This window comes from Oncorhynchus clarkii, chromosome 4 (genome assembly GCF_045791955.1).
Source record: "Oncorhynchus clarkii lewisi isolate Uvic-CL-2024 chromosome 4, UVic_Ocla_1.0, whole genome shotgun sequence".
Classification (NCBI taxonomy): Eukaryota; Metazoa; Chordata; class Actinopteri; order Salmoniformes; family Salmonidae; genus Oncorhynchus; species Oncorhynchus clarkii.
The window spans coordinates 10,073,138-10,195,186 of NC_092150.1; the positions used below are offsets into that span (position 1 = coordinate 10,073,138).

At 41.3% G+C, this 122,049-nt stretch overlaps 3 protein-coding genes and 42 non-coding genes across 46 annotated transcripts; all 45 read right to left on the bottom strand.

The window, feature by feature from the left end:
* Window positions 1-425: 425 nt before the first annotated feature.
* Window positions 426-641, bottom strand: LOC139408212 (small nucleolar RNA U3). Its single transcript, XR_011634262.1, has one exon. It is a non-coding gene; the product is annotated as a small nucleolar RNA U3 (small nucleolar RNA).
* A 788-nt stretch (window positions 642-1,429) lies between these two features.
* Window positions 1,430-1,645, bottom strand: LOC139408214 (small nucleolar RNA U3). The gene has a single exon (XR_011634264.1). It is a non-coding gene; the product is annotated as a small nucleolar RNA U3 (small nucleolar RNA).
* A 788-nt stretch (window positions 1,646-2,433) lies between these two features.
* On the bottom strand, window positions 2,434-2,649 carry LOC139408216 (small nucleolar RNA U3). Its single transcript, XR_011634265.1, has one exon. It is a non-coding gene; the product is annotated as a small nucleolar RNA U3 (small nucleolar RNA).
* Window positions 2,650-3,437: 788 nt separating this feature from the next.
* LOC139408217 (small nucleolar RNA U3) lies at window positions 3,438-3,653 on the bottom strand. Its single transcript, XR_011634266.1, has one exon. It is a non-coding gene; the product is annotated as a small nucleolar RNA U3 (small nucleolar RNA).
* A 788-nt stretch (window positions 3,654-4,441) lies between these two features.
* Window positions 4,442-4,657, bottom strand: LOC139408218 (small nucleolar RNA U3). The gene has a single exon (XR_011634267.1). It is a non-coding gene; the product is annotated as a small nucleolar RNA U3 (small nucleolar RNA).
* Window positions 4,658-5,445: 788 nt separating this feature from the next.
* On the bottom strand, window positions 5,446-5,661 carry LOC139408219 (small nucleolar RNA U3). The gene has a single exon (XR_011634268.1). It is a non-coding gene; the product is annotated as a small nucleolar RNA U3 (small nucleolar RNA).
* A 787-nt stretch (window positions 5,662-6,448) lies between these two features.
* LOC139408084 (small nucleolar RNA U3) lies at window positions 6,449-6,664 on the bottom strand. Its single transcript, XR_011634145.1, has one exon. It is a non-coding gene; the product is annotated as a small nucleolar RNA U3 (small nucleolar RNA).
* A 787-nt stretch (window positions 6,665-7,451) lies between these two features.
* LOC139408085 (small nucleolar RNA U3) lies at window positions 7,452-7,667 on the bottom strand. Its single transcript, XR_011634146.1, has one exon. It is a non-coding gene; the product is annotated as a small nucleolar RNA U3 (small nucleolar RNA).
* A 787-nt stretch (window positions 7,668-8,454) lies between these two features.
* Window positions 8,455-8,670, bottom strand: LOC139408086 (small nucleolar RNA U3). Its single transcript, XR_011634147.1, has one exon. It is a non-coding gene; the product is annotated as a small nucleolar RNA U3 (small nucleolar RNA).
* Window positions 8,671-9,457: 787 nt separating this feature from the next.
* On the bottom strand, window positions 9,458-9,673 carry LOC139408087 (small nucleolar RNA U3). The gene has a single exon (XR_011634148.1). It is a non-coding gene; the product is annotated as a small nucleolar RNA U3 (small nucleolar RNA).
* A 787-nt stretch (window positions 9,674-10,460) lies between these two features.
* On the bottom strand, window positions 10,461-10,676 carry LOC139408112 (small nucleolar RNA U3). Its single transcript, XR_011634171.1, has one exon. It is a non-coding gene; the product is annotated as a small nucleolar RNA U3 (small nucleolar RNA).
* Window positions 10,677-11,463: 787 nt separating this feature from the next.
* Window positions 11,464-11,679, bottom strand: LOC139408089 (small nucleolar RNA U3). Its single transcript, XR_011634149.1, has one exon. It is a non-coding gene; the product is annotated as a small nucleolar RNA U3 (small nucleolar RNA).
* Window positions 11,680-12,466: 787 nt separating this feature from the next.
* On the bottom strand, window positions 12,467-12,682 carry LOC139408108 (small nucleolar RNA U3). The gene has a single exon (XR_011634167.1). It is a non-coding gene; the product is annotated as a small nucleolar RNA U3 (small nucleolar RNA).
* Window positions 12,683-13,469: 787 nt separating this feature from the next.
* On the bottom strand, window positions 13,470-13,685 carry LOC139408118 (small nucleolar RNA U3). The gene has a single exon (XR_011634177.1). It is a non-coding gene; the product is annotated as a small nucleolar RNA U3 (small nucleolar RNA).
* A 787-nt stretch (window positions 13,686-14,472) lies between these two features.
* Window positions 14,473-14,688, bottom strand: LOC139408114 (small nucleolar RNA U3). Its single transcript, XR_011634173.1, has one exon. It is a non-coding gene; the product is annotated as a small nucleolar RNA U3 (small nucleolar RNA).
* A 787-nt stretch (window positions 14,689-15,475) lies between these two features.
* Window positions 15,476-15,691, bottom strand: LOC139408091 (small nucleolar RNA U3). Its single transcript, XR_011634151.1, has one exon. It is a non-coding gene; the product is annotated as a small nucleolar RNA U3 (small nucleolar RNA).
* Window positions 15,692-16,478: 787 nt separating this feature from the next.
* LOC139408109 (small nucleolar RNA U3) lies at window positions 16,479-16,694 on the bottom strand. The gene has a single exon (XR_011634168.1). It is a non-coding gene; the product is annotated as a small nucleolar RNA U3 (small nucleolar RNA).
* Window positions 16,695-17,481: 787 nt separating this feature from the next.
* On the bottom strand, window positions 17,482-17,697 carry LOC139408110 (small nucleolar RNA U3). The gene has a single exon (XR_011634169.1). It is a non-coding gene; the product is annotated as a small nucleolar RNA U3 (small nucleolar RNA).
* A 787-nt stretch (window positions 17,698-18,484) lies between these two features.
* Window positions 18,485-18,700, bottom strand: LOC139408111 (small nucleolar RNA U3). The gene has a single exon (XR_011634170.1). It is a non-coding gene; the product is annotated as a small nucleolar RNA U3 (small nucleolar RNA).
* A 787-nt stretch (window positions 18,701-19,487) lies between these two features.
* LOC139408092 (small nucleolar RNA U3) lies at window positions 19,488-19,703 on the bottom strand. The gene has a single exon (XR_011634152.1). It is a non-coding gene; the product is annotated as a small nucleolar RNA U3 (small nucleolar RNA).
* Window positions 19,704-20,490: 787 nt separating this feature from the next.
* Window positions 20,491-20,706, bottom strand: LOC139408093 (small nucleolar RNA U3). Its single transcript, XR_011634153.1, has one exon. It is a non-coding gene; the product is annotated as a small nucleolar RNA U3 (small nucleolar RNA).
* A 787-nt stretch (window positions 20,707-21,493) lies between these two features.
* LOC139408094 (small nucleolar RNA U3) lies at window positions 21,494-21,709 on the bottom strand. The gene has a single exon (XR_011634154.1). It is a non-coding gene; the product is annotated as a small nucleolar RNA U3 (small nucleolar RNA).
* Window positions 21,710-22,496: 787 nt separating this feature from the next.
* On the bottom strand, window positions 22,497-22,712 carry LOC139408095 (small nucleolar RNA U3). Its single transcript, XR_011634155.1, has one exon. It is a non-coding gene; the product is annotated as a small nucleolar RNA U3 (small nucleolar RNA).
* A 788-nt stretch (window positions 22,713-23,500) lies between these two features.
* On the bottom strand, window positions 23,501-23,716 carry LOC139408096 (small nucleolar RNA U3). Its single transcript, XR_011634156.1, has one exon. It is a non-coding gene; the product is annotated as a small nucleolar RNA U3 (small nucleolar RNA).
* A 787-nt stretch (window positions 23,717-24,503) lies between these two features.
* LOC139408097 (small nucleolar RNA U3) lies at window positions 24,504-24,719 on the bottom strand. The gene has a single exon (XR_011634157.1). It is a non-coding gene; the product is annotated as a small nucleolar RNA U3 (small nucleolar RNA).
* A 788-nt stretch (window positions 24,720-25,507) lies between these two features.
* LOC139408098 (small nucleolar RNA U3) lies at window positions 25,508-25,723 on the bottom strand. The gene has a single exon (XR_011634158.1). It is a non-coding gene; the product is annotated as a small nucleolar RNA U3 (small nucleolar RNA).
* A 787-nt stretch (window positions 25,724-26,510) lies between these two features.
* Window positions 26,511-26,726, bottom strand: LOC139408099 (small nucleolar RNA U3). The gene has a single exon (XR_011634159.1). It is a non-coding gene; the product is annotated as a small nucleolar RNA U3 (small nucleolar RNA).
* A 787-nt stretch (window positions 26,727-27,513) lies between these two features.
* LOC139408100 (small nucleolar RNA U3) lies at window positions 27,514-27,729 on the bottom strand. The gene has a single exon (XR_011634160.1). It is a non-coding gene; the product is annotated as a small nucleolar RNA U3 (small nucleolar RNA).
* A 787-nt stretch (window positions 27,730-28,516) lies between these two features.
* Window positions 28,517-28,732, bottom strand: LOC139408103 (small nucleolar RNA U3). The gene has a single exon (XR_011634163.1). It is a non-coding gene; the product is annotated as a small nucleolar RNA U3 (small nucleolar RNA).
* Window positions 28,733-29,519: 787 nt separating this feature from the next.
* Window positions 29,520-29,735, bottom strand: LOC139408115 (small nucleolar RNA U3). Its single transcript, XR_011634174.1, has one exon. It is a non-coding gene; the product is annotated as a small nucleolar RNA U3 (small nucleolar RNA).
* A 787-nt stretch (window positions 29,736-30,522) lies between these two features.
* On the bottom strand, window positions 30,523-30,738 carry LOC139408116 (small nucleolar RNA U3). The gene has a single exon (XR_011634175.1). It is a non-coding gene; the product is annotated as a small nucleolar RNA U3 (small nucleolar RNA).
* A 787-nt stretch (window positions 30,739-31,525) lies between these two features.
* Window positions 31,526-31,741, bottom strand: LOC139408106 (small nucleolar RNA U3). The gene has a single exon (XR_011634165.1). It is a non-coding gene; the product is annotated as a small nucleolar RNA U3 (small nucleolar RNA).
* A 787-nt stretch (window positions 31,742-32,528) lies between these two features.
* On the bottom strand, window positions 32,529-32,744 carry LOC139408117 (small nucleolar RNA U3). The gene has a single exon (XR_011634176.1). It is a non-coding gene; the product is annotated as a small nucleolar RNA U3 (small nucleolar RNA).
* Window positions 32,745-33,532: 788 nt separating this feature from the next.
* Window positions 33,533-33,748, bottom strand: LOC139408107 (small nucleolar RNA U3). Its single transcript, XR_011634166.1, has one exon. It is a non-coding gene; the product is annotated as a small nucleolar RNA U3 (small nucleolar RNA).
* Window positions 33,749-34,535: 787 nt separating this feature from the next.
* Window positions 34,536-34,751, bottom strand: LOC139408187 (small nucleolar RNA U3). The gene has a single exon (XR_011634238.1). It is a non-coding gene; the product is annotated as a small nucleolar RNA U3 (small nucleolar RNA).
* A 787-nt stretch (window positions 34,752-35,538) lies between these two features.
* Window positions 35,539-35,754, bottom strand: LOC139408188 (small nucleolar RNA U3). The gene has a single exon (XR_011634239.1). It is a non-coding gene; the product is annotated as a small nucleolar RNA U3 (small nucleolar RNA).
* A 787-nt stretch (window positions 35,755-36,541) lies between these two features.
* LOC139408181 (small nucleolar RNA U3) lies at window positions 36,542-36,757 on the bottom strand. The gene has a single exon (XR_011634234.1). It is a non-coding gene; the product is annotated as a small nucleolar RNA U3 (small nucleolar RNA).
* Window positions 36,758-37,544: 787 nt separating this feature from the next.
* On the bottom strand, window positions 37,545-37,760 carry LOC139408102 (small nucleolar RNA U3). Its single transcript, XR_011634162.1, has one exon. It is a non-coding gene; the product is annotated as a small nucleolar RNA U3 (small nucleolar RNA).
* A 788-nt stretch (window positions 37,761-38,548) lies between these two features.
* On the bottom strand, window positions 38,549-38,764 carry LOC139408105 (small nucleolar RNA U3). The gene has a single exon (XR_011634164.1). It is a non-coding gene; the product is annotated as a small nucleolar RNA U3 (small nucleolar RNA).
* A 788-nt stretch (window positions 38,765-39,552) lies between these two features.
* Window positions 39,553-39,768, bottom strand: LOC139408184 (small nucleolar RNA U3). Its single transcript, XR_011634236.1, has one exon. It is a non-coding gene; the product is annotated as a small nucleolar RNA U3 (small nucleolar RNA).
* A 787-nt stretch (window positions 39,769-40,555) lies between these two features.
* LOC139408186 (small nucleolar RNA U3) lies at window positions 40,556-40,771 on the bottom strand. The gene has a single exon (XR_011634237.1). It is a non-coding gene; the product is annotated as a small nucleolar RNA U3 (small nucleolar RNA).
* A 786-nt stretch (window positions 40,772-41,557) lies between these two features.
* LOC139408190 (small nucleolar RNA U3) lies at window positions 41,558-41,773 on the bottom strand. The gene has a single exon (XR_011634240.1). It is a non-coding gene; the product is annotated as a small nucleolar RNA U3 (small nucleolar RNA).
* A 25,125-nt stretch (window positions 41,774-66,898) lies between these two features.
* Window positions 66,899-96,435, bottom strand: LOC139406427 (switch-associated protein 70-like). The gene is made up of 12 exons (XM_071148986.1): window positions 96,280-96,435; window positions 94,982-95,122; window positions 85,929-86,102; window positions 84,478-84,705; window positions 83,940-84,086; window positions 83,209-83,317; window positions 82,710-82,891; window positions 74,339-74,446; window positions 69,597-69,763; window positions 68,578-68,776; window positions 68,154-68,250; window positions 66,899-67,932 (listed from the first exon to the last, which is right to left on the bottom strand). Exons 1-12 carry the CDS (start codon window positions 96,373-96,375, stop codon window positions 67,814-67,816), a joined length of 1,767 nt encoding a protein of 588 aa, XP_071005087.1. The 5' UTR covers window positions 96,376-96,435; the 3' UTR covers window positions 66,899-67,813.
* A 218-nt stretch (window positions 96,436-96,653) lies between these two features.
* LOC139406403 (WEE1 G2 checkpoint kinase) lies at window positions 96,654-102,559 on the bottom strand. Its single transcript, XM_071148951.1, has 9 exons — window positions 101,367-102,559; window positions 100,606-100,817; window positions 100,180-100,243; window positions 99,827-99,999; window positions 99,307-99,575; window positions 98,861-99,048; window positions 98,571-98,741; window positions 98,024-98,169; window positions 96,654-97,730 (listed from the first exon to the last, which is right to left on the bottom strand). Exons 1-9 carry the CDS (start codon window positions 101,859-101,861, stop codon window positions 97,574-97,576), a joined length of 1,875 nt encoding a protein of 624 aa, XP_071005052.1. The 5' UTR covers window positions 101,862-102,559; the 3' UTR covers window positions 96,654-97,573.
* Window positions 102,560-103,840: 1,281 nt separating this feature from the next.
* On the bottom strand, window positions 103,841-115,673 carry LOC139406404 (zinc finger protein 143-like). 2 transcript variants are annotated; one of them, XM_071148952.1, is made up of 16 exons: window positions 115,608-115,673; window positions 112,307-112,420; window positions 111,825-111,908; window positions 111,497-111,592; window positions 111,176-111,256; window positions 110,738-110,931; window positions 110,224-110,286; window positions 109,840-109,956; window positions 109,594-109,669; window positions 109,346-109,471; window positions 108,415-108,594; window positions 108,000-108,227; window positions 107,544-107,689; window positions 107,115-107,264; window positions 106,457-106,603; window positions 103,841-104,005 (listed from the first exon to the last, which is right to left on the bottom strand). In XM_071148952.1, the coding sequence occupies exons 2-16, from the start codon at window positions 112,410-112,412 to the stop codon at window positions 103,922-103,924; spliced, it is 1,878 nt and encodes a 625-aa protein (XP_071005053.1). In that variant the 5' UTR covers window positions 112,413-112,420; window positions 115,608-115,673; the 3' UTR covers window positions 103,841-103,921. The 2 variants fall into 2 exon arrangements, with proteins under 2 accessions (XP_071005053.1, XP_071005054.1); XM_071148953.1 differs by lacking the exon at window positions 115,608-115,673 and adding an exon at window positions 112,860-115,595.
* Window positions 115,674-122,049: the final 6,376 nt, after the last annotated feature.

The window sequence follows — 122,049 nt, forward strand, 5'->3', positions numbered from 1 at the left end:
AGCTGTGTTTGTGAGACAAAGACGGATTCCGAAGGTGCCCAGGCCCGGGTCTATTTTTTTCCCGAAACATCTGTAGAGTCAGAATGGTTTGAATTACAAACTACTAAAAGCTATCTATGAAAAGCTGAGACTCTATCGAACATGCACATGTAACATGTTTTGCTCTATGACGCTCACAAGCTACCAAAAAGTTGTTAGAAGGTACAAGGTTCTTCTACGTATGAAGGTCAAAGGTTGTCCTGAAAGGAAAATTTTAAAACTCCTCATTTTGAAGCAAAATATAAGGGCTGGACATGGAGATCAACGAAAGCCAGAAAACTGAAAAGATTATTGCTGGGGTCTCAGGACTGATTCAAGAGGTTTTATTTTACTAACGATAAGGATTTGGGAGACATTTCAGTAGTTTTTATTGTACATGGTTAACATCCACTCAGAACATAGTCCCTTCATCCACGTTCATTGAAGAACAAGGAACAGTCATCAAAGGTGGAAGAAAAATGAGCAAAGTCATTTCTAGCCACCAGATTCATGCTCTGAATGGGAATATCTTGAATCGTCATCATGGATAGCGAGATCTACCACTTTAGACACACATTTCTCAAGTAACGCACTATAGAAATGATCCCTGAAAGTATAGTCTTGGTGCATAAGCTGTTGTGATCAAGGTGGAGCATCTTGAAAAGAGCATTTGCACCACCGGTTTGTGTTGCATTCTCAGCATCAACAGTTGTTGCAATCAAATTATGTTAATTATGGAGAATTGCTAGGTTCCTCAATTGAGAAAAATGGTCAACGATGCTGGTTGCCAACAGGTAAAATATGACGTAATGTTGGTGGACAGCCATCCATATTTCAAAGCCGGTTATTTGTGTTGAATTCTACCCCCTTTTAAACATTGTGTGTTTTAGCTATAGACGTATGGGTTGTACCATCAGATTCGTCTCTGTCTTCTGCATCCAGTGGTACCAAGAGCTAGTCTGTGTGATTAACGGGGGCTGAGATAGAGCTGTGTTTGTGAGACAAAGACGGATTCCGAAGGTGCCCAGGCCCGGGTCTATTTTTTTCCCGAAACATCTGTAGAGTCAGAATGGTTTGAATTACAAACTACTAAAAGCTATCTATGAAAAGCTGAGACTCTATCGAACATGCACATGTAACATGTTTTGCTCTATGACGCTCACAAGCTACCAAAAAGTTGTTAGAAGGTACAAGGTTCTTCTACGTATGAAGGTCAAAGGTTGTCCTGAAAGGAAAATTTTAAAACTCCTCATTTTGAAGCAAAATATAAGGGCTGGACATGGAGATCAACGAAAGCCAGAAAACTGAAAAGATTATTGCTGGGGTCTCAGGACTGATTCAAGAGGTTTTATTTTACTAACGATAAGGATTTGGGAGACATTTCAGTAGTTTTTATTGTACATGGTTAACATCCACTCAGAACATAGTCCCTTCATCCACGTTCATTGAAGAACAAGGAACAGTCATCAAAGGTGGAAGAAAAATGAGCAAAGTCATTTCTAGCCACCAGATTCATGCTCTGAATGGGAATATCTTGAATCGTCATCATGGATAGCGAGATCTACCACTTTAGACACACATTTCTCAAGTAACGCACTATAGAAATGATCCCTGAAAGTATAGTCTTGGTGCATAAGCTGTTGTGATCAAGGTGGAGCATCTTGAAAAGAGCATTTGCACCACCGGTTTGTGTTGCATTCTCAGCATCAACAGTTGTTGCAATCAAATTATGTTAATTATGGAGAATTGCTAGGTTCCTCAATTGAGAAAAATGGTCAACGATGCTGGTTGCCAACAGGTAAAATATGACGTAATGTTGGTGGACAGCCATCCATATTTCAAAGCCGGTTATTTGTGTTGAATTCTACCCCCTTTTAAACATTGTGTGTTTTAGCTATAGACGTATGGGTTGTACCATCAGATTCGTCTCTGTCTTCTGCATCCAGTGGTACCAAGAGCTAGTCTGTGTGATTAACGGGGGCTGAGATAGAGCTGTGTTTGTGAGACAAAGACGGATTCCGAAGGTGCCCAGGCCCGGGTCTATTTTTTTCCCGAAACATCTGTAGAGTCAGAATGGTTTGAATTACAAACTACTAAAAGCTATCTATGAAAAGCTGAGACTCTATCGAACATGCACATGTAACATGTTTTGCTCTATGACGCTCACAAGCTACCAAAAAGTTGTTAGAAGGTACAAGGTTCTTCTACGTATGAAGGTCAAAGGTTGTCCTGAAAGGAACATTTTAAAACTCCTCATTTTGAAGCAAAATATAAGGGCTGGACATGGAGATCAACGAAAGCCAGAAAACTGAAAAGATTATTGCTGGGGTCTCAGGACTGATTCAAGAGGTTTTATTTTACTAACGATAAGGATTTGGGAGACATTTCAGTAGTTTTTATTGTACATGGTTAACATCCACTCAGAACATAGTCCCTTCATCCACGTTCATTGAAGAACAAGGAACAGTCATCAAAGGTGGAAGAAAAATGAGCAAAGTCATTTCTAGCCACCAGATTCATGCTCTGAATGGGAATATCTTGAATCGTCATCATGGATAGCGAGATCTACCACTTTAGACACACATTTCTCAAGTAACGCACTATAGAAATGATCCCTGAAAGTATAGTCTTGGTGCATAAGCTGTTGTGATCAAGGTGGAGCATCTTGAAAAGAGCATTTGCACCACCGGTTTGTGTTGCATTCTCAGCATCAACAGTTGTTGCAATCAAATTATGTTAATTATGGAGAATTGCTAGGTTCCTCAATTGAGAAAAATGGTCAACGATGCTGGTTGCCAACAGGTAAAATATGACGTAATGTTGGTGGACAGCCATCCATATTTCAAAGCCGGTTATTTGTGTTGAATTCTACCCCCTTTTAAACATTGTGTGTTTTAGCTATAGACGTATGGGTTGTACCATCAGATTCGTCTCTGTCTTCTGCATCCAGTGGTACCAAGAGCTAGTCTGTGTGATTAACGGGGGCTGAGATAGAGCTGTGTTTGTGAGACAAAGACGGATTCCGAAGGTGCCCAGGCCCGGGTCTATTTTTTTCCCGAAACATCTGTAGAGTCAGAATGGTTTGAATTACAAACTACTAAAAGCTATCTATGAAAAGCTGAGACTCTATCGAACATGCACATGTAACATGTTTTGCTCTATGACGCTCACAAGCTACCAAAAAGTTGTTAGAAAGTACAAGGTTCTTCTACGTATGAAGGTCAAAGGTTGTCCTGAAAGGAAAATTTTAAAACTCCTCATTTTGAAGCAAAATATAAGGGCTGGACATGGAGATCAACGAAAGCCAGAAAACTGAAAAGATTATTGCTGGGGTCTCAGGACTGATTCAAGAGGTCTTATTTTACTAACGATAAGGATTTGGGAGACATTTCAGTAGTTTTTATTGTACATGGTTAACATCCACTCAGAACATAGTCCCTTCATCCACGTTCATTGAAGAACAAGGAACAGTCATCAAAGGTGGAAGAAAAATGAGCAAAGTCATTTCTAGCCACCAGATTCATGCTCTGAATGGGAATATCTTGAATCGTCATCATGGATAGCGAGATCTACCACTTTAGACACACATTTCTCAAGTAACGCACTATAGAAATGATCCCTGAAAGTATAGTCTTGGTGCATAAGCTGTTGTGATCAAGGTGGAGCATCTTGAAAAGAGCATTTGCACCACCGGTTTGTGTTGCATTCTCAGCATCAACAGTTGTTGCAATCAAATTATGTTAATTATGGAGAATTGCTAGGTTCCTCAATTGAGAAAAATGGTCAACGATGCTGGTTGCCAACAGGTAAAATATGACGTAATGTTGGTGGACAGCCATCCATATTTCAAAGCCGGTTATTTGTGTTGAATTCTACCCCCTTTTAAACATTGTGTGTTTTAGCTATAGACGTATGGGTTGTACCATCAGATTCGTCTCTGTCTTCTGCATCCAGTGGTACCAAGAGCTAGTCTGTGTGATTAACGGGGGCTGAGATAGAGCTGTGTTTGTGAGACAAAGACGGATTCCGAAGGTGCCCAGGCCCGGGTCTATTTTTTTCCCGAAACATCTGTAGAGTCAGAATGGTTTGAATTACAAACTACTAAAAGCTATCTATGAAAAGCTGAGACTCTATCGAACATGCACATGTAACATGTTTTGCTCTATGACGCTCACAAGCTACCAAAAAGTTGTTAGAAAGTACAAGGTTCTTCTACGTATGAAGGTCAAAGGTTGTCCTGAAAGGAAAATTTTAAAACTCCTCATTTTGAAGCAAAATATAAGGGCTGGACATGGAGATCAACGAAAGCCAGAAAACTGAAAAGATTATTGCTGGGGTCTCAGGACTGATTCAAGAGGTTTTATTTTACTAACGATAAGGATTTGGGAGACATTTCAGTAGTTTTTATTGTACATGGTTAACATCCACTCAGAACATAGTCCCTTCATCCACGTTCATTGAAGAACAAGGAACAGTCATCAAAGGTGGAAGAAAAATGAGCAAAGTCATTTCTAGCCACCAGATTCATGCTCTGAATGGGAATATCTTGAATCGTCATCATGGATAGCGAGATCTACCACTTTAGACACACATTTCTCAAGTAACGCACTATAGAAATGATCCCTGAAAGTATAGTCTTGGTGCATAAGCTGTTGTGATCAAGGTGGAGCATCTTGAAAAGAGCATTTGCACCACCGGTTTGTGTTGCATTCTCAGCATCAACAGTTGTTGCAATCAAATTATGTTAATTATGGAGAATTGCTAGGTTCCTCAATTGAGAAAAATGGTCAACGATGCTGGTTGCCAACAGGTAAAATATGACGTAATGTTGGTGGACAGCCATCCATATTTCAAAGCCGGTTATTTGTGTTGAATTCTACCCCCTTTTAAACATTGTGTGTTTTAGCTATAGACGTATGGGTTGTACCATCAGATTCGTCTCTGTCTTCTGCATCCAGTGGTACCAAGAGCTAGTCTGTGTGATTAACGGGGGCTGAGATAGAGCTGTGTTTGTGAGACAAAGACGGATTCCGAAGGTGCCCAGGCCCGGGTCTATTTTTTTCCCGAAACATCTGTAGAGTCAGAATGGTTTGAATTACAAACTACTAAAAGCTATCTATGAAAAGCTGAGACTCTATCGAACATGCACATGTAACATGTTTTGCTCTATGACGCTCACAAGCTACCAAAAAGTTGTTAGAAGGTACAAGGTTCTTCTACGTATGAAGGTCAAAGGTTGTCCTGAAAGGAAAATTTTAAAACTCCTCATTTTGAAGCAAAATATAAGGGCTGGACATGGAGATCAACGAAAGCCAGAAAACTGAAAAGATTATTGCTGGGGTCTCAGGACTGATTCAAGAGGTTTTATTTTACTAACGATAAGGATTTGGGAGACATTTCAGTAGTTTTTATTGTACATGGTTAACATCCACTCAGAACATAGTCCCTTCATCCACGTTCATTGAAGAACAAGGAACAGTCATCAAAGGTGGAAGAAAAATGAGCAAAGTCATTTCTAGCCACCAGATTCATGCTCTGAATGGGAATATCTTGAATCGTCATCATGGATAGCGAGATCTACCACTTTAGACACACATTTCTCAAGTAACGCACTATAGAAATGATCCCTGAAAGTATAGTCTTGGTGCATAAGCTGTTGTGATCAAGGTGGAGCATCTTGAAAAGAGCATTTGCACCACCGGTTTGTGTTGCATTCTCAGCATCAACAGTTGTTGCAATCAAATTATGTTAATTATGGAGAATTGCTAGGTTCCTCAATTGAGAAAAATGGTCAACGATGCTGGTTGCCAACAGGTAAAATATGACGTAATGTTGGTGGACAGCCATCCATATTTCAAAGCCGGTTATTTGTGTTGAATTCTACCCCCTTTTAAACATTGTGTGTTTTAGCTATAGACGTATGGGTTGTACCATCAGATTCGTCTCTGTCTTCTGCATCCAGTGGTACCAAGAGTTAGTCTGTGTGATTAACGGGGGCTGAGATAGAGCTGTGTTTGTGAGACAAAGACGGATTCCGAAGGTGCCCAGGCCCGGGTCTTTTTTTTACAGAAACATCTGTAGAGTCAGAATGGTTTGAATTACAAACTACTAAAAGCTATCTATGAAAAGCTGAGACTCTATCGAACATGCACATGTAACATGTTTTGCTCTATGACGCTCACAAGCTACCAAAAAGTTGTTAGAAAGTACAAGGTTCTTCTACGTATGAAGGTCAAAGGTTGTCCTGAAAGGAAAATTTTAAAACTCCTCATTTTGAAGCAAAATATAAGGGCTGGACATGGAGATCAACGAAAGCCAGAAAACTGAAAAGATTATTGCTGGGGTCTCAGGACTGATTCAAGAGGTTTTATTTTACTAACGATAAGGATTTGGGAGACATTTCAGTAGTTTTTATTGTACATGGTTAACATCCACTCAGAACATAGTCCCTTCATCCACGTTCATTGAAGAACAAGGAACAGTCATCAAAGGTGGAAGAAAAATGAGCAAAGTCATTTCTAGCCACCAGATTCATGCTCTGAATGGGAATATCTTGAATCGTCATCATGGATAGCGAGATCTACCACTTTAGACACACATTTCTCAAGTAACGCACTATAGAAATGATCCCTGAAAGTATAGTCTTGGTGCATAAATTGTTGTGATCAAGGTGGAGCATCTTGAAAAGAGCATTTGCACCACCGGTTTGTGTTGCATTCTCAGCATCAACAGTTGTTGCAATCAAATTATGTTAATTATGGAGAATTGCTAGGTTCCTCAATTGAGAAAAATGGTCAACGATGCTGGTTGCCAACAGGTAAAATATGACGTAATGTTGGTGGACAGCCATCCATATTTCAAAGCCGGTTATTTGTGTTGAATTCTACCCCCTTTTAAACATTGTGTGTTTTAGCTATAGACGTATGGGTTGTACCATCAGATTCGTCTCTGTCTTCAGCATCCAGTGGTACCAAGAGTTAGTCTGTGTGATTAACGGGGGCTGAGATAGAGCTGTGTTTGTGAGACAAAGACGGATTCCGAAGGTGCCCAGGCCCGGGTCTTTTTTTTACAGAAACATCTGTAGAGTCAGAATGGTTTGAATTACAAACTACTAAAAGCTATCTATGAAAAGCTGAGACTCTATCGAACATGCACATGTAACATGTTTTGCTCTATGACGCTCACAAGCTACCAAAAAGTTGTTAGAAAGTACAAGGTTCTTCTACGTATGAAGGTCAAAGGTTGTCCTGAAAGGAAAATTTTAAAACTCCTCATTTTGAAGCAAAATATAAGGGCTGGACATGGAGATCAACGAAAGCCAGAAAACTGAAAAGATTATTGCTGGGGTCTCAGGACTGATTCAAGAGGTCTTATTTTACTAACGATAAGGATTTGGGAGACATTTCAGTAGTTTTTATTGTACATGGTTAACATCCACTCAGAACATAGTCCCTTCATCCACGTTCATTGAAGAACAAGGAACAGTCATCAAAGGTGGAAGAAAAATGAGCAAAGTCATTTCTAGCCACCAGATTCATGCTCTGAATGGGAATATCTTGAATCGTCATCATGGATAGCGAGATCTACCACTTTAGACACACATTTCTCAAGTAACGCACTATAGAAATGATCCCTGAAAGTATAGTCTTGGTGCATAAATTGTTGTGATCAAGGTGGAGCATCTTGAAAAGAGTATTTGCACCACCGGTTTGTGTTGCATTCTCAGCATCAACAGTTGTTGCAATCAAATTATGTTAATTATGGAGAATTGCTAGGTTCCTCAATTGAGAAAAATGGTCAACGATGCTGGTTGCCAACAGGTAAAATATGACGTAATGTTGGTGGACAGCCATCCATATTTCAAAGCCGGTTATTTGTGTTGAATTCTACCCCCTTTTAAACATTGTGTGTTTTAGCTATAGACGTATGGGTTGTACCATCAGATTCGTCTCTGTCTTCAGCATCCAGTGGTACCAAGAGTTAGTCTGTGTGATTAACGGGGGCTGAGATAGAGCTGTGTTTGTGAGACAAAGACGGATTCCAAAGGTGCCCAGGCCCGGGTCTTTTTTTTACAGAAACATCTGTAGAGTCAGAATGGTTTGAATTACAAACTACTAAAAGCTATCTATGAAAAGCTGAGACTCTATCGAACATGCACATGTAACATGTTTTGCTCTATGACGCTCACAAGCTACCAAAAAGTTGTTAGAAAGTACAAGGTTCTTCTACGTATGAAGGTCAAAGGTTGTCCTGAAAGGAAAATTTTAAAACTCCTCATTTTGAAGCAAAATATAAGGGCTGGACATGGAGATCAACGAAAGCCAGAAAACTGAAAAGATTATTGCTGGGGTCTCAGGACTGATTCAAGAGGTCTTATTTTACTAACGATAAGGATTTGGGAGACATTTCAGTAGTTTTTATTGTACATGGTTAACATCCACTCAGAACATAGTCCCTTCATCCACGTTCATTGAAGAACAAGGAACAGTCATCAAAGGTGGAAGAAAAATGAGCAAAGTCATTTCTAGCCACCAGATTCATGCTCTGAATGGGAATATCTTGAATCGTCATCATGGATAGCGAGATCTACCACTTTAGACACACATTTCTCAAGTAACGCACTATAGAAATGATCCCTGAAAGTATAGTCTTGGTGCATAAGTTGTTGTGATCAAGGTGGAGCATCTTGAAAAGAGCATTTGCACCACCGGTTTGTGTTGCATTCTCAGCATCAACAGTTGTTGCAATCAAATTATGTTAATTATGGAGAATTGCTAGGTTCCTCAATTGAGAAAAATGGTCAACGATGCTGGTTGCCAACAGGTAAAATATGACGTAATGTTGGTGGACAGCCATCCATATTTCAAAGCCGGTTATTTGTGTTGAATTCTACCCCCTTTTAAACATTGTGTGTTTTAGCTATAGACGTATGGGTTGTACCATCAGATTCGTCTCTGTCTTCTGCATCCAGTGGTACCAAGAGTTAGTCTGTGTGATTAACGGGGGCTGAGATAGAGCTGTGTTTGTGAGACAAAGACGGATTCCGAAGGTGCCCAGGCCCGGGTCTTTTTTTTACAGAAACATCTGTAGAGTCAGAATGGTTTGAATTACAAACTACTAAAAGCTATCTATGAAAAGCTGAGACTCTATCGAACATGCACATGTAACATGTTTTGCTCTATGACGCTCACAAGCTACCAAAAAGTTGTTAGAAAGTACAAGGTTCTTCTACGTATGAAGGTCAAAGGTTGTCCTGAAAGGAACATTTTAAAACTCCTCATTTTGAAGCAAAATATAAGGGCTGGACATGGAGATCAACGAAAGCCAGAAAACTGAAAAGATTATTGCTGGGGTCTCAGGACTGATTCAAGAGGTTTTATTTTACTAACGATAAGGATTTGGGAGACATTTCAGTAGTTTTTATTGTACATGGTTAACATCCACTCAGAACATAGTCCCTTCATCCACGTTCATTGAAGAACAAGGAACAGTCATCAAAGGTGGAAGAAAAATGAGCAAAGTCATTTCTAGCCACCAGATTCATGCTCTGAATGGGAATATCTTGAATCGTCATCATGGATAGCGAGATCTACCACTTTAGACACACATTTCTCAAGTAACGCACTATAGAAATGATCCCTGAAAGTATAGTCTTGGTGCATAAGTTGTTGTGATCAAGGTGGAGCATCTTGAAAAGAGCATTTGCACCACCGGTTTGTGTTGCATTCTCAGCATCAACAGTTGTTGCAATCAAATTATGTTAATTATGGAGAATTGCTAGGTTCCTCAATTGAGAAAAATGGTCAACGATGCTGGTTGCCAACAGGTAAAATATGACGTAATGTTGGTGGACAGCCATCCATATTTCAAAGCCGGTTATTTGTGTTGAATTCTACCCCCTTTTAAACATTGTGTGTTTTAGCTATAGACGTATGGGTTGTACCATCAGATTCGTCTCTGTCTTCTGCATCCAGTGGTACCAAGAGTTAGTCTGTGTGATTAACGGGGGCTGAGATAGAGCTGTGTTTGTGAGACAAAGACGGATTCCGAAGGTGCCCAGGCCCGGGTCTTTTTTTTACAGAAACATCTGTAGAGTCAGAATGGTTTGAATTACAAACTACTAAAAGCTATCTATGAAAAGCTGAGACTCTATCGAACATGCACATGTAACATGTTTTGCTCTATGACGCTCACAAGCTACCAAAAAGTTGTTAGAAAGTACAAGGTTCTTCTACGTATGAAGGTCAAAGGTTGTCCTGAAAGGAACATTTTAAAACTCCTCATTTTGAAGCAGAATTTAAGGGCTGGACATGGAGATCAACGAAAGCCAGAAAACTGAAAAGATTATTGCTGGGGTCTCAGGACTGATTCAAGAGGTTTTATTTTACTAACGATAAGGATTTGGGAGACATTTCAGTAGTTTTTATTGTACATGGTTAACATCCACTCAGAACATAGTCCCTTCATCCACGTTCATTGAAGAACAAGGAACAGTCATCAAAGGTGGAAGAAAAATGAGCAAAGTCATTTCTAGCCACCAGATTCATGCACTGAATGGGAATATCTTGAATCGTCATCATGGATAGCGAGATCTACCACTTTAGACACACATTTCTCAAGTAACGCACTATAGAAATGATCCCTGAAAGTATAGTCTTGGTGCATAAGCTGTTGTGATCAAGGTGGAGCATCTTGAAAAGAGCATTTGCACCACCGGTTTGTGTTGCATTCTCAGCATCAACAGTTGTTGCAATCAAATTATGTTAATTATGGAGAATTGCTAGGTTCCTCAATTGAGAAAAATGGTCAACGATGCTGGTTGCCAACAGGTAAAATATGACGTAATGTTGGTGGACAGCCATCCATATTTCAAAGCCGGTTATTTGTGTTGAATTCTACCCCCTTTTAAACATTGTGTGTTTTAGCTATAGACGCATGGGTTGTACCATCAGATTCGTCTCTGTCTTCTGCATCCAGTGGTACCAAGAGTTAGTCTGTGTGATTAACGGGGGCTGAGATAGAGCTGTGTTTGTGAGACAAAGACGGATTCCGAAGGTGCCCAGGCCCGGGTCTTTTTTTTACAGAAACATCTGTAGAGTCAGAATGGTTTGAATTACAAACTACTAAAAGCTATCTATGAAAAGCTGAGACTCTATCGAACATGCACATGTAACATGTTTTGCTCTATGACGCTCACAAGCTACCAAAAAGTTGTTAGAAAGTACAAGGTTCTTCTACGTATGAAGGTCAAAGGTTGTCCTGAAAGGAAAATTTTAAAACTCCTCATTTTGAAGCAAAATATAAGGGCTGGACATGGAGATCAACGAAAGCCAGAAAACTGAAAAGATTATTGCTGGGGTCTCAGGACTGATTCAAGAGGTCTTATTTTACTAACGATAAGGATTTGGGAGACATTTCAGTAGTTTTTATTGTACATGGTTAACATCCACTCAGAACATAGTCCCTTCATCCACGTTCATTGAAGAACAAGGAACAGTCATCAAAGGTGGAAGAAAAATGAGCAAAGTCATTTCTAGCCACCAGATTCATGCTCTGAATGGGAATATCTTGAATCGTCATCATGGATAGCGAGATCTACCACTTTAGACACACATTTCTCAAGTAACGCACTATAGAAATGATCCCTGAAAGTATAGTCTTGGTGCATAAGTTGTTGTGATCAAGGTGGAGCATCTTGAAAAGAGCATTTGCACCACCGGTTTGTGTTGCATTCTCAGCATCAACAGTTGTTGCAATCAAATTATGTTAATTATGGAGAATTGCTAGGTTCCTCAATTGAGAAAAATGGTCAACGATGCTGGTTGCCAACAGGTAAAATATGACGTAATGTTGGTGGACAGCCATCCATATTTCAAAGCCGGTTATTTGTGTTGAATTCTACCCCCTTTTAAACATTGTGTGTTTTAGCTATAGACGCATGGGTTGTACCATCAGATTCGTCTCTGTCTTCTGCATCCAGTGGTACCAAGAGTTAGTCTGTGTGATTAACGGGGGCTGAGATAGAGCTGTGTTTGTGAGACAAAGACGGATTCCGAAGGTGCCCAGGCCCGGGTCTTTTTTTTACAGAAACATCTGTAGAGTCAGAATGGTTTGAATTACAAACTACTAAAAGCTATCTATGAAAAGCTGAGACTCTATCGAACATGCACATGTAACATGTTTTGCTCTATGACGCTCACAAGCTACCAAAAAGTTGTTAGAAAGTACAAGGTTCTTCTACGTATGAAGGTCAAAGGTTGTCCTGAAAGGAAAATTTTAAAACTCCTCATTTTGAAGCAAAATATAAGGGCTGGACATGGAGATCAACGAAAGCCAGAAAACTGAAAAGATTATTGCTGGGGTCTCAGGACTGATTCAAGAGGTCTTATTTTACTAACGATAAGGATTTGGGAGACATTTCAGTAGTTTTTATTGTACATGGTTAACATCCACTCAGAACATAGTCCCTTCATCCACGTTCATTGAAGAACAAGGAACAGTCATCAAAGGTGGAAGAAAAATGAGCAAAGTCATTTCTAGCCACCAGATTTATGCTCTGAATGGGAATATCTTGAATCGTCATCATGGATAGCGAGATCTACCACTTTAGACACACATTTCTCAAGTAACGCACTATAGAAATGATCCCTGAAAGTATAGTCTTGGTGCATAAGTTGTTGTGATCAAGGTGGAGCATCTTGAAAAGAGCATTTGCACCACCGGTTTGTGTTGCATTCTCAGCATCAACAGTTGTTGCAATCAAATTATGTTAATTATGGAGAATTGCTAGGTTCCTCAATTGAGAAAAATGGTCAACGATGCTGGTTGCCAACAGGTAAAATATGACGTAATGTTGGTGGACAGCCATCCATATTTCAAAGCCGGTTATTTGTGTTGAATTCTACCCCCTTTTAAACATTGTGTGTTTTAGCTATAGACGTATGGGTTGTACCATCAGATTCGTCTCTGTCTTCTGCATCCAGTGGTACCAAGAGTTAGTCTGTGTGATTAACGGGGGCTGAGATAGAGCTGTGTTTGTGAGACAAAGACGGATTCCGAAGGTGCCCAGGCCCGGGTCTTTTTTTTACAGAAACATCTGTAGAGTCAGAATGGTTTGAATTACAAACTACTAAAAGCTATCTATGAAAAGCTGAGACTCTATCGAACATGCACATGTAACATGTTTTGCTCTATGACGCTCACAAGCTACCAAAAAGTTGTTAGAAAGTACAAGGTTCTTCTACGTATGAAGGTCAAAGGTTGTCCTGAAAGGAACATTTTAAAACTCCTCATTTTGAAGCAAAATATAAGGGCTGGACATGGAGATCAACGAAAGCCAGATAACTGAAAAGATTATTGCTGGGGTCTCAGGACTGATTCAAGAGGTCTTATTTTACTAACGATAAGGATTTGGGAGACATTTCAGTAGTTTTTATTGTACATGGTTAACATCCACTCAGAACATAGTCCCTTCATCCACGTTCATTGAAGAACAAGGAACAGTCATCAAAGGTGGAAGAAAAATGAGCAAAGTCATTTCTAGCCACCAGATTTATGCTCTGAATGGGAATATCTTGAATCGTCATCATGGATAGCAAGATCTACCACATTAGACACACATTTCTCAAGTAACGCACTATAGAAATGATCCCTGAAAGTATAGTCTTGGTGCATAAGTTGTTGTGATCAAGGTGGAGCATCTTGAAAAGAGCATTTGCACCACCGGTTTGTGTTGCATTCTCAGCATCAACAGTTGTTGCAATCAAATTATGTTAATTATGGAGAATTGCTAGGTTCCTCAATTGAGAAAAATGGTCAACGATGCTGGTTGCCAACAGGTAAAATATGACGTAATGTTGGTGGACAGCCATCCATATTTCAAAGCCGGTTATTTGTGTTGAATTCTACCCCCTTTTAAACATTGTGTGTTTTAGCTATAGACGTATGGGTTGTACCATCAGATTCGTCTCTGTCTTCTGCATCCAGTGGTACCAAGAGTTAGTCTGTGTGATTAACGGGGGCTGAGATAGAGCTGTGTTTGTGAGACAAAGACGGATTCCGAAGGTGCCCAGGCCCGGGTCTTTTTTTTACAGAAACATCTGTAGAGTCAGAATGGTTTGAATTACAAACTACTAAAAGCTATCTATGAAAAGCTGAGACTCTATCGAACATGCACATGTAACATGTTTTGCTCTATGACGCTCACAAGCTACCAAAAAGTTGTTAGAAAGTACAAGGTTCTTCTACGTATGAAGGTCAAAGGTTGTCCTGAAAGGAAAATTTTAAAACTCCTCATTTTGAAGCAAAATATAAGGGCTGGACATGGAGATCAACGAAAGCCAGAAAACTGAAAAGATTATTGCTGGGGTCTCAGGACTGATTCAAGAGGTCTTATTTTACTAACGATAAGGATTTGGGAGACATTTCAGTAGTTTTTATTGTACATGGTTAACATCCACTCAGAACATAGTCCCTTCATCCACGTTCATTGAAGAACAAGGAACAGTCATCAAAGGTGGAAGAAAAATGAGCAAAGTCATTTCTAGCCACCAGATTCATGCACTGAATGGGAATATCTTGAATCGTCATCATGGATAGCGAGATCTACCACTTTAGACACACATTTCTCAAGTAACGCACTATAGAAATGATCCCTGAAAGTATAGTCTTGGTGCATAAGCTGTTGTGATCAAGGTGGAGCATCTTGAAAAGAGCATTTGCACCACCGGTTTGTGTTGCATTCTCAGCATCAACAGTTGTTGCAATCAAATTATGTTAATTATGGAGAATTGCTAGGTTCCTCAATTGAGAAAAATGGTCAACGATGCTGGTTGCCAACAGGTAAAATATGACGTAATGTTGGTGGACAGCCATCCATATTTCAAAGCCGGTTATTTGTGTTGAATTCTACCCCCTTTTAAACATTGTGTGTTTTAGCTATAGACGCATGGGTTGTACCATCAGATTCGTCTCTGTCTTCTGCATCCAGTGGTACCAAGAGTTAGTCTGTGTGATTAACGGGGGCTGAGATAGAGCTGTGTTTGTGAGACAAAGACGGATTCCGAAGGTGCCCAGGCCCGGGTCTTTTTTTTACAGAAACATCTGTAGAGTCAGAATGGTTTGAATTACAAACTACTAAAAGCTATCTATGAAAAGCTGAGACTCTATCGAACATGCACATGTAACATGTTTTGCTCTATGACGCTCACAAGCTACCAAAAAGTTGTTAGAAAGTACAAGGTTCTTCTACGTATGAAGGTCAAAGGTTGTCCTGAAAGGAAAATTTTAAAACTCCTCATTTTGAAGCAAAATATAAGGGCTGGACATGGAGATCAACGAAAGCCAGAAAACTGAAAAGATTATTGCTGGGGTCTCAGGACTGATTCAAGAGGTCTTATTTTACTAACGATAAGGATTTGGGAGACATTTCAGTAGTTTTTATTGTACATGGTTAACATCCACTCAGAACATAGTCCCTTCATCCACGTTCATTGAAGAACAAGGAACAGTCATCAAAGGTGGAAGAAAAATGAGCAAAGTCATTTCTAGCCACCAGATTCATGCTCTGAATGGGAATATCTTGAATCGTCATCATGGATAGCGAGATCTACCACTTTAGACACACATTTCTCAAGTAACGCACTATAGAAATGATCCCTGAAAGTATAGTCTTGGTGCATAAGTTGTTGTGATCAAGGTGGAGCATCTTGAAAAGAGCATTTGCACCACCGGTTTGTGTTGCATTCTCAGCATCAACAGTTGTTGCAATCAAATTATGTTAATTATGGAGAATTGCTAGGTTCCTCAATTGAGAAAAATGGTCAACGATGCTGGTTGCCAACAGGTAAAATATGACGTAATGTTGGTGGACAGCCATCCATATTTCAAAGCCGGTTATTTGTGTTGAATTCTACCCCCTTTTAAACATTGTGTGTTTTAGCTATAGACGCATGGGTTGTACCATCAGATTCGTCTCTGTCTTCTGCATCCAGTGGTACCAAGAGTTAGTCTGTGTGATTAACGGGGGCTGAGATAGAGCTGTGTTTGTGAGACAAAGACGGATTCCGAAGGTGCCCAGGCCCGGGTCTTTTTTTTACAGAAACATCTGTAGAGTCAGAATGGTTTGAATTACAAACTACTAAAAGCTATCTATGAAAAGCTGAGACTCTATCGAACATGCACATGTAACATGTTTTGCTCTATGACGCTCACAAGCTACCAAAAAGTTGTTAGAAAGTACAAGGTTCTTCTACGTATGAAGGTCAAAGGTTGTCCTGAAAGGAAAATTTTAAAACTCCTCATTTTGAAGCAAAATATAAGGGCTGGACATGGAGATCAACGAAAGCCAGAAAACTGAAAAGATTATTGCTGGGGTCTCAGGACTGATTCAAGAGGTCTTATTTTACTAACGATAAGGATTTGGGAGACATTTCAGTAGTTTTTATTGTACATGGTTAACATCCACTCAGAACATAGTCCCTTCATCCACGTTCATTGAAGAACAAGGAACAGTCATCAAAGGTGGAAGAAAAATGAGCAAAGTCATTTCTAGCCACCAGATTTATGCTCTGAATGGGAATATCTTGAATCGTCATCATGGATAGCGAGATCTACCACTTTAGACACACATTTCTCAAGTAACGCACTATAGAAATGATCCCTGAAAGTATAGTCTTGGTGCATAAGTTGTTGTGATCAAGGTGGAGCATCTTGAAAAGAGCATTTGCACCACCGGTTTGTGTTGCATTCTCAGCATCAACAGTTGTTGCAATCAAATTATGTTAATTATGGAGAATTGCTAGGTTCCTCAATTGAGAAAAATGGTCAACGATGCTGGTTGCCAACAGGTAAAATATGACGTAATGTTGGTGGACAGCCATCCATATTTCAAAGCCGGTTATTTGTGTTGAATTCTACCCCCTTTTAAACATTGTGTGTTTTAGCTATAGACGTATGGGTTGTACCATCAGATTCGTCTCTGTCTTCTGCATCCAGTGGTACCAAGAGTTAGTCTGTGTGATTAACGGGGGCTGAGATAGAGCTGTGTTTGTGAGACAAAGACGGATTCCGAAGGTGCCCAGGCCCGGGTCTTTTTTTTACAGAAACATCTGTAGAGTCAGAATGGTTTGAATTACAAACTACTAAAAGCTATCTATGAAAAGCTGAGACTCTATCGAACATGCACATGTAACATGTTTTGCTCTATGACGCTCACAAGCTACCAAAAAGTTGTTAGAAAGTACAAGGTTCTTCTACGTATGAAGGTCAAAGGTTGTCCTGAAAGGAAAATTTTAAAACTCCTCATTTTGAAGCAAAATATAAGGGCTGGACATGGAGATCAACGAAAGCCAGAAAACTGAAAAGATTATTGCTGGGGTCTCAGGACTGATTCAAGAGGTCTTATTTTACTAACGATAAGGATTTGGGAGACATTTCAGTAGTTTTTATTGTACATGGTTAACATCCACTCAGAACATAGTCCCTTCATCCACGTTCATTGAAGAACAAGGAACAGTCATCAAAGGTGGAAGAAAAATGAGCAAAGTCATTTCTAGCCACCAGATTTATGCTCTGAATGGGAATATCTTGAATCGTCATCATGGATAGCGAGATCTACCACTTTAGACACACATTTCTCAAGTAACGCACTATAGAAATGATCCCTGAAAGTATAGTCTTGGTGCATAAGTTGTTGTGATCAAGGTGGAGCATCTTGAAAAGAGCATTTGCACCACCGGTTTGTGTTGCATTCTCAGCATCAACAGTTGTTGCAATCAAATTATGTTAATTATGGAGAATTGCTAGGTTCCTCAATTGAGAAAAATGGTCAACGATGCTGGTTGCCAACAGGTAAAATATGACGTAATGTTGGTGGACAGCCATCCATATTTCAAAGCCGGTTATTTGTGTTGAATTCTACCCCCTTTTAAACATTGTGTGTTTTAGCTATAGACGCATGGGTTGTACCATCAGATTCGTCTCTGTCTTCTGCATCCAGTGGTACCAAGAGTTAGTCTGTGTGATTAACGGGGGCTGAGATAGAGCTGTGTTTGTGAGACAAAGACGGATTCCGAAGGTGCCCAGGCCCGGGTCTTTTTTTTACAGAAACATCTGTAGAGTCAGAATGGTTTGAATTACAAACTACTAAAAGCTATCTATGAAAAGCTGAGACTCTATCGAACATGCACATGTAACATGTTTTGCTCTATGACGCTCACAAGCTACCAAAAAGTTGTTAGAAAGTACAAGGTTCTTCTACGTATGAAGGTCAAAGGTTGTCCTGAAAGGAAAATTTTAAAACTCCTCATTTTGAAGCAAAATATAAGGGCTGGACATGGAGATCAACGAAAGCCAGAAAACTGAAAAGATTATTGCTGGGGTCTCAGGACTGATTCAAGAGGTCTTATTTTACTAACGATAAGGATTTGGGAGACATTTCAGTAGTTTTTATTGTACATGGTTAACATCCACTCAGAACATAGTCCCTTCATCCACGTTCATTGAAGAACAAGGAACAGTCATCAAAGGTGGAAGAAAAATGAGCAAAGTCATTTCTAGCCACCAGATTTATGCTCTGAATGGGAATATCTTGAATCGTCATCATGGATAGCGAGATCTACCACTTTAGACACACATTTCTCAAGTAACGCACTATAGAAATGATCCCTGAAAGTATAGTCTTGGTGCATAAGTTGTTGTGATCAAGGTGGAGCATCTTGAAAAGAGCATTTGCACCACCGGTTTGTGTTGCATTCTCAGCATCAACAGTTTTTGCAATCAAATTATGTTAATTATGGAGAATTGCTAGGTTCCTCAATTGAGAAAAATGGTCAACGATGCTGGTTGCCAACAGGTAAAATATGACGTAATGTTGGTGGACAGCCATCCATATTTCAAAGCCGGTTATTTGTGTTGAATTCTACCCCCTTTTAAACATTGTGTGTTTTAGCTATAGACGCATGGGTTGTACCATCAGATTCGTCTCTGTCTTCTGCATCCAGTGGTACCAAGAGTTAGTCTGTGTGATTAACGGGGGCTGAGATAGAGCTGTGTTTGTGAGACAAAGACGGATTCCGAAGGTGCCCAGGCCCGGGTCTTTTTTTTACAGAAACATCTGTAGAGTCAGAATGGTTTGAATTACAAACTACTAAAAGCTATCTATGAAAAGCTGAGACTCTATCGAACATGCACATGTAACATGTTTTGCTCTATGACGCTCACAAGCTACCAAAAAGTTGTTAGAAAGTACAAGGTTCTTCTACGTATGAAGGTCAAAGGTTGTCCTGAAAGGAAAATTTTAAAACTCCTCATTTTGAAGCAAAATATAAGGGCTGGACATGGAGATCAACGAAAGCCAGAAAACTGAAAAGATTATTGCTGGGGTCTCAGGACTGATTCAAGAGGTCTTATTTTACTAACGATAAGGATTTGGGAGACATTTCAGTAGTTTTTATTGTACATGGTTAACATCCACTCAGAACATAGTCCCTTCATCCACGTTCATTGAAGAACAAGGAACAGTCATCAAAGGTGGAAGAAAAATGAGCAAAGTCATTTCTAGCCACCAGATTCATGCTCTGAATGGGAATATCTTGAATCGTCATCATGGATAGCGAGATCTACCACTTTAGACACACATTTCTCAAGTAACGCACTATAGAAATGATCCCTGAAAGTATAGTCTTGGTGCATAAGTTGTTGTGATCAAGGTGGAGCATCTTGAAAAGAGCATTTGCACCACCGGTTTGTGTTGCATTCTCAGCATCAACAGTTGTTGCAATCAAATTATGTTAATTATGGAGAATTGCTAGGTTCCTCAATTGAGAAAAATGGTCAACGATGCTGGTTGCCAACAGGTAAAATATGACGTAATGTTGGTGGACAGCCATCCATATTTCAAAGCCGGTTATTTGTGTTGAATTCTACCCCCTTTTAAACATTGTGTGTTTTAGCTATAGACGCATGGGTTGTACCATCAGATTCGTCTCTGTCTTCTGCATCCAGTGGTACCAAGAGTTAGTCTGTGTGATTAACGGGGGCTGAGATAGAGCTGTGTTTGTGAGACAAAGACGGATTCCGAAGGTGCCCAGGCCCGGGTCTTTTTTTTACAGAAACATCTGTAGAGTCAGAATGGTTTGAATTACAAACTACTAAAAGCTATCTATGAAAAGCTGAGACTCTATCGAACATGCACATGTAACATGTTTTGCTCTATGACGCTCACAAGCTACCAAAAAGTTGTTAGAAAGTACAAGGTTCTTCTACGTATGAAGGTCAAAGGTTGTCCTGAAAGGAAAATTTTAAAACTCCTCATTTTGAAGCAAAATATAAGGGCTGGACATGGAGATCAACGAAAGCCAGAAAACTGAAAAGATTATTGCTGGGGTCTCAGGACTGATTCAAGAGGTTTTATTTTACTAACGATAAGGATTTGGGAGACATTTCAGTAGTTTTTATTGTACATGGTTAACATCCACTCAGAACATAGTCCCTTCATCCACGTTCATTGAAGAACAAGGAACAGTCATCAAAGGTGGAAGAAAAATGAGCAAAGTCATTTCTAGCCACCAGATTCATGCTCTGAATGGGAATATCTTGAATCGTCATCATGGATAGCGAGATCTACCACTTTAGACACACATTTCTCAAGTAACGCACTATAGAAATGATCCCTGAAAGTATAGTCTTGGTGCATAAATTGTTGTGATCAAGGTGGAGCATCTTGAAAAGAGCATTTGCACCACCGGTTTGTGTTGCATTCTCAGCATCAACAGTTGTTGCAATCAAATTATGTTAATTATGGAGAATTGCTAGGTTCCTCAATTGAGAAAAATGGTCAACGATGCTGGTTGCCAACAGGTAAAATATGACGTAATGTTGGTGGACAGCCATCCATATTTCAAAGCCGGTTATTTGTGTTGAATTCTACCCCCTTTTAAACATTGTGTGTTTTAGCTATAGACGCATGGGTTGTACCATCAGATTCGTCTCTGTCTTCTGCATCCAGTGGTACCAAGAGTTAGTCTGTGTGATTAACGGGGGCTGAGATAGAGCTGTGTTTGTGAGACAAAGACGGATTCCGAAGGTGCCCAGGCCCGGGTCTTTTTTTTACAGAAACATCTGTAGAGTCAGAATGGTTTGAATTACAAACTACTAAAAGCTATCTATGAAAAGCTGAGACTCTATCGAACATGCACATGTAACATGTTTTGCTCTATGACGCTCACAAGCTACCAAAAAGTTGTTAGAAAGTACAAGGTTCTTCTACGTATGAAGGTCAAAGGTTGTCCTGAAAGGAAAATTTTAAAACTCCTCATTTTGAAGCAAAATATAAGGGCTGGACATGGAGATCAACGAAAGCCAGAAAACTGAAAAGATTATTGCTGGGGTCTCAGGACTGATTCAAGAGGTTTTATTTTACTAACGATAAGGATTTGGGAGACATTTCAGTAGTTTTTATTGTACATGGTTAACATCCACTCAGAACATAGTCCCTTCATCCACGTTCATTGAAGAACAAGGAACAGTCATCAAAGGTGGAAGAAAAATGAGCAAAGTCATTTCTAGCCACCAGATTCATGCTCTGAATGGGAATATCTTGAATCGTCATCATGGATAGCGAGATCTACCACTTTAGACACACATTTCTCAAGTAACGCACTATAGAAATGATCCCTGAAAGTATAGTCTTGGTGCATAAATTGTTGTGATCAAGGTGGAGCATCTTGAAAAGAGTATTTGCACCACCGGTTTGTGTTGCATTCTCAGCATCAACAGTTGTTGCAATCAAATTATGTTAATTATGGAGAATTGCTAGGTTCCTCAATTGAGAAAAATGGTCAACGATGCTGGTTGCCAACAGGTAAAATATGACGTAATGTTGGTGGACAGCCATCCATATTTCAAAGCCGGTTATTTGTGTTGAATTCTACCCCCTTTTAAACATTGTGTGTTTTAGCTATAGACGTATGGGTTGTACCATCAGATTCGTCTCTGTCTTCAGCATCCAGTGGTACCAAGAGTTAGTCTGTGTGATTAACGGGGGCTGAGATAGAGCTGTGTTTGTGAGACAAAGACGGATTCCGAAGGTGCCCAGGCCCGGGTCTTTTTTTTACAGAAACATCTGTAGAGTCAGAATGGTTTGAATTACAAACTACTAAAAGCTATCTATGAAAAGCTGAGACTCTATCGAACATGCACATGTAACATGTTTTGCTCTATGACGCTCACAAGCTACCAAAAAGTTGTTAGAAAGTACAAGGTTCTTCTACGTATGAAGGTCAAAGGTTGTCCTGAAAGGAAAATTTTAAAACTCCTCATTTTGAAGCAAAATATAAGGGCTGGACATGGAGATCAACGAAAGCCAGAAAACTGAAAAGATTATTGCTGGGGTCTCAGGACTGATTCAAGAGGTTTTATTTTACTAACGATAAGGATTTGGGAGACATTTCAGTAGTTTTTATTGTACATGGTTAACATCCACTCAGAACATAGTCCCTTCATCCACGTTCATTGAAGAACAAGGAACAGTCATCAAAGGTGGAAGAAAAATGAGCAAAGTCATTTCTAGCCACCAGATTCATGCTCTGAATGGGAATATCTTGAATCGTCATCATGGATAGCGAGATCTACCACTTTAGACACACATTTCTCAAGTAACGCACTATAGAAATGATCCCTGAAAGTATAGTCTTGGTGCATAAATTGTTGTGATCAAGGTGGAGCATCTTGAAAAGAGTATTTGCACCACCGGTTTGTGTTGCATTCTCAGCATCAACAGTTGTTGCAATCAAATTATGTTAATTATGGAGAATTGCTAGGTTCCTCAATTGAGAAAAATGGTCAACGATGCTGGTTGCCAACAGGTAAAATATGACGTAATGTTGGTGGACAGCCATCCATATTTCAAAGCCGGTTATTTGTGTTGAATTCTACCCCCTTTTAAACATTGTGTGTTTTAGCTATAGACGCATGGGTTGTACCATCAGATTCGTCTCTGTCTTCTGCATCCAGTGGTACCAAGAGTTAGTCTGTGTGATTAACGGGGGCTGAGATAGAGCTGTGTTTGTGAGACAAAGACGGATTCCGAAGGTGCCCAGGCCCGGGTCTATTTTTTTCCCGAAACATCTGTAGAGTCAGAATGGTTTGAATTACAAACTACTAAAAGCTATCTATGAAAAGCTGAGACTCTATCGAACATGCACATGTAACATGTTTTGCTCTATGACGCTCACAAGCTACCAAAAAGTTGTTAGAAAGTACAAGGTTCTTCTACGTATGAAGGTCAAAGGTTGTCCTGAAAGGAAAATTTTAAAACTCCTCATTTTGAAGCAAAATATAAGGGCTGGACATGGAGATCAACGAAAGCCAGAAAACTGAAAAGATTATTGCTGGGGTCTCAGGACTGATTCAAGAGGTTTTATTTTACTAACGATAAGGATTTGGGAGACATTTCAGTAGTTTTTATTGTACATGGTTAACATCCACTCAGAACATAGTCCCTTCATCCACGTTCATTGAAGAACAAGGAACAGTCATCAAAGGTGGAAGAAAAATGAGCAAAGTCATTTCTAGCCACCAGATTCATGCTCTGAATGGGAATATCTTGAATCGTCATCATGGATAGCGAGATCTACCACTTTAGACACACATTTCTCAAGTAACGCACTATAGAAATGATCCCTGAAAGTATAGTCTTGGTGCATAAATTGTTGTGATCAAGGTGGAGCATCTTGAAAAGAGTATTTGCACCACCGGTTTGTGTTGCATTCTCAGCATCAACAGTTGTTGCAATCAAATTATGTTAATTATGGAGAATTGCTAGGTTCCTCAATTGAGAAAAATGGTCAACGATGCTGGTTGCCAACAGGTAAAATATGACGTAATGTTGGTGGACAGCCATCCATATTTCAAAGCCGGTTATTTGTGTTGAATTCTACCCCCTTTTAAACATTGTGTGTTTTAGCTATAGACGCATGGGTTGTACCATCAGATTCGTCTCTGTCTTCTGCATCCAGTGGTACCAAGAGTTAGTCTGTGTGATTAACGGGGGCTGAGATAGAGCTGTGTTTGTGAGACAAAGACGGATTCCGAAGGTGCCCAGGCCCGGGTCTTTTTTTTACAGAAACATCTGTAGAGTCAGAATGGTTTGAATTACAAACTACTAAAAGCTATCTATGAAAAGCTGAGACTCTATCGAACATGCACATGTAACATGTTTTGCTCTATGACGCTCACAAGCTACCAAAAAGTTGTTAGAAAGTACAAGGTTCTTCTACGTATGAAGGTCAAAGGTTGTCCTGAAAGGAAAATTTTAAAACTCCTCATTTTGAAGCAAAATATAAGGGCTGGACATGGAGATCAACGAAAGCCAGAAAACTGAAAAGATTATTGCTGGGGTCTCAGGACTGATTCAAGAGGTTTTATTTTACTAACGATAAGGATTTGGGAGACATTTCAGTAGTTTTTATTGTACATGGTTAACATCCACTCAGAACATAGTCCCTTCATCCACGTTCATTGAAGAACAAGGAACAGTCATCAAAGGTGGAAGAAAAATGAGCAAAGTCATTTCTAGCCACCAGATTCATGCTCTGAATGGGAATATCTTGAATCGTCATCATGGATAGCGAGATCTACCACTTTAGACACACATTTCTCAAGTAACGCACTATAGAAATGATCCCTGAAAGTATAGTCTTGGTGCATAAATTGTTGTGATCAAGGTGGAGCATCTTGAAAAGAGTATTTGCACCACCGGTTTGTGTTGCATTCTCAGCATCAACAGTTGTTGCAATCAAATTATGTTAATTATGGAGAATTGCTAGGTTCCTCAATTGAGAAAAATGGTCAACGATGCTGGTTGCCAACAGGTAAAATATGACGTAATGTTGGTGGACAGCCATCCATATTTCAAAGCCGGTTATTTGTGTTGAATTCTACCCCCTTTTAAACATTGTGTGTTTTAGCTATAGACGCATGGGTTGTACCATCAGATTCGTCTCTGTCTTCTGCATCCAGTGGTACCAAGAGTTAGTCTGTGTGATTAACGGGGGCTGAGATAGAGCTGTGTTTGTGAGACAAAGACGGATTCCGAAGGTGCCCAGGCCCGGGTCTATTTTTTTCCCGAAACATCTGTAGAGTCAGAATGGTTTGAATTACAAACTACTAAAAGCTATCTATGAAAAGCTGAGACTCTATCGAACATGCACATGTAACATGTTTTGCTCTATGACGCTCACAAGCTACCAAAAAGTTGTTAGAAAGTACAAGGTTCTTCTACGTATGAAGGTCAAAGGTTGTCCTGAAAGGAACATTTTAAAACTCCTCATTTTGAAGCAAAATATAAGGGCTGGACATGGAGATCAACGAAAGCCAGAAAACTGAAAAGATTATTGCTGGGGTCTCAGGACTGATTCAAGAGGTTTTATTTTACTAACGATAAGGATTTGGGAGACATTTCAGTAGTTTTTATTGTACATGGTTAACATCCACTCAGAACATAGTCCCTTCATCCACGTTCATTGAAGAACAAGGAACAGTCATCAAAGGTGGAAGAAAAATGAGCAAAGTCATTTCTAGCCACCAGATTCATGCTCTGAATGGGAATATCTTGAATCGTCATCATGGATAGCGAGATCTACCACTTTAGACACACATTTCTCAAGTAACGCACTATAGAAATGATCCCTGAAAGTATAGTCTTGGTGCATAAGTTGTTGTGATCAAGGTGGAGCATCTTGAAAAGAGCATTTGCACCACCGGTTTGTGTTGCATTCTCAGCATCAACAGTTGTTGCAATCAAATTATGTTAATTATGGAGAATTGCTAGGTTCCTCAATTGAGAAAAATGGTCAACGATGCTGGTTGCCAACAGGTAAAATATGACGTAATGTTGGTGGACAGCCATCCATATTTCAAAGCCGGTTATTTGTGTTGAATTCTACCCCCTTTTAAACATTGTGTGTTTTAGCTATAGACGCATGGGTTGTACCATCAGATTCGTCTCTGTCTTCTGCATCCAGTGGTACCAAGAGTTAGTCTGTGTGATTAACGGGGGCTGAGATAGAGCTGTGTTTGTGAGACAAAGACGGATTCCGAAGGTGCCTAGGCCCGGGTCTTTTTTTTACAGAAACATCTGTAGAGTCAGAATGGTTTGAATTACAAACTACTAAAAGCTATCTATGAAAAGCTGAGACTCTATCGAACATGCACATGTAACATGTTTTGCTCTATGACGCTCACAAGCTACCAAAAAGTTGTTAGAAAGTACAAGGTTCTTCTACGTATGAAGGTCAAAGGTTGTCCTGAAAGGAAAATTTTAAAACTCCTCATTTTGAAGCAAAATATAAGGGCTGGACATGGAGATCAACGAAAGCCAGAAAACTGAAAAGATTATTGCTGGGGTCTCAGGACTGATTCAAGAGGTTTTATTTTACTAACGATAAGGATTTGGGAGACATTTCAGTAGTTTTTATTGTACATGGTTAACATCCACTCAGAACATAGTCCCTTCATCCACGTTCATTGAAGAACAAGGAACAGTCATCAAAGGTGGAAGAAAAATGAGCAAAGTCATTTCTAGCCACCAGATTCATGCTCTGAATGGGAATATCTTGAATCGTCATCATGGATAGCGAGATCTACCACTTTAGACACACATTTCTCAAGTAACGCACTATAGAAATGATCCCTGAAAGTATAGTCTTGGTGCATAAGTTGTTGTGATCAAGGTGGAGCATCTTGAAAAGAGCATTTGCACCACCGGTTTGTGTTGCATTCTCAGCATCAACAGTTGTTGCAATCAAATTATGTTAATTATGGAGAATTGCTAGGTTCCTCAATTGAGAAAAATGGTCAACGATGCTGGTTGCCAACAGGTAAAATATGACGTAATGTTGGTGGACAGCCATCCATATTTCAAAGCCGGTTATTTGTGTTGAATTCTACCCCCTTTTAAACATTGTGTGTTTTAGCTATAGACGTATGGGTTGTACCATCAGATTCGTCTCTGTCTTCAGCATCCAGTGGTACCAAGAGTTAGTCTGTGTGATTAACGGGGGCTGAGATAGAGCTGTGTTTGTGAGACAAAGACGGATTCCGAAGGTGCCCAGGCCCGGGTCTTTTTTTTACAGAAACATCTGTAGAGTCAGAATGGTTTGAATTACAAACTACTAAAAGCTATCTATGAAAAGCTGAGACTCTATCGAACATGCACATGTAACATGTTTTGCTCTATGACGCTCACAAGCTACCAAAAAGTTGTTAGAAAGTACAAGGTTCTTCTACGTATGAAGGTCAAAGGTTGTCCTGAAAGGAACATTTTAAAACTCCTCATTTTGAAGCAAAATATAAGGGCTGGACATGGAGATCAACGAAAGCCAGAAAACTGAAAAGATTATTGCTGGGGTCTCAGGACTGATTCAAGAGGTTTTATTTTACTAACGATAAGGATTTGGGAGACATTTCAGTAGTTTTTATTGTACATGGTTAACATCCACTCAGAACATAGTCCCTTCATCCACGTTCATTGAAGAACAAGGAACAGTCATCAAAGGTGGAAGAAAAATGAGCAAAGTCATTTCTAGCCACCAGATTCATGCTCTGAATGGGAATATCTTGAATCGTCATCATGGATAGCGAGATCTACCACTTTAGACACACATTTCTCAAGTAACGCACTATAGAAATGATCCCTGAAAGTATAGTCTTGGTGCATAAATTGTTGTGATCAAGGTGGAGCATCTTGAAAAGAGTATTTGCACCACCGGTTTGTGTTGCATTCTCAGCATCAACAGTTGTTGCAATCAAATTATGTTAATTATGGAGAATTGCTAGGTTCCTCAATTGAGAAAAATGGTCAACGATGCTGGTTGCCAACAGGTAAAATATGACGTAATGTTGGTGGACAGCCATCCATATTTCAAAGCCGGTTATTTGTGTTGAATTCTACCCCCTTTTAAACATTGTGTGTTTTAGCTATAGACGCATGGGTTGTACCATCAGATTCGTCTCTGTCTTCTGCATCCAGTGGTACCAAGAGTTAGTCTGTGTGATTAACGGGGGCTGAGATAGAGCTGTGTTTGTGAGACAAAGACGGATTCCGAAGGTGCCTAGGCCCGGGTCTTTTTTTTACAGAAACATCTGTAGAGTCAGAATGGTTTGAATTACAAACTACTAAAAGCTATCTATGAAAAGCTGAGACTCTATCGAACATGCACATGTAACATGTTTTGCTCTATGACGCTCACAAGCTACCAAAAAGTTGTTAGAAAGTACAAGGTTCTTCTACGTATGAAGGTCAAAGGTTGTCCTGAAAGGAAAATTTTAAAACTCCTCATTTTGAAGCAAAATATAAGGGCTGGACATGGAGATCAACGAAAGCCAGAAAACTGAAAAGATTATTGCTGGGGTCTCAGGACTGATTCAAGAGGTCTTATTTTACTAACGATAAGGATTTGGGAGACATTTCAGTAGTTTTTATTGTACATGGTTAACATCCACTCAGAACATAGTCCCTTCATCCACGTTCATTGAAGAACAAGGAACAGTCATCAAAGGTGGAAGAAAAATGAGCAAAGTCATTTCTAGGCACCAGATTCATGCTCTGAATGGGAATATCTTGAATCGTCATCATGGATAGCGAGATCTACCACTTTAGACACACATTTCTCAAGTAACGCACTATAGAAATGATCCCTGAAAGTATAGTCTTGGTGCATAAGTTGTTGTGATCAAGGTGGAGCATCTTGAAAAGAGCATTTGCACCACCGGTTTGTGTTGCATTCTCAGCATCAACAGTTGTTGCAATCAAATTATGTTAATTATGGAGAATTGCTAGGTTCCTCAATTGAGAAAAATGGTCAACGATGCTGGTTGCCAACAGGTAAAATATGACGTAATGTTGGTGGACAGCCATCCATATTTCAAAGCCGGTTATTTGTGTTGAATTCTACCCCCTTTTAAACATTGTGTGTTTTAGCTATAGACGTATGGGTTGTACCATCAGATTCGTCTCTGTCTTCAGCATCCAGTGGTACCAAGAGTTAGTCTGTGTGATTAACGGGGGCTGAGATAGAGCTGTGTTTGTGAGACAAAGACGGATTCCGAAGGTGCCCAGGCCCGGGTCTTTTTTTTACAGAAACATCTGTAGAGTCAGAATGGTTTGAATTACAAACTACTAAAAGCTATCTATGAAAAGCTGAGACTCTATCGAACATGCACATGTAACATGTTTTGCTCTATGACGCTCACAAGCTACCAAAAAGTTGTTAGAAAGTACAAGGTTCTTCTACGTATGAAGGTCAAAGGTTGTCCTGAAAGGAACATTTTAAAACTCCTCATTTTGAAGCAAAATATAAGGGCTGGACATGGAGATCAACGAAAGCCAGAAAACTGAAAAGATTATTGCTGGGGTCTCAGGACTGATTCAAGAGGTTTTATTTTACTAACGATAAGGATTTGGGAGACATTTCAGTAGTTTTTATTGTACATGGTTAACATCCACTCAGAACATAGTCCCTTCATCCACGTTCATTGAAGAACAAGGAACAGTCATCAAAGGTGGAAGAAAAATGAGCAAAGTCATTTCTAGCCACCAGATTCATGCTCTGAATGGGAATATCTTGAATCGTCATCATGGATAGCGAGATCTACCACTTTAGACACACATTTCTCAATTAACGCACTATAGAAATGATCCCTGAAAGTATAGTCTTGGTGCATAAGTTGTTGTGATCAAGGTGGAGCATCTTGAAAAGAGCATTTGCACCACCGGTTTGTGTTGCATTCTCAGCATCAACAGTTGTTGCAATCAAATTATGTTAATTATGGAGAATTGCTAGGTTCCTCAATTGAGAAAAATGGTCAACGATGCTGGTTGCCAACAGGTAAAATATGACGTAATGTTGGTGGACAGCCATCCATATTTCAAAGCTGGTTATTTGTGTTGAATTCTACCCCCTTTTAAACATTGTGTGTTTTAGCTATAGACGTATGGGTTGTACCATCAGATTCGTCTCTGTCTTCAGCATCCAGTGGTACCAAGAGTTAGTCTGTGTGATTAACGGGGGCTGAGATAGAGCTGTGTTTGTGAGACAAAGACGGATTCCGAAGGTGCCCAGGCCCGGGTCTTTTTTTTACAGAAACATCTGTAGAGTCAGAATGGTTTGAATTACAAACTACTAAAAGCTATCTATGAAAAGCTGAGACTCTATCGAACATGCACATGTAACATGTTTTGCTCTATGACGCTCACAAGCTACCAAAAAGTTGTTAGAAAGTACAAGGTTCTTCTACGTATGAAGGTCAAAGGTTGTCCTGAAAGGAACATTTTAAAACTCCTCATTTTGAAGCAAAATATAAGGGCTGGACATGGAGATCAACGAAAGCCAGAAAACTGAAAAGATTATTGCTGGGGTCTCAGGACTGATTCAAGAGGTTTTATTTTACTAACGATAAGGATTTGGGAGACATTTCAGTAGTTTTTATTGTACATGGTTAACATCCACTCAGAACATAGTCCCTTCATCCACGTTCATTGAAGAACAAGGAACAGTCATCAAAGGTGGAAGAAAAATGAGCAAAGTCATTTCTAGCCACCAGATTCATGCTCTGAACGGGAATATCTTGAATCGTCATCATGGATAGCGAGATCTACCACTTTAGACACACATTTCTCAATTAACGCACTATAGAAATGATCCCTGAAAGTATAGTCTTGGTGCATAAGTTGTTGTGATCAAGGTGGAGCATCTTGAAAAGAGCATTTGCACCACCGGTTTGTGTTGCATTCTCAGCATCAACAGTTGTTGCAATCAAATTATGTTAATTATGGAGAATTGCTAGGTTCCTCAATTGAGAAAAATGGTCAACGATGCTGGTTGCCAACAGGTAAAATATGACGTAATGTTGGTGGACAGCCATCCATATTTCAAAGCCGGTTATTTGTGTTGAATTCTACCCCCTTTTAAACATTGTGTGTTTTAGCTATAGACGTATGGGTTGTACCATCAGATTCGTCTCTGTCTTCAGCATCCAGTGGTACCAAGAGTTAGTCTGTGTGATTAACGGGGGCTGAGATAGAGCTGTGTTTGTGAGACAAAGACGGATTCCGAAGGTGCCCAGGCCCGGGTCTTTTTTTTACAGAAACATCTGTAGAGTCAGAATGGTTTGAATTACAAACTACTAAAAGCTATCTATGAAAAGCTGAGACTCTATCGAACATGCACATGTAACATGTTTTGCTCTATGACGCTCACAAGCTACCAAAAAGTTGTTAGAAAGTACAAGGTTCTTCTACGTATGAAGGTCAAAGGTTGTCCTGAAAGGAACATTTTAAAACTCCTCATTTTGAAGCAAAATATAAGGGCTGGACATGGAGATCAACGAAAGCCAGAAAACTGAAAAGATTATTGCTGGGGTCTCAGGACTGATTCAAGAGGTTTTATTTTACTAACGATAAGGATTTGGGAGACATTTCAGTAGTTTTTATTGTACATGGTTAACATCCACTCAGAACATAGTCCCTTCATCCACGTTCATTGAAGAACAAGGAACAGTCATCAAAGGTGGAAGAAAAATGAGCAAAGTCATTTCTAGCCACCAGATTCATGCTCTGAATGGGAATATCTTGAATCGTCATCATGGATAGCGAGATCTACCACTTTAGACACACATTTCTCAAGTGACGCACTACAGAAATGATCCCTGAAAGTATAGTCTTGGTGCATAAGTTGTTGTGATCAAGGTGGAGCATCTTGAAAAGAGCATTTGCACCACCGGTTTGTGTTGCATTCTCAGCATCAACAGTTGTTGCAATCAAATTATGTTAATTATGGAGAATTGCTAGGTTCCTCAATTGAGAAAAATGGTCAACGATGCTGGTTGCCAACAGGTAAAATATGACGTAATGTTGGTGGACAGCCATCCATATTTCAAAGCCGGTTATTTGTGTTGAATTCTACCCCCTTTTAAACATTGTGTGTTTTAGCTATAGACGTATGGGTTGTACCATCAGATTCGTCTCTGTCTTCAGCATCCAGTGGTACCAAGAGTTAGTCTGTGTGATTAACGGGGGCTGAGATAGAGCTGTGTTTGTGAGACAAAGACGGATTCTGAAGGTGCCCAGGCCCGGGTCTTTTTTTTACAGAAACATCTGTAGAGTCAGAATGGTTTGAATTACAAACTACTAAAAGCTATCTATGAAAAGCTGAGACTCTATCGAACATGCACATGTAACATGTTTTGCTCTATGACGCTCACAAGCTACCAAAAAGTTGTTAGAAAGTACAAGGTTCTTCTACGTATGAAGGTCAAAGGTTGTCCTGAAAGGAACATTTTAAAACTCCTCATTTTGAAGCAAAATATAAGGGCTGGACATGGAGATCAACGAAAGCCAGAAAACTGAAAAGATTATTGCTGGGGTCTCAGGACTGATTCATGAGGTTTTATTTTACTAACGATAAGGATTTGGGAGACATTTCAGTAGTTTTTATTGTACATGGTTAACATCCACTCAGAACATAGTCCCTTCATCCACGTTCATTGAAGAACAAGGAACAGTCATCAAAGGTGGAAGAAAAATGAGCAAAGTCATTTCTAGCCACCAGATTCATGCTCTGAACGGGAATATCTTGAATCGTCATCATGGATAGCGAGATCTACCACTTTAGACACACATTTCTCAATTAACGCACTATAGAAATGATCCCTGAAAGTATAGTCTTGGTGCATAAGTTGTTGTGATCAAGGTGGAGCATCTTGAAAAGAGCATTTGCACCACCGGTTTGTGTTGCATTCTCAGCATCAACAGTTGTTGCAATCAAATTATGTTAATTATGGAGAATTGCTAGGTTCCTCAATTGAGAAAAATGGTCAACGATGCTGGTTGCCAACAGGTAAAATATGACGTAATGTTGGTGGACAGCCATCCATATTTCAAAGCCGGTTATTTGTGTTGAATTCTACCCCCTTTTAAACATTGTGTGTTTTAGCTATAGACGTATGGGTTGTACCATCAGATTCGTCTCTGTCTTCAGCATCCAGTGGTACCAAGAGTTAGTCTGTGTGATTAACGGGGGCTGAGATAGAGCTGTGTTTGTGAGACAAAGACGGATTCCGAAGGTGCCCAGGCCCGGGTCTTTTTTTTACAGAAACATCTGTAGAGTCAGAATGGTTTGAATTACAAACTACTAAAAGCTATCTATGAAAAGCTGAGACTCTATCGAACATGCACATGTAACATGTTTTGCTCTATGACGCTCACAAGCTACCAAAAAGTTGTTAGAAAGTACAAGGTTCTTCTACGTATGAAGGTCAAAGGTTGTCCTGAAAGGAACATTTTTAAAACTCCTCATTTTGAAGCAAAATATAAGGGCTGGACATGGAGATCAACGAAAGCCAGAAAACTGAAAAGATTATTGCTGGGGTCTCAGGACTGTTTCTTGAGGTTTTATTTTACTAACGATAAGGATTTGGGAGACATTTCAGTAGTTTTTATTGTACATGGTTAACATCCACTCAGAACATATTCCCTTCATCCACGTTCATTGAAAAACAAGGAACAGTCATCAAAGGTGGAAGAAAAATGAGCAAAGTCCTTTCTAGCCACCAGATTCATGCTCTGAATGGGAATATCTTGAATCGTCATCATGGATAGCGAGATCTACCACTTTAGACACACATTTCTCAAGTAACGCACTATAGAAATGATCCCTGAAAGTATAGTCTTGGAGCATAAGTTGTTGTGATCAAGGTGGAGCATCTTGAAAAGAGCATTTGCACCACCGGTTTGTGTTGCATTCTCAGCATCAACAGTTGTTGCAATCAAATTATGTTAATTATGGAGAATTGCTAGGTTCCTCAATTGAGAAAAATGGTCAACGATGCTGGTTGCCAACAGGCAAAATATGACTTAATGTTGATGGACAGCCATCCATATTTCAAAGCAGGTTATTTGTGTTGAATTCTACCCCCTTTTAAACATTGTGTGTTTTAGCTATAGACGTATGGGTTGTACCATCAGATTCGTCTCTGTCTTCAGCATCCAGTGGTACCAAGAGTTAGTCTGTGTGATTAACGGGGGCTGAGATAGAGCTGTGTTTGTGAGACAAAGACGGATTCCGAAGGTGCCCAGGCCCGGGTCTTTTTTTTAAAGAAACATCTGTAGAGTCAGAATGGTTTGAATTACAAACTACTAAAAGCTATCTATGAAAAGCTGAGACTCTATCGAACATGCACATGTAACATGTTTTGCTCTATGACGCTCACAAGCTACCAAAAAGTTGTTAGAAAGTACAAGGTTCTTCTATGTATGAAGGTCAAAGGTTGTCCTGAAAGGAAAATGTTAAAACTCCTAATTTTGAAGCAAAATATAAGGGCTGGACATGGAGATCAACAAAAGCCAGAAAACTGAAAAGATTATTGCTGGGGTCTCAAGACTGTTTCTTGAGGTTTTATTTTACTAACGATAAGGATTTGGGAGACATTTCAGTAGTTTTTATTGTACATGGTTAACATCCACTCAGAACATATTCCCTTCATCCACGTTCATTGAAGAACAAGGAACAGTCATCAAAGGTGGAAGAAAAATGAGCAAAGTCATTTCTAGCCACCAGATTCATGCTCTGAATGGGAATATCTTGAATCGTCATCATGGATAGCGAGATCTACCACTTTGGACACACATTTCTCAAGTAACGCACTATAGAAATGATCCCTGAAAGTATAGTCTTGGTGCATAAGTTGTTGTGATCAAGGTGGAGCATCTTGAAAAGAGCATTTGCACCACCGGTTTGTGTTGCATTCTCAGCATCAACAGTTGTTGCAATCAAATTATGTTAATTATGGAGAATTGCTAGGTTCCTCAATTGAGAAAAATGGTCAACGATGCTGGTTGCCAACAGGTAAAATATGACTTAACGTTGATGGACAGCCATCCATATTTCAAAGCCGGTTATTTGTGTTGAATTCTACCCCCTTTTAAACATTGTGTGTTTTAGCTATAGACGTATGGGTTGTACCATCAGCTTCGTCTCTGTCTTCAGCATCCAGTGGTACCAAGAGTTAGTCTGTGTGATTAACGGGGGCTGAGATAGAGCTGTGTTTGTGAGACAAAGACGGATTCCGAAGGTGCCTAGGCCCGGGTCTTTTTTTTACAGAAACATCTGTAGAGTCAGAATGGTTTGAATTACAAACTACTAAAAGCTAACTCTGAAAAGCTGAGACTCTATCGAACATGCACATGTAACATGTTTTGCTCTATGACGCTCACAAGCTACCAAAAAGTTGTTAGAAAGTACAAGGTTCTTCTACGTATGAAGGTCAAAGGTTGTCCTGAAAGGAAAATGTTAAAACTCCTAATTTTGAAGCAAAATATAAGGGCTGGACATGGAGATCAACAAAAGCCAGAAAACTGAAAAGATTATTGCTGGGGTCTCAAGACTGTTTCTTGAGGTTTTATTTTACTAACGATAAGGATTTGGGAGACATTTCAGTAGTTTTTATTGTACATGGTTAACATCCACTCAGAACATATTCCCTTCATCCACGTTCATTGAAGAACAAGGAACAGTCATCAAAGGTGGAAGAAAAATGAGCAAAGTCATTTCTAGCCACCAGATTCATGCTCTGAATGGGAATATCTTGAATCGTCATCATGGATAGCGAGATCTACCACTTTGGACACACATTTCTCAAGTAACGCACTATAGAAATGAACCCTGAAAGTATAGTCTTGGTGCATAAGTTGTTGTGATCAAGGTGGAGCATCTTGAAAAGAGCATTTGCACCACCGGTTTGTGTTGCATTCTCAGCATCAACAGTTGTTGCAATCAAATTATGTTAATTATGGAGAATTGCTAGGTTCCTCAATTGAGAAAAATGGTCAACGATGCTGGTTGCCAACAGGTAAAATATGACTTAACGTTGATGGACAGCCATCCATATTTCAAAGCCGGTTATTTGTGTTGAATTCTACCCCCTTTTAAACATTGTGTGTTTTAGCTATAGACGTATGGGTTGTACCATCAGATTTGTCTCTGTCTTCAGCATCCAGTGGTACCAAGAGTTAGTCTGTGTGATTAACGGGGGCTGAGATAGAGCTGTGTTTGTGAGACAAAGACGGATTCCGAAGGTGCCTAGGCCCGGGTCTTTTTTTACAGAAACATCTGTAGAGTCAGAATGGTTTGAATTACAAACTACTAAAAGCTATCTATGAAAAGCTGAGACTCTATCGAACATGCACATGTAACATGTTTTGCTCTATGACGCTCACAAGCTACCAAAAAGTTGTTAGAAAGTACAAGGTTCTTCTACGTATGAAGGTCAAAGGTTGTCCTGAAAGGAAAATGTTAAAACTCCTAATTTTGAAGCAAAATATAAGGGCTGGACATGGAGATCAACAAAAGCCAGAAAACTGAAAAGATTATTGCTGGGGTCTCAGGACTGATTCATGAGGTTTTATTTTACTAACGATAAGGATTTGGGAGACATTTCAGTAGTTTTTAATTGTACATGGTTAACATCCACTCAGAACATATTCCCTTCATCCACGTTCATTGAAGAACAAGGAACAGTCATCAAAGGTGGAAGAAAAATGAGCAAAGTCATTTCTAGCCACCAGATTCATGCTCTGAATGGGAATATCTTGAATCGTCATCATGGATAGCGAGATCTACCACTTTAGACACACATTTCTCAAGTAACGCACTATAGAAATGATCCCTGAAAGTATAGTCTTGGTGCATAAGTTGTTGTGATCAAGGTGGAGCATCTTGAAAAGAGCATTTGCACCACCGGTTTGTGTTGCATTCTCAGCATCAACAGTTGTTGCAATCAAATGATGTTAATTATGGAGAATTGCTAGGTTCCTCAATTGAGAAAAATGGTCAACGATGCTGGTTGCCAACAGGTAAAATATGACTTAATGTTGATGGACAGCCATCCATATTTCAAAGCCGGTTATTTGTGTTGAATTCTACCCCCTTTTAAACATTGTGTGTTTTAGCTATAGACGTATGGGTTGTACCATCAGATTTGTCTCTGTCTTCAGCATCCAGTGGTACCAAGAGTTAGTATGTGTGATTAACGGGGGCTGAGATAGAGCTGTGTTTGTGAGACAAAGACGGATTCCGAAGGTGCCTAGGCCCGGGTCTTTTTTTTACAGAAACATCTGTAGAGTCAGAATGGTTTGAATTACAAACTACTAAAAGCTATCTATGAAAAGCTGAGACTCTATCGAACATGCACATGTAACATGTTTTGCTCTATGACGCTCACAAGCTACAAAAAAGTTGTTAGAAAGTACAAGGTTCTTCTACGTATGAAGGTCAAAGGTTGTCCTGAAAGGAAAATGTTAAAACTCCTCATTTTGAAGCAAAATATAAGGGCTGGACATGGAGATCAACGAAAGCCAGAAAACTGAAAAGATTATTGCTGGGGTCTCAAGACTGTTTCTTGAGGTTTTATTTTACTAACGATAAGGATTTGGGAGACATTTCAGTAGTTTTTATTGTACATGGTTAACATCCACTCAGAACATAGTCCCTTCATCCACGTTCATTGAAGAACAAGGAACAGTCATCAAAGGTGGAAGAAAAATGAGCAAAGTCATTTCTAGCCACCAGATTCATGCTCTGAATGGGAATATCTTGAATCGTCATCATGGATAGCGAGATCTACCACTTTAGACACACATTTCTCAAGTAACGCACTATAGAAATGATCCCTGAAAGTATAGTCTTGGTGCATAAGTTGTTGTGATCAAGGTGGAGCATCTTGAAAAGAGCATTTGCACCACCGGTTTGTGTTGCATTCTCAGCATCAACAGTTGTTGCAATCAAATTATGTTAATTATGGAGAATTGCTAGGTTCCTCAATTGAGAAAAATGGTCAACGATGCTGGTTGCCAACAGGTAAAATATGACTTAATGTTGATGGACAGCCATCCATATTTCAAAGCCGGTTATTTGTGTTGAATTCTACCCCCTTTTAAACATTGTGTGTTTTAGCTATAGACGTATGGGTTGTACCATCAGATTCGTCTCTGTCTTCTCCATCCAGTGGTACCAAGAGTTAGTCTGTGTGATTAACGGGGGCTGAGATAGAGCTGTGTTTGTGAGACAAAGACGGATTCCGAAGGTGCCTAGGCCCGGGTCTTTTTTTTACAGAAACATCTGTAGAGTCAGAATGGTTTGAATTACAAACTACTAAAAGCTACCTATGAAAAGCTGAGACTCTATCGAACATGCACATGTAACATGTTTTGCTCTATGACGCTCACAAGCTACCAAAAAGTTGTTAGAAAGTACAAGGTTCTTCTACGTATGAAGGTCAAAGGTTGTCCTGAAAGGAAAATGTTAAAACACCTCATTTTGAAGCAAAATATAAGGGCTGGACATGGAGATCAACGAAAGCCAGAAAACTGAAAAGATTATTGCTGGGGTCTCAGGACTGATTCATGAGGTTTTATTTTACTAACGATAAGGATTTGGGAGACATTTCAGTAGTTTTTAATTGTACATGGTTAACATCCACTCAGAACATATTCCCTTCATCCACGTTCATTGAAGAACAAGGAACAGTCATCAAAGGTGGAAGAAAAATCAGCAAAGTCATTTCTAGCCACCAGATTCATGCTCTGAATGGGAATATCTTGAATCGTCATCATGGATAGCGAGATCTACCACTTTAGACACACATTTCTCAAGTAACGCACTATAGAAATGACCCCTGAAAGTATAGTCTTGCTGTATAAGTTGTTGTGGTCAAGGTGGAGCATCTTGGAAAGAGCATTTGCACCACCGGTTTGTGTTGCATTCTCAGCATCAACAGTTGTTGCAATCAAATTATGTTAATTATGGAGAATTGCTAGGTTCCTCAATTGAGAAAAATGGTCAACGATGCTGGTTGCCAACAGGTAAAATATGACTTAATGTTGATGGACAGCCATCCATATTTCAAAGCCGGTTATTTGTGTTGAATTCTACCCCCTTTTAAACATTGTGTGTTTTAGCTATAGACGTATGGGTTGTACCATCAGATTCGTCTCTGTCTTCAGCATCCAGTGGTACCAAGAGTTAGTCTGTGTGATTAACGGGGGCTGAGATGGAGCTGTGTTTGTGAGACAAAGACGGATTCCGAAGGTGCCCAGGCCCGGGTCTTTTTTTTACAGAAACATCTGTAGAGTCAGAATGGTTTGAATTACAAACTACTAAAAGCTATCTATGAAAAGCTGAGACTCTATCGAACATGCACATGTAACATGTTTTGCTCTATGACGCTCACAAGCTACCAAAAAGTTGTTAGAAAGTACAAGGTTCTTCTACGTATGAAGGTCAAAGGTTGTCCTGAAAGGAAAATGTTAAAACTCCTAATTTTGAAGCAAAATATAAGGGCTGGACATGGAGATCAACAAAAGCCAGAAAACTGAAAAGATTATTGCTGGGGTCTCAGGACTGATTCATGAGGTTTTATTTTACTAACGATAAGGATTTGGGAGACATTTCAGTAGTTTTTAATTGTACATGGTTAACATCCACTCAGAACATATTCCCTTCATCCACGTTCATTGAAGAACAAGGAACAGTCATCAAAGGTGGAAGAAAAATGAGCAAAGTCATTTCTAGCCACCAGATTCATGCTCTGAATGGGAATATCTTGAATCGTCATCATGGATAGCGAGATCTACCACTTTAGACACACATTTCTCAAGTAACGCACTATAGAAATGATCCCTGAAAGTATAGTCTTGGTGCATAAGTTGTTGTGATCAAGGTGGAGCATCTTGAAAAGAGCATTTGCACCACCGGTTTGTGTTGCATTCTCAGCATCAACAGTTGTTGCAATCAAATTATGTTAATTATGGAGAATTGCTAGGTTCCTCAATTGAGAAAAATGGTCAACGATGCTGGTTGCCAACAGGTAAAATATGACTTAATGTTGATGGACAGCCATCCATATTTCAAAGCCGGTTATTTGTGTTGAATTCTACCCCCTTTTAAACATTGTGTGTTTTAGCTATAGACGTATGGGTTGTACCATCAGATTCGTCTCTGTCTTCAGCATCCAGTGGTACCAAGAGTTAGTCTGTGTGATTAACGGGGGCTGAGATGGAGCTGTGTTTGTGAGACAAAGACGGATTCCGAAGGTGCCCAGGCCCGGGTCTTTTTTTTACAGAAACATCTGTAGAGTCAGAATGGTTTGAATTACAAACTACTAAAAGCTATCTATGAAAAGCTGAGACTCTATCGAACATGCACATGTAACATGTTTTGCTCTATGACGCTCACAAGCTACCAAAAAGTTGTTAGAAAGTACAAGGTTCTTCTACGTATGAAGGTCAAAGGTTGTCCTGAAAGGAAAATGTTAAAACTCCTAATTTTGAAGCAAAATATAAGGGCTGGACATGGAGATCAACAAAAGCCAGAAAACTGAAAAGATTATTGCTGGGGTCTCAGGACTGATTCATGAGGTTTTATTTTACTAACGATAAGGATTTGGGAGACATTTCAGTAGTTTTTATTGTACATGGTTAACATCCACTCAGAACATATTCCCTTCATCCACGTTCATTGAAGAACAAGGAACAGTCATCAAAGGTGGAAGAAAAATGAGCAAAGTCATTTCTAGCCACCAGATTCATGCTCTGAATGGGAATATCTTGAATCGTCATCATGGATAGCGAGATCTACCACTTTAGACACACATTTCTCAAGTAACGCACTATAGAAATGATCCCTGAAAGTATAGTCTTGGTGCATAAGTTGTTGTGATCAAGGTGGAGCATCTTGAAAAGAGCATTTGCACCACCGGTTTGTGTTGCATTCTCAGCATCAACAGTTGTTGCAATCAAATGATGTTAATTATGGAGAATTGCTAGGTTCCTCAATTGAGAAAAATGGTCAACGATGCTGGTTGCCAACAGGTAAAATATGACTTAATGTTGATGGACAGCCATCCATATTTCAAAGCCGGTTATTTGTGTTGAATTCTACCCCCTTTTAAACATTGTGTGTTTTAGCTATAGACGTATGGGTTGTACCATCAGATTCGTCTCTGTCTTCAGCATCCAGTGGTACCAAGAGTTAGTCTGTGTGATTAACGGGGGCTGAGATAGAGCTGTGTTTGTGAGACAAAGACGGATTCCGAAGGTGCCTAGGCCCGGGTCTTTTTTTTACAGAAACATCTGTAGAGTCAGAATGGTTTGAATTACAAACTACTAAAAGCTATCTATGAAAAGCTGAGACTCTATCGAACATGCACATGTAACATGTTTTGCTCTATGACGCTCACAAGCTACAAAAAAGTTGTTAGAAAGTACAAGGTTCTTCTACGTATGAAGGTCAAAGGTTGTCCTGAAAGGAAAATGTTAAACACCTCATTTTGAAGCAAAATATAAGGGCTGGACATGGAGATCAACGAAAGCCAGAAAACTGAAAAGATTATTGCTGGGGTCTAAGGACTGATTCATGAGGTTTTATTTTACTAACGATAAGGATTTGGGAGACATTTCAGTAGTTTTTATTGTACATGGTTAACATCCACTCAGAACATATTCCCTTCATCCACGTTCATTGAAGAACAAGGAACAGTCATCAAAGGTGGAAGAAAAATGAGCAAAGTCATTTCTAGCCACCAGATTCATGCTCTGAATGGGAATATCTTAAATCGTCATCATGGATTGCGAGATCTACCACTTTAGACACACATTTCTCAAGTAAAGCACTATAGAAATGACCCCTGAAAGTATAGTCTTGCTGTATAAGTTGTTGTGATCAAGGTGGAGCATCTTGGAAAGAGCATTTGCACCACCGGTTTGTGTTGCATTCTCAGCATCAACAGTTGTTGCAATCAAATTATGTTAATTATGGAGAATTGCTAGGTTCCTCAATTGAGAAATATGGTCAACGATGCTGGTTGCCAACAGGTAAAATATGACCTAATGTTGGTGGACAGCCATCCATATTTCAAAGCCGGTTATTTGTGTTCAATTCTACCCCCTTTTAAACATTGTGTGTTTTAGCTATAGACGTATGGGTTGTACCATCAGATTTGTCTCTGTCTTCCTCATCCAGTTGTTCCAAGAGTCACTCTGTGTGACTGTCAGAAAAATTCAGAGGATTTTTGCTGTGGTCTCAAGACTGATAGAGACTGCCTCCACTATACCATTTCAACTTCAACATTTCAACATCATCAACACACCTCTGCTTAGTCTAATACACCGATCACTAATAGATACCAAAAACAATTTTGTCCAATCTAAATATTATGGATTTCTGTGTGTGTGTGTGTGTGTGTGTGTGTGTGTGTGTGTGTGTGTGTGTGTGTGTTTGTGTGTGTGTGTTTGTTTTCTCCAGTGAGATACGGTTGAAGACGGATGTTTACATACACCAAATACATTTAAACTCAGTCTTTCACGATTCCTAACGTTTAATTCTAGCAAAAATCCCTGTCAGAAGTTGTCATACACTCAATTAGTATTTGGTAGCATTGACTTTAAATTGTTTAACTTGGGTAAAACGATTCAGGTAGCCTTCCACAATCTTCCCACAATAAGTTGGGTGAATTTTGGCCCATTCCTTCCTGACATAGCTGGTGTAACTGAGTCAGGTTTGTAGGCCTCCTTGCTCGCACATGCTTTTTTAGTTCTGCCCACTAATGTTCTATAGAATTGAGGTCACGGTTTTGTGATGGCCACTCCAATACCTTGACTTTGTTGTCCTTAAGCCATTTTGCCACAACTTTGTAAGTATGCTTGGGGTCATTGTCCATTTGGAAGACCCATTTGCGACCAAGCTTTAACTTTCTGACTGATGTCTTGAGATGTTGCTTCAATACATCCACATAATTTATCTTGACGCTGCCACCCCCTTGCTTCACAGTTGGAATGGTGTTCTTCTGCCTCCCCCTTTTTCCTCCAAACATAATGATGGTCATTATGGCCAAAGAGTTCTATTGTTGTTTCATCAGAACAGAGGACATTTCTCCAGGAAGTATGATCTTTGTCCCCATGTGCAGTTGCAAACCGTAGTATGGCTTTTTTATGGTGGTTTTTGAGCAGTGGCTTCTTCCTTGCTGAGCAGCCTTTCAGGTTATGTTGATATAAGACTCGTTTTACTGTGGATATAGATACTTTTGTATCTGTTCCCTCCAGCATCTTCACAAGGTCCTTTGCTGTTGTTCGAGGATTTATTTACACATCAAAGTACATTTACCTCTATAAGACAGAAAGTGTCTCCTTCCTGAGCAGTATAGTCACATGTTGTTTACACTTGCATTCAATTGTTTGTACAGTATGGGTTGTACCATCAGATTTGGCTTTGTCTTTCACATCCAGTGGTACCAAGAGTTAGACTTTTATTTTTCCTTTATCTAACGAGGCAAGTCAGTTTAGAACAAATTCTTATTTTCAATGACGGCCTAGGAACAGTGAGTTAACGGCCTGTTCAGAGGGGGAACGACAGATTTGTGCCTTGTCAGCTTGGGGATTTGAACTTGCAACCATTTCGGTTACTATTGCAACGCTCTAACCACTATGCTACCCTGCCACCCCACTTGTGGATGTCTACAATTTCTTTCTGAGGTCTTGGCTGATTTCCTTTGATTTTCCCATAACGTCAGTCAAAGAATCACTGAGTTTGAAGGTAGGCCTTGAAATACATCCACAGGTACACCTCCTATTGACTCAAATGATGTCAATTAGCCTATCAGAAGCTTCTAAAGCCATTACATAATTTTATGGAATTTCCAAGCTGTGTAAAGGCACAGTCAACTTAGTTTATGTAAACGTCTGACCCGCTGGAATTGTGATACAGTGAATTATAAGTGAAATAATCTGTCTGTAAACATTTGTTGTAAAAATGACTTGTGTCATGCACAAAGTAGATGTCCCAACTGACTTGCTAAAACTATAGTTTGTTAACAAGAAATTTGTGGAGTTGTTGAAATACGAGTTTTAATGACTCCAACCTAAGTGTATGTAAACTTCAGACTTCAACTGTACATTCAGCCTCTTGTGAATTGAAGGAAAATTATGAAACACAGAGACAAAAGTTAAATTATTTTATGTTAAACCAAAAAAATGATTGGTACACTTTTGGGGGAAGCCTGGCTTCCCTTGGCATCCATAAATACACATCACTGACAGGGGTTGTATTTGAAGTCGAAATGGAGGTTAGTAACTGTCCATCTGATGTCCAGTGGTGCTTTGCGGTATGAACTTTCTGTCCTGCTTTAATATAAATGCATCTCCTGAAGGCTTCAATTCACAAATAATCTATAAATGTATATCATGCTTTATACAGATTCATGTGTATGACATAACCATCAATAGATTTTTTCACATCTATTCATTTTTTATAGTGCATGAAATACGGTTATAGATGATTTGTGATCCATTTATGCAGTGCTTTTGAAGCTTTATAAAGCCTTCATAAGATGCACTTCAAATAAAGCGGGACCAAACATTCTGTACGAGAAAATAAATAAGATAAACACGAAAAAAGCCACTAAATAGCAAAGTTGGGTTGGAACTCGTAAGATAATGCCCTACTCCGTCATCACCATCTTATCAAAGGAGATGATGGCATCTGCACAAGGATAATGCACTAAAACATTACAAATGTGTTATTTTGTTACGTGTGTGCTGAAATTGGGCCCATTTTTTTCATGGGGATGTTGACTTGGAAGTTGTGTCTGTACGTGACAAACTGAAGAACTTTCCACCTGAACGTAGTTCATGCTTTGCTCTCACTATCCAACTGGTTGTCCGTGATGACCCAGAGCAGGCTGGCTCATTTAGACAAGTGCTAGGCAAGGTGTCTAGAATATTGTCCCAAACCATACAGAGCTACTGGAGGACCACAACAAACTAAATATTTCAAATGTGACAAGATGGAATAGCTAGCTGAATATGCTCAGGTCAATTCTGAGAGTTACACCAGAAGTCCTCAGTCGGCTCCATGACTCATGCAGGCTCATAGCCACTGACATGGAAAAGCATCTGAAAGCTTTGTGAAACTCTGGAGACATTTTACGGATTCCACTGAAATGGTCCAGGTGGACCAGGTTGTAACCAGCAGCTAATTCCATAACATGTGCCAAAGGTCTTTGCCTCACAAATGACATAACAAAATGCTTAAAACCATGAAGTTCTCGGAGAAGAACGGCTGTCGAAGAGATGGAGTGTTTCAGTTGGCAACATGCCTGGATCCACGCTTGAAAGTGGATTGGTGTTCTGGGGATGAGGCAAACAGTATGAAGGATCTTCTCCTTGCAAAGGTCACCCCTCTTCTGGATATGCAGAGGTACCGTACCTGCAACCCCTACAACACAGTCACGCTCTAAACTCTTGAGTACATGACTGACCGTTCCAGTAGGAAATCCATGTTCATGGCCGCCAACAACGCTGCTGTTGAAATCGCAGCATACTTGAGTAAACCATGTGCCCCAGAGCATTCTGCTTGTTGTTGTGTTTAACACACAATCCGGGGAGACTGTATCATCTGCATATAAATGTGTGAGAGAGCTTCCTACTGCCTGAGCTATGTTGTTAATGTAAATTGAGAAGAGTGTGAAAGTATGGATCCTAGACATTTTTCACATAAATATGTTATATATGTTCAAACTCAGAATCGAATGATTCCCAAAAACAATAAAGTTCTGTGATAGTACGTTTTGATTTATTGCTGATTTTCCGCATTTTCAAAGTCCCGTCAGGAAGCCTGATTTCAGATGTGTCTCTGTAAACAGGATTATTAGGAACATTGTTATTCTTGCAAAGTATGTAAATGTTTTAATCAAACTTTTATACAAATCTTCGTATTATTGTGTTCATGTAAATGTAGCCACTGTCATTTTGTAATTTTTGGGTGAACTATCTTATTAATATGTCTTTTTTATATATTATATGGACTTTTAGCATACTACATTTATTTGTTCTCTATTACACAAAACAAAGTCACAGGTGCAACAGGAATGTTTATTTAGCTTTTTATCTAAATGTTTATTGCTATCAAGTGGTGAGGCACGCATGTTTTAAATTTCATGTTTGTGAACTATGGTGGTGTTTATATATATTTTTCTCACAAAAGCATAAACCCCAAATTGAGAGAATTCTGCCGGGACATTTAAAAATGATGAACCTGGCAGAACATAATAGCGAACTGAGCAACATTAGTAATTGAATGACCCATTATTGTAAACGACGTCTTTAAGCTCTGTCTCTTATAAATGGTGCTCACTGTGATGCTGTCAACCCTCTGAACTGCAGCATGGTATTCAACATGCCACATGCCTTTTATCACTTCTACCCCCCCACAAACCCTATCTAATTCAGACACCACCCCTCAACCCGGCCATGCCTAAAATGTGTTCTTAAAGTAAAGCATATGTGCAAAGTTGCATAAGAGTACAAACACTGTAATTGAAAACTTTTGATGCAAGCCTGAGTCAAAACAGAACCTCTAAACCTTTAGTTTAGTTAATAATCATTTATTTTTTACATATTAACCTTGTACATCTCTGTATATCTGTCCCCCTGCACGCAAATTACATTGTGTGAACACCCAAACCTATGAAAAATGGTACGACACTGGCCCATAACTTCAGATTACATAACTACACAGAAAATTGGCCAGTGTTACCTAGTGTTGATTGACGCACATAATAAAAAAAATCCCCATCAAAATCCATCAGTTTAAACTAGAGATATTCGTTTTTTTTGCATGGGCTGCATCTCAATCGACCACATCCGTCTATGTGAGCCTTCCGCAAGTATGGTGGAAAGTAGTTGATTTACAGTGTGTTTGTCAGACCATGAGACATCCCGAAAATCCGTCTTCTCACAAAAACATCTGTAGTGTCCGAACGGTTTACGTTTTGCACAAGTGTTACGGGACTCGTCTAAAGTCAGTAACGCTGATGTGCCAACTTCTGTCTGTAGAGTCCGGACCATTTGAGCTACAAACTATTATGACTCTCGTGAAAACAATGGTGTTCTCCATTTTGCTTTACGACCCCCACAAGTGTCACAAGACTCGTTTGAAGGTAACCAATACAAGCAAATGGAAGTATGGAGGTAGTTTTGTGCAAACAAAAATAAGAGGTTAATAAATGTGTCCAAAAAAACAAAAATATTAGCTGAGCCTTCTTTTGTCTCCTAAACATAGGACAGACACTTCAAAACCTTATTTCTTAAGATTTTTTTTTTTTACAGTTTTTTTGCTTTTTATTAATGTGTTATACAATGCGTTTCTATGGGCTATAGTAATACAGACCAAATTCTATATTTGATCAAATAACTTCGTAAAAAAAATTGTGTGTGTGGGGGGGGGTTATCTAAAGGGGTCCTAAAATTCTAAATCAAATATCTAAATGATCCATGGTACGACCATCTTAACACAATTCCATAAACTTTTAGAGTAACAATAATTTGTTTAAATGCAATAGAGCAGGTATTCCCAAACTTGGATACGGGTACACTCAATGTCGTCAGGGGTACGCCAACTAAAAATGTGATTCAATTTTTTTTAATATATATATATAAATCTTCACATCGGGGCTATACATTTGGGTGAGGTTTTTATCTTGACTGAGTAGCCTTGTTTCAGTGCCAAATATAAGATTAAAGCATAGTGTTCAGTGAAGTAACAACACAAGGTCAAATACAGGAAGCCTAGTCAAATAAGTAACATCCAATCACATTAACGTTATTCTCTCGCGGGAACTCCACTATAGGTCTGTATGTAGCTAAATGTAGCTGTTGCTCATGTTGGTATCAGTACTGATGGTGCAAAAGACATAACAGGGAGATATAGTGGAGTGCAAGCAGTTTCTCCCGACACCACTTGGATGCACTGCAGCTTCCACTGAGAGGCTCTTGCTGCCAAGGGAATGCCTGACAGCTTGAAAGTTGTTTTGTACACTACAGTGAAAATTGTTCACTTTGTTTAAGCAAGGCCCCTGAACTCTTGTGTATATTCTACACTGTGCAATGATATGGGTAGAGACTATGTAGTGCTTTTACAAAATACGGAAGTGCGCTGGTTATCAAGGGGCAAAGTATTGACACTTTATTTTAAATTGAGAGACAAACTTATTGTTTTCTTTACGGACCATCATTTTCACTTGTCTGACCTCTTGCATGATGGCGAGTTTCTCACACGACTGGCCTATCTGGGTGATGTTTTTTCCCACCTGAATAATCTGAATCTAGGATTACAGGGACTCTCTGCAACTATATTCAATGTGCGGGGGACAAAATTGAGGCTATGCTTAACTTTTTATCGCTGCAGGGGCAGTGTTGAGTAGCTTGGTTAAAAGGTGCCCATATCAAACGGCCTGCTCCTCAGTTATAGTTGCTAATATTTGCACATTATTTTTAGTATTGGATAGAAAACACTGACGTTTCTAAAACTGTTTGAATTATGTCTGTGAGTATAACATAACTAATATAGCAGGCAAAAACCTGAGAAATTCCACTTCCTGTTTTTTTTCTGGAGGTGGCAGATTTCCAACCAAGGTCTCATTGAAATTACAGCGAGATATGGATGAGTTTTCACTTCCTACGCCTTCCACTAGATGTCAGCAGTCAATAGAACTTTGTCTGATGATTCTAATGTGAAGGGAGGTCGATTGACACAGGAAATAGTCACCACAGCCATGAGTGGACCATGCTTTCACCAGGCGCATTCACAGGGGAAGGACTTGCGTTCCATCACTCATCTGAAGTCATTCTAATTCTCCGGTTGGAACGTTATTCAAGATATATGTAAACAACATTCTAAAGATTGATTCAGTACATTGTTTGACATGTTTCTACTGACTGTTACGGAACTTTTGGACATTTCGTCACGTTATAGTGGACGCGCTTTGTGACTTTGGAATTGTTTACCAAATGCACTAACCAAAGTAGCTAATTGGACATAAATAACGGACATTTTCGAAGAAATCAGGCATTTATTGTGGACCTGGGATTTCTAGGACTGCATTCTGATGAAGTTCATCAAAGGTAAGGAAACATTTATCATGTATTTTCTGCTTTCTGTTGACGCCAACATGGAGGCTAATTTGGCTACTATTCTGAGCGCCATCTCAGATTATTGCATGGGTTGCTTTTTCCGTAAACTTTTTTTGAAATCTGACACGGCGGTTGCATTAAGGAGAGGTATATCTATAATTCCATGTGTATAACTTGTATTATCATCTACATTTATGATGAGTATTTCTGTTGAAACGATTTGGCTATGCAAAATCACTTGATGTTTTTGGAACTAGTGAATCCAATGTAAACTCCGATTTTTTTATATAAATATGAACTTTATCAAGCAAAACATGCATGTATTGTGTAACATGAAGTCCTATGAGTGTCATCTGATGAAGATAATTCAAGGTTAGTGATTCATTTTATCTTTATTTCTGTTTTTTGTGAATGCTATATTTTGCTGGACAATGGCTGTGCTTATTGTGGTTTGGTGGAGACCTAACATAATCGTTTGTAGTGCTTTCGCTGAAAAGCCTATTTGAAATCGGACACTTTGGTGGGATTAACAACGAGAATAGCTTTAAAATGATATAAAACACATGTATGTTTTAGAAATTGTAATTATGAGATTTCTGTGGTTTGAATTTGGCGCCCTCTATTTTCATTGGTAGTTGTCATATCGATCCCGATATCGGGATTGCAGCCATAACAGGATAAGAAGTTGCAGCTCTTCTCTGTCTGCATTAACAAGGACAACACACAGGTCTTTCCATCATTGTATGATTTTTTGTGTGCAAATGAACTCAAGTTTACGGACAATGTCTAATGTGATATAGCGAAGCACCTGAGTGAGTTGGGTGCGCAATTACGCAGGTACTTTCCCGAAACGGATGACACAAACAACTAGATTCGTGATCCCTTTCATGCCCTGCCTCCAGTCCACTTACCGATACCTGAACAAGAGAGCGGTTCTGTGAAAATTGAATTTAATCAGAAGCCACTGCCAGATTTCTAGATTGGGCTGTGCTCAGAGTATCCTGCCTGGGCAAATTGTGCTGTTAAGACACTGGTGTCCTTTGCAACCACGTACCTATGTGAGAGTGGATTCTCAGCCCTCACTAGCATGGAAACAAAATACAGGCACAAACTGTGTGTGGAAAATGAATTAAGACTGAGACTCTCCAATACAACATTGCAGAGTTATGTGCATCCTTTCTAGCACACCCTTCTCATTAACCTGTGGTGAGTTATTCACAATTTTCGATGAACAAATAAGGTTTTATATGTAAGATGGCTAAATAAAGAGCAAAATGATTGATCATTATTAGTGCCCTGGTCCTATAAGAGCTCTTTGTCTCTTCCCACGAGCTGGGTTGTGACAAAAAAACTCACATTCATTCCTATGTTTAATAAATGTATCTTATAGTGTGTGTGGCAGGCTTACAATGATGGCAAAAAACAATATTTGAGAGTGCACTGTCCCTGGTGCTAGAGGGGGTACGCAGCTAGAGGTTGAATGTTTGAAGGGGTACGGGACTATAAAACGTTTGGGAACCACTGCTGTAGAGCATGCTGGGAAATGTGATAATGATGGGTGTGGTTTTGATGGGAATGTTTTTACTCTCCATTGAGTAAAACTGACACATCACACTCTCACACTCAACTTTGGTTATTAACACCAACACTGGGATTCTTTTACACCACTGAGTGTTTAACTATTGCAGAGTTAATTAATCTCCTGAATCAACACTAGAAATGTAACACTTAAAAATGTGAAATGGTGACCCCTATAACAGGGCTGTTCAATTCTGGTCCTGGATGGCCAAAACACTTCTGTTTTTTTGTTACAACTGTAGGATATCCTAACTCCGTCTGGATTCCTATAGGAATTAAATATCACTTTGCATGCCAGCACAATGTGACTTGCAGGCCTGATGTGGCCTGTAAATAAAGAGTTTCTCTAACATCACTGTGGTTCAGGTAAAACTAAGCCATCAAAGTAAGTCCTTATTATACGTATTGTCCTAAAGACTTTAGATGTGTCTAAAAACTCACTTGGTGAAGGCCAAGGACTCAAATGAGAATTAATTCAACAACCATGTCTCTGTCACTAACAAATACAGTCTTGGGTGGTAACTCTAGGTTTTACTCGAAAAGGCAAGGCATCCTGGGAAATATCTATATATTAGGCTTTACACCATGCAGTGCTAAAACAACACCCCAAAATGAGTTACTGTAATAGTGTGTTAATTTCTTACACTGAGAAAGTGTAACAGCATCAGCACTAAGAAAGTGAGTCCAGTTTACTCTAAATCAAGTGTTGTGTTTTACACTAGGTGTTGAGATGAGACTAAAATGTAGCTTTATGGCCATCAAAGAAAATACTTTGCCTGGCCCAAACCCAACACCTCTCATCACCCCAAGAACACCATCCCCATAGTGAAGCATGGTGGTGGCAGCGTCATGCTGTCGGGATGTTTTTCATAGGGAGGGACTGGGAAATTGGTCAGAATTGAAGGAACGATGGATAGCGCTAAATACAGGGAAATTCTTGAGGGAAACCTGTTTCAGTCTTCCAGAGATTTGAGACCGAAATGGAGGTTCACCTTTCAGCAGGACAATGACCCTAAGCATACTGCTAAAGTAACACTTGAGTGGTTTAAGGGGAAACATTTAAATACCTTGAAATGGCCTAGTCAAAGCCCAGACCTCAATCCAATTGAGAATCTGTGGTATGACTTAAAGATTGCTGTACACCAGTGGAACCCATCCAAAAGCTGGAGCAGTTTTGCCTTGAAGATTGGGCAAAAATCCCAGTGGCTAGATGTGCCTAGCTTATAGAGACATACCCCAAGAGACTTGCAGCTGTAATTGCTGCAAAAAGTGGCTCGACAAAGTATTTACTTTGGCAGGGTGAATAGTCATGCACGCTCAAGTTTTCAATTTTGTTTGTTTCACAATAAAACATAGTTTGCATATTCAAAGTGGTAGGCATGTAAATCAAATGATACAACCCCCCCAAAAAGCAATATTAATTCCAGGTTGTAAGGCAACAAAATAGGAAAAATGCCAAAGGGGGTGAATACTTTCGCCACTCTAGGTCTGAATATACACAACAACACCTCCCCCATAAGCATTCCTGTCTCTTCTATAGATGTTATATCCTTGTATTGCTACTGCTGTATCATCAAATTAATTGTCTAAGTAAGACTCAGAAATGGCAAATACATTAATGTTATCCGATCTTAGCAAGTTATTGATTTCATTAACCTTATTTCTAAGGCTACATATTAATATGGACTATTTTCAACCCTTTTTGGGTAGCTTATCAGAGATGGACATAATATGGAAAAGAGCAAATAAAGCAAGAAAAAAATATATACATTCAGCAGTCCATTAATCAACTGGTGTGTGTGTGATGCGTGGTTGAAGCTACAAACCCATAGGCTTTGCTCTCTCATCCCTTCAAGGCTATTGGGAGGGAGGATGGTCAATGAGCCTGTCAGAGCAGGTGTCCCCACGCGCTCTGGCAGCTTTCATGGCTGGGATAAGTTCTTTGCTCTTCTTGCGTATAGCTTCAGTCTCGTCCTCATTGAGGAAGATACACTATATACGCAAAAGTAGGTGGACACCCATTTAAATTAGTGGATTCGGCTATTTCAGCCACGCCAGTTGCTGACATGTTAGTCAAACATTGGCAGTAGAATGACCTTAATGAAGAGCTCAGTGACTTTCAACATGGCACCGTCATAGGATACCACCTTTCCAACAAGTCAATTTGTCAAATTTCTGCCCTTCTAGTGCTGCCCCGGTCAACTGTAAGCGCTATTATTGTGAAATGGAAATGTTTAAGAGCAACAACGGCTAAGCCGCAAAGTGGTAGTTCACAGAACGGTACCGCTGAAGCGCATAGCGTTTAAAAATCGTCTGTCCTCGGTTGCAACACTCACTACAGAGTTCCAAACTGCCCGAATGCATAGTGCCAACTGTAAAGTTTGGCGGAGGAGAAATAATGGCCAGGGACTGTTTTCCATTGTTCGGGCTAGGCCCCTTAGTTCCAGTGGAGGAACGCTACAGCATACAATGGCACTCTAGGCGATTCTGTGCTTCCAACTTTGTGGCAACAGTTTGGGGAAGGCCCTTTCCTGTTTCAGCATGACAATGCCTCCATGTTCGACAAGCAGGTGTCCACCTACTTTTGGTCATGTAGTGTATACGTTCCTCTCAAGTTCTTGGCTTTTTCCAGAGTTAAATGGGAAACACTGCAACATAGTCAAATCTTTAACACGTTCAAAAGTGTTATTTCAACACCAGTTCAGTGGGACACTTTCTGAATTAAAGGTACACCTTTGATTTTGTTGTGTGTTAAGCCTACACTGTAAGACTATTCTGTAATTTCAACAGTAAAACACTGTAGAATGCACAATATAATACTTTAAATATGGTGTAGATTGCACTGCCTTATGGTTAATATGCTGATATTGTTATTAACTGTAATCAAAACAGTAATCAAAATTGTTAAGTGCCGATTTATGTCTATGTGTTACTGTTTAATCTAATAGATAAAATATATATATACTGTACATTAATACTATAACTAGGCCTAATCTTTATTGCTAGCCAACTTGGGCTTTGGTGTTTGTGGGATCTTGTCTACGTGTAGTTGCCTGTCAGCACTCGTTAGTATCGGTTCACGTTTTGTTAGTTTGGTCAGTGTTCATTCTTTAAATAAATAAGGATGTACGTATACCACGCTGCGCATTGGTCCGATCTCTTCGACGAACGTGACAGAAGATCCCACCACCAACGGACCAAGCAGCGGGTTCAGGAGGAATGGACCTGGGAGGAAATTCTGGATGGAGCAGGACCCTGGACGCAGGCTTGATTGATGCCGGCTATACACACCAGGTCTCCAGTGTACCTTCGAAACCAAGTGTGTCATGTGCCTGCTCCCTGCACTCGCCCTGAGGTGCGTGTCACCAGCCCAGTACCACCAGTGCCTGCACCACACACCAGGCCTCCAGTGCGCCTCCACAGTCCAGTACGTCCTGTGCCTCTTCCCCGCACTCGCCCTGAGGTGCGTGTCATCAGCCCGGTGCCACTTGTACCGGTCCCATGCACCAGGACTCCAGTGTGCCTCCACAGTCCAGTTCGTCCTGTTCCTGCTCCTCGCCCTGAGGTGCGTGTCCCCAGCGCGGTACCACCAGTGCCGGCACCACGCATCAGGTCTCCAGTGTGCCTCCACAGTCCAGAGCTTCCGGCGACAGTTCCCAGTCCAGAGCTTCCGGCGACAGTTCCCAGTCCAGAGCTTCCGGCAACGTTTCACAGTCCGGAACCTCCAACGATGGGCCACAGTCCGAAACATCCAGCGACGGTCCCTAGTCCGGTGTCTCCGGTGACGGTCGCTAGTCCGGGGTCTCCGGCGACGGTTCCCAGTCCGGGGTCTCCGGCGACGGCTCCCAGTCCGGGGCCTCCGGCGATGATCCGCAGTCCAGAGCCTCCGGCGATGATCCACAGTCCGGTTCTACAAAGGCGGTGGGATCAGCATAAGGAGGAGGGGCTGCGTCCAGAACCGGAGCCGCCACCAAGGGTAGATGCCCACCCGGACCCTCCCCTATAGGTTCAGATTTGCGGCTGGGAGTCCGCACCTTTGGGGGGGTACTGTCACGCCCTGACCTGAGATATCTCTGTTTTCTTTATATTTTGGTTAGGTCAGGGTGTGAGGTGGGTGGGTACGCTAGTTTTTGTATGTCTAGGGTTTTTGTATTGTGTAGAGGTTTTTGTATATCTATGGTGGCTTGATATGGTTCCCAATCAGAGACAGCTGTTTATCGTTGTCTCTGATTGGGGATCATATTTAAGGCTACCAAAATATGATCCTGAATCAGAGACAACGATAAACAGTTGCCTGTCAGCACTCGTTTGTATAGCTTCACGTTTTGTTTTGTTATTTTTTTAGTTTGTTCAGTGTTCATTCTTTAAATAAATGAGAATGTACGCATACCATGCTGCGCCTTGGTCTCCTTCATACGACGAACATGACACACGGAGGTGGCAGCATCATTTTGTTGGGGTGCTTTGCTGCAGGAGGGACTGGTGCACTACACAAAGTAGATGGCATCATGAGGCAGGAAAATGATGTGAACATATTGAAGCAACATCTGAAGACATCAGTCAGGAAGTTAAAGTTTGGTCGCAAATGGGTCTTCCAAATGGACAATGACCCAAAGCATACTTCCAAAGTTGTTGCAAAGCGGCTTAAGGACAACAAAGTCAAGGTATTGGAGTGGCCATTACAAAGCCCTGACCTCAATCCTATAGAAAACTTGTGGGCAGAAAAAAGTGTGTGCGAGCAAAGAGGCCTACAAACCTGACTTAGTTACACCAGCTCTGTCAGGAGGAATGGGCCAAAATTCACCCAATTTATTGTGGGAAGCTTGTGGAAGGGTTCCCAAAACATTTGTCCCAAGTTAAACAATTTAAAGGCAATGCTACCAAATACTAATTGAGTGTATGTAAACTTCTGACCCACTAGGAATGTGATGAAAGAAATAAAAGCTGAAATATATCATTCTCTCTACTATTATTCTGACATTTCACATTCTTAAAATAAAGTGGGGTTCCTAAATGACCTAAGACAGGGAATTATTACGAGTATTAAATGTCAGGAATTTGGCTAAGGTGTATGTTAACTTCCGACTTCAACTGTATATACTGAATATGCATACATACTGTATATATTTGTGCATGTACATGTACGTGTGAGTGCAATGACAAACTGCCGTGGACTCCACTGCACACTGAACATGCAAAAGACACAAGTTAGTGGTGTTTTACATTTGTCTCATCTGTGTGTAGGTGGAGTGTATAAGAGCTAATCATTTGATGGTTTGTGTGTAGAGTTTTGATGCAAAAACACAACTTTGAGAAGAGTTCAAATAGTTTTGAATTAAGTGTTTGGTTTTGCAAGAGATGTGTGACGTTTTGCATGTTGTGTGTTTTGGGGTTTTGTGTGCAGAGTCTAGAGAAAATGAGCCAGAGTTTCAGAAATCATGTGTAAGCAATTGTCAAAAACTGTAACAGAATTTTTCCAAAATAGCATCTACCACATTCCACCATACAGGGAAACAGACTTTTCCCAGATTGGCAGCAACCATCTTCAGAGACTATGGTGAACGTTTCATCCCATGTAGGAGCTACACCTATTTTGCACATTTCTGGGATAATATTGTCCTGCCAAATTTCCAATGTGGAAACTGTCCGTTTATTGAGGAATGTACTGTATTTCTGAGCTGGAGGTCCAGAGTAAGCAAATTGAGACATTGCAGTGTATCCTGGATGGTTCGCACTCTAAGACCTTTTCCTTTACTACTCCTCAGCCTGGTCGTTGTGCCACTGCGTCGCCACCGTGTTGCCACTCTGACTGGCCAGGGTTGCCCTGCAGAGACCCCTCCCTAGTGAAGTCACCACTACCCTCCCATCCCCCCCTTTGGAGAATAAAGGAGCAAGGACGCTTTATGAGGAGCTGGTGGATGCCACGGTTATCGATCCTGCATCCCAGCATTTATTTGGGCTGCAACTTCTGAGGCTGGTACTGTTAATTTAAAAAAATTGATTTTGGGTGTTGTTTTAACACTATATGGTGTAAAGCCTAATTTGCATATTTCCCATAGTGCCTTTTCTTTTCAAGTGAAGCAAGCGTAGAGTTACTTCCCATGATAGGAAGTAACTCTTTTTTTTTTTTTTACCCTGTTTTCATGGTATCCAATTGTTAGTAATTACCATCTTGTCTCATCGCTACAACTCCTGTACGGGCTCAGGAGAGACGAAAGCCATGCGTCCTCCGAAACACAACCCAACCAAGCTGCTTCTCTCCTGAGCCCACGCATCCAACCCAGAAACCAGCCACAGAGGAAACACCTTGCGACTCTGTTTAGGGTGCCTGCCACGGGAGTCGCTGGTGCGCGATGAGACAAGGATATCCCTACCGGCCAAACCCTCCCTTAACCCAGACGACGGGCGTGAACCCAGAGTCTCTGGTGGCACAGCTAGATGCAGTGCCCTAGACCACTGCCACTGCGCCACCCGGGAGGCCACTAATTCTTTATTTTTAAAAGCCTGTGTCTGTCATCAAATAAGTATATAGTTTATCTTCATAACAGTACAGCGATAACAAGGCTTCGCTTTGACGGCTTTGTTTTACACTTAAACAGTGGAGTTAAGAAAATCCTAGTTTACAAATTAAAGACCACGTCAAGCCTGCAAGTCATGTGCTTGCTGGCAAAGTGATGTGTAATTCCTTTAGGAATTCAACCAGAGGAAGGAAATTCAACAGTTGGAATGTTTATTTACCTGCAACCTGCATTCAGAATGACTACCAGGGTTAGGAAATCTGGTAAAGAAGACTACCTCAACCATTTAAACTGGGACTGTTTCTCTCCACAGTGTAAAAAAAAACTCTGGTTTTGGGGTTATTTTTCCCACTGTCGTGACACTAGCCCTTTCAGTGAATTGGCTAGTAGAGATGTGAACAATTTGAGAACGGAACAATATTCCTATTTTGGAGAATGTGTAAACGGTCAGTGGAGAAGCCAGCTACAACCCAGTCTGTTTTGTTTCATGTTTGTGACCTCATGAAAGACAATACAGCCACATTACTCTAACTCTGTTTATACAGGTGCCTCAGTTATGAGGTTTGCATCTAATTATTGTATAAAATGAATGAGTAAAGATTAAACTATTTGCGAAATTATGTAATGTGATGTGAACTTTTCAAATTAGAAAATCATCTTCCCTGTAAAGTTGAACTAAGTCAGCAGCCACGCCCAAGAGAATAGGCATTGGTTGGAAATTATAAACCAACCCCTTTCTACATTTCTATAAAAGTCCCCGTGACCCAAAGTCACCTAAGTTCCAAATAACAGGAAGACTTGACCTCACATTTAAAAAGGGCTAATTTATCATTTCAACCATACAGGCCAGGAAACATGAGAGCTTGCGCCACACGTGAAATGGCATGAACTCTGAACTATTGATCACCTAAAGAAGAAGTGCATACTAAACTAGCATATATCAGACTGCAGCTGAACATGTGCGCAAATCTAGTACAAGAACACTGACCGACGTGGACGAATCTCTAGAGTGAGATAAACCTCTCAGACCCCGTAACCACACAACGACCCGGAAGATTCCACAAAGGACAGGGCAAACCAGAGCCTGACATCACCAGCTTCACGTAAATACAATGCATTGCTTTTGCGAATGAGCAATCATAAGTGGCATATGTATTTATGTGAGAATAGCTTCCCAGGTCCGATAAAGACCAATGTTCCTTAGTCTTCCTTCCAAAATCCCCTTCTCTTCTCTCTGAATCTATCATGTTAACCAAACTGTTTTTGTTTAGTTTAATCACATAATAATAATTACAGAGAATTTATTTGATAAAATAACAGTCTTCAACTTTAACGATGCCAAAGACATGACACCACTGAGTGTTAATTTCCCTCCAACAGTGTTAATTTAACTCCTGAATGAACACTAGAAATTTAACACTGAAAAATCAACACTAGAAAAGTTACAATGAAAAATCAACACTGGACAATTTACTGTGTAATAACAGTACTTATTGTACTAAGACAAGAAGCGACACAAATGAGTCACATTTCCAAGATATTTTGGTCTTGACTCCGTGTTCTTGTCTCCAATCTGCAGCTGCTGATGGATTTGTCTCCATTGGGTCATAAAAAATGTACTGGAATAGCAAGTCTGCTATCAGTTTTCAACATCAGAGACTTACGGTTAGCAATAGGCTTAATGTCTTGCTGCATCTCACTCAATCTCCAGGGGTAACTGTCATAGAGGTGTCATTGTGGAACGAGTGCCAGCGTTCGATGCTTGATTTGCCTGTGATCGTGTTGTGCTGCAAGCCTTTCCTCTGTGGTGCCTCGCCAACACTATCCTCGGTCTCCATGCAGGGAAAGAGGGGTGATGTAGGCCATATGAAATGTGACCCTGGCACGCTGTACGGCTGTTGTATAACGATTCATTACAATTGAATCATTGACCCGAGCTGTCTGAGCTAAGGGGCGACTGTCACATTGTCCTCATTATGACTTCAGAGTAGCTGCACCGAAAGAAGAAAAAAAAACATGTTTTATCACTTCTTAAGAAATTAAGAGACGTGGCAGATAATAAAAATACATTTTATTGGGGCAATGTTGTTTATGCCAGTGTTGCTGTGTAAAGACAAGCAAGGCTTCACCTTTCTGCTTTTACAGGTACAAGAGGTGGCTGGAGCGTTTTCAACATGTGTGAGCTAATAACCCAAAGGCAAAAAATCATAGGGCATTGTTATTAAGCAGTGGGCCAGTGTCCATGGATAGAAGCGGGATCGGGGGGGACATTGTTAAGCAGTGGGCCAGTGTCCATGGATAGAAGGGGGATCGGGGGGGGACATTGTTAATCACTGGGCCAGTGTCCATGGATAGAAGGGGGATCGGAGGACATTGTTAATCACTGGGCCAGTGTCCATGGATAGAAGGGGGATCGGAGGACATTGTTAATCACTGGGCCAGTGTCCATGGATAGAAGGGGGATCGGAGGACATTGTTAATCACTGGGCCAGTGTCCATGGATAGAAGGGGGATCTGGGAACATTGTTAAGCACTGGGCCAGTGTCCATGGATAGAAGGGGGATCGGGGGACATTGTTAATCACTGGGCCAGTGTCCATGGATAGAAGGGGGATCTGGGGACATTGTTAAGCACTGGGCCAGTGTCCATGGATAGAAGGGGGATCGGGGGGGGACATTGTTAAGCAGTGGGCCAGTGTCCATGGATAGAAGGGGGATCGGGGGACATTGTTAAGCACTGGGCCAGTGTCCATGGATAGAAGGGGGATCGGGGGGTGGACATTGTTAAGCAGTGGGCCAGTGTCCATGGATAGAAGGGGGATCGGGGGGACATTGTTAATCACTGGGCCAGTGTCCATGGATAGAAGGGGGATCGGAGGACATTGTTAATCACTGGGCCAGTGTCCATGGATAGAAGGGGGATCGGGGGGGGACATTGTTAAGCAGTGGGCCAGTGTCCATGGATAGAAGGGGGATCGGGGGACATTGTTAAGCACTGGGCCAGTGTCCATGGATAGAAGGGGGATCGGGGGGGGACATTGTTAAGCAGTGGGCCAGTGTCCATGGATAGAAGGGGGATCGGGGGACATTGTTAAGCACTGGGCCAGTGTCCATGGATAGAAGGGGGATCGGGGGGGGACATTGTTAAGCAGTGGGCCAGTGTTCATGGATAGAAGGGGGATCGGGGGGGACATTGTTAATCACTGGGCCAGTGTCCATGGATAGAAGGGGGATCGGGGGACATTGTTAAGCACTGGGCCAGTGTCCATGGATAGAAGGGGGATCGGGGGGGGACATTGTTAAGCAGTGGGCCAGTGTTCATGGATAGAAGGGGGATCGGGGGGGACATTGTTAATCACTGGGCCAGTGTCCATGGATAGAAGGGGGATCGGGGGACATTGTTAAGCAGTGGGCCAGTGTCCATGGATAGAAGGGGGATCAGAGGACATTGCTAATCACTGGGCCAGTGTCCATGGATAGAAGGGGGATCGGGGGACATTGTTAATCACTGGGCCAGTATGACACACTCCTCCAAGGGGGCACAGTGGGTGTGCTAGCCAGGAAACGGATGAGGATACGGTAGCGTGCAGATAATTCAACCTTTAGGCTTTGCCACATCAAGCTCATGCATGGCCTTTCACCTACTAAAAGAGAGCCCTCCTGAACCGTTCACTTCTACCTCTTCTCCTTTATGTACGCTGTTTTCAGATATTGAGGTATTTTTAGACAGTCTGCTTCTATAAAGGATGCTGGTATACAATGTGTTGGTCTGACTCCAACTCGAACCTTGGCTCATTCAGCCCCAGCCAAAATAAATCAACAGAGAAACATAAATGAATGTCCTGGCTGGCTGGAGTGCAGTACAGTCCATGTGGGGTGCTGGTCAGGAACTTTTTTGCTGAGACACTTGTGTTCTATATTTACTCAATTTGAACACATTCTTCTGTGTTGGTGGGGGAGGATGAGGATTAGAGATATTCTCGCTTCCAAAGCTTTGCGTCTTTGTCACGTATACAACATTCCACACGCAGATAGCTACGCAGCAAACAGAGTACATGTGTAACCTCTGACCTTTTATAAATCCTGCTGTAGAAGGCAGAATGGCAAACCACTCACCTTTAACTTGGCTATTTCTATTGTTCAGGGATATTTATAACTGGATGGGTTTGATTTCCCTGCAATGGCCTCAAGCGTGGCCTTCCTGTGAGAGAGCAGGGCAGACTGAAGTTAGAAACTCTGATTGGATCCAGATTCCTTTGTCTCAAACTCAGAATCTTTGAGCCCTCACAGAATCCAACACAATATGCATATACAGCAAGTCACCATAATCAATTACAGAGAGAAAAGTGGCCTGAACAAGCTTCTTTCTAGCCATAAGTGGGAAGCAAGCCTTATTACAAAAATACAATTTTATTTAAGCTTTGTCACAAGATTATCCATATGAACATTAAAGGATAACTTGTCGTCCAACCAAATACCTAGGTATTTGTAGGATGACACTTATTCAGTGAATAAGCCACCAGATGTGACAATGCTAACATTCTCTGGCTCTGGTAAAGGTCAGGACTTTAGTTTTTTGTACATTCAAGACCAGTTTGAGGCCATAAAGGGAGGCCTACAGTGACTGAAAAGCAGTCTGGAGCTCTTCAACAGCCTGAACCAGAGAAGGAGCACATGACTAGTTGACTGTATCATCTGAATATAGATGTAACTTTGCTGGTTGCATCCCATTTCCCAAAACATGAATAAAAATTGAGAACAACACAGGAGCTAAAATGGAACCCTGGGGCACACCTCTATTTATCACAAGAAAGCTAGACTTGTGATTGTCAGTATATACACGTTGTGTTCTGTCAGAAAGATAGTTCCTAAACCAATGTACTGCACCTTCACTGAGACCAATGTTTCTGAGTCTAGCTTGCAAAGGCATTTGATAAATCCACAAACAGAGCAGCACAATGTTGCTTTTTATCAAGTGCATTACTTCGAAAAGTATTTTATTTTGATACATTGGTCTTTTAGATAATGTTTTTGTATTTTAACGTATCTTTATCTCCTTTAATGAGCTGAGGGTGGACACTATCGAACAAAACAAACATTTATTGTGGAACTGGGATTCCTGGGAGTGCATTCTGATGAAGATCATCAAAGGTAAGTGAATATTTATAATGTTATTTCTGACTTCTGTTGACTCCAACATGGCGGATATCTGTATGGCTTGATTTGTTGTCTGAGCGCTGTACTCAGATTATTGCATGGTGTGCTTTTTCCTTAAAGTTTTTTTGAAATCTGACACAGTGGTTGCATTAAGGAGAAGTTAATCTAAAATATAACACTTGTATCTTTTATCAATGTTTATTATGAGTATTTCTGTAAATTGATGTGGCTCTCTGCAAAATCACCGGATGTTTTGGAACTACTGAACATAACGCGCAAATGTAAACTCCGATTTTTGGATATAAATATGAATATTACCGAACAAAACATGCATGTATTGTGTAACAGCATGTCACATGTCAAACCAGAGGGAGAAAAAAACTCTATATCACCTTTACATCGATGGCGTCGTCCCCACAGTGACCGTACGTACATATCCAAACCATAAGCCACGGATTACAGGCAACATCCGCACCCAACTAATGGCTAGAGCTACCGCTTTCAAGGAGCGGGACACTAATCCGGACGCTTATAATAAATCCCGCTATGCCCTCAGCTGAAGCATCAAACAGGCAAGCCGTCAATACGGGACTATGATTGAATCCTACTACACCGGCTCTGATCCTCGTTATATGTAGCAGGGCTTGCAAACTATTACAGACTACAAAGGGAAATCCAGCCGCGAGCTGCCAAGTGACGCGAGCATACCAGATGAGCTAAATGCCTTTAATGCTCACTTCGAAGCAAGCAGCACTGAAGCATGCATGAGAGCACCAGCAGTTCCAGATGACTGTGTGATCACGCTATCCGTAACCGATGTGACCAAGACCTTTAAACAGGTCAACATTCACAAGGCCGCGGGGCCAGGTGGATTACCAGGACGGGTACTCAGAGCATGCGCGGACCAACTGGCAAGTGTCTTCACTGACATTTTCAACCTCTCCCTGACCGACTCTGTAATACCTACATGTTTCAAGCAGACCACCATAGTTCCTGTGCCCAAGAAAGCAAGGGTAACTTGTCTAAATGACTACCGCCCCGTAGCACTCATGTTGTTAGTCATGAAGTGCTTTAAAAGGCTGGTCATGTCTCACATCAACACCATCATCCCTGAAACCTTAGACCCACTCCAATTCGCATACCGCCTCAACAGATCCACATTTGACGCAATCTCAATCACACTCCACACCGCCTTTCCCACCTGGACAAAAGGAACATCTATGCGAGAATGCAGTTCATTGACTACAGCTCAGCGTTCAACACCATAGTGCTCACAAAGCTCATCACTAAGCTAAGGACCCTGGGACTAAACACCTACCTCTGCAACTGGATCCTGGACTTCCTGACGGGCGCCCCCAGGTGGTAAGGGTAGGCAACAACGCATTTGCCACAACACGGAGCACCTCAGGGTTTTGTGCTTTGTTCCCTCCTGTACTCCCTGTTCACCTGTGACTGAGTGGCCAAGCATGACTCCAACACCATCATTAAGTTTGCTGACGACACAACAGTGATACGTCTGATCAACGACAACACCGAGACAGCCTATAGGAAGGAGGTTCCACTGCCAGGATAACAACCTCTCCCTTAATGTGAGCAAGACAAAGGAGCTGATCGTGGGCTACAGGAAAAGGAGGGCCGAACAGGCCCCCATTCACATTGACAGGCTGTAGTGGAGCGGGTCGAGAGTTTCAAGTTCCTTGGTATCCACATCTCCAACAAACTATTATGGTCCAAACACACCAAGACAGTCGTGAAGAGGGCACAACAACACCTTTTCCTCCTCAGGAGACTGAAAAGATTTGGCATGGGTCCCCAGATCCTCAAAAAGTTATATAGCTGTACCATCAAGATAATCCTGACTGGTTGCATCACCGCCTGGTATGGTAACTGCTCGGCATCTGACCGTAAGGCACTACAGAGGGTAGTGCGAATGGCCCAGTAAATCACTGGGGACAAGCTTCCTGCCATCCAGGGCCTCTATACTAGGCAGTGTCAGAGGAACGCCCCAAAAAATTGTCAAAAACTCCAGTCACCCAAGCCATAGACTGTTCTCTCTGCTATCGCACGGCAAGCGGCACCGGAGCACCAAGTCTAGGTCCAAAAGGCTTCTTAACAGCTTCTAACCCCAAGCCATAAGAATGCTGAACAATCAATGAAATGGTCACCCAGACTATTTACACTGACACCCCCCCTTTGCTTTTACACTGCTGCTACTCACTGTTGGTTATCTATGCATAGTCAGTTTGCCCCACTTACATGTACAAATTACCTCAACTAACCTGTACCCCCTCACATTGACTCAGTACCGGTATCCCCTGTATATAGCCTCCACATTGACTCAGTACCGGTATCCCCTGTATATAGCCTCCGTATTGTTATTTTACTGTGTTACTTTTTATTACATTTTTTACTTTAGTTTATTAAGGTCAATATTTTCTTAACTCTATTTCTTGAACTGCATTGTTTTAAGGGCTTGTAAGTAAGCATTACACTTGTTGTACTCGGCGCATGTGACAAATAACATTTGATTTGATTTGATGGAGTAAGACAGTGTATCCTGTATCTATTTGCATATCCTACGCTCCAAACAGCCAGGGCGGGTCCAGAGAGACACGAGGCTCCTTAACTTGGAGTACCCCTTCAAAGCAAATACCTGAAATTCCTTTGTCTTTCCAAATTGTCTGTATTTGCAGGCTTTTTCCACCCCTGCGTATCTTGCTCTGCGGATACACTGAGACACGAGTTCACACACAGACCCCCAATGGATTCCATCTTTGTGGATACACTGAGACACTCTTTCTCTCTCACACACACACACACACACACACACACACACACACACACACACACACACACACACACACACACACACACACACACACACACACACACACACACACGCGATAGATTCCAGATCAGAGGGGGAATTTATTGCATTCTCTGTTTCGCATCACGTCCCTGGAATGTGGTACTCAGGCTACAGGCCTCATAACCCCGAGCTGATGAATTTGAGGAAGTTTAAGGAGGCATGATGGGATGCAGACTCCGCTGGGGGTGGAGGGGGTTTGACAGAGGGCTTCCGGAGTGGTGCTTGGCGTTAATGACAAGCTGCCCTGTTGCTTAAAGCAGTGTTAGTACAGCTGTGGTGTGTGTGTGTGAAGCGCATCTGGAGCACATCTTTAGGTTTTTTTCCTGACTGCCCCCTCGCTCTTTTCACTCAAGCAAATGAACAACGATTGCACGATATGCAAGGAAGACAGGGTGAATGAAATAGTTCATTATTGTGGAGAACAGATTAGCTTGATTGATTGGCTTTTGAGAGTTTGGGATGTTTAGAGTTTACACCTGTTTAGAGTTTATTCTTCCCTCCTTCTCTTTGTTTTTTCACTTGACCTGCTGCCTCTTTGCAGCCAAATAATAAATTGCGTCGCCACTTGCTAGAAAAAAAGAGGCCCTTTGGGATCTTCTAGTCCAGAGATTTTGGCCAGAAAAGCTATGAAAACGATATTTATTTAAAATATGAAAGAATGTTCAAGTTTTTCAGCAGATAATTACTAAACAATGCAGACAATATTGGTTTACACAGGCAGTCCAATTCTGATCTTTTGACCAATCAGTTTAGCTCTTTGTACAATAATTGGGCAAAAGATCAGAACTGGGATGCCTGTGTAAACGTAGGCGTAAGGAGAAGACAAGAATCAATCTTATTTTGGAAAATGGCGGGTTTGTGCAGTGTAGTAATGGAAATAGGGCCCCGAAACATCACTGAAGACACGCATGTGCGCATGCACAAACATACAGTTGACAGCATAACAGGTTGTATTCGTGACATAGTTTACTTTAATTAATGTTGTAGGGATCATCAACTAGATTCAGTTGCGGTTAAAAATGTTCTTTAGCGGATGGTCGGAGTGCAGGAACATAATTACAGATCAATTGTAGACTGTAAATTGACCGCAAGAAGCCCAAACATATCTAATATTTGACTAAAACATCATTTCAAAACTTGCTTACATTTGTATACAATCATGTCTCTATTATTCGTGGGAATACTTGGGAACAGATTTCCTTAAATTAAAATCACTTGGAGCTGATTATTGTTTTTACAGTCTTTTATGTCCAAACATAAAAAAATGTATTATATTCATTTTTGGGCTCAAAACTTGGGAGGCCAAATAAAAGCCTGTGAGCCACCAGCTGGGGTACCCTTTTGTAGGAAATGACGAACAACGATGTGTAGCCTTGCCTTTTCTGAAACTATAGTGCCCCCTGGAGGACATCATCTCAAACAACCATACTAGTCCCGTTGTATCGCTTACAGCATCATATCAACTGCAGAGACTGGGTTCTTATGTCTATCAGTGGAGGCTGCTGAGGGGAGGACAGCTCATAATAATGGCTGGAACGGAGCGAATGGAAATGGAAACCATTAGCTTCCATTATCACCATATCACCAACCATTATCGCGAGCCCGTCCTCCCCAATTAAGGTGCCACCAACCTCTTGTGATGTCCTATTGTATTCTGTTATGAACATTGTTAAATTATACATCAATAATCAGTTGATAGAGAACAAATGTGTAACTACTTGCAACAATTGCACAAAACTACTGTTTAAGATTGATGTAATGTTTTATTACAGGGTTCTTTCTTAAGCGATTTACACACATTAAAGAATAGAAAAAGAAAGAAAAAAAGTTCAACAACAACTCCATATCCCCCCATGATCATGGATCTGGTACTGGGATACAAAGCCCTGTAATTTGCTAGCAACAATGCTTCAAGTGTAATGTTGTAAAATGCCCTGTTTCTTACAGTATGTGTACACAAAAATGACCTGAAATACTGGGAGCAGTACAGTATGATGGCTAGTTATTGAGATAAGCTCCGGTCATTTGGTTTTCATGAATTGTCATTTCATGATGTTATCATGGAGTTTTGTTCATACTTACATGGGCTATTTAAGTGCTATACAAATTCTATCACTTTGACAATGGAACCAAAAACAGTCACTAAGCAAGCTGTAGTTTTAACATGTAAAAAAGACAAACTGTTAAAATCTTAGGAAAAATTGAAATACGCCAAAACACACTCAAAAACATTTTGATAAAAACGACTCCACCTTCCCCACAGACATTTAATTATTAGTGTCAAGTGTGCAGCTCCTTTATTCCTTCATATGAAAGCTATTTTAATATTGCTGTTCATTTCCCTCTGAGGCTATCCAGGTAGTATCAAGATCTGTGCAGCACCTGCTCTGAACTAGGTTGTGTTCATTAGGGGACGCAATAGAAAACCTTTCAAAACGCTTTGCAACAGAAAACAAAAATGAGCCTTTCGTATTGGACAGGTCCAGGTAGGCCCTCGCCGTTTTATAACCCTGGTGTCTGTGTAAAAACAAGCCTGCCTTTCCTGTTTTCTTTTGAGTTGGTCAACGAATGCTGAAGACGCAACTTGGCACACTGAGGGCAACATTGCATTAATGTTCCAGCAACCATGAGTTTGTTGAATGTGGGAATGGGGGCTCTACTGGTTCTCGGCGGCTTGGTTCTTCCTCTCCTGCCAGTCTTTCTCCCGCAAGCTCAGTTCTGCCTCAGTGAAGGACGCTGGGCCCCAGTTAGTGATTTTCTGAGGCCCCTTCGAACCTGAGAAAACAAATCAGAAAGTTCACTCACATCAGTGCAGACAAAGGAATGTTCACTTACATCAGTGCAGACAAAGGAAAGTAAATGAGGAAAGGAAGCCACTTTAGATTATTGAGATGCACCCAGAGAGGGTGAACAAAAAAACAACACAACAGAGGGAAGAATGAAGAGAGAGTATTGATAAAAGGAGGAAAGTGTACAGTAATATAGTGTTGTGTTACCTGGTTGAACGAGGCGGACTAATCCCTCATGGTGGGCCACTTTATGTTTCCAGGTCCTGGTGTTATTCGCTGCATCCTCCAGTTTCTGCACTACCTCCTGTGACAAACAAAGAAAATACGATATCAGTTGTTTTTTTGATAGTGAAACAGGACAATCCATGGCTCATCTGTGGAACTCTACTGCCACCTACAATTGTCATCTGGTACTATTTGCTTCACAAGGAACCCACCGTTCTAGCACCCACTACATGTATAATTAGGTATTGTTCTAGCACCAGAACTCTAGCATCCCTGTTCCAGCTGAACAAAATGAGTCCTACTCCTGAACTAAAAATAATTGAGAATCTTTGGTCTAAGTACATTTTAGTCCAAAAATAGGCAGTGGAATCTTTGTCCTGGAAACCAGCCCTAAAACATGCCTCACCTGGTATTGCTCTAGTGCCCCCTGCCTCTCTTTCTCTAGCCGTTCCAGCTGCAGCATGGCGGCCTGCAGGGCATTCTCCTTGGCCGTTCCCTCTTTCCGCAGCTCCTGCTTCTCCACCTCTGTCTCAGAGATGGCCCTCTGCTGGTGGAGGTGGATCTGTTCCAGCTCAGCCCGCTTGACAGCCTCCTCCTCTAGTAACCTGGAGAGAGGTACATTAAGTACAGGGAACAGCCTCCTCCTCTAGTCACCTGGAGAGAGGTACATTAAGTACAGGGAACAGCCTCCTCCTCTAGTAACCTGGAGATACGTACATTAAGTACAGGGAACAGCCTCCTCCTCTAGTAACCTGGAGAGAGGTACATTAAGTACAGGGAACAGCCTCCTACTCTAGTAACCTGGAGAGAGGTACATTAAGTACAGGGAACAGCCTCCTCCTCTAGTAACCTGGAGAGAGGTACATTAAGTACAGGGAACAGCCTCCTCCTCTAGTAACCTGGAGAGAGGTACATTAAGTACAGGGAACAGCCTCCTCCTCTAGTAACCTGGAGAGAGGTACATTAAGTACAGGGAACAGTTAGTTCAGAATGTGTAATATATAAACAAAAGGTATATGTTGATTAAAACAATTATATTGCATACATATCCATCCTGGGGGTATACACACACACATACAAATTCCCATTGAGAACACAATGTGAAAAGTGCTGATCCCAGAGAAGCACAAATGTCAGCACAGAGGAAGAAAGGGTTTCTGGACGGGAGGGACTGTTGCCTATGTCTATGTAGGAAACATGTAGATGCCTTGGTGTGTGTGTGGCCCCCTTGTGTCTCATTGCATCCACAGAAATTGAATTGTGTGTGTGTGTCACCCCCTTCCACATTGACTCACTCCACTTGTCAGACAAATACAGTGACTCTAGTCAGAGAGACAGTCAAGTCCATCAATTCATCTCAAGAGTGTGCATGTGCGCATATGTACAGTCTATGCCTGCCTATGTGTCTGTGTGTTGAGCACCGACCGGGCCTGGAGTCTGCGGACCGTCTCCTCGTCCTGCCTGGCACGTTTCTCGTCCTCCAGGGCGTCCTCCAGGCGGTGGTACATGTCCTCCAGCTCATGGACGCGCTGCAGGTACTGCTCCAGCTCACTGGACTTCTGAGCCACCTGCTCCTCCATCTCCTGACGCACCTGAAGACCGGCAACAAGACAATGTAGAAAGAGCACCACAGTTCACCTGAAGACCGGCAACAAGACAATGTAGAAAGATCACCACAGTTCACTAAAACTAAATCTATTGGTGCTCTTGGAACCTGAGGAGTCAGTGCTTAGTAGGTTGTAGCACTGATAGAAGGGGTTGGTTGGTTAGCAACAAAACCAAAGCGTGCACAACTATGGAGAAAAACAGACGAAGTTGGCTTAAGACTGTTGACAACAGGAAAAGTATATTTAGTCTGCAAATGTTTCTTGAAAACATACATTTGCACAATGAGCACTTGTTGTCTCTCAAATATGTTGTTACAGTTGGTTAGCTAGCTAGTGAATCCGTCAAAACAAGACATGGTATCAATAACGAGATACTTTTGGTCACATAATGTATGTGGACACCTGCTGGTCAAACATTTAATTTCAAAATCATTTGCTGCTATAACAGTCTCCACTCTTCTGGAAAGGCTTTCCACTAGATGTTGGAACATGGCTGTGGAGACTTGCTTCCATTCAGCCACAGGTGCATTAGTGAGGTCGGACACTGATGTTGGGCAATTAGGCCTGGCTTGCAGTCGGCTTTCCAATTCATCCCAAAGGTGTTCAATAGAGTTGAGGTCAGGGCTCTGTGCAGGCCAGTCAAGTTCTTCCACACCGTCCTGAACAAACCATTTCTGTATGGACCTCACTTTGTACACGGGGACATTGTCATGCTGAAACAGGAAAGGGCCTTCCCCAAATTGTTGCCACAAAGTTGGAAGCAAAGAATCATCTAGAATGTCATTGTATTCTGTAGCGTTAAGATTTCCCTTCACTGGATCCAAGGAGCCTAGCCCGAACCATGAAAAACAGCCCCAGAACATTATTCCTCCTCCACCAAACTTTACAGATGGCACTATGCATTGGGGCAGGTAGCGTTCTCCTGGCATCCACCAAATCCAGATTCGTCTGTCAGACTGCCAGATGGTGAAGAGTGATTGATAAGAGAACGCGTTTCCACTGCTCCAGAGTCCAATGGCAGCGAGCTTTACACCACTCTAGCCGACGCTTAGCATTGCGAATGGTGATTTTAGATTTGCGTGCGGCTGCTCGGCCATGGAAACCCATTTCATGAAGCTTCCGACGAACAGTTCTTGTGTTGACGTTGCTTCCAGAGGCAGTTTGGAACTCGGTAGTGAGTGTTGCAACCGAGGACAGATGATTTTTACACACTTTAACACTCAGCGGTGATGTTCTGTGAGCTTGTGTGGCCTACCACTTCGAAGCTGAGCCATTGTCGATCCTAGACGTTTACACTTCACAATAAGAGCACTTACAGTTGTTCGGGGCAGTTCTAGCAGGGCAGAAATTTGATGAACTAAATTGTTGTAAAGGTGTCATCCTATGACGGTGCCACGTTGAAAGTTACTGAGCCCTTCAGTATGGGCCATTCTACTGCCAATGTTTGTCTATGGAAATTGAGAGGATGTGTGCTCAATTTTATACTCCTGTTAGCAACAGGTGTGGCTGAAATAGCCCGAATCCACTAATTTAAAGGGGTGTCCACATACTTTTGTTTATATAGTGTAAAACGGGCTGAAACGAGCCACCTACGATTCCCCACATGGCAGCTTGTTGTCCTTGTTGCCAGCTATTTGACCTTTCATTGATGCACGTTGTCAGCCAAGCAGTCTATTTAACTCACTTATTGAATCTAAAATGGCTGAACTATCCCTTTAATAGAACTAACTTAACCCATTGTGTCTTCTCTTTCATATATTTATTGGAGACCCATTGTATCTTGTAACCACTCATTTGAATTTTGTATCCTATGCCCACTAACTTCCTACCATTCAGTCCTACCCTTCAGGCTATGAAAATGAATTATGTGATGATTGGAAACACTTGCCATCGCTAATGCTAATCTGTAAACGTTCCCTTCATTTTTTTTTAAACATATAACAAAGAAAAGAGGAAGCAACCCTTCTGGATACTTCCTGAAACAGAGCAGACATTGGCCTGAGATCATGAAATAATGTAACACCTTATTAAGCTGAGAGAAATAACTGTGAAACCTTATTGATGGCAGTCCTATGAACGGAGGATGACATTTATAAAGTGTGTCAGTAGGATGTGTGGAATAAATGTCAAAAGTTATGAGCTTAGGGGTATATAGATGGGAGGATGAAAGAACTAGAAAGTTGCAATCATTTTAATGGACCCAAGAATTTACTGAATAAATGAAGAGAACCTGCTGAACAAGCTGAATCAGTGGTTAGGGACAACTTCTACCTACTCAATGAAGTCTCACAGGGTGCAGGACAACTTCTACCTACTCAATGAAGTCTCACAGGGTGCAGGACAACTTCTACCTACTCAATGAAGTCTCACAGGGTGCAGGACAACTTCTACCTACTCAATGAAGTCTCACAGGGTGCAGGACAACTTCTACCTACTCAATGAAGTCTCACAGGGTGCAGGACAACTTCTACCTACTCAATGAAGTCTCACAGGGTGCAGGACAACTTCTACCTACTCAATGAAGTCTCACAGGGTGCAGGACAACTTCTACCTACTCAATGAAGTCTCACAGGGTGGAGGACAACTTCTACCTACTCAATGAAGTCTCACAGGGTGCAGGACAACTTCTACCTACTCAATGAAGTCTCACAGGGTGCAGGACAACTTCTACCTACTCAATGAAGTCTCACAGGGTGCAGGACAACTTCTACCTACTCAATGAAGTCTCACAGGGTGCAGGACAACTTCTACCTACTCAATGAAGTCTCACATGGTGCAGGACAACTTCTACCTACTCAATGAAGTCTCACAGGGTGCAGGACAACTTCTACCTACTCAATGAAGTCTCACAGGGTGCAGGACAACTTCTACCTACTCAATGAAGTCTCACAGGGTGCAGGACAACTTCTACCTACTCAATGAAGTCTCACAGGGTGCAGGACAACTTCTACCTACTCAATGAAGTCTCACAGGGTGCAGGACAACTTCTACCTACTCAATGAAGTCTCACAGGGTGCAGGACAACTTCTACCTACTCAATGAAGTCTCACAGGGTGCAGGACAACTTCTACCTACTCAATGAAGTCTCACAGGGTGCAGGACAACTTCTACCTACTCAATGAAGTCTCACAGGGTGCAGGACAACTTCTACCTACTCAATGAAGTCTCACAGGGTGGAGGACAACTTCTACCTACTCAATGAAGTCTCACAGGGTGCAGGACAACTTCTACCTACTCAATGAAGTCTCACAGGGTGCAGGACAACTTCTACCTACTCAATGAAGTCTCACAGGGTGCAGGACAACTTCTACCTACTCAATGAAGTCTCACAGGGTGCAGGACAACTTCTACCTACTCAATGAAGTCTCACAGGGTGGAGGACAACTTCTACCTACTCAATGAAGTCTCACAGGGTGCAGGACAACTTCTACCTACTCAATGAAGTCTCACAGGGTGGAGGACAACTTCTACCTACTCAATGAAGTCTCACAGGGTGGAGGACAACTTCTACCTACTCAATGAAGTCTCACAGGGTGGAGGACAACTTCTACCTACTCAATGAAGTCTCACATGGTGCAGGACAACTTCTACCTACTCAATGAAGTCTCACAGGGTGGAGGACAACTTCTACCTACTCAGTGAAGTCTCACAGGGTGCAGGACAACTTCTACCTACTCAATGAAGTCTCACAGGGTGCAGGACAACTTCTACCTACTCAATGAAGTCTCACATGGTGCAGGACAACTTCTACCTACTCAATGAAGTCTCACAGGGTGCAGGACAACTTCTACCTACTCAATGAAGTCTCACAGGGTGCAGGACAACTTCTACCTACTCAATGAAGTCTCACATGGTGCAGGACAACTTCTACCTACTCAATGAAGTCTCACATGGTGCAGGACAACTTCTACCTACTCAATGAAGTCTCACAGGGTGCAGGACAACTTCTACCTACTCAATGAAGTCTCACATGGTGCAGGACAACTTCTACCTACTCAATGAAGTCTCACATGGTGCAGGACAACTTCTACCTACTCAATGAAGTCTCACAGGGTGCAGGACAACTTCTACCTACTCAATGAAGTCTCACAGGGTGGAGGACAACTTCTACCTACTCAATGAAGTCTCACAGGGTGGAGGACAACTTCTACCTACTCAGTGAAGTCTCACAGGGTGGAGGACAACTTCTACCTACTCAATGAAGTCTCACAGGGTGCAGGACAACTTCTACCTACTCAATGAAGTCTCACAGGGTGGAGGACAACTTCTACCTACTTATTGAAGTCTCACAGGGTGCAGTACAACTTCTACCTACTCAATGAAGTCTCACAGGGTGCAGGACAACTTCTACCTACTCAATGAAGTCTCACAGGGTGCAGTGTGTATCTGTAATTCTGAAGTAGCCAGTGTAAGGAAACATTTGCCAACTAAAAGTGTGAGGGTGCAATTTTGTTAAAGTCAATTAAGTAGCCGGCCACATAAGGGGTCAGTGGTGGGTGTAGTTTACAGTAGAAACATATTCTCCTTTGACCGCTAAATTGTGAGTAGCTAGGTAGGTACCATTTTCTCCCTCTCCAGGTCCATCCTGTAGCGATCCTGTTGTTCAGTCTGGGTCTGCAGGAGTCTCCTCTCCTCCTCCGCCGCATTGGCCGCCGCCTCCTCTAGTTTCTGACCAATAGCAGAGGGGACAGTCGTTACATAATTGAAGACAGATACACAATCTTCTCTCCGTCAAAGTTGACTGCGTTTCTGAATTTAAAATCACTTCCTGAATTGAAAATTAAATCTACCCAGTGCAATGCATGAACTAAATTCTTAACCTAAGCTAATGGATATGCGGCTTTGTAAACAAAACTATCTGAAAAGCTCCTAAAGAGGAAGCAAGCACAGCACTGACGTCTGACTTGGCGTCGTCACAGCAGAAACAAACGTATTGTAAAGATTTCCCAATGTCATCTTGTGCTGACAATGCATAGAAAGGAATATAGCTTAGTGAGTTGTATCATTTTTTATTTCTAAATGAGCGATTTTTACTCAACTTTTGTTTAGAAGGGGCATTATTTAGTTGGTACATCCATTTTTGGACTTGTAAATTAATTATATGTACACAGTGACTATTGAAAAAAAAATACTTGGATGCGTAATGAGCTTAGTTCAACTGTAACACCCCCCCATCAGACCCCCAAATCTAAGTTTGTTTTACTCCATTGTTTGTAAACAATGTAAAATGTAAATCGACATTGTGTGCAGACTCAAAACATTGTTAAAACCATCATTTTGATCTCACAGATGGTCAGTCCCTGCATCCATAGCTCTGTCTATGAATTTGAGAGTGGTTACATTTCTACAGCCCCATAGCTCAGGTGTTTGCCAACACAGTGGCAGGGTCATTTTTGTTATTGTTTGAACTGCAGATTTCCCCTTGGTTGTTAATCTGTGATTCCTCTAACATTTGACTCTTTCCATGCAGCTGTGACTTGTCATTTGACCTTTCTCATTCGTTACTCACTCACCATGGCAGGTTAGTGTGAAGTGACCAGCCAATTACAGTGGCTATTGTATACACGTGAATCCAAGGTTAAAAGGTTTAAAGAGGGTTGACCCTCAATCTCCAGTCCTGTGTGTATCAGAGAGTACGAGAAACGGGGACTTGTTGCACCTCAATGGGAGAATGTCTAAACATTCATTGTGCCTCTACTCCTCGATGCATAATGAAAGAACAACAAAGAGAGATTGTTTCCTCAGGAAATCCAATGATTGTCCACGGCTACACTATATGTGATACATTGGACAATAAAGTTGTATTGTAAGTCTCGTGTGAGTTTGTCCAAATGAATTGTCAAGGGTCTCATCTATAAGAGCTCAGCTACAATGGGTATTGAGGACAGGCACTGGTATTGAAATGTACAGCACAATCTCTCTACCAATCTCTACAGCGTGAATAAAACATGTTTTGTTTGTTAGAACTATAAGAGTCAAATGCAATGACCACATAAGACAACATTTATGAATGTTATTTCACTCATAACTGGAACTGCCTTGTTAGTATAATCAGCTCAATAGGAGAATATTGTCACTATGTATTCCATGTTTGTTTGCTGATGAGTGAAATAAGGAAGCATCTAATTTAAGTGACATTTCATCCATAATTAGAGACCCAACTGAGCAGCGATAATTGGATTTAAACTGTCAAACTGCATCAGAAGGCCAGACTAAAGAACTTAATCAGGATTAAGAGGTACTGTACAATTTAATCACGATTAAGATAGGTAGTGTAGCTGGAAAAAATGAGTTAAATAGAAGTGACAGCGCAAGACTGGATAAGTTGAGCTGCGGGACAGGATAAGGTGAGCTGCGGGACAGGATAAGGTGAGCTGCGGGACAGGATAAGGTGAGCTGCGGGACAGGATAAGTTGAGCTGCGGGACAGGATAAGGTGAGCTGCGGGACAGGATAAGGTGAGCTGCGGGACAGGATAAGGTGAGCTGCGGGACAGGGTAAGTTGAGCTGCGGGACAGGATAAGTTGAGCTGCGGGACAGGATAAGTTGAGCTGCGGGACAGGATAAGGTGAGCTGCGGGACAGGATAAGGTGAGCTGCGGGACAGGATAAGGTGAGCTGAGGGACAGGATAAGTTGAGCTGCGGGACAGGATAAGGTGAGCTGCGGGACAGGATAAGGTGAGCTGCGGGGTAGGATAAGTTGAGCTGCGGGACAGGGGTTAGCTGAGCTGTGGGACAGGGGTGAGCTGAGCTGTGGGACAGAGGTGAGCTGAGCTGAGCCGCGGGACAGGGGTGAGTTGAGCTGCGGGACAGGGGTGAGCTGAGCTGAGGGACAGGGGTGAGCTGAGCTGAGGGACAGGGGTGAGCTGAGCTGAGCCGCGGGACAGGGGTGAGCTGAGCTGAGGGACAGGGGTGAGCTGAGCTGAGGGACAGGGGTGAGCTGAGCTGTGGGATAGGGTAAGTTAAGTCGCCTACACAGAATTAAATTTGACCACTACCTTTTAAAACCATGTCTAGCTTTATTTCCCAAACACAATTCTACCTAATCACAACTGCTTTCTTGTCTTTTAATAATTTTAATCATCTTTCAGGCTTAACAAACACTTTGTACATTTTAGTTGCTGGGATATGAGGTAACAGGGCCTTGCATTACACCTGGGAAGCAAACACTTCAATTTACTCAACTTGACATTGACTCAACTTACCCCATGGCCATTGGCTCAAATCACCCCATGGCCATTGGCTCAAATCACCCCATGGCCATTGGCTCAAATCACCCCATGGCCATTGGCTCAAATCACCCCAAGGAAAACATTTGTACTATTGTAGCACACAGCTAAATGGATGCACTTTCATGCTAGGTTTATGACCTCATATTTAAGCTAGAGACACCAACTGATGTAAAGCACCTTCAGAAAGTATTCACACTCCTTGACCTCTTCCACATTTTGTTTTGTTACAGCCTGAATTTAAAATTGCTTATTATATAATTGTGTGTTTTTTGTCACTGGCCAACACACAATAGCCCATTATGTCAAAGTGGAATCAGGTTTTTTGAAAATTTTACAAATTCATTCAAAACGAAACGCTGAAATGTCTTTGAGTCAATAAGTATTCAACCACTTTGTTGTGGCAAGCCTAAATACGTTCAGGAGTAGAAATGTACTTAACAAGTGACATAATAAGTTACATGGACTCACTCTGTGTACAATAAGAGTGTTCAACATGGTTTATGAATGACTACCTCATCTCTGTACCACACACATAAAGTTACCTGACATTGAATATCCCTTTGAGCATGGTGAAGTTATTAGTTACACTTTGGATGGTGTGTCAACACACCGAGTCACTAGAAAGACACAGGCATCCTTCCCAACTCAGTTGTAGGTGAGGAAGGAAACCGCTCAGGGATTTCACCATGAGCCCAATGTTGACTTTAAAACAGTTACAGAACAGAATGGCTGTGATAGGAGAAAATTGTGGCTGGATCAACACAATTGTAGTTACTTTACAATACTAAACTAATTGACAGAGTAAAAATAAGGAAGCCCGTACATCATAAAATATATTCCAAAACATGCATCCTGTTTGCAACAAGGCACTAAATTAATACTGCAAAAAATGTGGCAAAGCAATTCACATTTTGTGCTGAATACAAAGTGTTATTTTTGGGGCAAATCCAATATAACACATTACTGAGTACCACTCTCCATATTTTGAAGCATAGCGGTGGCTGCATCATGTTCTGAGTATGCTTGTTATTGTTGAGTACTGGGGAGTTTTTCAGGATGAAAATAATTAACGGAATGGCGCTAAGCACAGGCAAAATCCTAGAGGTGGTTAAGTCTGCTTTGCACCAGATAGATGAATTCACTTTTCAGCAGAACAATAACCTAAAACACAAGGCCAGATCTACACTGGAGTTGCTTACCAAGAAGACAGTGAATGTTCCTAAATGGCCAAGTTATAGTTTTCACTTAAACCTACTTGAAAATCTATGGCAAGACCTGAAAATGGTTGTCCAGCAATGATACACAACCAACTAGACAGAGCTTGAATATATTTTTTTTGAATAATGGGCAAATGTTACACAATCCAGGTGTGGAAAGCTCTTAGAGATTTATCCAGAAAGAAATCACAGCTATAATCGCTGCTTCTACAAAGTATTGACTCAGGTGTGTGAATACTTAAATGAGATATTTCTGTATTTCAGTTTTAACAAATGAGCAAAAACAGGTTTTCAGAACGTCATTATGTGTAGATGGATGAGAAAAATATATATTTAATACATTTTAAATGCAGGTTGTAACACAACAAAATGTGGCATAAGTCAAGGGGTATGAATATGTTCCGGGATTCATCCAATGGCATTGAGGAATACACCACCTCAGTCATAGTCTTCATCAGTAAGTGCATCGATGACATTGTCCCCACAGTGACTGTACGTACATATCCCAACCAGAAGCCATGGATTACAGGCAACATCCGCATCGAGCTAAAATCTAGAGCTGCTGCTTTCAAGGAGCGGGAGACTAATCCGGACACTTATAAGAAATCCCGCTATGCCCTCAGACGAACCATCAAACAAGCAAAGCGTCAATACAGGACTAAGATTGAATCCTACTACACCGGCTCTGACGCTCGTCGGATGTGGCAGGGCTTGAAAACGATTACAGACCACAAAGGGAAACCCAGATGCGAGCTGCCCAGTGACGCGAGCCTACCAGACAAGCTAAATGCCTTTTATGCTCACTTTGAGGCAAGCAACACTGAAGCAAGCACGAGATTACCAGCTGTTCTGGATGACTGTGTGATAACACTCTCGGTAGCTGATGTGAGCAAGACCTTTAAACAGGTCAACATTCACAAAGCTGCTGGGCCAGACGGATTACCAGGACGAGTTCTCAAAGCATGCGCGGACCAACTGTCAAGTGTCTTCACTGACATTTTCAAACTCTCCCTGACCGAGTCTGTAATACCTACATGTTTCAAGCGGACCACTATAGTCCCTGTGCCCAAGGAAGCAAAGGTAACATGCCTAAATTATTACCGCCCCGTGGAACTCCCATCGGTAGCCATGAAGTGCTTTGGAAGGCTGGTCATGGCTCACATCAACAGCATCCTCCCGAACACCCTAGACCCACTCCAATTCACATACCACCCCAACAGATCCACAGATGATGCTATTTCAAATCGCACTCCACACCGCCCTTTCTCACCTGGACAAAAGGAACACCTATGCGAGAATGCTGTTCATCGACTACAGCTCAGCATTCAACACCATAGTGCCCACGATGCTCATCATTAAGCTAAGGACTCTGGGACTAAACACCTCCCTCTGCAACTGTATCCTGGACTTTCTGACGGGCCGTCCCCTCCTGTATTCCCTGTTCACCCACGACTGCATGGCCAAACACGACTCGAACACCATCATTAAGTTTGCTGACGACACAACAGTGATCACCTGATCACCGACAACGATGAGGCGGCCTATAGGGAAGAGGTCAGAGAACTGGCAGTGTGGTGCCAGGACAACAACCTCTCCCTCAATGTGAGCAAGACAAAGGAGCTGATCATGGACTACAGGAAAAGGCGGGCCGAACAGGCCCCCATTAACATCGACAGGGCTGTAGTGGAGCGGGTCGAGAGTTTCAAGTTTCTTGGTGTCCACATCACCAATGAACTATCATGGTCCAAACACACCAAGACAGTCGTGAAGAGGGCACAACAACACCTTTTCCGCCTCAGGAGACTGAAAAGATTTGGCATGGGCCCCCAGATCCTCAAAAGGTTCTACAGCTGCACCATCGAGAGCATTCTGACCGGTTGCAATACCACCTGGTAGGGCAACTGCTCGGCATCTGACCGTAAGGCACTACAAAGGGTGGTGCGAATGGCCCAGTACATCACTGGGGTCAAGCTTCCTGCCATCCAGGACCTACAGTTGGAAGTTTACAAACACTTAGGTTGGAGTCATTAAAACTCGTTTTTCAACCACTCCATAAATTTCTTGCTAGGACATCTACTTTGTGCATGACACAAGTCATTTTCCAACAATTGTTGACAGATTATTTCACTTATAATTCACTGTATCACAATTCCAGTGGGTCAGAAGTTTACATACACTAAGTTGACTGTGCCTTTAAACACCTTGGAAATTCCAGAAAATTATGTCATAGCTTTAGAAGCTTCTGATAGGCTAATTGACATCATTTGAGTCAATTGGAGGTGTACCTGTGGATGTATTTCAAGGCCTACCTTCAAACTCAGTGCCTCTGCTTCACATCATGGGAAAATCAAAGGAAATCAGCCAAGACCAACAGAAAGAAATTGTAGACCTCCACAAGTCTTGTTCATCCTTGGGAGCAATTTCCAAACGCCTGAAGGTACCACGTTCATCTGTACAAACAATAGTACGCATGTATAAACACCATGTGACAACGCAGCCGTCATACCGCTCAGGAAGGAGACGCGTTCTTTGGTGCGAAAATTGCAAATTAATCCCAGAACAACAGCAAAGGACCGTATGAAGATGTTGGAGGAAACAGGTACAACAGTATCTATATCCACAGTCCTATATCGACATAACCTGAAAGGCTGCTCAGTAAGGAAGAAGCCACTGCTCCAAAACTGCCATAAAAAAAGCCAGACTACGGTTTGCAACTGCACATGGGGACAATGGTCATACTTTTTGGAGAAATGTCCTCTGGTCTGAAGAAACAAAAATATAACTCTTTGGCTATAATGACCATCGTTATGTTTGGAGGAAAAAGGGGGATGCTTGCAAGCCGAAGAACACCATCCCAACTGTGAAGCACGGGGGTAGCAGCATCATGTTGTGGGGGTGCTTTGCTGCAGGAGGGACTGGTGCACTTCACAAAATAGATGGCATCACGGGGAAGGGCAATTACGTGGATATATTGAAGCAACATCTCAAGATCAGTCAGGAAGTTAAAGTTTGGTCGCAAATGGGTCTTCCAAATGGACAATGACCCCAAGCATACTTCCAAAGTTGTGGCAAAATGGCTTAAGGACAACAAAGTCAAGGTATTAGAGTTGCCATCACAAAGCCCTGACCGCAATCCTATAGAAAATTTGTGGGCAGAACTGAAAAAGCGTGCGCGAGCAAGGATGCCTACAACTTGACTCAGTTACACCAGCTCTGTCAAAGGCTACCCGAAGGCTACCCGAAGGCTACCCGAAACTTTTGACACAAGTTAAACAATTTAAAGGCAATGCTACCAAATACTAATTGAGTGTATGTAAACTTCTGACCCACTGGGAATGTGATGAAAGAAATATAAGCTGAAATAAATCATTCTCTCTACTATTGTTCTGACATTTCACATTCTTAAAATAAAGTGGTGATCCTAACTGACCTAAGACGGGGAATTTTTACTCGGATTAAAATGTCAGGAATTGTTTAAAACAGTTTAAATGTATTTGGCTAAGGTGTATGTAAACTTCTGACTTCAACTGTATATAATAGGCGGTGTCAGAGGAAAGCCCACAAAATTGTCAGAGACTCCAGTCACCCAAGTTATAGACTGTTTTCTCTGCTACCGCAAGGCAAGCGGTACCGGAGCGCCAAGTCGAGGACCAAAAGGCTCCTCAATAGCTTCTAAGCCCAAGCCATTAGACTGCTGAACAATTCATAAAAATCGCCACCGGACAATTTACATTGACACACACCACCCCCCCCAGTAATGTCGGTTAAGGGATTGTAAGTAAGCTTTTCAATGTAAAGTCTACACTCGTTGTATTTACATGTGGCAAATAAAGTTTGATTTGATTAATACTTTCTGAAGGCACTGTATCGAACAATCTTAAAATCATCTACTTTGGTTTATTTACAAGCATCACGAAACCTCTAACAATAAATACATTTGACTTGGTGAAAATAATTTCAGGGGATCTAACTTGCATGTTTTTTTTTCCTTCACAGACCTCTTCCTAAATATTTGGTAAAGTTATACATTTGGTGTATGGTTTCCTAGCAACGAGGGTTGCTCAACTTACCCCACTCTCCCCTGCTGTTAGTATAACCGTGTGTTAGTGCGGGTTTTCAGTGAATTTATGTAAATCATGAAGCTCCTCTGCATGTCCTGCAGTGCAGGACATTTTTAAGCAACAAAAGAGTAATCAATGTAAGATCTTACATCTGTAGAGAGAAACAATTTCCCTCTGCCTTCCCACTTTTTTCCCACGGTTATGGGTGTTCCAGCAAACAGACTAACTGGAAGTCATGAGTATAACTTCACTAACAATCTAAGAACCATTCACACCACCTTACTGTGCTGGCTTGGATGTTCTCTCTTCTCATTGTTGATGCATAACTAGGCCAGCACAGTCTAGCTCAGCTCAGTAGTGTGAAAAAGGCATAGTAGAAAAGGGAGGACTTTGACCGTTGTGAGTGGGCTGTCTGGGCTCACCTTCCTCATGGCTTCCAGTTGTAGCTGCTTGTTCTCGTTGGCCGTCTGCAGCTCTCTCATCCTAAGCTCCAGCTCCTCCTGCTCCGCTTGCTGTTTCTGCCTCAAATCCCGCCGCTTCTGAAGGGACTCGCGGTGTGGCACTGTCCGTCCCAACTGCAGCAGACTGAGACACATCTGGATGGCTGAGATGGAGAGGAGACATACCAGACAGGGGTCAGTTCCAAGGCTGGGAAATATTCAGTATAGGCAAACGTTGTGGCACGTTGCAGATAGAAATGTGATGAGTAAAGCTGATACGATTCCTTATTCTACATTTCAGAGAGGCATGTCTATTCTACATAACATATTTATATCTGAACATTCTACAATGTTGTGCTCTGCTGAACACCCCCCCCCCCACCCCCCCGTACATATACCTATCAACCAAGTCTAAATGTCCAGTCCATGCTTTCCATAATACTAAAAGGAGATAAATTACACTGTGAGAGAATTGTCCTACCCTGAATCCATTCCTGTTTCCTCTTCTTATCCGACGCGTTGATCTCATAGCTTTTGTCTGAGCATTTGACATAGAACAGGCACTTCTTTCCTTCCTTATCTGGTAACGACTGCAAAGACAAATTCTGAAATAAATGTCACTCTTTCACCAACGTACACTGAGTATACAAAACATTAGGAACACCAGCTCCTTCCATGACATAGACTATCCAGGTGAACGCTATGATCCCTTATTGATGTCACATTTTAAATCCACTCCAATCAGTGTAGGTGAAGGGGAGGAGATTTTTAAGCATTGAGACAATTTGCAACATGGATTGTGTGCAATTCAGAGGTTGAATGGGCAAGACAAAATATTTAAGTGCCTTTGAACGAGGTATGGTAGTAGGTGCCAGGAAGGCACACCGGTTTGTGTCAAGACCTGCAATGCTGCAGGGTTTTTCACACTCTACAGTTTCCCGTGTCAAGAATGGTCCACCGCCTAAAGGACATCCAGCCAACTTGACACAACTGTGGGAAGCATTAAAGTCAACATGGGCCAGCATCCCTGTGGAATGCTTTCAACACCTTGTAGAATCCATGCCCTGACAAATTGAGGCCTGTTCTGAGGGGGTGCAACTCAATATTAGGAAGGTGTTTCTCATGTTTTATAGACTCAGTGTATATTACTAGTTAGGTTAAGGTGTAAAATTTATGTATGAGCCTTGTTTGTTGTTGTTTAGTGTTCCTTGCCTCGACACAGCAGTTTGCATTCAGCACGATGTCGCCCTTCTTCTCAGCCAGGTCCTCGCTCACGTAGTAGGACATGGAGTTGGGCCTCAGGAGGAACCAGCGCTCTGTCCAGTTCTTCCTCTTGTGGCCCTTTTTCATCATGTAGCCCTGCATCAAGAGAATACAGTGTGTTTGTCTTCTTTTTTTTTTTAAATGTATCTGTCGGTTTGCGTTAATATCTGTGTTGAGATAATGGGATGGCTCCTGTCAGTTTAACTGCTTAGTTGACCACTGCACAGCCAACACGATGAGTTTGTGGTGTTGCATATGAGATTCAAATTGTCAATATTCATGTAGTCCCTATAACATGGCTCCCTACTACACTCGACTGACCATCGCTTTGGTATGCTGTGTTTAAAAGCTCACTCCATGCTACAGTATTGCTAGTACATAACACAGGTCAACACTATCCATCAATCGTGGTCACATGGAGGACGATAATGTGGTTGATGTCAACATCGTGCCAAGATATGGAGATATAAATGGGTCTGATGCCAACCTGTTTGAATACATCAAGGATGAGCTCGTGGAAGACCTCGGTGATGCCCATGGAGAGGGTCTGGCGGTCCACGCCCTTGCTGAAGGTGCCCGTGCCCACCAGGGTGATGAGCTCCCAGGCACTCAGACTCTGCTGCTTGATGCTCAGCTCTAGCTTGTAGTCCTCAAAGCGCTCCTCCACCCAACTGCCACCCATGGCCTCTGTCAACTTGCGCAGGAAGTACTCGATCTGACCGAGGTGGGGAAGAAACACAGGTGAGTACACAGACAGGTCAGCATACCCAGACACCAACAAAGAAAATACCCATACTTCCTTTGAAGTGACACAATCTGTATGTTACAGTAGGGAAAGGGGATACCTAGTCAGTTGTCCAACTGAATGTATTCAACTGAAATGTGTCTTCTGCATTTAACCCAACCCCTCTGAATCAGAGAGGTGCAGGGGGCTGCCTTAAATCGACATCCATGTCTTTGGCGCCCGGGGAACAGTGGGTTAACTGCCTTGTTCTGGGGCAGAACTACAGATTTTTACCTTGTCAGCTCGGGGATTCGATCCAGCAACTTTCCAGTTAATGGCCCAAGTCTCTAACCACTAGGCTACCTGCCACCTCTACACTCTAACCACTAGGCTACCTGCCACCTCTACACTCTAACCAATAGGCTACCTGCCACCTCTACACTCTAACCAATAGGCTACCTGCCACTTCTACACTCTAACCACTAGGCTACCTGCCACCTCTACACTCTAACCACTAGGCTACCTGCCACCTCTACACTCTAACCACTAGGCTACCTGCCACCTCTACACTCTAACCACTAGGCTACCTGCCACCTCTACACTCTAACCACTAGGCTACCTGCCACCTCTACACTCTAACCACTAGGCTACCTGCCACATGTGTTTATATGGAATAATAAAAAGGAGTAATAATCCTCACAGCAATAATGATATGAAACTACACACGGTGTCCATTAATGACCTTATAATAAATCCTGCCGTGTTGTAATTTAACAGCAAGCTGCTAACTTCCTGTTCTGTGAGAGCTGTTGGGCAATGGTGATGGTCTTTCACCAAAGGAGTACATCAAATATAACAGTGGATCTGAACAATACTTCTTTAACTATAACCTACTCCCTTATTGTGACAGAGGTAGAGGTATCGTTGATACGGAAGAGGAAAACAATGTTATATCATGAGTTTCAGACTGATTATCTGTACAACTGATCTGTTAATAATCAAACTAAACTTCGCACAAAGTCAGGTTTGTGTTGGGGCTAAATGTGCCAGCATTAGAGCCCAGGTCATGTTCATTGGGACACTTGACAAAAACGTTTTAAAACCTTTTACAACAGAAAATGGAAATTAGCGTTTGTTATTGGACAGTCCCTGCCCGTTTCAGTCGGTTTTCCTCTGTTTGGTGCCCAATGAACACAACCCCTGTCCAATCTCACCTCCTCAGTGACGATGGCCAGTGGGTATTTCTCTTCAGACAGGAAGTTGAAGATGCACCAGATCTTGAAAGCGTCTTCGTCAGAGATGAGGAGGTGGGTTCTGTTGAGGTTCTTACGGGCGCACAGGGTCCAGCACATTCTGTTAAAGTCCTGCCGGTCAAAGTTGTCCTCGACCTGCAAATAGGAAACGTTCTCAGGTCAGGTCACTTGGCTGAAGACCAGCATTTTTCATATGAGAAAAAGACAACAAAAGGCACAATAAGTTGACTCTGTACTAAGGACATCTTCACTCTTCTCTTTATACTACAGTTAAGGTTAAACATGGCATGGAAGACCATACATTCAGTGTAGGTTTGATTAACACATGAATCAAACCAAATTCATAGGACAGAATTAGGAGAAACTTTGTTTTTCGTAAACAGTTGACCTGGCCACTATTATTAGCATTTTCACACTAAAGTATCCAAAAAGTCAATGATGTTATTTGGATATGAAGAGCGAAAATGCTAATATAGTACCATTGACTTCTATTGGATTTGTGCCACAAATACTAAAATGTTAGCATTTGAAACAGTGGCCAGGTAAACAAAAACAAAGTATGGGTAGCTGTCTTATCTTGTCCATAGACCGCTTACAGGGTAAGGAAACCAATGTGTCATTTTGTAATTTGGGTGAACGATCCCTTTAACATTTAGAGGGGGGGATTCAACGGCACCATCCATTAGCAGGAACAGCATCATGTAGTGGTCAGAACCAGGTAATATCAGGATGCAGGACAGAACATAAACCTAACAACTTCATTTACTATTTTCTCTGAACAGGGGGAAAAAAAACCCATTAAATTCACTGAGAATTTATTAGATAGGGATGATGGAAACAATAGTCCAAGCTGCAGCTCCATGCCACTTGTTAAACAGAGAACTCCTACTGTATACTTGTTAGGGTGGATTTGGTATGGGGAGTCTATGGGTGTTGGATTTGGCATGGGGAGTCTATGGGTGTTGGATTTGGCATGGGGTGTGGCTTGACTATTTCTTTGGCATGTCTTACTCATTGAATATTTGAATATTAGAATTAGAATATATAAAAATGTGCTTAATTTCTCAGAGATTAAATTATATTTCCACAAAATGTGGAAGACATGCTAATTTGATCTGTTACAGAAATGATTACAGAACACCATCTGAGAGAGTGGGTTTCATGGCTTGCTGAATGGACGTTGAATGACACTTAGCTGTTTATACAGATGCCTGACTCAACTCAGCTAAATCACAACAGAGAGATAGGCCAGATAATGATTATCAGCAATCTACAAATAGCAAGTGATGCATCAACAGAGAAACAGACTTTTGAAACGCAAGCGGACTATGTATTAAGGACACGTCTTTAGGAGTGTTTAAAACATTCATCCAGATTAGGGTTAGATGTAAGACAAAAATGACCACAAACAAAAACCTGAAAATGCTCCTCCCATATGAAAAATAATCATGAAAAGCAAATAAGAATCTTGTAGGGCAGAATAAGATTAAAAGCTTAAAAGTATCTGGTAAGATTTTGTACGTTATATGTCAGTACTGTATGTGTGTTAACTTATGCCATGTGACATACACAAGTCACTACATGATTATGGTGAATTGCTTACAAAGATAGGGTATGACATATTTGAGACAAACTATATGAGTCATCTAGGAATTTTATAAGAAAAGTGTATGACATTGTAACCTCTACAAAATAAATGTTTTCCTTATAGGTTTCACATTGTTTATACACAGAGCATTCGGAAAGTATTCAGACATTGTCTACATTTTGTTACGTTACAGCCTTATTCTATAATGGATTAAATCGTTTTTTTGCCCCTCATCAATCTACACACAATACCCCATAATGACAAAGCAAAAACAGGTTTATAGACATTTTTGCAAATGTATTAAAAATAGAACACTGAAATATCACATTTACATAAGTACTCAGACCCTTTACTCAGTACTTTGTTGAAACACATTTGGCATTGATTACATCTTTGAGTCTTTAAACTTTTTTATTTCACCTTTATTTAACCAGATAGGCTAGTTGAGAACAACTTCTCATTTACAACTGCGACCTGGCCAAGATAAAGCAAAGCAGTTCGACACAAACAACAACAGAGTTACACATGGAATAAACAAACATACATAATACAGTAGAAAAAGTCTATATAAAGAATGGTGTCGTCTGCGTAGAGGTGGATCAGAGAATCACCAGCAGCAAGAGCGACATCATTGCTGTATACAGAGAAGAGAGTCGGCCCGAGAATTGAACCCTGTGGCACCCCCATAGAGACTGCCAGAGGTCCGGACAACAGGCCCTCCGATTTGACACACTGAACTCTATCTGAGAAGTAGTTGGTGAACCAGGCGAGGCAATCATTTGCAAAACCAAGGCTGTTGAGTCTGCCGATAAGAATGTGGTGATTGACAGAGTTGAAAGCCTTGGCCAGGTCTTCTTGGGTATGACCCTACAAGCTTGGCGTACCTGTAATTGGTGATTTTCTCCCATTCTTCTCCACAGATCCTCTCAAGCTCTGTCGGGTTGGATGGGGAGCGTCACTGCACAGCTATTTTCAGGTCTCTCCAGAGATGTTTTCGAACGGGTTCAATTCTGGGCTCTGGCTGGATCACTCAATGACATTCAGAGACTTGTCCCGAAGCCACTCCTGCGTTGTCTTGAATGTGTGCTTAGGGTCGTTGTGCTGTTGGAAGGTGCCCCAGTCTGAGGTCCTGAGCGCTCTGGGGCAGATTTTCATCAAGGATCTCTCTGCACTCCATTCATCTATCCCTCGATCCTGACTACTCTCCCAGTCTCTGCCAATGAAAAACATGCCCATAGCATGCCCACAGCATGATGCTGCCACCACCATGCTTCACCACAGGGATGGTGCCAGGCTTCTTCCAGATGTGACACTTGGCATTCAGGCCAAAGAGTTTAATCTTGGTTTCATCAGACCAGAGAATATTGTTTCTCATGGTCTGAGAGTCTTTAGGTGCCTTTTGGCAAAATCCAAGCGGGCTGTCGTGTGCCTTTTACTGAGGAGTGGCTTCTGTCTGGCCACTCTACCATAAAGGCCTGATTGGTGGGGTGCTGCAGAGATGGTTGTCCTTCTGGAAGGTTCTCCCATCTCAACAGAGAAACTCTGGAGCACTTAGAATGACCGTCGGGTTCTTGGTCACCTCCCTGACCAAGGCCCTTCTACCCCGATTGCTCAGTTTGGCCGGGTGGCCAGCTCTAGGAAGAGTTTTGGTGGTTCCAAACTTCTTCCATTTAAAAATAGGGTGTCATCCGGGATAGGGGAGGGTTTGACCGGGGTAGGCTGTCATTGTAAAATAAGAATTTATTCTTAACTGACTTGCCTAGTTAAATAAAACAGAATGATAAGAGACCACCATGTTCTTGGGGACCGTCAATGTTGCAGACATTTTTGCTACCCTTTCCCAGATCTGTGCCTCGACACAATCCTGTCATCTCGGCGCTCTACAGACAATTCCTTCAACCTCATGGCTTGGTTTTTGCTCTGACATGCACTGTCAACTGTGGGACCTTATATAGACAGGTGTGTGCCTTTCCAAATCATGTCCAATGAATTGAATTTACCACAGGTGGACTCCAATCAAGTTGAAGAAACATCTCAAGGATGATCAATGGAAACAGGATGCACCTGAGCTCAATTTCGAGTCTCATAGCAAACGATCTGAATACATATATAAATAAGGTATGTTTTTTTTATTAACAATAAATTTGCTAACATTGCTAAAAACCTGTTTTGACTTTGTCATTATGGGGTATGTAGATTATTGTGTGTAGGAACATTTTTGAATAAGGCTGTAATGTAACAAAATGTGGAAAAAGGGAAGGGGTCTGAATACTTTCTGAATGCATATATGAAAACATGAAAAATTACAATATTTGTATATACACTGAACAAAAGTAAATGCAACATGCACCAATTTCAAAGATGTTACAGTTCATATAAGGAAAGCAGTCAATTTAAATAAATGATTTAGGCTCTAATTTATGGATTTCACATCACTGGGAATACAGATATGCATCTGTTGGTCACAGATACCTAAAAAAAAAATGTTTTTAAAGTATCGGCATGGATCAGAAAACCAGTCAGTATCTGATGTGACCACCATTAGCCTCATGCAGCGCAACATCTCCTTAGCATTAGGGTTAATCAGGCTGTTGACTGTGGCCTGTGGAATGTTGTCTCATTCCTCTTCAATGGCTGTGCGAAGTTGCTGGATATTGGGGAACTGGAACACGCTGTCGTACACATCAATCCAGAGCATTCCAAACATGCTCAATGGATGACTGGTGAATATGCAGACCATGGAAGAACTGGGACATTTTCAGCTTCCAGGAATTATGTACAGATCCTAGCGACATGAGGCCGTGCATTATCATGCTGAAATATGAGGTGATGGATGAATGACACGACAATGGGCCTCTGGATCTCATAAAGCTATCTCTGTGCATTCAAATTGCCATTGATAAATTGCAATTGTGTTCGTTGTCCATAGTTTATGCTTGTCCATACCATAACACCACCGCCACCATGGGGCACTCTGTTCACAATGTTGACATCAGCAAACCGCTCGCCCACACAACGATTTACATGCTGTCTGACATCTGTCTGGTACAGTTGAAACCGGGATTCATCCGTGAAGAGCACATTTCTCCAGCATGCCAGTCGCCATTGAAGGTGAGCATTTAACCACTGAAGTCGGTTACGGCGCCGAACTGCAGACATGGCCAAGACCCTGGTGAGGACCATGAACATGCAGATGAGCTTCGCTAAGACAGTTTCTGACAGTTTGTGCAGAAATACTTTGGTTGTGCAAACCTACAGTTTCATCAGCTGTCTGGGTGGCTGGTCTCAGATGATCTCTCAAGTGAAGAGGCCGGATGTGGAGGCTGATGTGGCTACACGTGGTCTGCGGTTGTGAGGCCAGTTGGATGTACTGCCAAGTTGTCTAAAACGAATGTTGGAGGCAGCTTAAAGTAGAGAAATTTACATTCAATTCTCTGTCAACAGCTCTGGTGGACATTCAAGCAGTCAGCATGCCATGTGCATTGTGTGGCATTGTGTTGTGTGACCAAACTGCACATTTTAGACCGGCCTTTCATTTTTTTAGACCAGCACAAGGTGCACCTGTGTAATGATCATGCTGTTTAATCAGCTTCTTGATAATCCATCCACCTGACAAATGAGAAATGCTCACTAACAGGGATGTAAATAAATGTGTGCACAAAATTTGATAGAAATAAGCACTTTGTGAGTATGGACATTTTCTGGGATCTTTTATTTCAACTCATGAAACATGGTACCAACACTTTACATGTTGCGTTTACATTTTTGTTCAGTGTACGTTTACAGTTTCAGGTATGAGTTTCCATGGTTAAGGCTGGGCAGCACATTTTACTGGACAGTGGATTTATTTACAGGTCACCCTTCCAGCCTTTGGTCTCCCATACAGAGTTTTAACCAAGCCCAGCCCTGCTCAGCTTTGACATGTCACTGACTACTACCAATGTACTACCGTGAGAATGATTGTTGAGGGATCTCAAAATAGGATTCACTGCTGCTATCAAACTCATTCCTCCTCCTCCTCTCTGCCGCTGTTTCTTCTCCTCCCACTCCTGCCGATTTCCCCCTTCATCCTCCTCTTGCTCCTCCTCACAGCAGATAAATCCTCCTCTTCTTGCGCCTCCTCCTCGCAAAGGGATATGCTTCTTTCTTCAATAAGTGTGTCAATGACATCAGACAGTTGTGTGTCACATGAAATGTGTATGTCCCATGTATGTGAGACCTTCTAAGGCTTAGCTTACATGACTCTTGTATGTTTTTTATATAATACATGCAACATTTCTGTCTAATGTTACGACCTCTTTAATTCAGACATTACAAGAATCTTCTCAGTGTATTTGCTGCCATATGTATTAGTTCCAGGTAGAACATACAGGAATCTTGTTCAATTCTTCTGTGTCTTTTCGGTGGATGGCGCAGTCAGAGTAAACAGAGTAAATCGCATTTTAACGTAATAGATTTAGCCAGTGGGTAGCTTATGGAATAGACAACGCCTGGAATGCAGTTTTAACCAATCAACATTCAGGATTAGACCCACCCGTTGTATAAATCCACAATAATAAGATGACATCTATACAAAATAATAGCATACTGCTATTATTATTATTGAGTAATTTGTTCGATGTGTCTCTAATTTCCCTCCCCCTCACGAGGTGGTGGGGGAATATTTTACAACAGGGCTGAGTTCTGCAGGGTAGAACATTGTGGAACGTTCAGTTAAAATTATGTACAATAAACATTACTCTTTGACATGTAGAATGGGCTTAATGTCAGGTCAAGTCATAACATTTCTCACTGCAACCTTCCACAGAGTTTGCCTATTGAACGTGGCCCAGGTAAGAATCAGGTCAATGAACTAAGGGGAAACACAGGTGTGGCATGTCTGCCTTCAACATCAGCAGACACTATTTATAGAGCTGTGGTTTGTTTTGGGTGAGTCAAAGATTTCACAGTAACACCAACTCAAGGGATATTTAGTTTCACAGTAACACCAACTCAAGGGAAATTTAGTTTCACAGTAACACCAACTCAAGGGAAATTTAGTTTCACAGTAACACCAGCTCAAGGGATATTTAGTTTCACAGTAACACCAACACAAGAGAAATTTAGTTTCACAGTAACACCAGCTCAAGGGATAATTAGTTTCACAGTAACACCAACTTAAGGGATATTTAGTTTCACAGTAACACCAACTCAAGGGAAATTTAGTTTCACAGTAACACCAGCGAGGTAAGCAGAAAGACGATGCGGAGGGAGGAGCAATAGAAGTTGTGAAAGTGGCATTATTATGAAATAGCAGCTCTCTCTTTGTCCTCAGAATGTTGTGTCATGGTCATCTTGTTCTCGCTCTGTACTAGCTGGTCCAGACTGAGGTCTCTCTCTCTCTCTGCCGTTCTCCCACTCTCTGCACCTCAACAATGGGGGCCTTGTCAAGGCCCCTCCAGCACCCAGTCCTGCCTCTCCACTGCAGATACACATGCTCGTTAGTATTCTCTGCAGTGGAATGTCCAAACAGGTTTACAAACAGTCTTATCACTGTCCTTGGCCCTCCAGGAGACGGAAACTTCCTGCCGTCAAACAGTCACACCACAGACATGCCTGTTGTTACTGTAGCGCGAAGGCAGAGGACAGGTGATTCAAAAGTAATTGTGAAATTACAAACAAGGTACAATATGATATAGAGCCTATGTGTTACTCTATTATGAAACCTGGATCGAAATATGTCGAGGTCTAGACGAGACTAGGGCGGACAGTGGTTGAACTAGCAAGACATGAAATGAGGAAATAATTCAGCCACAGCAGCCTTAAAAATGTTAACTAAAGGAAGGTCACATGTTCACAGCCTTGAACTATTTTGGTGCTCTGTTGTTTGTGTAACCTTGCTTTCTTTTGTTCCCCTTCTAACAAAAGAGGAACAAATTAAGCTCCCAATTAACAATGCATTCCAGGTTTCTACAGGGTCAGTTGGCTAGGAAGAATGATGTGTTCCACATAGTGAGCGACTGCTGAGTCCCAAATGGCAGAATGGGGAATTATGTGGAACAGTCAGCGATGGACTTGATTGCCTCTCCGGCTGAGTCACTGTAATTGTCTGACAAGTGGAGTGAGTCAGTGAGGAAGAAGGTGACACACACACACACACACACAGGACTGTTAGGATGGAGTCTCCCTGGGGAGTGGGGGTGGTGCTCCCGACCTGTTTGGTAGGGTCATATCCACATGGGTGGGGAGACTCTTGACGTTTGTCCATGATGTCATATCTAGGTTCCTGAAACCTTTTTGTTGTATTAGAGGAATGAGAGCTTGAGGAAGTGACAGGAGAAGATATATCAACACGTCAGAGAATGGAATGGGCTAATGTACCGTAAGGTGTGTTGTAAAATCCCTTGTCATCTATTTCCTCGTGTGTGTCATTAAGAAGCACTTGAACAGTAGATATCTGCCTTCAAATGGAAATCCCAGACTATGAAATACACACCAAGTCCAAAATGGGTTCTTACCAGGAACATTTTCAAAGGTTAACCAAAAACATTCTAATTTTAAACTGTCATTGATGACAATAAATTCTGTAGTAATTATTTAGAACACACAATAATTCTATGTCATGAAAAACAACAAGTATGAAAACAAGTATGCCAAAACATTTACGATAACTCTGTGACATTTCACAAGAATTAGCCTACAAAGCTCCCCTCTGTGAAATGAACAAAGGTGTCTTGCTGTAGTAATTCTTTCTGACACCACTGAAAAATTCCACAGACACCATAGTAAGCCTTTATGACAGCAGAAACAATTTCCAAATGTGACATGGTAAGTTTACACACCTTTATGACACCAGTAGAAAGCGCCAAACTTGATTTGCTAACCCTCGATGACCAATGGGCTCCTGAGTGGCACAGCAGTCTAAGGCACTGCATCTCAGTGCTAGAGGCGTCACTACAGACCCTTGTTCAATTCCAGGCTGTATAACAACCAGCCGTGACTGGGAGACCAATAGGGCGGTGCACAATTGGCCCAGCGTTGTCCGGGTTAGGGTTTGGCTGGGGTAGGCCGTCATTGTAAATAAAAAATGTGTTCTTAACCGACTTGCCTAGTTAAATAAAGGTAAAAAAATAAAAATAAATAATTACACAAGAATTCTCATATTTATGACAGTGTCACCATGGTATCCATGTTGTGACATTGGAAAAGGAATCCTTTACTCTCAATATAATTACCCATTTTGACCAACAATAGAATCACTAGCATTTACTGAAGTCAAGGTTGAAGATGTCAAACTAAGGCAATGGAATTCTAACCTTGTCATCTTTATCCTAGACTTCAGTGACCATTCATCACAAAACAGTAAAACATATAAACAGCAGTGAGTGAGAGAATGATTGACTGAGGGGCATAGATACTCTTAAGTATTACTGTATGTGCGGCTCACCTTGTCCAAAATGAACTTGTTCAAGTAGGGCATGTAGCCCTGAGTAGAGACAGGGCCTACGTCGTCATGTTTGAAGTGCTCTTCAAGGGCCACCGGGTCATGGGGGATCCTCATCACAGTGCACAAGTTATGCGATAGCACCTGCAAAGACAAAAATACCACTTCTTATCAGGACTTCACAGTTTACACAGAGCCAATAGTTATATTAAATGCAGCAACAACGCCCAAACAGCAACATCAGTCACGGAAAAGGTTCCTAGTCAACTACACCAGCGGTTACGAAACTTTTTCACTTGGAGGCCCCCCTTCCAGCTTTCGGGAAACAATAACTCGTCGTCATCGCCCCCCTCCCCTCCCCTCCCACAATTCTACACCTTTCGTCACTGGTTGCAAAGTACATTTTGCAGTTTTAAAGCATATTTTCTTGCAATACTATACATTTCGCCATGTCTCGTTTGTATTATTGTGATATTTGAGTGACTTGAACATCTACTACAAAATCTATGGCCTAAAAAACCTAGTTAAAAACGTTAGCTAGCTGACCTGGGCTAGTTGCTCTGGATATTTCTGACTAGTTATAAATAGCTAAAATACGCAATGACTGACATGACAATAGAAAAACTGATGATGCACTACCCAATTTCGAAATTGCACCTTTTGCAGTCTACTATTACAACTATTAATGAATCACATCAAATTATGTGACTTTACCCTGAATGATTTCAGCACTATGGTACTGATAAGTGCCCTTCTCACGAAACTAGACCATAAACAAGCTAAACACACAACTCTGCAAATATGCTGTTTAAATGTAAGGCTACTTAGACAAACACTTAACATTGATGAAGTGGCTGTTATAGTAGGCATACATGAAGTGGATTATGAAGTAAGCACGGTAGGCTATAGATCTAGTCAGCAAAAGCGTCATCTCAACTATTTATTATTCTGTTTTAAAATAAACAAAATACTCCGACAATCAGTTAACGTCCACAGGTGTGCCATAACAAGAAGTTCCCTTTAACCATACACAAGCAGTTTACATAAACCATTGACTTCTGACATGCACCGTGTCTGTGCTGTAGTAATATGAAGGCAGACAATGATTTGGGCTAAAATTACATCATTCCAAATGCATCATCGGCTATTAAGTATCATCCATACAAAATCAGATGGCTTTCACTTTGATTGCAACCTTTTTTTGGACGCTCAAAGTTTCTGCGTGTATTTTTTTAATAATGAAGGGAACGACGTGCCTCGGGGTTGTTTGACAAACAATCTAGGTAAATATAATTCCATACCTTTAACTGTGATTTGGACACTTTCCCACTTTTGTCCAGGTCCAACGCTGTAAACGCATGCCATATTGGCTTTAAAAGTTCGTCTCGTAGTGCCATTGAGATGGCTGCTTGCTTGACTAAAAGTAGCTCGTGTTGCGGAACGTTTTTCTCATAATAGGATACAATGAGAGTCACGTGACAAGCTGCCAGACGCTTGTCCACGAATGTCAACTCACATTTTAGTTCTGCATTTCCTCATGGCAGCTAGTCAAAATACACCTAGTAGATTAGTCACATTGAACTGAATTGGTTACAACGTGCCAGGTGTGCGATAAGAGGGTAATACAGTCATGTAGGGCCTTATGTAATATGTGACATGAATTTGAAGACCAGCATGAATTTGATAAGAATTTATTAAAAGATAATGTACAGGCTATAACAGAGTTAGAAACAGAGAACCTACAGAACAATGATTTATTTAATGCTACATAGGCAGGGTTGAAGCTGGAGGAAGTACTCCTGTTTAATTTTGGCAAAGAAAGCACTTTTTTTAAACCAGGTTTGATAGACACCATTTTCTTACATGTATTGCATGATACATTAAAAAAATATATATAGTGGATAGCTTAAACAAAAAAATTGTTATGGTCCACAATTATAGTCCACCAAATATGATAATGGGTGCAATGATTTAAAAACTACCCTAATGGGAAAATGAAAAATCCATTAACCCCGTAGAACACAGACATGAATAGCAGCAGGTTATGTGGCAAGTTCCCCATTGCTTCCAAAGTGCTCTTAAAAGCATTGTCTGACAGACCCTCGGATGCCTGGAAGCAGGCAGTAAGGTGCACACATCTGTGGCCTGGTACATTCACACACTGAGGGCTTCTCTGTGTCCCTCTCCATCAAAGAGCAATGCTTTTAAGGAAGTGCATGGAGTACAGTGGAGAGCCTCTGCAATCTACTTAGACTTGTGGCTGACAAAAACAAAAACTGAAAAAAAGGTATTTTAACTACCTTAAGGAATGCTTGGTCTCTGTCAAGATGTCCACTACCAGAATTACTGGTCAAATATTTGACAAGTCAGTACTAATTGAGTATGGCAAATGTCTAGTCTCAGTCTTGACCGAGTCCGACAAGAAAGGTCCACCCACAGCACCGAGTTTGACAGTGAAGTCTCTCCTGTGACCAGTGGAAATTGGGTCCATTTTCAGCACTTGTACCCAACAGAATACGTAGCTAGTCAGATTCCCTAGATATCAGTTTTCCAGTCCATGTTCCAACATCATTGGGGGAGGGACGTGTCTGCATTTCAGTAAATGGTCAGGCTCATTGAGCGGTTCATCTTCTTGCCGATGAGTCTGGAGGTTTTGGGGTTGGGCTGGACAGTGGAACGGGTCAGGACTCTGTCTGTGGACAGAACCTTATCCTCAGCAGCAGCTTTGGCAATCTGGGCCAACTTCAGCTCCCTGGGGAAAGCAATGAAGAACAGTTAGACCAACCCTGAAAGAAGCATTGCACCACGAGACAAACAGATTATGAAACCGAAAGTCCATACCGTGAATCTCTAATTCCACATCTCCAATGTCACTTAGCCGTCAATTAATGTCACACTATGGGTAGGTTGGCTCACTATGTAAAAGCATGAGCAACAACTAGCTAACCACTGCCTTTAGTGTTTACAAAAACAGCCTGGGGGGGGGGGGGGGGGGCTACATCAGATTCCTTGTTTCACTTGGTGTCAGTGCCATTCTGTACTTACTTCTGGAGCAGTGCATTCTTGAACTTCTCTGCGTTGAGTTCCACACGGAGCTGATCAGCAGTCATTCTAGCTGCGGTCAACAGCACCGGGTGCTTGATGAGGTCAGAGGTGGACGGCCGCCTGGTGGGGTCAGGGTGGATCATCAGCTGCAGGGGAGAAAAAAAAATAAAAATAAAGTTACCTCCTGAAAACTAGCAAATGTAAATAGCCCAACATCAGCCACTTGATTTTTGAGCGCACAATTCAAATGAACAGTATATCTTTCAATATCACACAGCTTTATCAGTTTGTCCAATAACAGGACAGTGAACATCACTGAATAGCAGTGGCATAGAATCATATTTTCCAACTGTACCATTATCTGGTTATAATGACAATTCTCAAATGCCCTTCTAGCCAAATAGAAACTGGTATTCAAAAATGCTGTGTTATAAGCAAAGGTATAGGGTCAAGAGGAAAATTACCACTTTTAGAAAACCTTCATAACCTTCTTAAATTAACCGGTCACATTTCAATAGAAACGCTTATAGTAACATCAAGTTCTTACCTTGAGTAGACTCAGGAATTCCTGAGAGAGCACTTGTGGGATGGGTGGCAGTTTTCCCTGACGGATCTCGTGCCACTTATCCCCATTGGTGGGCAGAGGCTCTGCCCCCGAGGCACTGATAACCGTCAGGGCCAGGGCAAAGATGTCCGCCTTCGTCAAGTTACTGTAGTCCTGAAGGAAAAGTTTGACGTGATTAGGAACGTTGTAAAGAATCATTTGAATTACCCTGGATTTCCCAAATAATAATACTTTAGCTGGGGCAAGGCAAGTTTCTAATGGAGAAAACTCACCTCTTGGAGGACTTCATTTGCCAGGAACCTGCTATCGCCTTCTTCAACTTGAGGATTGTTCACCCTCGTCACATGGCCAAGGTCACCTATTTTGTATACCACATTGGTTGCCAGTCCATCCTTTTCGTCCTCCTCTTCATCACATGCGTCTACACTGCACACCGTCTTGCGTGAGATGAAAATATTGCCTGAAAAAGAGACAATACACAAATTCATTTTTGTTGTCAATGACTAAGTAAAAACAAACACTTCAAACAAATTGCATTGAATTAGGGATGTGGATCAAGATGCCCTCCTGTTAAACTAAGCAGAATTTTTTTTTAAGTAAAAAAAAACAAACTGTGCTGGTTTCTCTCGTCTCTACTGTTAACTAAACATCCACTTCATTATTACAAATCCCATCTGACATTAAAGTTCATGCTTTTCAACCTCTCAGTGGTACTTACTAGGCTTGATGTCCATGTGGACCAGCGAGGATGAGTGGATGTACTTGAGGCCGCGAGTCACCTGCAGCAGTAGGTCCTTCAGCTCCAGCTCCGATAGGAAGCCGAGCCGCCGATAGTTCTCGGCCGTGACATCTGAGAGGGTGCCGCCGTTGCAGTACTCGTTCTGGATGAGCATATGGTCATCCTCTGCCCAGGCTGAGTAGTAGCGAACCACGTGGGGGTGCTGGCCCAGCACAGCATGGGCATACACCTCCCGAAGGGCGTTCTGCCTATGGGTGGAACGCAGATGTAGTTAGATTAGGCATTTCTTCAAGTTGGTTAACTGTGGTTAGGATAACTAACATTATTTATTATTTCAAGGACCGTTAGAGAAAAGACATAAAATACTATTCCCAAGTCTGGTTGGAATACATAGTGACAGCAACAAAGCAGCAAGAGTACCCATACACAATATATACTGAACTGGTTGGATCAGTATATTTAGAGCGTGCTCCTGTTTCAGATAGAAACTCCAACTTACTCATCCACAGAGCCTGCCAGGGGCTTCTTTGAACGCTTGATAGCATAGATGCAGCCGTCCAGTCTTTTGACACACTTGAAGACGGCCCCATACTCCCCGCAGCCGATCTTCTCCAGCTGGTGGAACTCAGAGGCGTATCTGGACTTCATATTACTCTCCATCAAGGTGATTCTCTAAGGATGGAGAGGAGGTTTAATAGAAAATCACAATAGTCTAACTAAATGTTATTGTGATTATGTTATCCATCTAACTGGATATGTGTAGGTTGAGAGCTTTGCTGAATAACATGCCTGCGAGTGAACCAAGTTCATCGCAATGCTATAAAGAAATCAGGATGGTTAGTAAATAACTACCTTTGGCGGAGGAATGATTTCTTCGGTTTCAGCGTCACTCGCCTCCATGTTCTCACCACAGGAGCTGAATTTAAAAAAAAACGAGACAAAGAATTTGTTAGCATACATTCCAACCACCAGAGGGCAGCACTGGGGCCTTCACACACACATGGCAGAGTTCATTAGTGACCATGACGTGTCTTGGTTTCCTGCCAGACTTTTGCCTTACTGATGCTTAGTCAACGGATTTAACGATTCCAGCTAGCAATAACAATGGGTTACAATCTGTGTGTACCGACATATGGACACATCCAGGTATCAAATGAAAGGACAAAAACATAAGTGATCAATTGTTGTCTGTTGAAATTGGACTAAGTTCAACTGTTTTAGATAGTATTAGACTAACTTATTTGGTTAAAATAAAGACAGGATAAATGAGTGACATACTCATTCCAGTGTGCCCTCTTCCTGTTATTCTTCTGTTGAGTGGTAGACTGGATGAGAAGGGCTTCCGGGGTGAAGGGGTTGATGTTGACCAAAGGGGTCTGGCTTCTCCTACTGTCTGGACCAGATTTTCCTGTGGAATCCACATTCCTGAAGAGAGCCACTCTCCTACTTGAGGACACTGAGCTGGCAGTTCTGGCTTTGTTCAGCAAACTCTGCGTATGAAAATATTCAAGACATGTTGAGACACTTCGAGAGCAAACTATTATGATAAAGTGAAATACCCTTAATGAACTAAAATACCACATATATAAATAACTAATTTGGGTAAAGTTGAGGTGAAATTTAAGTGAAGGTGTATACAAATATGCCTATCAATGCAAAATATTGATGTTGACAAGGATTCCAGAGTGGATAACTGGGGGCATGTCCAGCCATGAAAAAGTCTAGACTTCGAATCAATGACTCAATTTGCAAGGCTGACTGCTGGGTTATATAATTGTATAGCACTACTGAAAATAGGTCATTGGGCGGTTACTATTATTCAACAAAAGCTACCTTTAAAAACATTTTTTAAAGTACAGCTTCAATGTGTCACTATGTCATGCTGCCAGCCTTTTGTAGTCCTACAAAAATGCCATGCATCATTACTACGTCATAAATGTTAGCTAAGTATGCTACAATGCATTAACTATGTTGTCAAAACAATATTAGCCAATTGTTGGTATGGTACAGCTTGGAGGTTCTGGATCAAATGGTCAAACCTTTGGTGTGTGTGGAGTATCAAAAAGGCGAAGTTTTCTGAAGGTTTTGTGTGGAGGTGTGTCGGGGCAGTCTGGAATAGGTGAGCTCGAGCCTTCCCCATCGTCCTGAATGTATGACCGCTCCGGTGAATTGCCGTACACCCGAGAGCTTTTCCGTGGTGACCGGGACCCCTTCGTGAAAATAGCGCTACTGAGGGACTGAAGGTGAGACGGAGAACCGAATCCCTCTTCGTCCCATAGTTCCACATCACCGCGTTCCCCAGTCCGATTCAGAGGGCTGCTGTGTTCGAGTCGTTTATCGACACTGTCCCGTAGCTCATGCATTGGAGAGTCCAGTTCTGTAAAGCCCGATTCTGCTCCTGTGCTGTTGTTGCCGTCCTCAATCGGGTCATCCTCTTCATCGCTCGGTGCAAACTGTAACTTCTGACGTATTGGTCGGGCGTTTGGAGATGAACTTCCATGCCGACGACGGCAACTGTAACTCTGCATTTTCATTTAAAACCAGGCTATCGCTTTAAAAAAAAAAGTGTCCGTTTATAGCTAAAGGTGTAACGTTAACCAACTGTTAGCTAGCTAATCCGCGTAATTACTATGCAACTACTGTCGTATGTATATAATCACCGTAAAATACATTAATGTAGCTTGTAATATCAAGTCAGTCGGCTAGCCACGCAGCAAAGTTGACGCTGCTACCTGGCAAACGAGAAGTATGGCAAAAAAAAGTCAAACTTCCACCGAAATCTCCCTGACGTTCAGCGAACACTTTCTCTGGATGACGGGTCGCAAATTGTAACATACATCTCAAACAAGTTTATGTTAATCTAATAAATTTGCTCCGAAGATGTGTCGCTAGCTATACAGTTAGCTAACCAGCTACACGCCCCTGCCGTGGTCACTCCTACTAGCTACAGCCAAGTTAGCTTAGGTACCGGAAAATGGCTGTGGCGCACTGCAACCCCTTGTCCAGAACCCAGCGCGAATAGAAAAACATCAAATCCTTCGGGGTACCTAAAAAAAATAATCCCAAAAACTCGCAATGAAATGACTTGGTTATCTTAAAACGTTACAAACTATAAAAGTGTATTTTCACAACAAATCATTGGCTAGCTATGTTTACATACATTGATCTAGCGAAACTCAGAGCATCGTTATGAAGCGCATGGTGAAGGGCTTCCCGCGACCGTTGGTCAGATGATCTACTCCTCAGCCAATTGGAGCGAACCATGCGCGTTTAAAAGATAGGCGTTGCAGTAAGTGCTACGTCATTTACATTCTCTTTGATGAAACGTCAATTTGGCGCGAATGATCATCTTTCATCAAGTTCCAAGCGAAGCAATCAAATTAAAAACCCGTTTAATGGGGCTACTTTCAAGGTTTCAAAGTTAAATTTTTTGTAAAAAAATCGGAAATTATTTACATAAAAGTTTAATACCAGGCCATTATGAACTAACTGATCGTAGACATACAATTGTCCATATACATATGTATATATGTATTTGGATGGATCTGCATGCAATAGGGTATTTGCATGAATAATCATACATTATTGGAACTGATCTACATTTCAAGTTTTATATGACTCATGTTTGGCATTAAAGATGACATTTTTCAGTTGAATGTTTAGATATAGCTCTTAATTTAGTATTCTCATACACACCTTGTTGCCATAGGCTTTCAAGCCTTAATTTCAATAAATCGGCAAGATAAAATGTTATAAATCATAAAAATAGATCATAAAAATATCTATATATCTCAAGATTGTGTCCACAACATTTAACTAATAGTGGTAGTTGTTCTATGCATGTCTCAATAAAACTGTAAGGTAATGGGACCAAGGGGTTCATGATGTTCTGTCTTTCTCTGTTCCCCAAACAAACTTTATGTACACAGTATATTGTGTGATCAATCTTTTTATTACAAAAAAAACGAGTTAGCTGTACATTGCAGTTGCACAATAGAAATAATCCTGTCCTCACCAATGGCTGAAGGAGCACATTAAATCCACATAGGACTCCAGTTATCAAAACATATACATATACATACATATATATATACATACATACATACATACATACATACATACATATACACATACATACATATATATATACATATATATATATATATACACACATATATATATATATATATACACACATATATATATATACACATATACATATATATATATATATATATATACACATATACATATATATACATATATATACACATATACATATACACATATACACATATATATATACACACATATATATACACACATATTCACATATATATATATATACACATATACATATATATATATATATATACACACACACACACACATATATATACACACACACATATATATATATATATATATATATATATATATACATACATACATACATACACACACACACACACACACACATATATATATATACACACATATATATATATATACACACATACACACACACAATTATTGTAGAATCTAGAAAATAGTTTAGACACAATTTATTCTTTGCAATTAGTTAATTGTGGAGTTAATCGTCCAATCCGGTGGTCTCGCCTTGCTGTATTCGCGACGCTATTCTGATGGCTTCTTCCAATGATGGTTGATCACTGAGCTAAAAAAAAAAACCAAAAAACACCATATGTTATTAGAAATTAAAGTCTAACATACTTAGCACAAGTTTAATCCATTAATCTCCCCACCACTCAAACCCACTACCATTTCCTCATCAGTATTATTGCTCTTTTGTGTGATTATGAGCTTGACAGGTTGTTATAGCACAGAGGGATTAGAGAGTGTTTGCATTTTCATTAGCATGACAAGAGGGCAGATCGACGCAATCAATGGGTTAACAAGCCAGTACATGTATCTGCCCACTTTGGCTGTTACAGAACCCCCTCAGGCAGAACAATGGCTTGCTTTGTTTAACACCTTGTAGCACTGAAGTGATATTAGTCCTAGGGAGCTTTGAACTTCTGAATGATTAACTGTTATTGACTTACCGGCTACATGATTTCAGTCTAATTTCTCACAACAAATGTTTTCATTATTATTAACATAAACAGGTGTTTATTATATAAAAACAAACATTTCTGTGACAAAGTTTACTGTTGCAATTAATTTTGTTTACTACATATCAATGTTGACATTTTATTTAATTACCAAATGACCCAAAACAGATACAGGGTGGAGCCTGGAGGGTACAAGTGGAAAGAAACACTTCGCCAGGGGGACTGGCTTCCTTCTGTACCTTGTGATAAGATTCAGAATGTAGTAAATCATGTAAATTCTAGGTGTTTCCTGGAGTAGCAGGAAATACATGTCCCAAATGGCACACTTTACCCCTCATATGTTGCACTACTTTTGACCAGAGCCCTGCTAAAAGAAGTGCACTATATAGGGAACAGGGTGCCATTTGGGATACATCCTGGTAAGCAACTAGCCACTCTGTGGGATCAGCCTACGCAGTAGTGGGCCACAGGGCTAGAGGCAGCTGTCCACTGGACCTCGATTGCATAGAAACCACAGTCCACACATTATGTGACTATAGGCCTTCTTTCATTAAGACAGTTAGGTCAACACCAGAACTGGAGAGCGGTCACCACAACCCTTGGCACACAGCTCCTGCTAAACCCCAATCCAACCCCACCTACCCATCAAGTTCACCTGAGAGTTTAAACAGCAAAACACAGAGGTTGGGTGGGGAGGGATTAGCCAATGGCAAATAGCTCAGGTTTAATCTTTGCTGATGACTCTTTGTTTGGTCTGAAACTCATGTGAATATCATCAACGGCAGAAATATCAGTTCAATGTGTTCTCATCCGGCAAAACTACGGGGAACAGTCAAACAGAACACATCATTTAAGACAGATACTGAATGAATAGAGCAGGATCTGTCCTCTTTTCCACATGGAATTCTCTCTCATTCATATAAATATATCTAAATATAAATATATATATAAATATATATAAATATAAATATATATATATATATATCTGCAACATCAGGTAATGTGAGTATAAATATTTGTATAACTAAACCAAGATAACTACAGGCTGTGGTCTTCCAATGGTAGCAAATTAATAATTTGGGGCAGAGCCAAGCTAGAGAGATTCTATTGGTGAGTTCTAGCATGTACATGTATATATATCCATTACGTAACACCTATTCTGAAGTCCACACAGTGCAATTACTCAACTCACCCTTGCACTCAAACTAAACAACATCATTTTTTTTAGAAACTTTGTCAAAGGGTAAAGGCTAATTAAAAGAAAAAATGTCCACTAACAGATTGTAGTTTTGGTAACAGAACACATTGAGATCAAATGTTTAATGGATGAGAAAATGTGCAGAATGTCAGACAAAATCCATCTCGCTCAATCTTCTCCGGCCACTGGGCTTCCCATCGTCACCATATTTGGTAGTGAGTGGAAATGCCAACCGTATGCTTCAGGTTTATACATCATGTGAAACATCTGTGGTGTTACCTTCCATCTCCCAAACCAAGTAGCTAGGTAACATGTTCACCAAAGGCTGTGTTTACACAGCCATCTGAAGAACCCAATTCAGGTTATTTTCTGATTGACACTCAGTTTTACATGTGACCTCTATCCGATCTGCGTATTCACACGTAGCCTCTCAAACTGAGCAAAGATGCAACGCTAATTTCCTGTCACTGCTCCTTTAAATTTTGTGGTGGTTGTCATGGTAACAGCAGGTAATGTGAAAGATAACTACATATATGCATCCAGACTGAGGTCACATTTGAAGCATCAGAATTGTATCAGGATTGAGATTCACATACGAATGCACGTACACAGGCAGCCCAATTCTGATCTTTTTCCACTAATTGGTCTTTTGACCAAACAGGTAAGCTCTTTTGCCAATAATTGGCCTTCCTGTGTAAACGCAGCCTAAAGATCAGATTCTATGTTGTTTTTTCCATTTACACATTGGGGAAAAGATCAGATAGACCTAGGTATCAGATTTGCCAATACACTAGAATTGGGGTAACTGTGTAAACGCAGCCTAACTAACATCCATAGGCTGCTCATTGTGGCATACCTGTACAGCGATGTGAGTGCCATTGGAAGTAGCCAATAGGGTGACCGGGTGAGGGCTTGAAGACACCACCTGGTGCTCCTGTTCCTGGATAAAATCCACCTCCTCCACTGTCTGGAACGTGGTCATATCTGGGGTCATAATTTGCACCTGCAGAGGACAGAAATAACATTTGAAAAAGAGAATACAGAGTATAAAATATAGAACGCAAAAATCAAGGACACAAAGACTTTGCTCCGAAGTGAGATTGATTAGGCCTCGAAACATTTTGTCCCTTAAGTCAAAATAAATCCTGTATTTTGTGCGTTTATTATTATAAATATTGTAGATTACATGTAATTATGCTGTAGTATGTTTTGTTGTTGGTCACTCATGTTTTGAAAATATTATTATTATTATTTATTTTTTAAATAAATCCCACATGTATTGGGAGTGTGTGGAATCTTTATTTTATTTTTGCTGAAGGTATACTTGGTTTACCAACATCTACCCAGAAAAAAATTGTAGGTACATATATTTCTGTCTTTTCCTAGTACATAGAATGGACATTGGCAGTAGTGCAGATGGGCAGCAACCCAGAATATAAAAACATTTAAATAACACACCCAACTTTACATAAAAAATAATTATAACTAAACATTCTTTAATAATTGATTGATACCTGTCCCTCCGTGCCATCCTCTGTCACCATGGTGACAGAATGCCCCTGTGACATCAGCTCATGGGCTGGGATGGTGATGGTGGTACCTTCTTGTGTTACCATGGTAATTGTACCGCCCATCGCTTGCAAATCCGCCTCGGAGATACTGACCTGAAGTATAACAACATCTCGTTTCCTACTACTCCAACCGTCACAACATGCACTCATCAACATACATGTACGAATGGTGTTTCTTCATTTCCTCTATAAAAGAGTTCTTGAAGAACAGTTCGTGTTACGCACCCAGCAATGCATTATTTAAGTTTAAAGATCATTCGTTCCAGCGAAAAGACATGAAAAGCAAATAATAATATAAAATCCATCCATATGCAAGGAAGAGAAAGTGAGCCAATAGTAGGGGAAACACTGATGTGTGACATGGATGCTTACCTGCTGTGTTGTTCCATCCTGAGTGACTAGAGACACTTGGTGCTGTTGCCCTAGAACCTCTGGGGTCCCCACAGACACCTGTTCCAAAAAGGAGTCCTCCACCTCCACAACAGACGTGTAGGTGACCTCGGGATCATCAATGGCATCTGAATCAGACAGGGAAAACAGGGTCCAGCTTAGAAAACCACAGAATAAATGAATAGGGTCAGGTTTAACGTGTTGATGACAGGTCGTCTGAGATTGAATGAGGGCCAATGAAAGTCATCTCCGTATCCAAGCAATCATTGCAATTTGTCAGTATTCAACATAATTTAAGAAATCAATGATTTCATCATTCGCCATTTCTTTAGAAAGAGGTAAACTGCTATTCTGTCTACTATATGTCACAGCTGAGTATAGAGTGCAGCATTACTTTCCCCTCTCATAATGTTCACAGGCATACACACAAACACTGACCTGTGGGTTGCTCAAAGTAGGCCTGGTGCTCCTCTTCGATGGGCTCCGTGTCGTTGTGCGCTGTGCGCTTGTGCATAGCCAGGGTGGAGATCTGTTTGTAAGTCTTCCCACAGTAGTTGCAGTTGTAGGGCTTGCAGGGCGTGTGGACCACATGGTGCTTGTACAGGCTGGAGTACTCCGTGAATCGCTTATCACACCCTGGCACGGTGCACACGTAAGGTTTCTCTCCTGGACACATGGACAGGTACAACACATTGTTATCATTGGGCAAAAAAACAACTCAGTCAAGGTATATTGTGATTGCTTCAAAAAAAGAACATGACATTTTGGTCCCAAAAGTCTCCATCAGACAGCTCCTTCCTATATGGCCATGTAAATAACATGTAACGAAGAAGCCTAGTATTTTGGTACATGCCTGTATGAATCCTCATGTGGTTCTTGTAATTGGTGGCGCTGGCGAAGGATCGCCCGCAGCTGGGCTCAGCGCAGTAGTACGGCCGCTCTCCGGTGTGCGTGCGGATGTGAACCTTGCGGATGTTGGAGGTGGTGAACGACCGTCCGCAGCCCTCAACAGGACATTTGAATGGCTTCTCTCCTGAAAACAACACAAGGCAGGACAAACGAGAGTAAGACTACGTCTCAGAATGTACATTAGAAATAATGGGGGTTCGAGAGTGAGAAACCTGAGATCTATCAATGGCCTATATTGAAAATAGCAACCTGACCCCAACACAAGGCAGAGGAGACAGTGACAAAGAAAACTCAATAGGTGGAAGAATAAGTGGAACCCATCCTCTTCCTTGTACCAGTGCATTTCTACCGGGAGTGTGTTGTACCAGTGCATTTCTACCGGGAGTGTGTTGTACCAGTGCATTTCTACCGGGAGTGTGTTGTACCAGTGCATTTCTACCGGGAGTGTGTTGTACCAGTGCATTTCTACCGGGAGTGTATTGTACCAGTGCATTTCTACCGGGAGTGTATTGTACCAGTGCATTTCTACCGGGAGTGTGTTGTACCAGTGCATTTCTACCGGGAGTGTGTTGTACCAGTGCATTTCTACCGGGAGTGTGTTGTACCAGTGCATTTCTACCGGGAGTGTGTTGTACCAGTGCATTTCTACCGGGAGTGTGTTGTACCAGTGCATTTCTACCGGGAGTGTGTTGTACCAGTGCATTTCTACCGGGAGTGTATTGTACCAGTGCATTTCTACCGGGAGTGTATTGTACCAGTGCATTTCTACCGGGAGTGTGTTGTACCAGTGCATTTCTACCGGGAGTGTATTGTACCAGTGCATTTCTACCGGGAGTGTATTGTACCAGTGTATTTCTACCGGGAGTGTATTGTACCTGTGTGTGTCCGTGTGTGCTTCTGTAGGTCTCCGGATGTTTTGAAAGACTTTTGGCAGTTGATCTCCTGGCAGCGGTAAGGCTTTTCCCCAGTGTGTGTACGCGAGTGACTCTTCAGCCCATACCCTGAAGGGGACAAAACAAGGTGCCAAACAACTTTAGTCTAGAGACAATTTAAACACAAAGAAGAAATCAGCAAGGTTGTATGACCCATGAGAAGAGTTAAAGCCCTCACAGTAGCTTGCTACCTGTAGCAAACTTCTTCCCACAGCCAATGTGGTCACAGATATATGGCTTATCTCCAGTGTGGCATCTCTCGTGTACCTGTGGGAAACACAAACAAAGCTATATTACAGCAACAGTAAAAACAAACTACACACACACACACACACAAAATACTCTAGCTTTTATTAGAAGTAAGAAGAACAAAACTCATTAGACAAAATATTTGACATAGAGAGGAGAATGGTATTGAGACAAACACAGGGCCTTGCCTTTAGATGGTGAGCAGTGGTAAAGAGTTTCCCACAGTCCTCGTGGTCACAGTGGAAGGACTTCTCCCCTACGTGTGAAACCCTTCCTGTCCTACCCTCTTGACCCTGGAGAACAATCTGAAGAGAAGAGGAGACATTAGGTCCTCATGACAAAACCAGGGTCTTGTTCATTAGCCACCAAACAGGAAGAGACCGTACTAAAACACAGAGGATCTACCTGGACTTGTGGAGTAAGATACGTACCTTTTTGTTTTCCATTGCAAAATGTTTTAAAAAGTTCTTTGTTGCGTGCCAGTTTAGGGTTAAAACAAAAATGTGAAACACCTGGGTGCGAGGGTTGAAAAACCCTGCTCTAATGAACATTATCCAGCTGAGTGACAGTACCTGCATGTGGATGCCATTATCAGTCTCCTCTCGGCCAAACAGCCCACTCTCTACATTCTCCACCTGGTGAACAAGCAAATTAAATGCATCATTATATAGTGCTTCTGAATGAGACTCTCTTCACAGCAATACTGCAGCCCATAACCTTGAGTCCTCAAACTCTACTCTGGACCTCAAAGCCAGTTCCACTGCATACTTTCATTGTTCCCCACTAATAAAGGGACTGGGACAACAGGTGCGTGCAATTAATTGCAAGGTAGAAACAGAAAACCATTAGACTCTGGACCTCGTAGGTAAGAGTTGGGTACCCCTGCCCTATAGTAACATGGAACATTCTCTACTCCCGCCCAGCTTTAATGTGTGCAGAAATAAGGGAAGGAACCACATACTTTGTCAACCCAGTCTTTTCATGACCATGTTGCAGAGCAAAGCAGAGGTGACATGTTTAGTATCCATGTCTATATGAATAAATCTATACTTCCCTCTATGGCTCTGGGTTTAGATATCACACTACCTTGGTGGTGTACTGCTCCAGCACACTGATGGTCTCCGGGTCTATGCCCCCTTCTGTCTGCAGGTCGGAGATGGTGCCGTCAGCCTGAATGGCCAGGATGGTGTTGGACTGGGGCATGTGCACCGTGTGCTGGATGTACGCCGTGCTGCCGTCCTCCAACTGCACCGCCTGCAAGCTACTCTGTTCATATGTCTCTGAGGAGGTATCAGGAGAAAGGTTACATGTCACTACTCCCCTAAGTATTCTTGTACAGCCGAGATTGAATTTGAGGCAAAAAATATCACATGGCCTAACAAAGAGAAAGGTGTCACTTCTATCCTAATTGCTAATGATAAATAATTATACCTAAACTATACCTAAACCTAATGCCAATCCAAGAGAAGAAAGAAAGAGAGACCAGACAGAATCTGGCCTACATCCTTGATGAACAACATTTACCTTTGGGTGCATGAATGTAGGCTGTTGTTCCATCTTCTAGCTGGACAGCCTGTCCATCTTCAAGTTGCAAACTGTCTCCTCCTACAATATAAACATGCAATACGCATGGTAGTCTCTAGAAATGCATTATACACAAACGTCTATCAACGAAACACAGATGTTATCCAGGTTATGCCTGAGAAGCACAGGTCAAAAATCAAATGTTTATTTTCACATGCATCGTAAACAACAGGTGTAGACCAACAGTGAAATGGTTACTCACGGGCCCTTCCCAACAATGCAGGTAAAAGTACATGTAAGAGTCTGGTTCATATCCTTCACCTGATTTTGGCATGGACATATGCTGGACGTATGCAGTAGACCCATCCTCCAGTTGGATGACCTGTCCGTCCATTAGCTGTCCATCTGAAAAGGAAACTACTCCTCTCAATTAGACTGAACTCTAATCAGAGCTGTCACTGAGCCACAACATACTCGTCTCAGAAGCCCCTGCTAAGCACAGATCTAGGATTAGCTTACTCCCTTCCCTTATCTTTACCATAGAGGATAAGACCTTGCATTTGTACATAGAGAAGACTTGAGGCAAATGTGGACATTTTTGCTTTTCTCTCACCTCACTGATAATGACATGAGAGTGATGCACGCTTACCTTTGTGGTCATGCTGTATGTATGCTGTGGAGCCGTCGGCAAGGGTTACCGCCTGTAGACTCACTGTGTCCATATGATCGCCGTCTATATAGGATCATAACAGTCAGTATTAACAGGGAAATGACAGACACATGCATGTAACTAAGAGCTGGTCGAGACACGATAATAATTGTGGTGGTGCACTTTTTCTATTAGGCAGTATGTTACTTTAATTAGGTCCCACGTTGAGTTCTAAAACCCATCTACATATGTTGATATAGTGGAATGACAGTGTTGATACACATAGTAGTTATACTGTGGGAATATGAAAGCTATTTTCCTAACCCAGCCTTGGGATATAATCAAAGTACCAAGCATGCTGTAGTATTTTACTCTGAACTGTGATACATACATCGAATTATATTCTCTGACCACTTCCCATTAGTAGTTGGTTTGACCCTTTGACCTCCCCTGTGTTGGGTTAGGACCCCGACAGAGCTCACCTGCCACGGTCACTGCCTCAGCCAGACAGAGGGTCACCTGCTGGCCGTCTGCATCCTGGAACTCTGCCATCCCCTGGGAGTCACGGTTTATCTGGGCCAAGAGCATGTCTCAACCTACTCAAACAAACAGGACACAAAAACAAACATGATTAAAGATGTCTCTGGTTCTGAATTTAGAGAACTGAACTTGAAAACCTAAAATATGAGAAGTTGAATATATGAAACTTTGGTCAATTTGAAATTATAGTTTTGTAAACTTGATACACAGATTCTTAAAAAAAAAAATATCTACCATGTTAAAACTGAATATATAAATATTGAATTTAATTAAATTGAATTTTAAAACAATGCAATGCTCAATTCAGTTTCAAATTATGAAATACAAGTTTAATTTAATAATTAAATTATTTAATTTGTGCATAAAAAAAAAGGGGTTTTACAATCACATCACTGTATTTTTTTTGCATTCAAAATGCCGTATTTAAAAATGCAGTTGTATTCATTGTCCGTAGCTAATGCCTGTCCATACCATAACCCCAACATGGAGCACTACGTTCAGCAAACCGCTCGCCATACACGTGGTCTGCGGTTGTGAGGCCGGTTAGAAGTACTTCAAAATTCTCTAAAACAACATTGGAGGCGGCTTATGGTAGAGAAATGAAAAATGTTTTATTTGATACATTTAGGATCCCCATTAGCCGACTCCAATGGCAACAGTCTTACTTGGGTCCGACAACAACAAAAAACATTACAGACAAAAATACTTTACAATTTACATACATTGAAAAACATTAACGTGTAGTGTGTGTGCATCAGTTACACATACATGTCAGTACATAGACACAAGTAGATTACATGGGGGAAAGGCATTGTGCCGTGAGGAGTTGCTTTATTTGTTTTTTGAAACAAGGTTTGCTGTTCCCTTGCACTATATAAGATGGGAGTTTCATGCACTAATGGCTCTGTATAATACTTACTGTATGTTTCCTTGAATTTGTTCTGGACCAGGGGACTGTGAAAAGTCCCCTGGTGGCACGTCTGGTGGGGTGTGTATGTCAGTGCTGTGTGTAAGTTGACTATGCAAACTATTTGGAATTTCCAGCACATGAATGTTTCTTATAAAACGAGAAGTCTTGCCCAAGAGAGACTGGCATGCATAGTATAAATATTAGCTCTCTGATTACAATGAAGAGCAAGACGTGTGGCTCTGTTCTGGGCCAGCTGCAGCTTAACTAGGTCTTTCTTCGCACCACTTGACTGGACAATAATTAAGACACAAATAAAGCCTGCAGGACTTGCTTTGTGGAGTGTGGTGTCAAAAAAGCAGAGCCTCTCCCCGTCTTTACAACCATTGAATCTATATGTTTTGACAATGATAGTTTACAATCTAAGGTAACGCCAAGTAATTTAGTCTCCTCAACACCATTCATTATCAGATTCAGCTGTTCTAGAACTTATGGAATAACTTGTACCAAAAACAATGCTCTTAGTAGAGATGTTCAAGACCAGTTTATTATTAACACTAACATTTAATTCTCTGGCAACAACTCTGGTGGACATTCCTGCAGACATCTGTGGCATTGTGTTGTGACAAAACTACACATTTTAGAGAGTGGCCTTTTGTTCCAGCACAAGATGCACATGTGTGTAATTATCATGCTGTTTAATCAGCTTCTTGATATGCCACTTCAGTTGAACTTACTCTACCAATTATCCATGTTGTTGGTCCTTCACTTGGTTGACATTTTAGACAAAATATCCCCAGGAAAGTGTTATTTAGCCAACTTCAAAACGATGGTCTCGGTATGTGGCAAAAAATATTTGTTTGCTTGTGACCAAAGGCATGTGCACAAGATGGAAGAACATGCACCGACACATGCATGTAAGCAAAGTCTGCAGGTGTTTACATGGTTCTGCACATGTACCAGGTGATATCAAGTTCAACGACAGTATCGGTGTTATGATACTGATGATTTCTCACCACAGATGGAACTTTAGTTTCTATCGTTGTAGTTAGATGGAGTAGGCATACCGTTCTATCCAGTGGTCTTATCAGGGACAACTGTTGTTGACAACTGTAGCATGGTAGCTAAGCCTAAACCGCTATATGTTAACTTAATTCACCTAACCTACTGCATTAGTTTTCCTAACCTGCTAAGTTAATTATTTTAACCTGTTACGTAAACAACCCCTCTCTGGCAATAAATGATCAGTATCCTGAGTGGCGTGGCGGTATCTCAATGCAAGAGGTGTCCCTACAGTCCCTGGGTCGAATCTAGGCTGTATCACATCCAGCCGTGACTGGGAGTTCCATAGGACGGTGCACAATTGGCCCAGCGTCATCCGGGTTTGGCTGTCATTGCAAATCAGAATTTGCTCTTAACTGACTTACCTAGTTAAATAAAGGTTCAATGTAAAATAATAATAATCATCAATACACATCTAAAAAGTCAGGTAAGCAATACTTCACTGTGGATGTGTCTCAAAGACCAACCACACATACAACCTGTAACAGAGTAAGTGCGAATGCTATTTTATTCAGCATTCTGTCTTGTAAAGAAAACGTAGACAACTTTAAATTGCTATGTATATTAAGTATTGGTATACAAGTTTGATTTATTAGGCAACATACACTAACTTTATTTGGTAAAATGACTTGCAAGCTTGAGACAGACGCGTTGTTACAAATGTTGCAACTTCTAAACTGGCATGTGCCAGAGCAGGATAGCTAGGAAAGTTTTTCCCTACCAGTACTAGACCCACTGAGGGTGTTTGCCCTAGCCACAGCGGGTACTTCGACATGAGTCCATAGGCCTGCTGGTAAAATGCACATGATGGAATACTCCGGGCAGAGAAATTAAATTGGTGGTACAGTAACCTTAACACGTTGGGAACAACTGAGTTAGAAGACTGCACACGAGTTAACGATACATAAAGATAATCTGTGTTAAAACAAACCGCAATTCATCAAGTGATAGCCTAGCCTAAATTTGTTGAATTGGAGTTTCCCAATAGGCTACATTGACTGTTACACAGCCAGCTGTGTAGCCTAACAATAATTCGTCGCTTCATAGGAACACTATAGTGGGTTGCACACGTAGCTGATAATGCACTTAGGCAACAAGAAAATCTATTGGCTAGCTAATTCAGGTTAAGAATGATTGTTCTTTGACATTCAATTTTATTGTAAAGCAGGTTTCTCAGTCCCTCATTTACAGTCCCTGTTGTAGTTCTTCTCAGAGATGGCTGTGGGAATAATGCACACTGGGTAAAAAAAAAAATACCCAATTTATATACTAACCTCCGCAATTTTCCAACAATCCCTCCGTTCGACCACCATGCATCAGTGCAGGAAACGTTATGAGAGCATTTGCACCCGGGAACATGTATGAAGAAAAGCCGTTGCAACAAAGACCAACCCCAACTGAATTACCACCATTCTATTGGTTGTCTACACCTCAATGGTGGTCTTCCCATTGGCCACATACCAGCTAAACTTTCGCAATTTCAGGTAATATTTTCACTATACACGTTCATGGGCCCCTAGCAGGCGCCATTATGTGTATTGTTTGTGGCGTTTGACTAAATGTTATTTTTTAACGTTACAAAACGGTTGACGCTTTGCATTTTACGTAACATGTAACTAGATCGTTATGAGACTTTCTAATTTCTGTCTTATGTCATACAGCTGAGATCAAATTAGTCTGTAAATGTTCCATGTAAACAACATTTACTGGGAAATGTCGAGCATCCATGTTGAAAACAAGGTTGTGTGGGAAAAAAATGGGGGTATGTGGGCAATGCAGTGAACTGAGCTCATGACGGCTGAGTATTGATGCAGACATGATAACGTGACCTTTATGCAAGCTTATTGTATATCTGACTTAATGAAACAGAATTATCCTACAAAAGGTAACGTATAAGTTGGATATATAAGGGCTCACACTCATTTGTAATTTATATAGTCTATTTTTAGGCCATGGCTACATATGCTGAGTTTTCACCCACGCCCACCTAAGGAAAATCAAATATTTTTGTGTGTGTGTGAAATATCACAGATAAAGTTTCTTTATTTTTTGTGGCGGGTCTTATTACACTATAGACAAGTTACATTCTAACAAATTTTGTAGAAAATTCTTTGATGCGGCAGGTGGTTAGAGCGTTGTGCCAGTAACCGAAAGGTTGCTAGATCGAATCTCTGACCTGACAAGGTCAAAATCTGTCACTCTGCCCCTGAACAAGTCACTGTTCCTAGGCCATCATTGTAAATAAGAATTTGTTCTTAACTGACTTGCCTAGTTGAATAAAATGTTATATAATATTGTAAATCAATTCAAAAAATACATTTTTTAAATTGTATTTTTTCTTAAAGCTAATGATCCGGATCATTTTCTGCGCATGCGTTTTATCTAACATAGCTGCTGCTAAGTGTCAGTATATTATAATCTTTGCTAACGCTGAGCTAACCAACGTTTTTTTGGGGGGGTTAGTAAACAACTAATTGACCAACGTTGGTCCAATTACTTGAATTCCATTTAGGTAGGTTTTTTTGAGCCCAACCTGTGGTTTCTTTAGAGAGAAATCAGATCATTCACGAGAGAAATTAAGTCAAGTTTTAATCCCGCAGGTGAAGATGTGGACCTGACAGGACAATGGAATATTTTCATGTTTTATCAATTTAACATGAACATTTTTGGCTAAGGGAATTTCCATTATTAAAAAGCTTGAATCATTCTGAACCATGATGATGCAGCCTATGTCTCTGCCTTATTTCTGAACAGCTGATATAAAAACCCTGCATCTATTCGAACAAACAGTGCATTTGAAAAGTATACAGACCCCTTGACTTTTTTCATATTTTGTTATGTTACAGCCTTATTCTAAAATTGATTAAATTGTTTTCCCCCCTCAATCTACACACAATACCCAATAATGACAAAGAAAAAACTGAAATATCACATTTACATAAGTATTCAGACCCTTTACTCAGTACTTTGTTGAAACACCTTTGGCAGCAATTACAGCCTTGAGTCTTCTTGGGTATGACGTCACTGCCCAGCTATTTTCAGGTCTATCCAGAGATGTTAGATTGGGTTCAAGTCCCGGCTCTGACTGGGCCACTCAAGGACATTCAGAAACCTGTCCCGAAGCCACTTCTGCGTTGTCTTGGTTGTGTGCTTAGGGTCGTTGTCCTGTTAGAAGGTGAACCTTCGCCCCCAGTCTGAGGTCCTTAGCGCTCTGGTGCAGGTTATCAATGATCTCTCTCTACTTTGATCGGTTTATCTTTCTAGCCTGACTAGTCTCCCAGTCCCTGCCGCTGAAAAACATCCCCATACAGGGGTGGGCAACTCCAGTCCTTGAGGGCCTGATTGGCATCACACTTTTTCTCCATCCCTAGCAAACACAGCTGATTAATCAAATTACATACTAAACTGAAGGCCATGATTAGGTCATTATTAGAGTCTGGTGTGTTAGCTGGGGCAAAACCGACACCAATTTGGCCCTCGAGGACTGGAATTGCAAACCCCTGCATAGCATGATGCTGCCACCATGCTTCACCGTACAGATGGTGCCAGGTTTCCTCCAGACATGACGCTCGGCATTCAGGCCAAAGAGTTCAATCTTGTTTTTCATGGTCTGAGAGTCCTTTAGGTGTTTTTTTGTAAACTCCAAGTGGGCTGTCATGTGCCTTTTGCTGAGGAGTGGTTTCTGTCTGGCCACTCTACCATAAAGGCCTGATTTGTGGAGTGCTGCAGAGATAGTTATCCTTCTGGAAGGTTCTCCCATCTCCACAGAGGAACTCTGGAGCTCTGTCAATGACTATTGGGTTCTTGGTCACCTCCCTGACCAAGGCCCTTCTCCCACGATTGCTCAGTTTGGCAGGGCAGACAGCTCTAGGAAGTGTCTTGGTGGTTCCAAACTTCTTCTATTTAAGAATGATGGCCACTGTGTTCTTGGGGACATTCAATGCTGCATACATGTTTTGGGACCCTTCCCCAGATCTGTGCCGACACAATCCTGTCTCGGTGCTTTACGGACAATTGCTTTGACCTCATGGCTTGGTTTTTGCTCTGATATGCACTGTCAACTGTGGAACCTTATATAGACAGGTGTGTGCCTTTCCAAATCGGGTCCAACCAATTCAATTTACCACAGGTGGACACCAATCAAGTTGTAGAAAACATCTCAAGGATGATCAATGTAAACAATATGCACCTGAGATCAATTTTGAGTCTCGTTGTGAAGGTTCTGAATACTTTTGTAAATAAGGTATTTCTGTTTTTATACATTTGCTAACATTTCTACAAACCTGTTTTCACTTTGTCATTATGGTGTACTGTGTGTAGATTGATGAGGATTTAATTTAAAAAAAATCTATTTTAGAGTAAGGCTGTAATATACATTTTTTGGGGGGGAAAGTCAAGGGATCTAAATAATTTCAGAATGCACTGTATTTGCAAATACATGTATTTGAAGTAAATACATTTTTAAAAATCCAAGTATTTTATCATACAAAAAAAATTTGTAATAGTGTTTTGTAATTTTTGCCCATTCCTGTGTGTTCCTCCATTTCCTGATTGAGTATAGTAACAGTTGAATTTGCATACACGTAGGCTACATGGGCTACATACGTAGGCCTATGTCTGTAAAAGAGAACAAATGCATGTGTTGTACTTGCATCTACACTCTTAAAAATAAAGTTTTAAGTTTGAACCTAATAAGGTTCTTGAGAGCGATAGCATAGGGGAACCATTTTAAGAGTCTCTGAAGAACCATAAATGGGATGGTTATTTGAAGAACCATAAAAAAAATTAAAAACCAGAAACATTTCGGCCCTCCAGGACAGGAATTCAATCGCCTTATTTGCATATTTCCCAGGGTGCCTTTCGAGTGAATTTTAGAATTGCCAGAACCACCCATGTTTGTTGGTTGTTGCATTCTTTCATTTTCAGTCCTGTGATCTTCACCAAATGAGATCATAAGTGAATATATTGTCATTCAATGGAAGACAATACAATACATTTTTCATAAGGCCTTATTTTGAGGGCCTAGTTTTACCCTAATACAGTGGCCTAAAACTCATAGTTTACAGGCCACATAAGGCCTGCAAGTCACATTATGCTGCATTGTAAAGTAATTAGGGGTGACAATACCAGTATCGCAATATATATATTCAAAAAAAGAATGAAAACACGAAGCAGACCCAACTCTTTGGTCAATTCCCACAGGGGACAAGTACAGAAAAAAGAGTATGTAAATGTATGCACTCACTACTGTAAGTCGCTTTGGATGAGAGCGTCTGCTAAAATGTAAAAATGTTGTTTTTTCTGTAGCAGCTGCACCACATTATGGAGAGGAGGTTGCTGGAAGCCAACCTGTTGCAAGGCAGGCTGAACAATCGAGGAGTGAAACTTACTAACAATGGCGTCGTGCTGAGACGTGGTCTTTATCTCCACTCACAGGAGGACCTTATACACAAAGATTGTTATAATGAACCCATAATGTATGTACAAAACATTATGAACACCTGCTCTTTCCATGACATAAATTGACCAGGTGAAATATATGATCCCTTATTGAAGTCACTTGTTAAATCCACTTCAATCAGTGTAGATGAAGGGGAGGAGACAGTTTAAACTCTACGGGATCGTAGAGACCCCCCCACACACACACACGGGACAGTTGTGCTAATGTGATAAGCATGAGGTTGTAAGTAACAAAAACATTTCCCAGGACACAGATATATCTGATAGGGGCAGAAAGCTTAAATTCATGTTAATCTAACTGCACTGTCCAATTTACAGTAGCTATTACAGTGAAAGAATACCATGCTATTGTTTGAGGAGAGTGCACAATTATGAACTTAAAAATGTATTAATAAACCAATTAGGAACATTTGGGCAGTCTTGATACAACATTTGACAGATGAGCAATGGTTGATTGGATCAGTCTAAAACTTTACACATACACTGCTGCCAAAATCTAAATTGTGCCTGAGCTGGAATAATACATTATGGCCTTTCTCTTGCATTTCAAAGATGATATAAAAAATAAATCACATTTTTTTCTTTGTATTATCTTTTACCAGATCTAATGTGTTATATTCTCCTACATGAATTCCACATTTCCACAAACTTCAATGTGTTTTCTTACAAATGGTATCAAGAATATGCATATCCTTCCCTCAGGTCCTGAGCTACAGGCAGTAAGATTTGGGTATGTCATTTTTTTTTTTTTATAAAGGGTCCGATCCTTATAAAGGATTTCTAAGCCTTGAGACAGTTGAGATATAGATTGTATGTGCGCTATTCAGAGGGTGAATGGGTAAGACAAATAATTAAGTGCCTTTAAATGACGTATGGTAGTAGGTGCCGGGCACACCGGTTTGTGTCATGAACTGCAACACTGCTGAGTTTTTCACGCTCAACTATTTCCTGTGTGTATCAAGAATGGTCCACCAACCCAAAGGAAATCCAGCCAACTTGACACAACTGTGGGAAGCATTGGAGTCAACATGGGTCAGCAAACAAGGTCCTCAGGACCCCAAGGCGTACTTGATGATTTGTTGATTATTTTAATTAACTGTGTAGTACTAGGTCAAAAATGTGCACCCATGTCTGATTATTGAACTGTACTAGAAGTGGGGGAAAGGAATATCTACCCTTCTCTTCTTCCCGTCCTCTCTCCTTCTTACATAGCATCTCCATGGGACTGGAGTCACTGGACATCCACCCTAGGACACTGACACTTTCCAGAGCAATACAAGACAGTTTAGTCTTACAACTTTGTGATCATTACAAACCAAAACACTGTGCCCAAAATGGCAGTTCCCTCCATCTCTGTTGTTCACTGCAGTAATGAACCAGATATTCCACTGTGACTGCTGAATTATACATAAAGAGCAGAGATCTATTCAAAAGGCACACACACAAACAGTACCTCACGTGTACCTGCTCGTCAAACATCTCCTTCCAAAATCCTGGGCATTCGGAGTTCGCTACACTAAACTCAGCAAAAAAAGAAACGTCCCTCTTTCAGGACCCTGTCTTTCAAAGATAATTCGTAAAAATCCAAATAACTTCACAGATCTTCATTGTAAAGGGTTTAAACACTGTTTCCCATGCTTGTTCAATGACCCATAAACATTGAATGAACATGCACCGGTGGAATGGTCGTTAAGACACTAACACCTTCAGACGGTAGGCAATTAAGGTCAAAATTATGAAAACTTAGGACACTAAAAAGGCCTTTCTACTGAATCTGAAAAACGCCAAAAGAAAGATTCCCAGGGTCCCTGCTCATCTGCGTGAACGTGCCTTAGGCATGCTGCAAGGAGGCATGAAGACTGCAGATGTGGCCAGGGCAATAAGTTGCAAAGTCCATACTACGAGACACCTAAGACAGCGCTACAGAGAGACAGGACGGACAGCTGATCGTCCTCGCAGTGGCAGACCACGTGTAACAACACCGGCACAGGCTACACCAGGAACGCACAATCCCTCCATCAGTGCTCAGACTGTCCACAATAGGCTGAGAGAAGCTGGACTGAGGGCTTGTAGGCCTGTTGTAAGGCAGGTCCTCAACAGACATCACCGGCAACAACGTTGCCTATGGGCACAAACCCACTGTCGCTAGACCAGACAGGACTCGCGGTTTTGTCTCACCGGATTCACGTTTATCGTCGAAGAATGAGCGTTACACCGAGGCCTGTACTCTGGAGTGGGATCGATTTGGAGGTGGAG

Bases quoted from the DNA above. Each gene is read 5' to 3' on its own strand.
- LOC139406427 (XM_071148986.1), bottom strand. From the start codon at position 96,375: ATGGCACTACGAGACGAACTTTTAAAGCCAATATGGCATGCGTTTACA. The intron at 95,123-96,279 runs GTATGGAATTAT...TTGTCTTTGCAG, and splicing joins TGTCCAAATCACAGTTAAAG to GTGCTATCGCATAACTTGTG. The intron at 67,933-68,153 runs GTAACACAACAC...TTGTTTTCTCAG, and splicing joins AGTCCGCCTCGTTCAACCAG to GTTCGAAGGGGCCTCAGAAA.
- LOC139406403 (XM_071148951.1), bottom strand. From the start codon at position 101,861: ATGAAAATGCAGAGTTACAGTTGCCGTCGTCGGCATGGAAGTTCATCT. The intron at 100,244-100,605 runs GTATGTCACTCA...TTTTAAATTCAG, and splicing joins AAGAGGGCACACTGGAATGA to CTCCTGTGGTGAGAACATGG. The intron at 97,731-98,023 runs GTAAGTACAGAA...TGCTTTCCCCAG, and splicing joins AAGAATGCACTGCTCCAGAA to GGAGCTGAAGTTGGCCCAGA.
- LOC139406404 (XM_071148952.1), bottom strand. From the start codon at position 112,412: ATGCTCTTGGCCCAGATAAACCGTGACTCCCAGGGGATGGCAGAGTTC. The intron at 111,909-112,306 runs GTGAGCTCTGTC...GATCCTATATAG, and splicing joins TGAGGCAGTGACCGTGGCAG to ACGGCGATCATATGGACACA. The intron at 111,257-111,496 runs GTGAAGGATATG...TTTATATTGTAG, and splicing joins TATGTCCATGCCAAAATCAG to GAGGAGACAGTTTGCAACTT.